Genomic DNA, 141638 nt, shown 5'->3' on the forward strand with positions numbered 1-141638 from the left:
GTGGAGACTCTGTGTGGGGGCTTCAACCTCACATTTCCTTTCTGCTCTGCCATAGCAGAGGTTCTCCATGAGGGCCTCACTCCTGCAGCAAACTTCTGCCTGGACATCCAGGTGTTTCTATATATCCTCTGAAATCTAAGCAGAGGTTCCCAAACCTCAATTCTTGACTTCTGTGCACCCACAGGCACAATACCACATGGAAGCTGCCAAGAGTTGGGGCTTCCAGCCTCTGAAGCCACAGCCCGAGCTGTACCTTGGCCCCTTTTAGACATGACTAGAGCAGCTGGGATACAAGGCACCAAGTCCCTAGGCTGCACACAGCAGAAGCCATTTTGTCCTCCTAGGCCTCTGGGCCTGTGATGGGAGGGGCTGCCACAAAGGTCTCTGACATGCCCTGGAGACATTGTCCCCATTGTCTCGGCAATTAACATTTGGCTCCTCATTACTTATGCAAATTTCTGCAGTAGGCTTGAATTTCTCCTCAGAATATGGGTTTTTCTTTTCTATTGCATCATCAGGCTGCAAATTTTCCAAAATCGTATGCTCTGCTTCCCCATTAAACATAAGTTCCAATTCCAAACCATATATTTGTGAATAAAAAAAACTGAATGCTTTTAAAAGTACCCAAGTCACCTCTTGAACACTTTGCTGCTTAGAAATTTCTCTCACCAGATGCCCTAAATCATCTCTTTCAAGTTCAAAGTTCCACAGATCTCTAGGGCAGGGGCAAAAATCTCTACAACAGGGACAGTCTCTTTGGTAAAACATAGCAACACTCACCTTCACTCTTCCTTTGTCTTTCACCATGACTGTGAGGCCTCCCCACCATGTGGAACAGAGAGTCAATTAAATGATACCATGATGGAGGATGGAGTGAGGGAGTCCTGAGGCTGGACCGTGAAGGTGCTCTGCTGTCCTCACCATGTAAACTGCTCTAGTGCCTCTCTGCTGTTGGATATCAGGAAGAAAGGATTTACCAAATTGGTAGCTGCGTTCCAAACTCCAGAGACAGTGTTGATCTGCTGTAGTCAAGATGCCACATCTGGCACAGTGGGTGAAACTGGACTATGCCTGGCTATGTTTATGGTAGTCTGCAGTCAGCTCCTCTGAGAGACCTTCCCTGACCACCTTATCTAACAATGACTTCCAATTCCCAGTCTTCCTCCATCACATTATCCTGTTTTTTTTTTTTTTTTTTTTTTTTTTTTTTTTTAATGTCACTATTACTGTCTGCAGCCATGTGATCTATTTATTCACTTGTGGCCTTTCTCCCCAATTAGGGTGTAGGCTCCAGGGGAATAAGTACATTGTGTGACTTGCTTGCATCTGCATCCCAAGCATCCGCCACTGTAGTGGATGCCTAACCAATGTGTGTTGAATGAATAAAAGAGCAGAACAATGTTCTTTCGCTTGAAGTAGATAGAGGGGAAGAAATAGGGTTTTCTGTGGAGATTCCAAGGCAGAGGCCATTTCTGGGGGATCACTGGGGTGGGAGAAGGCAGGTCAAGGTGGGCTGTCTTCCAGGCGGTGCGAACCCCCTGGCCTCTGCCAGCCTCTCACTGGCCAGTCTGCTTGTTGGGTCTGGCACTGGCCTCAAGGAAACATAACTTTTTAAATAAAACCTCAGAGTCAATAAAGGCGAATGGTCCCGGGTGCCTCTCCTGCCGGCCCCAGCTGTTGACTTTAGAAGTCCAGAGGTTGAGGCATTGCCCAATTCTTGTGTAGTACAGGGAGATATAAGCTGGAAGGGCCTGGCCCATTTTATATGAAAACAAAACAAAACAAAACTCACCAGGCCCTGGAAAGAGTCCACCACCAGCCAGAATCAAAGGTCCATTCAGAGCGACAGACTCCTCACATTTGCCGCTAATGAAAACCAAATTTCTCATCCATCTGAGCATTTCCAGGGGCTACAACTGGAAGGGGCTGCAGAGTTCTTGGCCATCCCTCCCACCACCGAAGGGGCCCCACTGTGTTAAAATAGTTTTATGATAATATAGGCCTTGTATTTTTCTCATTTCAGGCGTCAGTGATTTAGGACGGAGTTGTTTTCATGGAAAAAGAAATAGAACCTGTTTGTGGCAGGGCAAGACTGCTGCCTGGGCAGATACTCCCACTGTGTGCATATTTGGATAGGGGAATGAACCTGCCATGAAGAGGCTCGGACCTAGCTCCGGGGAGGCCTCGTTCATGAAGGGACCCCCACTTGTGTGGGGAAAGATGGACTGGGGGTTCCCAGACAGATTCAGAGACAGTCACAGTGACTTCTGTTTTTTGATTTCATGCTTTGTGAAATCTTAGAATCACAACTCAGAAAGGTAGAGGCATCCCTCTCAGATGCAGAGAAAGGGCCTCTGTTTTTTAAAAAAAGACATTTTCTCATTTCTTTTTCTTTTTTTTCCTCCCCCTTGATCAATCTTTGTAAGCAAGTATGTGTAGCAATGTCACATTTTTTTTTTTTCCTTAAAGTCAACTTGATTCTTCCTTTGAGCCTCCAATACTTTTAGTTGGTAGGAGACTTAAACTCAACATTTTCAGCGACTGCTCTGCCTTTGTCAGGATCAGGTGGAATTCTGTCCGTGTTTCTCAGTTTTGTTTTGTTTTGCTTGGTTTTGTTTTCAGATGGAATCTCACTCTGTGGTCCAGGCTGGAGTGCAGTGGCACAACCTCAACTCACTGCAAACTCTGCCTCCTGGATTCAAGTGATTCTCCTGCCTCAGCCTCTTGAGTAGCTGGGATTACTGGCATATGCCACCACACCTGGCTAATTTTTGTATTTTTAGTAGAGATGGGGCTTCACTGCTTTGGCCAGGCTGGTCTCAAACTCCTGACCTCAGGTGATCCTCCTGCCTCCACCTCCCAAAGTGCTGGGATTACAGGTATGAGCTACTGCACCCGAACTGTTTCTTAGTTTTTTCATCTGTAAGATGGGGAGAATGATAATACATACCTCAATGGGCTGGGTTAAAAAATCGCAAAATATTTAGAATAGTGCCTGGCATAGAGTAAGTGTTAACTATTATTATTATTATTCTTCCAGAGATAAAGAGAAGGCATCAAACCTAGTATGAGGGTATCAGGGAAGGCTACCTGGAAGAGGTGGTGTTTCAGCTAATGACAGATGAGGTAGTCCCTGCATGATCTTGAACTCCTCTGCTTGGACATTTACCAGTCTAGAAGTTTAATATGCTATACCCTGAACAAGTGTGCTAATTTTAGAAAACTATAAAGAAGAAAACAGAAAACAGCCATAATCTCATCTTTGCATTGATTTCATTCTAGATTACTTTTATCTCTATTTTTAACTATATTAATTGATAATCTGTATACGCAGTGTGTGTCTGGCTAGAAAAATGTTATTTCTAAAAAGTATTTGCATATTTATAGGAAATAAATATCTGAATGGGGGAGAAAAGCCTAAAAATATTAACAGTGGGTATCTTTGGAGGGGGGATTATCAGTCATTTTTCTTGTGTGTTTTTTGGTCATCAGAACTGTCTACTTTCCCTCTCAAGATTATATATTAGTTTGTGTCATTTAAAAATGTCATTTAGTCTGGGCACGGTGGCTCATCCCTGTAATCCCAACACTTTGGGAGGCCAAGGCGGAAGATTTGCTTGAGGCCAAGAGTTTGAGGCCAGCCTGGGCAACATAACAAGGCCTTGCCTCTAAACAAAAAATTAGCCAGGCCTGGTGGTGCGCACCTGTAGTTCTAGCTCCTTGAGAGGCTGAGGCAGGAGGATCACTTGAGCCCAGGAGTTGGAGGCTGCACTGCACTCCAGTCTAGGTGACAGAGTGAGACCCTGTCTAAAAATAAAAACTAAAAATATTATTTAAAATGTAATATATAGAACTCAGGAACCGCAGATGCAGAGTCTCATAACCTTTACATTTTCAGACCATGAAGGAGAGTGGGGTAGCTCGGCCGGATTCTGAGCATCCTGGACCCACAAGTCTGAGAGGCTGCATGTGACCTCCAGCGTGGTCACACGGTTCTATAAGGAAACTGAGGCAGGACATAAGGCTTCACTGAACACTTGTGAAGCGGCGGGGAGGGAGGGGGCAAGGGCCAACTGGGTGATAACAAAGGCTATTGTTAACACCTTGCCCCCAGTGGCACATGAAATGCCACTAACCCTGAGGGACTGAGAGACATTCAAACCTGAGGTTTGGGGCATGGCGCCCTTCCTGTGACTTCAGTGCTAATGGTGTCTAAGACACCTCTTAGCTCCTCCTTCTGTCTTTCTGCACAGGCTTCACCCTCCTTTGCCCGGACTATTTTAGTAGCCTGTGAACAGGTCTCTGCACCCTCCTCCCCAGTCTGCACCGTCGTGGTGCTCCCCTCCTACACATACATCTCCGCTTGGCTCCCCCGTGCCGCTGACCCCTGGCATGGATCCTCTCCCGTCTCCCATCACCATTGCTACACCTGTCCCACCATCCTCCCAGCTCAGTGACACCTGGTTCTCCAGGCCTTTGCACATGGCATTCCCTCCTACCACTTCTCTGCTTGGTCCATTCCTACTCATCTTTCCATCTGATCTCGGGGGAGAGACGTTTTCTCTGAGGAGTCTGCCTGGTTTGCCCTGATCCACACTGGGCTGGCACAACCTGCTTTCCTGTCTGTCTGCCCTGTGAGATCCCCGGGGCCATGGCTGTGACTTGTTCACCTTGTTCTTGGAGTCTGGCACCTGGGGGTGGGGTGGGGCTCTGTGTTTGGTGAATGAGTGAATGAATTCTGGCCAAGGCCTCGAAGACACCCAGCCCAAAGAGCTGCGTGGGGTGGTGTGGCCCAAATGGTGTGTTTGGACACCAGAGAGCCCACATTGCTACCAGCCGTCAGGGTGGGCACAAAGGAGGGTGGTCCAGGCCGGCTCCAGGGCTGCCGCACTCCCTTCCCATGATACGTCCTCCGGGCTGGGCCCAGGGCAGGCCCTTTCTGTGGGTGAATATAAATATATAAAACAAACAGCGCACTCTTAGCTGCAAAACTAAAAATAGGAAGCGCGGGATCCGGCTTCCCAGGCTTCCCCAGCCGCTGGACCACACAGGTGTGGCTGCGGATGTCGGGGCGATGCGGCCCCTCACCCCTCCCAGCTCCGGAGCCCTCATGGGGAGGAATCAGGAGCATTCTGGATTTCTGCCAGGAACAGTTCATTCTTTCACTCTGGCCTCCCTCCTGCCCCCATCCCATTTGACAGTTCATTTCATTTACGACCCCAAAATGAACTGACCCACTGAGGTGTATTCTCTACTCACGTGGTCAGGCTGGGGTGTTTGGGGCAGCTAAGAGCTGCCCTCTGGGCCATGCTGGGGGGCCGCGTTCATGGGGGGTGCAGTCTGGGGCAAGGGAGGGGCCGGGGCTGAGGAGGGAGGCAGGGCTGGGTCTGCGGCCAGCCCTGCCCTCCCCGACAAACAGCACTGGCCCCGCCCCGCACCATCTCCTCAAGCCCTCACCAGGCCCTCACATGGGAACGTGTCATCTCTGGCCTATGGTCTCACTGCTGGGACACCCACTTCTCAGCATAAAAGCCAGATGCATCCCTATGGCCACAGCCCGACAGTGGCAGGGCTGCTCCTAGGGGCCGGCAAGGAGGGTCCATCTGGGCCACTTCACCCCACAGGAGGCCACTTCTGGGAGCTCCCAGGACACCCAGCCGGCTCTCTGGGTCCATCACTGGGTCCTTCAAGCTGTGGGGGCTGGAGAAACTGGAGGGACTCAAAGTCCAGCCCAAATTGACAGGACTCCTAGAGCCTCCAAAGCGGAATTCTGGAGTCCAGGGCTCTCGGACTGTGGAACCAAACGGCTTCCTTAGCCTGGACTGGCTGCTGCATGACCTAAGCTCCTGCTGGTGGCTCAGGGGACACGTGGGACTGGGCCCAGGGTCCAGGAGGCCAGGGTTGTAGGACTATGAAAGTCAACCCTTCCTTCAAGCCAGGTACACCCCTGTCCCAAAGCAGACGATCATGGGGCGTGGGATCCTACTCCACACCTGGCATACAGCCGGTGCTCATTTAGTGTATGGCCAAAAAGGGAGACTCAGAGCGGGACAGGCACCTCCCACCACCACGCAGCTCAGGAAGAGAAAACCTTCCCCACATCAAGACCTTTCGCAGGCCCTTCGGGAATGCATCACCTGAGGTTGGGAAGTTCTTCTTAATACCTAACCTCAATTCTTGCTGTAGCTGAGGCAGCCTCTCCTCACCCCTGTCCAAAAGGGATGATGGCCACTCTGTCCACCTGCTGCCCAGCGATGCCGCCCCCTGCCGCCACCTGCAGGCCGCTGTGGCTACTGCAGCGCTTCCTCCCGCAGCCCTGGGACCTCAGGCAGGCCTGAGACTTCTCTGGACCTTGAGTTTCCCCTTGGCAAGCTGAGTGTGCTGGTTCGTGCCTGCTAGGGTGCAGGTGATGGAGATTTGAGTCAGGGACTCTGGAGGTCACAGCTCCTCTCCCATCTGCTGTGGCACCAAAGTGTGCCTGGTGAGGGGTGGCTACCATCCCCTACAAAGTGACCCCAAATAAACATAAATGGAAATGGTCTTGGCCATGTAGATGCCGTTTCAGGACCAACCCTGGCAGATGCTGCCCAGAGCAGACCCACAGAGAGGTTCTACAGCTGCTGCCGAGGTCCTGTCCAGAGATGGACCTGCTGTCTTTTGGGTAAAAGAGGATGCCGGGCTAGGGAAATGGAAGCTTCTTGTTGGGTGCTGAGTTTCAAGCAGACCAACCAAACTGAACAGGGCAAAGCTTTGGGAGTGATCTCTGAAGTCAGTGGGCATCACTCAAAAATAAGGTCTGTTTCATGAACATTTCCCTTCACAAATCCCAACCAGCCACGCTCTGGGCTGTGTGCTGGTACAAATCTCAAGTGGACCAGGCCTCCTTGCTGGCAAGGTGGGAGGGGGACTGTCAAGTCAGGCCACCACACCATCACACCCATGCTACCATTGTTGGGCTGTGGTCCCAGTTCAGCCATGGACCACCCCAGGGAGACATAGACCCTGATGACCCTCCCTCTTTGTACCTCAGTTGTCTCATCTGCAAAATGGGGGCACTGAAATGGCTGCTTGCTCCCAATCCCCACTGTTGCTAGCTTGCCACAGATCTTGAAACACGAGCCTCAGAGGGGGGCTCTCACCAAGGCAGCTGGACTCTCCCTCTGCCTCTGCCCCCTCCCCAAATCTGAATCTGGGGAACAGGCAGGAATTTCTCCCAACATGGCTGGGAAGAGAATCACAGCCCGCTCATGATTGGTGGCACTTGGAAGACCTATCTGATGCTCTCCTGGGGTTCCAGTCATACAGGAGCAGGCCTCACCGGCTGTCCTGCAGCCAGGGTGGTCTCTGTGGCCATTCCTGAAGAAGCTGGAAGCAAGGAGATGAAGGCGCTGGGTGTCTCTGTTCCTGTTCCTCCTGGGCGACAGCAGGAGGTCTCTATCCTCTCCCCAGCCCCACCCCACCTCCATGCATAGCCCTAGAAGCCTGGCACTGGACTCCTTCCACACATCTCAGAGTTACATCATTGTAACAAATCAGTCAAAATTCCATTTTACAGTTAAATAGTACAGAAGACAGTTTACTGTACAAGCAAGTTGTGCATTAAAAACAAACACCAAGCAAACGATAGTGCAAAGCAGTTTCCACCCTGCTCCATCCTCTCGCCAGCTCTGGGATGGTTTTACATGGGATATGAGTGCAGCAGGTGTCATACCTCAGCATGACAATGTATCACAAAAGATTGGTACCCACTACTGACAGACTCACAGTAACACTGTATCAAAACATCTTCCTTTCCTCCTGCTTCCTGTATCAGTGTGTTTGCCTAGTACAACTTTAAAGCAGCCTTGTAAATAAGGACCTACTTTTACCAGCCCAGGCTGTCTGTACCCACTTTGGGCCTTACAGACTCAGTACGGCTGCCATCACTTTTTGTCAGGGGATGGGGGATGGGGTAGGAAGAGCAATTTATTTCCTATCCCTGCCTCTCCGGGGCTTGGGGATCAGGAAGGGGTAGTAATCTGGGATGAGACTACGAAGTGCTGGGCACTGGGAACCCAAAGGTGCCTCCCACGATGACCTGGGACCAGCTACAACCAGAAAATAGGAGGGAAGAAACTACAAGGACAATGGATTCATCGCTGCTTCCTGAGAAGGTATGGAAAGGCCCCTTGGGTGCAGGGAGTCAGCAGCTCTATTGAAGAGATGGAGACTGTTTTTCCAGTGAGGACAGGCCAAGAGGAAACCGCAGCAGGAGGGAATGGAATAGGATCACCAGAAGGACTGCCTGACCTGTCGGTGTCTCTGGTGTATGGTTCTGGCCGTTGTGACAAGTTGGGTGGGGACAGTGCTCTCACAGAGACAACCGCTGAAGAGCATTCTGCGGGGCAGATTTCTGCATCCACAGAGGCCGAGGCAGAAAGTTAAAATACCACATGCTGCTAGTCTTTGAGTTCCCTTACACCTTTTCTAAGCCTTTCTAGGGCCAGAGAACTCTGATGTGAGAATCCACGTGGCCTGGCCCTTGGGCAAGCGCCCACCTTCCCGTTTTGCAAAATTCAGGGTCAAGACTTCACCTCGGAACGCAGTGCAGCTGAGCTGTGGCTGGAGAGCCCTTTACGGTGCTTCTGTTCTGCCACGCACAGCCAGTGCTCCCCACCTCTCACATCCTGCCCACCCCCGCACAGCCTCCCGGACAGATGTCCTAGAGCCACAGAGGAGAGTGCCCAGCGTCTCATCAGCATTTCTGTCGTCCTCCCAGGGATGCCTGTGGTGCAGGCTGGTGGGACGCTGCCTGGTGGGGAGTGTAGCCCCTTGAGAAAGTGTTGAGACCCTGATAACCCCACACCCTCAGGAGGTAGCTGGGGTTCCGCGGGGGGCGGAGAGGGGGCAAGGGTGGTGCTCATAATCACGGAGCTATACCTGTAGGAGACCTTGTGTTTGAAAATGTTAGATTAAGCTTCTTTTTCTAAAATCAGTTTTAAAAACTGTTTTTTTGCTCAGGACTGTTTGCTTTCAGAGCACAAAACAGGTTACAGACAGACAGGTGTGTGTCAGGAGTTGCAAGATTTGGCTGGATCCTCCCAGGAGGCTTGGGGGATGAGGCGCAGCTTGGCTGGACCTAGGTGGGACAGGGACATTGACGTCTGACCCAAAGTGACCCCTCACCTCAATGCCTTCTGCTAGGACCTATCTGGCCCCCCGTTTTCTCCACAAATGGAGATTATGAGACCACCTAGGGGAGAGGGGACCTCCTACCCACCCAGCCCCGGCAAGAGAACAAAGGGTGGATGCATTGGGCTGGTAAAGTGCATAGAGGAGTCGGTCTGTAGGTGCTTTCCTGGGTTTAGGGACCTGATGCCATAGACTCATCTTCTCTGGGGCCTGGGACCCATGCGGCTGGGGGAAAGCCAACAGTTAGGAATGGAGGGAAGCTGGGCTGGGGGGACTGGCTTGGATGTGTTCTCAAATCATCTCTGCCAGCAGCGTGCTGGGTCCTGCCCCGTCTGTACGAGGGGAACCCCGCTCAAGGGCAGCGCGGGCGGGGGACACTTTCCAGTTCTGACTCAAATCTGTGTAAATGCAGAGAGGGCTGGACCCAGGGGTGTAGGGGCTCTGACGAAGGTGCGGGGTGGGGAGGTTTCCCAGGGCCTGAGGCTTATCCTGTGGGCCAACGCTGCCTCTCTCTGAAAGAGAGACGGCCTCTGTCCCAGGAGACACGGGCCCCATGGGGCACTGGGCATAGCTGGAGACAGTGAGGTCCTTCTGGGGAGCTGGCAGGAGGCTGATTCCCCACAGAAGTGTGGGATGAGACGGCCAGGATCTGGGCGAGGTGGTGTCCTGGGCGGGGGTGGGGGCGGTTCCCTACACCTCTGTACACGGATGTGGTTGGACAGATGCAGCCAGAGCCACCCACCAGCTGGGACCACCCTGGGACCGAGACCACCCTGGAGCGCAGGTCCCATTCCTGCCCGGAGCCTCGGAGCCGGAGCCGGCCCATCATGGGTCTTGAAGGTTGTGAGGGTCCCCGCCTCCAGTGGGAGGAGTCCACCAGGGCGGTCAGTAGGGCCGCCACACGGCCTCATCCATGCGGCCCGGCGTGCTCAGGGCCGTGGGTGAGTTGCTGTGGCTGCCGTCGGCCTCCACGCCATCACTCTGGCCGCCCAGGCTGGGGTTCATGAGGTTGCCGGCGGCGACAGAGGCAGCGCTGCTGGTGCAAGAGGCCAGCATGCGGGTGGGTGAGCGGTCGCCCCCACTGCTGCTGCCGGCCACCATGGAGAACTGATAGGAGCCAGAGGACGTCCCGTAGTAGAGGTGGTAGGGAGACGGGTTGGTCTGGAAGGGCCCGCTCTGGTTCTGCGGGGCCCCCGGGTAGGGTGGCGGGAGGTAGGTATGGTGGAAGCGGCTGGTGGCCGGCATGCCCGCCACGCTGAGGCTGCTGATGCTCGTGCCCGAGGGCGTGGCGCTGTAGGGGAAGGCAGCTGACATGGCCCCGGGGTAGTGCATCCTGGGGTCTGGGAAGCGGCTCTCCGTGAGGGCTGGCAGCGTCGGGAAGGAGCGGTCAAACTGGCGGGGGTCAGAGAATGGGTTCAGTTCCGAGGTGCCTGGAGGACAGCGAGGAAGAGGTCAGCAGCAGCTCAAGACAACCCCAGGAGGCCTTCCTGAAGAATGCCCTTGGGCTCTGGTTCCCAAGGCCCATCTGGGGGACCCCTAGTTCTAGACCTGACTCTCCTCTTCCTGCCCTAGGCTGCCCAGGGACTCCCCTGCCAGGACTCCGAACACAGACCTGCCAGGGAGCTGGTGGAAGCGTGCCCTGGGCCAAGAGGGGCCACGGGAGCACCCCCACTGGCGGCAGCAGCAGCAGAAGACAGGTGGGGTCTTGTCTTCTCTTTCAATCCTCCTGCCCAGCCTCGCAGAGGACAGGCCTAGGACGAGGCGGTGGGGCTGAGGGCAGGGTCAGCTCAGGCCTCCCAGCAGCCCTGCCCAGGCAAGCTCCTCTCCCCACCGGCCTGTGTTAACAGCTGGCAAGGCTGTGGATGTGTAAAGGGCTCCGATGACTGTGTGAGACTGGGAGTTGGAACCCGCTTTTGAAGACAAGAAAATGGAGGCAGAGAGAGCAAGACTGAGTCTCTGTGGCAGAGAAAGGACTGGTTCTCATCACAAGGCCTCTGCTGGGGACACATGTGCCTCTCCTGCCCAGGTACAGCACACGGCGGTTCTGTGCGCTCACACCTGGGTTGTGGGCACTGAGGTCAGAGCAGCTCTGGCCTCCACCTCACCCTGGGCCTGTGTCTCTGGAGCTGACTCGTGGCCACACAGTGACTGGATGCCACCCTCACCTGCCTCGGCAGCAAAGTGAGACAGCAGTCAGACAAACTTGGGGACCCAGACCCCGACCTGGTCACAGTATCCAGCCCAGACCCTGCCCCTGCTCCCCCGGGAATGTGGCTTCTCAATGGGCTCCAAGGCAAAGGTGTTCCATCCTCTGTCCCCCACTTTTGTCATCACAGACCCCGAAAACCTCAGCATTCAAAAGGGCTCGGGGATTGAGTCTAACACCCTTGGTGGGAAAACTGTGGCTCAGACAGGGTGAGGCACTTGCCTAAGGGTCACACAGCACATGGACCTGGCACACAATCTTAGGGTCTCTGGTCCTGATCCCCAGCACATGCATGAGTGGGAGCTGTCCGTCTTTGAGGCAGCACAGGATCAAAGCTTACTGTGTGGCTTCTGGAGCCAGACAGTTATCCTGGTTTGGACACTTACTAGCTTTGTGTCCTTGGGCAAGCCACTTAACCTCTCTGTGCATCAGTTACCCCATATAAAACACGAGACGGTAACAGTTCATTGGGATTCAGTTAATACACATCAAGTACTTAGAATGGCACTGGGCACAGAGTAGTGGTCCATGAGGCTTTGCAAGGCCACTGTGGCTGTGGTGCTTCTTACTCTGGGTACCCAGGAGAACTGGCTTATTCAGGGCCCTGCCAAGTTGAGGCCCTGGTGTGGGGCCTCCCTTGTACTCTGGCAGCGGGGGGAGGTGGATGAGCCCCTAGCAGTGGTCCAGAGGTGCAGTCTGTCCAGCCAGCAACCCCTCTGTGTCACCCACCAAAGGATAAGGGCCGGTGCTAGCCAGGGTGGGCTCTGCCTGCCATGCCGAGGCTTGGCTGAGGACGGAGAGTTATAAGCCTGAGGTGCTGTGTGACTTAGGCTGGGACTTGGAACTTCTCGGGGCTTTGGGGTTTTCCCAAGTCAGCTGGCGTTATGTTTCCCTCAGCAGCGGACTCCGGCCCTGGGCGTGGATCAGAACGGAGCGAGGCTCCTGGCTTAAGGTAAGAAGATGTGGGGACAGCAGTCTGGGTGGCGGGGGCCTTCTGGGATATCTGGGATGCTTCCTAGTAGGTCCCTGCCCCTTGAGGCCGAGAGCCTCCGAGGCGCCTGGCTGCCAGTTTTCATCTGGGGAGCCCCTCGGTGGGAGAGGTCCCGTTGCAGGTGCCGGGCATGTCAGCACAGCTAAGACGGGCAGGGTGGAAGTGGGTGCTGGCCGCCTGATGGGAACCCCATTCTCAAGACGAAGGAAACAAACGGACACCCCAGGATGCAACAGCAGGACTGTGCCCCTCAGAGCTCATGCGGGCTGCAGGGCGCTGGGCTGGGCCTCCCTGGACCTGCCACCGTCCCCTCCAGCCTCTTTCCTCAGGGGCACCACTCCTCCTGCGGGGTGGTGGGGGAAGTACCTGCCCTCAGCGCTCCCTCAGAAGCCCCCAGCAGCTTCCTCAGAGCTCCTGTACCCCCACCCCCCAGCCTCGCAGCCCCAGGAAACCCGAGCTGCCCGGGGCACTGTCGAGCGGCCAATCCCAACAGTGGAAGGAAATGTTTATTTTCTTCTCCAGATTGCCCCGGCTGCTGCGTGGTGGCTGAATGAGCCCTTTCAGCTGTGAGAAGCCCCCATTGTGGGCGGCTGCGGCTGGGGGCTGGGGCTGGGGTATGGGAGGGGCCGGGGTCTCTGCACTGCTTGCCAGTGACCAAGGTTGGGGGGTCAAAGCAGTTAACAGGCACCGAGGGAAGTGATAGTGGGGTGTCCCGAGGGGGATCCCCAGGAGGGAGTCTGAGGGCAGAGGGAGGGGGGCCTGTGAGAGTCTTCCCAAGCCTGGGTCTGCCAGCAACCCCTCTTTGTTAGGGACCTCCTTCTCCCCACTTCACAGATGAGAAAACTGAGGCTGAGTTTAAGTGACTTGTCTGAGATCACACAGCCAATGCCTGGCAGAACCTGAATTCCTAGCCTGGTCCAGCTGACTGCAGAGTTCATGCTCCTGCCTGTCCTGGTCATCCAAGGCCCTTTCTCTCACCCAAAGGGGATAGGCCTGAGGACGGAGAGGTCTGGCTGCCTGTGGCCCAGTGCTGTGGGGGGCTAGCAAGGGACGGGGCCAGGCCTCAGGAAGAAGCAGGCAGAGCAGCAGAAGTCAGCCACTGCCCCACACAGGCTGGGGCTCCTTTCCTCCCAACCCAGGGTGGAAGCAGCAGCTGTGCCTGCTGTGGCGCCAGGCACTGATTCCCAAGCTGTGCCCACCCAGCGGTGGATGGGCAGATGTGGGCTCTCCTTCCACGGGGGCTGGTGGACAGGAAGCCACTGTTCACCCCACCTCCTGGATTCTGGCTCCCCCGCTGGGCCCTGATCCCCTGGTCTGGCTCTGTCCATGGCGGGGAAAGGTTGGCTCTCAGGCTACCACACCTCGACAGATGCTGGCCTGTGGGCAGCAGGAGCAGGGGCAGCTATGGGGCAGGGGTGGGCGTGAGCACAGCGTACAGGGCTCCTTCCGATGCCTCTTAAGAACAGACCTCCAACTCATGGGCTCAAGAGCTGAGAGTCTCAAATGCACTAGTTCCTGGGCTCAGAGAGGCTGTGCCTGGGGCTTCTGCCCACCTTGGTGTCTCAGCTGGACCAAGGCCGGAAGTCCTGAGCTCAGGCCAGAAGGGGAGGGGTCCTCTCTTCACACTGAGGGCCTGCATCAAGCCCCCGGCTGCTGCACTATGCCTGGAACAATGTCAGTAGAGGGACCCAGTCGGCTCCCACCTGAGTGTGGCACTGGAGAAGGGGGTGGGGCAGGCAGACCGGTTGGCAGCCCTTTTCCAGGCCCCCTTGTCTGTCCCCTCAGAGGTACAGAAAGTTTTTGGGAACAGGTACTGTGGAGACTCTGGACCTGGTCACAGATGGGCTGTGTGACCCGAGGGTGGCTCTGAACCTCTTAGGCTTCTCAATTCATCATTCATCTGCCACGGGGTTCTAACCAGGCCCCGGGGAACTGAGAAAGAATGGGCACAGCCAGTGATGGCAGCCAGTCGCCTGCCTCCGTCCACCAGGCCACCAAGCACCCTTGGCACCCCACCTAGCCCGAGGGCCGGTTGTGCACGCAGCCTCCCGTGTCCCCAGCTCACTGACTGAGAGAACAGAGGAGAGATGCAGCCAGCAGCCATTTAACGAGTGCCTACTATACGCGCCAGGCACCTCGGTAACCCCAGAAGACCCGCCTGAGGAGTGGCTGCAGCTGTGCTTGCTGTATCCGTCTAGGCAGTGGAGATGGAGACCCCGGCTGTGTCTTCCCTTCCACCTCAGCTCCTCCTGTTTGGGAGGAAGCGCTGGGCAGGGCGGGAGACCTTTCCCAGGAATGCTATGTGCCTCTCTAGGTTGGAATGTCACTTAACAGTGTGCAAAGTTTGTGTGAGTGCAGTAATGTCGTTTGAATGCCATCCCAGCCCTGGGCAGAGGCATCCGCCACCAATCCACTTTCGGATGAAAAATCGGAAGCTGTGGGACAGGGGTGGGGAAACTGTACATGGCAGCGGCGAGTCTGTCACGGCTCCTTGGACAAGTCATGCCCCAATTTTAATAGGGGCACTATGGGGTTAACCCCATTTCCCCAGGCACAGTGAACTCCTGGTATGCAGATTCCTGGGGCCAGGCACCGGGCATGTGCCAGTAACGTCAGTGTTTGCTGAGTGAATGAATGACGGCCAACACACAGCAAGCCCAGAGGAACTGTCTGCAGGTGCCAATAAGCACCAGCAGCTCCTCCACAAAACAAGGGGGTGCAGTGACTGATCCTCAGACAGACTTTTGGTCTGGGGCAGATTGGACCACATCCAGGACCTCCACCCCCACCTCGCCCCGCTGCAGCCCTCCCTCCGTACCGTACCTTGGATTGGGGTCTGCGGCTGGCTGCTGAAGTGGCTTGTGGTGCTGAGTGAGCCTCGGGGGCTGGGCGTGCTCGGTGTCACCCGCATGCGCAGCCGTTCCAGTTCCCCAAAGCGTTCAGGGAACGGCTTTGTCTGGTCCTCCAGCTTCTGCCGGTGCCCTGCAGAGCACAGGGAGCCCATCAGCCGTTGCTTCCCGAGTCTCAGTGGAGACAGAAATGCCTCACTCTGCTGGGAAGTTCTTCCTGAGGTCTGACCTTAGCTCTCTGCTGGGAGAACCCTGAGGTCACCACCGGCCTCTTTCCAGAGGTTTTCAAACGCCTTTCTGAACAGAGAATGGTTGTTATGTCCTGCCCCGCGTATCTAAACCTCTACAACACCCGGTGACCTAAACCTCTACAATACACTGTGATCTAAACCTCTACAACACCGGGTGACCTAAACCTCAACAACACACGGTGATCTAAACCTCTACAACACCCGGTGACCTAAACCTCAACGACACACGGTGATCTAAACCTCAACAACACACTGTGATCTAACCCTCTACAACACACTGTGATCTAAACCTCTACAATACCTGGTGATCTAAACCTCTACAACACCCGGTGACCTAAACCTCTACAACACGCAGTGATCTAAACTTCTACAACACACGGTGATCTAAACCTCTACAACACGCGGTGATCTAAACCTCTACAACACGCGGTGATCTAAACCTCTACAACACGCGGTGATCTAACCTCTACAACACACTGTGATCTAAACCTCTACAACAACTGTGATCTAAACCTCAACAACACCCGGTGATCTAAACCTCAACAACTTCCGGTGATCTAAACCTCTACAACACCCGGTGATCTAAACCTCTACAACACGCAGTGATCTAAACCTCTACAACATGCAGTGATCTAAACCTCTACAACACACTGTGATCTAAACCTCTACAACACGCAGTGATTTAAACCTCTACAACACGCAGTGATCTAAACCTCTACAACACACGGTAATCTAAACCTCTATAACACGCGGTGATCTAAACCTCTATAACACGCGGTGATCTAAACCTCTACAACACACTGTTTAGCAGAGGAGGAAACTGAGGGCCAGGTACAGTGGCTCACGCCTATAATTCCAGCACTTCAGGAGATTGAGGTGGGAGGATCAGTTGAACCCAGGAGTTCGAGATCAGCCTGGGCAACTATTGAGACCCCTGTCTGTATAAAACTTTGAAAAAAAAAAACAACTTAGCCAGGTGGGGTGGCACAAGCCTGTAGCCCAGCTACTGGGAAGACTGAGGCAGGAGGATCACTTGAGCCCAGGAGGTGGAGGCTGCAGTGAGCTGATTGTACCACTGCATTCCAGTCTGGGCAACAGAACGAGGGCCCTAGATCTAAAAAAGGAAACCGAGGCAACAGACATGAGACAGTGGCTCATGCCCCCAAGGGAGGCAGGGAGAGAACCCGGGAGCACTGCCCACCTCTGCCTCCCAGCATCCCAGCCTGCCTTGCACACTGTGTCCCATGTCTACAAGAACAATGGGAGGTGGCCCCAGGATGGGACTGCAGGCTTTTCCAGCCCTAAGTCACTCAGGGATCCCCAGAACATGCCTTCTCTCTGGGCTTCCGGCAGAAAAAAACTCCACCAGGATGCTGGCCAGAGGTGTAGGGGGCTTGCGTGAGGGACTAGACGGCCATCTGTGCCTGGAAGCTGGGGTCAGGGACGAGATGTCACACCTGGAGAAAACTGCCAGCATTTCCCACTCCCTATCTGCCAGAGCCCACACAGGAAGAATCCCAGTCTCACATCCGAGGGCTCAGAGGTGCTGGGAGGGTCAAGGTGGCCAGGCCCCCACCCTCCTGCAGCCTGCTGAGGCCGAGGGACACTTCCGGAGTGACGTCAAGCTTGCAGGGACCTCCCCTGCCACACACACTTTTTTAATTACTAATTTTACATTTCACAAGCAACATACGAATATTTACAAAAATAAAAGCATTATAGATAAGGCTGTTTCCACCCCTCTAAGCTCCTCTCCAGAGTCCCCACCGTGACCAGTTTCTTTCCAGACATTTTTCGTCTTCCAGGAATGGAAAACGCAGAGTAAGTTTCTCATGGAACTCCCTTGAACGGTCTCAGCCTGGGCATGTCATTCTGTAACTTGCTTTTTTAGTAGCACACCTTGGAGCTCAAACTCAGTATCTGCAAAATGGTGAGGATGACACTGCTATCCCTCCTTCCTGCTGGCCACTGGAGGTACAGTTCACTCCGCTGTCCCCTCCACTCACACTTCAGTTCTTCCCACGCTTCCCCTTTAGTTCCCTTACACACCATGCTCCCCGGAACGTCCCTGTTCACACCCACCAAGTGGCTGCGGCTTCTCCAGGGCTGACCTGAGGAAAGGACCGCTCCCTTGGAGGACTGTGCACTCCAGGGTTCGGCTGATCAACCCTAACATGGTCACAACCATTCTGCCTCACATGACTTGGAGGGAGGCTGCCAGGCAGGCAGGGTGGCCAGGCCCTCTTTTACAAGTAAGAGAACTGCAGCTGCAGAGAAGCGAGGAAGCTTGTCGGAGGTCACACGTGGAGCAGAGGGTGGGATTTCCTGGACCTGGGACCCTTTAGAAAAGAAGGTGTGGGCTGGGCATGGTGGCTACATCTGTAATCCCAGCACTTTGGGAAGCCGAGGCGGGCGGATCACCTGAGTGAGGTCAGGAGTTTGAAACTAGCCTGGCCAACATGGTGAAACCCCATCTCTACTAAAAAAAAGTACAAAAATTAGCTGGGCATGGTGGTGGGCACCTGTGATCCCGGCTACTCTGGAGGCTGAGGCAGGAGAATCGCTTGAACTCGGGAGGCGGAGGGTGCAGTGAGCCAAGATTGCACCACTGCACTCCAGCCTGGGTGACGGAGCAAGATTCCATCTCAAAAAAAAAAAAAAAAAAAAGATGTGGAAGGGGCTGAGGGGGAAGAGAAGGTTTGCCTAAGGCCTTGGGTCTAGAGTGATGTGTGCATTTTCTAGATTGGCAGAGGGAGAAGAGGCAAGATGTAGATGGGAGGTAAAAGAGAACTCACTGCGCTTCCTGGGGCCTGGACATGTGATTCCTGGGGACTCGAAAAGTGGGAAAAGACTGTCAACCACTGTAGGGCATGAGGGGACAGAGCCTGAGGCCTCGCGTGGGCCTGATTTCTGATTTTCAGAATGGGAATGCAATGGATTCTGGTACTTGTAGGCCCCCAAGCTCCCTACACATCCGTGTTGGAAGCTTGAACGGGCATCTGGGAGCCTCAGAAAGAAAGCAGGGGGCCTGGGAGCCACAGGGGCTCAGCCAGTCACCAAGAACAGGGAGCCCCACCTTCTCCTCCAATGAGGCCCCAGACCAGGAATCCATGGGCCACTTGGTGGCAGGAATAAGACCATTTGGTCTCTGGCCAGGCCCCCCACTGCTGCCTCCCGGGACCCTTGGCAACAAAGGGGAAAACATGGCCTGGGGGCAAGTTCAGCCGGGGGCTGCAAACTCAGATGCCCTTGGGGATGGGGCAAGTGGGATGGGTGGGGCCTGGGGCGGATGGGGAAGGGGTGCCTTTTGGAAGGCACCTGACTGCTACCCTGAGGAGGGCAGGCCCAGTACAGCCAGAGCTTCCAATTCCAGACCCAGTCTTCAGCCCTAACAGGGCTTGGAGGAAATGTTGTCCTTGCTCCTGAGGCCACTGGAAATGGCAGGGAGATGTGGATGAGCTGGGGGACAAGTGAGCAGAAGAATCTTAACAGGCATGAAGCCCGCCATGTGGATGTGGGGACCACAGACTGATCCGACGACAGCCTGAGTGCAAAGGATCTGGGTGTCTTAGTCAGCCACAAGCTTGAAGGGAGCCAACAGGGCTGGTGCAAAACCTCAGGCCTTGTCACTTTCGTCACAGGAGAATAAAGTCCCCTGTTTCTGAGTCACACAGTGTACACAGAGTGTTTACAGTTACTCCCGCGGCCTGGCGGAAGAGGGCGGGGTTCACAGCCAGCCTGGGTTCGAGGACGGGTCCTGCCACTTGTAGTCTGGTGGTCTCACTCAAGTCACACTCCCTTCCCCTACCCCAAGCTGCGGTGTCCCCATCACACTGTCTTTGTGGGTTGAGGTGCTGGCCTAAGGTGTGGACACTTTCTAGCCACGTGGGTCACCACCATCATGACCATCGCTTTTATCTCTGCTCATGCCCAAAGGAAGCAGAACTATCATCCTCATGCTGGAGACTGGGGTGCGGAGGCCAGGATGCCAAAGTCATGTGAGGGACACAGAGCATGAGCAGCAAAGCAGGATTCATACCCGGGTCCCCTGACTCCAAGCCCAGGGCTCTTTTCCTGACACTTTCCCTTTTGTTCCCATTGTTCAGAACGGGCCACTGAGGCTTCACCATGAGACCGACGCTGAGCGGCTGTTCCAGGACCCAGGCTGCGGGTCAGGTAATCTGACCCCAGAACCCATGCTCCCGCCATATGCTCCCTTGCCCTCCACAGGGCAGACTTCCCGGAGGAGGGGAGTCCAGCAGCACTTTGGAAATTGCTTCCTTGTTACTGTGGACGCTGGAGCCACTGCCAGGGAGGGGCAAAGGGGAGCCAAGGCGGCCCCACGTGGCCAGGGCGCCAGAGAGTCTCAGAGCCACGGGGCTGGGGCCCTCACACTGGGAAGAGGACAGAAGTTCCTGTGCCTGAGGAAAGAAGATGGCCTTCAGAAAAAGCCTCTTTCATTCAGTTACCCAGAGCGAGAGCTGCGTGGGGAGCTCTGGCCCTAACCCACTCCGTCACTTGGGGCCCAGTCCTGGTACGCCTCAGTTTCCCATCTGTACAGTCTGCCCACTGAGGCCTCTTCCTTTTGAAAGTCGCTGATTTAAGGTAGCAAAGATCAGTCGGTGGTCAGAGGGGCTCCAAAAAGAAAAGAAGGCCAGGCTGCTGGCCCCAGGGCCCGCCCACTACCACTTCTTCCTGCTGCTGCTGTTCCTAGTATTTCTCGAATAGTCTCTGCCTCCGAGTCTTCAGAGCCTCAGCTCAGGACAGCCTCTGCCAGCAATGCTTTCCTGTCCTGTGAAGCCCAGTCCAGGAGCCCCTCCTCCAGGAAGCCCCCTTTCTCCCACAAGAGAGCCCCCATTGCACCTCTGCAGGCTAGGACTGCCCTTTAAAGCAGTGGCCAGCAGGAGTGGAAGTCATCAAAACGGCAGCAGATGCTCCCTAGGCGCTTCCTCCACTGCAGTGTCTAAGCTGCTGGCATGCACTGTCTTGTTTCGCCTTGCAACATCCTCTTAAGTAACGTCTGCCACCATCCTATCATATGGGTGAAAAAACTGAGGCTCTGGACAGCCAGTGAGCTCAAGGTCATGCAGAAGACACATGGCCACCTGCTCTCCCTAGAGCCTGTGTTTTGACCATCAGGACTCCACAATAGGTGTTAGGGCCCCGTCCAGCCCCAGGGCCCAGAGCCCCCGTCTTCAGGCCCAGGAGAATAAGACTTGGGAGAGGAAGATGAGAAGGTCTCAGTGGACTCCACCAGGGGCCCTTCCCTGCTCTGAAGCTCAGGGTTGAGAGTGCAATTTCCAGTCAAACCCTGCTCTAGCCCACCAAGTCCCTCTCTGCCTCCGGACCACAGTTTCCACATCTGTAAAGTGGTTATCATACTGTCTAACCCCTGAGGGTGCCGACGAGCTGGAGGACAGGCCACATGTTTTTAAAAGCAGAGGATGGAGACAGCTGGGGAAAGCCCCGTGTTGGCCCTCAGGGCCTGTCCTGGCTGCTGTCAGCCTCCAGCTGCTGGGCTCAGATCACACAGCAACTCCAGCATGGCCTGGATTAGTGCCTACAGCCCTCACTTATGGAGGGCAGATCCCAGCCTTCCCCTCCCAAGGACCCATCGGCCCCAAGCTCATACCAGGCAGCTCTCACCCACCCGTGGTCATGGTCTTGGGCAAGTCACTCTTGCCCTCTGGGCCTCAGCTGTCTCATCTGCAAAATGCAGATCACACCTTTAACCCCCAAGGGTCAGGAAAGGTTTCAACAATGACACAGCCCGCCAGGCCTTGGCCTTTGAGGAAGGTGTTCTGGGCTCCCATTCTGACTTGGCCATCTGCTCCTAGGCAAACAGCTCCTTTTTGACGCATCTGTGCAGTGGGGGTGACCAACCTCACAGGCATATGATAAAGGCCAAAGAGGGGGCAGGAATGCTGGGCCCCAGCCAGGCTGGGGACTCACCAGGGTCACACAGTGTGGGAGCTAGAGGACCAGGGCTGGATTCTGGGTTGGGGCTCCTTTACCACTGTCCCCAGGGAATCCTTCACCACCACCAGCCTGGCCAGCCTGGGGTCCCACCCCCACCAGGTGCCTCTGGAGAAACCAAGAGACCATCAGGGTTACCCCCTGCCTCCATGCAGGCCCAACACAAGCCTCTATGATAGGAGTGGCAACCATTTTAGCAGGCATCCATGATGTGCCAGGCACTGTGCAAGGTGGGCTATGCATTTCGTCTCCAAGGGTCTCATCCCTCTGATAGGCTGTGACTATCACCCCCGTTTTACAGATGGAAAAGTGGAGGCACACAGCCAAAGTCACACGGTGTGTGGCACCCCTGAGATTCAAACCCGGAAAGGCCACACACTCTACGGAGCCCAGCTGCTAAGGTCATCGCTTCCCAAGACCTCCACGAGAGAAGAGCTGGGTCACCTGGCCGTAAGGTCCGACAGGCAAGAGGCCAGCTCAGTGTCCAGCCTCTTGGAAGAAGCAGAGTCGGGCAGGGCCACAGGAACAGCATCGTGGGCTGGGGACAGTGTGGGCTCCAATGACCAGGCCCTTCACCCATCTGAAGCCACTCGGCAGCCTTCTTGGCCGCCTGGTGCGGCTGTGACCCAGACACAGCAGCCACTGTCTGCCCAGCAGCAGGGTGGGGCGCCGGGCCCGAGGCCGGCTCTGCGGCCTGTCAGGAGATTTACACCCGACTCTTAACAGCCTCGCGGAATCGCAGGCGGGTGCCGGGCCTGGGGTGGTCTGCTGTGAATCGGCCCCCTGTGAGCAGATGAAAGCCGGGTCGGTGGCTGGGCAGGGAAACGGGCTGGCCGGGGGCCAGCGGGCAGGGAGGCCAGCGGTTCCCTCCCGGGGCTGCAAGTGGGGCTTCCAGCGGCCTGGGGTTGATTAGGAGAATCCGGGAGGTCTGTGGTTAACCCCTTCCCTCCTGCTGGGCAGACTCCCCTCCCCTGCTCCTGGCCCAGCGGATACTCCTGGAGGTTGTGGGGGTCTTGGGAGCCAGGGACCTGGAGCAGTTGCCTCTCCTCGGCCCAGGAAGAAACTGCAGAAACTCTAAGGCCCTCAAAGGCCCAACTGTGGGCTTAGGGTCACTCCTCCTGCCCACGCCAAACCCTCGGCAGCCACTCTGCTGGCTGCCCACCTCAGGCCCCTGGAGGCCACCTTTGAAGGTCACCTCTTCAGGCGGCCTCCCCGCCCCACCCCTTGTCCCATCCCTTGCACCCTCCACTCCTTCTCCTAGCTTTGTTTTTCTTCATAGGACTTCGCACTACCCGAAATGACATTAATGAATCATTTGCTTATTCATCATCGATTTATGGAGCAGCTATGAAGGGCTCCTGCCTGCATTCCCGGGGTCTAGCTATACCAAGGCCTGGCAAACCAGAGAAAAGAACTCTGCCCTTGTAGAGCATAAACAATAGGGGGCTGGGCACAGTGGCTCACGCCTGTAATCCCAGCACATTGGAAAGCTGAGGTGGGCGGATCACTTGAGGTCAGGGGTTCAAGACTAGCCTGGCTAACATGGTGAAACCCTGGCTCTATTAAAAATACAAAAATTAGCTGGGCGTGGTGGCGTGTGCCTGTAATCCCAGCTACTCGGGAGGCTGAGGCAAGAGAACCTCCTGAACCTGGGAGGTGGAGGTTGCTGTGAGCCGAGATCTTGCCACTGCACTCCAGCCTGGGCAACAGAGCAAGACTCCATCTCAAAAAACAAAACAAAACAAAATGGGAGCAATGAATAACAAAGGAAACAAATTATCGAACTAGGTAGCACCTTAGAAGGTGGTAGTGGTAAGTGCTCGGGGTGACCTTAAAGCCAGGAAGGAAAAGGGGAGAGGTGAGGAAGGCTGTGTGTGTGTGCCACTTGAAACAGGGGCGCTGCTGAGAAGTGCAGAGGCTTTAGGGTGTGAAGGAGTGGGCCATGCATCTGTGGGTGTCCGGGGAGGAGTGTTCCAGGTAGAAAAAAGAGCAGTGCAAAGGCCTCCGAGGCAGGAGTGTCCTTGGCAAGTTCAAAGACCAGCCAGGAGGCCAGGGTGGCCAGAGCAGGGTGTGGGAGGGAGGGCAGGGGGTAACGGGCACAGGCTAGGTGGGAGTGAGGTCCGTTCCCCCACCGTGGTCCATGCCAGACTTGCCAGGTGTCGCAGCCCCTCCTGCTGGGATCCTGGACCCGGCTCAGCAACCTGCTTCTTAACCAGCCCCCAGTGACTCTGAGGGACACCAGCACTGAGAACCTCAGAAACCAAGGCCACACAGGCAGGAAGCCACCAAGCCAGCCTTCAAACCCAGCTGGCCACCTGGCTGCAGGCCGGGCACGCTCTGCAGGGCACCAGAGGGGAACGACCTGGCCACAGAACCCACAGCCGGCCTCAGGGATCTACAGATTCCCAGTCCTTGGCTTCCAGGACCAGCCCCTACTCCCACTTCACCCCACAGCAGGCTCAGATTTCAGAGGGTCGGAGGTGGCAAAACAGGAAAAAAGCCGAGAAAGGAAGTCCAGGAGCACAAAAGGCCTGTAACAACCCACGAAGGCTGTGGGGCACTTCCTGGGGCCAGGCCATGGTCAACCCAGTCAACCTTCACAGCGACTCCCCGAGGCAGACACCAATACCATGCATTTGACAGCTGAGCGCACTGAGGCGAAAAGGCCCTTCCAAGTGGCCCTCACTTCCCGGAGCCCCCGGTCGGAGCCCCCAGGGTGTGCTGACGGTCACTGTGGGCAAGAGGTTTTACGCCCTGGCCTCTATCTTCTCCTGGGGCTGCCCAGCAGAGCAGTTAATGGGGACTGTGCACAGGGCCTGGCACAAGGGAGGAGGTTGCTCAGTGACCAGGAGCCACCGAGCTGGTCCCTTCACTCTTATAGATGGGGACACTGAGGACCAGAAAGGCCAAGGATTTGTCCAAGGTCAAAGACAAAGGAATGGGGCTGCAACCCAGGGTATGGGGGGCACCTGATATCAGGGCCAGGATATGCCAGGGACTGGAGCAGGCAGGTCCTAAGGATGGGGGACCTAGTGGACTGCCCCCCCCGGCACCCCATCTCTGCTCTGTTCTGTAAATAAAACCATTGATCCAGCCCCTGCCGGGGCCCAGAGAGGGAGGCCACCTGTCACAGGTGGTGCAGCAAGCCTGGCCTCTGATGCCACGGGTCTCCAGACCCAGCCTCTGTCCCTCCCTCTTGTTGCCTCATCCTGAGTCACCCCTCTACCTCCCAGCTCACCCCAGAAAGGGTCATCTCAGGTCTGGGAGACCCAGGCAGGGAAGAGCAGGCAGGGGATTCCACTGGAATCTCCCACAGGCAGGGCTGAGTCTCCACGCTCATCCAGGGGCCCCAGCAGGGCAGAGTGGGTGGCTCTGGGGTGGGCTGAGCTGAGCATGGAGGGCTTTCAGAGGTGCCAACCTTGCTCGGTCCCTTGGGATCTTCCCACCAAGCCTCAAGACCCCTATCCCGAGCATCTACCAACTGGGTGCTCCCCTCTTTCTGGAGTGGCTCCTGAGTGCCACATCCCCACCCTGAGCCCAACTGTGGCTCCTGCCCATGCTGACCTTGCCACCTCCTTCAATGGAGACTTGATACCTGCAGTTCTATTACCAAGGCAGCCACCCAGCTGCTGCCCATGGGAGAGCTCACCGTTGACTAATGGTGGTGGTAGGAGTGCAGGAAGGGGGCTGGGTACTGAGGACAACAGAACGCTGCGGACCCAGTGACTCATGGGACCCCTCTGTGCTATGGCCATGTGCTGTCCACTCGTCGCCCCGACCTCCAGGCCCGCAGGGTGGGTGGCATCATCACACTTCATGGAGGAGGGAGCTGAGGCCCAGAGAGGTCAGTGACTTGCCCTAGGTCACACTGCAGATAACAGCCCTGGCTAAAGTGACGGATTACCCGCCAACCCCCACCGCTAAGAGATTTCTATAGAGTTAGCCATTGTTTCCTCGCAATAGCATCATGAGGTAGCTGCTTGTGTGAATCTCATTTTTCAGTTCAGGAAACTGAGGCATGGAGATGACGAGCCCAAGGTCCCACAGCCAGGAAGGCTGACTCACAACCTGCTCTCTGCACTATGGTGGTTTACGGCTCACGAGGGCTTCCCAGCCATCACTGCCTTGAGACTCTGGGAGTCACTGATCCAGTTCTCAGATGACAAAACTGAGGCCACAAAGAAGACATGACTTGCCTAGGGTCATGAAGCCCAAGGCCAAGAGCATGGGCTGGTCCATGTCTAATCTCAGCAGGAAGGAACCGGCAGGAGTGTGGTCAGAGCAAGTGCTGGCTGGGAGCTGACCGTGCAGGCCTGAGGATGTGTGCAGGGGCTCAGGGCTGGCAGAGGTGACCCTGGGAGCCCTGGAGAGAGACTCTTCCAGGTCTGCTGGGCTCAGCTCCAAGCCTTTCCCAAGTGGCCAGATGCTGGGATGGGCCCAGGAATTGGATGATGGGGTGCCAGGCCCAGCTGACTCCCAAGAAGGGAGGGGCCAGCCCAGGGCGAGGCCTCCTGCCCCAGGCCTGCTCAGCCTAGAATCTTGCGTCTGGGAAGACTGAAGCCTGGCGCGCTTCCCTGCACCTTGCACAGCATTAGGTCCTATTCAGGTACCCAACTCCCTCAGGCCTGGATTCTCTCCTCACTAGAACTTGGGTGACCCCTCTGGCTCTGCTGTCCCAAAGATCCCATTCAATAGTGACTTCTAAACTGCAAAGGGTCACATTTCTGAGAAAGAGAGGGGCAGGCCAACTCTCAGTGCACCAAGCTAAAAAATGCCTCGGGGAGGTGGATGGAGCTCAGGAAGCTGGCTGGCTCTGTTTCATTCATTCACTCATTCGTTCTGCGGACACAGAGCCTCGGCCTACCCTCCCACTTCCCCAGCCTTAATCTGACCTTCAGCAAGCAGAGCGAATTAAACACAAACTTGCTTTGACGGACCAGAACTCCCTGCTCGTAGGGTCCGGGTGCCAGGGCTCTGGGTGACCTGAGCGAGTCACACGCTAAGATTCAAAGACCCAGTTTCCAAGGAAGAGACCTGGCCTCACATCCAGGCCAGCCCCTGACTTTTGATCACTCCTGCCCTCCACCCATCTCTCAGCCACCGGCAGAGAAGCTGGGGGCACAGTAAAGCAAGTCTGGCCCAAGCTCCATCCAGAAACACACAAGCACCCCACAAATGCCACATCTGAAAGCTTTCTCCATCCTTTTCCTTTCCTGGACTCCCTCAGCAGTCTCCACGGACAGTCATCTCCACTCCCGGCCTCCTCGCTGGCCTCCCACAGACTCATGCTAAGCCCAGATGGTTTAGGGGTTTGCCAGCAGGCACGCAGTGTGTGGGGGCACAGAGCCAAGGACTGCAAACCCCCAGGAGGGCTCCATCTGTCTGACCTAGCTGCCGTCCTTCCCGCACTGGACCCTCCTCCCCCATGCAGGGGCTCAGGGGCTCGGTGGCACTTACGTCTGGGCTCCCGGGGTCCGTCCACGGTCACCTTGATGGCTCGGTGGTAGGTGGCCACTTGGGTGGGGTTGGTGAACACAGTGATGGTCAGGGTGAAACTCTTCCCTGGGGAGAGTGGGGATAGAGGCAGGCAGTTGGCACCTGGAGCTTCCACAATACCCTGCTCTCCCACCTGTACCTACTCCTGGAAGGCCCTAACTTTCAAGAAGGGGCACTCTGTCCTCTTTCAACCTGGGCAAAAGATAGGGCTCTGGGTGAAGCTCAAGCTGCTGGGCTTGGCATTCAAGGCCTGGGGGGTCTGATGGCAACTTTGTCACCTCCCTGCCCCATGCCGTGGCCACCCTGGCTTATGTTCCCCGCTTCTTGGCCTTTCTGCTGTCTCTTCTATTCAGAAACCCACACGATTTTACGGCGGGGAGCAGGATGGGTATATTCTATTTTCTGAAAGTAATTGGTGATCTTTGTAGAAAAATTCAAGAACATAGAAAACACAAAGAAAGAAGAAAAGATCCTCCCACGGTTCCACTAGCTGGAGATTGACACCGTTACCATTCGGCGTTTTCCCTTCCAGCTCTTTTTGTATGGGTTTGTATATTTACACAGTTGCAGTGCTACTAAAATACATATTTTCATGCTTTTTTTTTTATTTAACATCACATCAGAAGTACTTTCCCACGTCATTAAAACTCCATAAACTTCATTTTTAATGGCTGCGAAATATTTCAACTCAAGGAAGCCTCATCTTTTATTTATCTACCTCCTTACTCTCGGGTATTTACATCGCTGCTAATTTCTTATTGATGTGTGCAGCTGGAGCTGAAAAAGGACTGATTTGGGAGCTGCAGACATTTCTTCTGTAGACACAACTGTTATTTCCAGAATGTTGTTCTATTTTTAGATAGACATTTGGCTCCAAAGTCTCCATTCAAAATTCCTGAGAGGGGAAAAAACTTTTAAAATACTGTTTTTTGGTTTTTTTTTTTTTTTTTTTTTTTACCATTTAAAATAAAATGAAAGTGACCTTCTGTTTATAAAAATCTTTGCCTGCATCTCTGCTTATTTCCTTAGAATAGATTCCAAGAAGCGGTGAGTGATTTCACGGCAGCAGAGGGTTGGGACGTATTACGGGCCCTGATCCCTCTTGGAGGGAGATGACTCTCTGGAGAGATTTAGTCGTCACCCTCGCGTGTGAGGCTGCGTCACACCCCAGGGACGTGTCTATCAAGATGGAAGATCTTTTACACTCTCTTGATTTTGTTTGGCTTTTTTTCTACTACTAGTGAGACTGAAACTTTTTATATGATTATTATCCATCATAATCCAACACGTATTATTGCTTCATGTTCTTTTAGTTTCCTGTGAAGGTTTTAGTGCCTTTTAAAAATCGCTATATATTAAGCTTGTTAATACTCTCCATGCTATATTTGTGGCCATCAGTTTCTCGGGGGCACCGGCCTGCACAGTTTGCCTTCGCACACCGGGCAGTTTTTCATTTTCACTTCTATTTCTTGTTCTTCTGTCGTTTTATGTTTAGACAGGTTTCTCCGTGTAGAAAGCAGTTTATGAAGATTTACTTTCAACAGTCTTCTCTCTACTTTCTACAGTGAATTCTCTGACGTGTCTGGGAGCTTAGGGGTCTGGGTAAAAGTCCTCCTCTCATCCTATTCTCTATTATGATCCACAGCCTCATGCTCTGTGAGATTGGTGGCAGGGAGCGGGGGAGATTTGCAGATCCCCCAAGCCAGATTTATCCCCCATCCCTGCCTCTGGATCCCACGTACAGGTCTGGGAACTCCCTGTGGGTAGGGGCCAATGGTCTCACACTCTCACCTGTACCCCAGGGCTGGCACTGGATGGTCACCGAGGGAGGCTGCCCAAGCGCATCCCTCTGGTGTCCCCCTGACAAGCCTCCAAGGTAAGCAGGTAGGTTTCAACATCCCCATGTTGCAGGTGGGAGATGAAGCTCAGGGTGGAGACCAGTATCTCACAGTTCTCTTTGCATGGCCGGGTACTTGTTGGTCAACTGATCAAGTGAAAAGCCTAGACCCAGAGGCAGGAGAATCCAGAACAAAATTAAACCAGCCAGGTTGCCAGGAGCCATGCCACAGGACTCAAGGCCCTCGGAGACACCAGGGGGAATTTAAAGCTCAAGACCCACTGAGGTGTGACTCTAACTGGGAAACGAGGGGCTTCTCTGGAAGCCTTTTCCTAAGGCAGCCGGCTGAGGCAGGGATGGAAATTCTGACTGCACTTGCCCCCGGAGCCCCAGGTCAGAACAGACCTGGTCTCCCACTTTCAGGTCACAGGGCCACTTTGCATGATTTCTGGAAGCAGAAAGTGTAGATGGTCTAGGGAAGTGCCAGGCAGACGCCTCGGGCTCCCTGCCCGACCACCCGCTACTGCCTTTCCTCACTCTGAGGTCATTTCTCTCCTGGACCCCTTCCTCCTCTAACCAGCCCAGCACTCTCCTGGGGTCCCTGAGCCTCTGACCCTGCCAGCATTGTCCAGCACCTTCTTGGTTATGATGGGGAGTTTAGGCAGACAGCCCAGAGCCCTGGGGGCCAGACTCTATCCCGGAGGACTAACGGGCCCCAGTGCCCTGTCACAGGGCCTTGGGCCCACAGCAGCATTTGAAAGTTTACTAAAATGCTCCTTCAGGTCACCCACCTTCTCAGTCAGGCCTTCCCTGGTCACTTTATCTACTTTATCTGAAGTAGGCATTTTTAATTTTAATTAATTTTTTTGAGACAAGGTCTTGCTATGTCACCCAGGTTGGAGTGCAGTGGCATGATCATAGCTCACTGCAGCCTGGACCTCCCTGGCTCGTGATCCTCCTGTCTCAGCCTCCTGAGTAGCTGGGACAACAGGTGAGCGCCACCACGCCTGGCTAATTTTTTTTCCTTCCCTCCCTCCCTCCCTCCCTCCCTCCTTTCCTTCCTTCCTTCCTTCCCTCCCTCCCTCCCTCCCCCGCCCCCTTCTTTCTTTTTCTTTTTTCTTTTTTTTTTTAAGCTTTTACTATGTGCCCAGGCTGGTCTTGAACTCCTGGGCTCAAGTGATCCTCCCGCCTTGGCCTCCCAAAGCGTTGGGATTACAGGTGTAAGCCACTACGCCTAGAAGGCGTTTTTAACTTGGCTCCATAGAATTGAACGAGCCTGAAAACTGGGATAGGAAAAAATTACAACTGTATTGTCCCTAACCTCTAACTGAAATTTAGCATCACTCTCAAGCATGAGCGTAGGCAACAAACCACAGAGGTATTATCAGCCGTACCTGTGACCTTGTCACCAACAGACGTCACAGATACTTACATATCACATTACAGTTGCTGCAGATTTCTCTAAATATCTTTTATGCTTGTCACAACTTCAAAATCATGGTCATCATTAGACCCAATGTTAGATCTTATTTAATACACTGAACAAAACAGTACATTTACCACAATTTTTAAAGTATTTTGCTATGTTTTAATAGAATTGGTTTCCATTGTAATACTGTGCATTTGATTTTATACCTTAGAAAAATCATTATTCTGAGAAAGGTGTGTGGGCTTCACCAGATATCAGAGGGGCCCATAGGAAAACAAAAACAAAAACAAAAACAAAGGGCTAAGCAGCTCCACCTGAAGTACCACAGGCCCTGCTACTCCCTTTCTCTATTCCCTGCACCTGCTGGAATGTTCTCACGATGCGTATGCTTCTAATAATCCATCTACTCATTTTGTCTCCTTCTACTAGATTATAAGCTCCCCAAGGGCCCCAGTTTCTGTCTTGTTCATGCGGTGTCTCCAGCCCCTAGGACAGCATCTGGCACATAGTAGGTGCTCAACAACATTTGTTAAATAAATTAAGGGCGGAGATAATGGCTCCCATTTTGCAGATGAGGACACTGAGGCTCAGAGAGGAGCAGTGAGTTGAGCAGGTCACACAGTATCCAGGCAGGACTCAGAAAAGTCAGAATGTGCCGGAGCCTGCCCCTCCACACAGGTACTAAGAGAAGTGAGAAGCCCCCACTCCCACCAGGTAACAAACCACATGCCACCCCTGAGGTCACCAGCACTTCTCAGCCACTTCCACCAGCTTCTGAACCTGTCACCACCTCTGCCCAAGTACAAAGGAGAGGAGTGTGGGGCCTAAGAGGAGGAGTGAGAGGGAGGGGCAGGCGTCGGGACCTCAGGAGACAGGGAGCCTAGGGAGCAGGGGTGGGAGAAAGCTGTCGCCCTGAGTGCCCCTCAGCTCCCCTGGCCCTGCCCAGCTCTCTCTCTGCCCGGCAGCGGCAAACCCATCCATCCCTCTCTCTCAGCGTCTAGATATAACTCCGTGCAGGAGCCCTGGGCAAACCTGCAATCTGTCAGGAGCCCAGGAAGTGTAAACCCAGGCTCTCCGAAGGCTGGCCCTGGTTGCAAGGGAGAAGTCTCAGTCTCGGAAATGGGTTTCCTTTAGGGCTCCAGAAACTCCTCCAGGACCCACCATGAACCAACCAGGGTGGCAGCGTGGCCTCAGGCAAGTCCTTGAGCCTCTCTGCCTGGGTTCCTATGTGTAGAAGGTCTCCGCCCCACCCACAGGAGCTTCATGGGCGGGGGAGGGGACGGGTCTGTCTCAGGGGACCTTGGGGTTTTCTCAACCTCAGCCAAGAAGCCATCCATCTCTCCCCCAACCAGTGGTTTCCCTCAGCCTGCACCAGCACACCGCACCCCGAATCTCCGTGGACATACGGTTGCTTTTTAACTAGTTGATCACAGCTCAGGAGACCATGTGCTTTTCATTTTCACCTAGGCCAGTGGCCGCCTGCTAGAGGGGCATTTTTGGGATTTGCAGTGGCGTGTGGTCACCACAGTGCTGGGGTGGCACTGCCAGCATTAGGGGTGGGGTGTGTGTATGTGGTGGGGTACGCCAGCACCCAGCACTGCCCAGGGTGGTGAAGATTCATTCTTCCTAGGAGGGAAAAACTTGCTTATAAAAGTCCTCTGGCTGGGAGCGGTGGCTCATGCCTGTAATCCCAACACTTTGAGAGGCTGAGGCGGGAGGATCGCTTGAGTCCAGGAGTTCAAGACCAGCCTGAGCAACACAGTGAAGAACACCCCCATCTCTACAAAAAATAATTTTAAAAAATCAGCTGAGCGTGGTGGCGCATGCCCATAGTCCCAGCTATTCAGGTGGGAGGACTGCTTGAGACCAGGAGGTTGAGGCTGCAGTTATCGCACCACTGCACCCCAGCCTGGGTGACAGAGCGAGACCTTGTCCCAAAAAAAAGTAAAAGAAAAAAATTCTCTGAGTCATGAACCTAATTCAGTTTTACATAAAGTAAGGGATTTTTTTGGGGTACTTTTAATATCTACTGAATTTTCCAGAAGGAAAGACAGTTCTTTTTTCTTTTTCTTTTTAAATTTTGTTCCGCGCTTTGCCAAGAGTTGTTGACAACTTCAGAAAGTCATGGTATTGGCCAGGCCAGGTTCAGATTGAGTTCTGCCACCCTGCCTGTTCCCTCTGCTGTGGGCTTCTGTGTAGAGGGCATTCGTCCACCTCATGCAGTCCTCTGGCCTCAACATTTACATATTCAAATCAGGGTTTTATTATAAACTACTTTTCCTTTTCTTCTCCATCATAGCTATGGAATAACGTAGTTTGCAACTGCATGTCAATAGGGAGGTTACATTATTTACAAATTTCAATGTAGAATAGTAAGGTTTGATACAAAATATATATTGTAAGATAGACTCCTTGCGTCTGGCAGGGCAGGGACCTCGGCCCTAATCACTGCAGGAGACAGCGATGACCTGGTTTTCTTCCCTTCCTTTTCTTGGTTCACACCTTCAGCCCTATCGTAAGAGCTCTGTGGTGTTACTGGGTGCATGTCTTTCATGGAAAGCCATCTTCCTGGAATTCAGACAGAATGTAGAACTTGTTTCTGAGGAAACAAGCAGAGGTTTCCACCAGACTTCTCAGTTCTGGCAGAAGTCAGAGAGCCAGGCAAGGGTTCTGGGTCCCAACCCCAGACCTTAAGTCCAAAGTGTCCCATCTCCTAAAGTGGCCCAGATTGTCACTGTCAACCGCTGACTGTTCTCTCAGGTGGGAATTTCCCAGTTGGCAGGATGGGCACTGCAGATGTGTGTCTGCATGCCAGCGGACCCGGCACCCTCCTTCCTCCCTGCCAACCGCCTCCACCTCTCCCACTCAGCAGCTCACACCTTCTGGGTTTCCCCCACCCCCGCCCAAACCACACAGTAATCAGAGAATCAGTGGCTGTCACCACTCAAAGGGACCTCAAAGTCCTCCTCCAGTCCCAAGCATTTGAAGTAACAAAATCTCTAACATGTATCCAGCTCTCAGTATGCGCCAGCTGATACACTTGTATCAATTTCTCTAACCTTCCCAAAATCTCATGAGGTAGGTATGACTATCATCCCCATCTCACAGCTGAGGAAACTGAGGCACAGACTGGTTAAGTCATTTGCCCAACGTCATCCAGCAAGTCATTAGCAGAGCTGGGACTCAAATACAGGGTGCCCGATACTAGAATGCAGGCTCTCAAAGACCTCGAGCCTCTGAAGGCTGAACGCCTCAGCCACAGTTCCTCAGACATCGGAACTCCTCCTCAGATCACTTCCTGCCTCCCAGGACCACTGAGACTGGTTACGGACCACTGAGAGGAGATGGATGAGAGAATGGTTTATAAACTCAGCCTCTTGCATCTCCCAGAGCCACAATCCCACCCTCAGCCATTCCTGCTACAAGGGTAAGCTCCCAACCAACGCTTTGGAAACCCGTTTCCCTCCCTGCAGGCCTGGGGAGCGGGGCTCAAAGTCTGTGGGTATGAAAACCACTAAAAAAAGTCATTCTCAGTGTGCAGAACGGCCAGACAAGGTCTTGGTAACTCAGAAAATCGTCGTCTCTTCTCTTTATCTCACCTCCCAGGAGAGGGAGTGGGAAGGAAGAATCAAGTTCCTGATGCCTTGTTGGGCTCCCCGATCGACAGCACCTTCTGCCTGCCTCGAAACAGGCAGCAGCTATAGTGCCCCTGACACGCACCTGGGCTAGCAGACCTGGCCACTGCCCCGCAGTCAACAGAGCCGTCAGCCTTGTCTGCCACCGACCAGGGACCAGTGACTCTCCTCTCAGGGCTGGGATTAAGTTGCAAAGGGTTTGAGAGATTGTGGATGACAAAAGGGACTTGGAGACTAATTAGGAGCAGCAATGAAAGCTTAATTCATAAAAGGAAACATTTTCCATCCATCAACCTGCAACCAGTTAGGGGCACCGTTTGAAAGAAATCTGTGCGTGGGGAAGGGAGCCAACAGGAACAGGAAATGTTTGAAAGAATGTAAACTATTTCAGTTTCATAAAAAGTAACAAGTAAACAGTTATTACATGCAAATAATGTCCTGGTTTTAATTAATGCTGAAAAGTCAAAATATGGTTGACATTTGTATGTATACATTGAATGACTGGAAAGGAAAAAAATGGTGCCCAGCTGCCTGTTTCAGAGCGGGACTAGCGGCTCAGAAGGAACTAGAACCTTGAGAAGGTCCTCTTTATTGGTGATGAAAAGCACGGTTCTGCTTCAGCCTGCGTGGAGTTGGGGAGCAGAGGGAACCCGGCTTACTTCTTAACAAAGCTGGAGGCGGGCCTGATGCTTGGGAAGGGCGACTCCCACGTCTCCTGGTCTTAAAGGGCCAGTGGACCCTCAGGCCTGCATTCCACAGGGGCAGGGTTTCTAGGACTTTCCCACCCAGGAGTTAAGTGATGATGGGTTTCAGGTCCCAGAAGCCTCCCATTCAACAGCCCCCCACCCCTGTCCCGCCTTCCTTCTACTGCCCAAGGTCGGTCAGACAGGCAGGGTGGCACACCAGCCTTGACTCTGGGGCAGGAGATGGCAGCCTTCGAGCTGTGCTTTCCAACATTCAGTTGCATTAGCTTCCATTCCAGACCACCTAGGGCTCAAAGGGGCTGGGAAGCTGGGTCTGGGAGACCACAGCTGGAGAGACAGAGCCTGAGGTGTGGGGGAGATTCTGCCCCCTATGGAGAGGGTGGCTGGGGTGCTTGGGCCCCACCAACCAGGCACTTGTCCTGCAACCGCCTTGCTGAAAGACCTATAAGCTCCCTTTTTGAGCCTGCTAATCCACCATTTCGTGCCAGCATTTTTTGTGAGACCAGGTGTGCTTAACCAGGAAAGAGGCGGTGGCATGAACGGTTTCAGGAGTTGGTAAACCCTAGAAACTGGGAGAAAACTATGTCTTTTTCTGGCGAGAGACTATAACTTTCCTCACCCCCTCAAAGCGATCTGTAACGTCCTACAGGATTACAAATTGCTGTTTTTAGACAGCTGCGTCTAGGGACCTGTTTTTCGGGATTCTAAGGCCCCTCTTTCAACCTCCTTCCCTGTTGTCTCTGCCATTGCCAATGCTGAACTGGCGAGGCCTCCCTTCCACTTACCTCGCCCACTGCGGCCCACAAAGCGAAGGTCGTTGAACCTGGCCACCTGGTTCTTCATGACGGCCGAGGCGTTGCGCAGCTCAGCGGAGTAGTTCTCGTCATTGCCTGCCATCACGGTCACCACGGTGCCATCTGGCACGTCCCCCAGTGCCACCACCTGAAGACATGGGGCAGGGGGGATGCAGGGGGACAGCTTAGAAAGGAAGAGGGAGCCCAGGGAAAGGAAGGGAGGGGCTGGGCTGGGCAGCTCCCCTAGGTCCCAGGCGCACTGCGTATTTCTCCAATGCAGGGTGGAGAAGAGGCTTAAAAACAATAAAGACCTTCCCTCAAATATCACAAAAACAAGAAGATGGAATCTCAGACTTCCACACCAAAATCCTAGATCAACTGCTTACATAAACCGTGTCCCAAGAAATCATCCGTTCAGTGAAATCTCAGCCAGAGCTGTGAAATCAGCTCAGTCACTATGATGTGGGGTGCAGTTCCCCTGTCGTCTTCGGCTGCAGCGCAAGAGGAATCAACATGCTCCTAGCAACTAAGTCTCCAAGCGAAAAAGAGTATCAACAATAATAACAACAGGGCTGCTACCCCCACTCAATGTATGCAAGAGCTGTTTAGGGCATGAAATTTGGCCCTGAAGTGTGGACGAGGACCAGTTTATTGGCCTCTGCAGAGCCTAAATTCGTTATGCAGAGAAAATGCAGAATGCAAAACTCACTGGTGTTTTGAAAAAGGTCACCCAGAAAACCCCTTTAAAGTGAGAGGGGGTCTTTTGATAATGGAAGGATGCACCTGCTGGGAACTGCAGGATGGGGGTGGCGATGTCCTCCTAAACACCATCTCCCCCAAGTCCCCCACCCCCAGGAGCACGGAGAGGCAGATGCCTTTTGAAAAACAATCAGACTTTAAACACAGCCACAACCATTTAAACGTGGCCGCCGCGTGCAGGGACTGGGGATCCATATGGTAAAAATTTCAAGGAGAAAATGTTTGGGATCTGATTAAAAAGGCCAGATTTCCTGTCAACATCCTGTCTTCTTTTAATTTCAAAGACTCCTTTTAAGCTCCAAGTGACAGTAAAACCTCCGATCTGACGATCTGACGATTAAAGTCACACGGGCCTCCCCCACTCCCGGGGAGATTTCCCCCACTGGTATTTTAAGATGTCACCCGAGAGACCTCAAAGAGCCACTCATCCTTTTTTTCCAATTTGGAGTCGTCTTAATGGGAGCAGGGACGGCCTCAGCTGCCAGCGGTCGCCGCTTCCAGCCACCTCGGGCAGCACCACCCCCAGCCGCCGGCCCTTCCTGCCCTGCCCTTTTCTCACGGCAGCTGTGAGAGGTTTAGGGGAAAACCGAGGCGTTTTCGTTTCATCTCGCTGCCCCCTTAAAAAATGAAAATGAAACAGTCGTCTACTCCCTGGCATAAAGAAAAAGGTCCTCTAAATGGCTGGGGGCTGCCAGAGTTAGGGGTCCCCCAATCTCAACCCGCCATTCAGGACGCAGAATATCCCCCAGCAAACGTCTGGAGAGCAGTGCCCCGATCCCGGCCTAGCGCCGTCCCGTAAAATTTCGGAAGCCCGAGGGTGTGAGCAGGAAGCGTCTGAGAAGCGGCGCGGGAGGAGGGGTGCTGGCGGCGGAGGGTAGGCCCTTTCACCGTTCGCACCCCACCCGCGGTGTCCTTGCCCCGGTCCCGGGATCCTCTTCTCCGTTACCCGCAGGGCTGTATCTGAGCGATCCGGTTGGGGGGGGGGCAAAACCCCATCCGCCCATTTCCGCACCAACGTCTCTACGCAGGGCGCCCTAAAACCCAGGTGGAGCGGGGCAACCCCCTTAAAAGTCATCCGTGCAGGGCGCATCCAAAACGGAACGCCGATGTCCCCAAGCCGAGTGCGCAGCGAGACAGAACCGGGTGCCCAGGTGTCGCCGCGGCGTCTGGGGCACCTCCCCTCCCCACTGCTCCGGAGGCTCTGGCTCCCGCAGCTTGGACGCCCGGAGCCCCAGGGCCGGGGCCCTCCCGCCCCGGGTCCCGCACTCACCTTGAAGGCGACAGGCAGTGTCTTGTTGCAGCGCCAGTGCGAGGGCAGCACCGAGCAGAGGAAGTTGGGGCTGTCGGTGCGCACGAGCTCGCCCGCGTGGTCCGCCAGCACGTCCACCATCGAGCGCACCTCGGGCCGGGCGCGCCCTCCGGGCCCCACGGCTGCCTGCGCGCTGAGCGCGCCGCTGTTCTCGCCCATCTTGCCGCCGCCGCCGCAGGGGAAGGCCGTGGAGGGAGGTGTGAAGCGGCGGCTGGTGCTTGGGTCTACAGGAATACGCATAACAGCGGCCGTCAGGGCGCCGGGCGGGCGGCGACGGCGCGGCTTCCCCCGGGGGCGGCCGGCGCGGACGCCTCCTCGGCCGCCGCTGCCGCGAGAAGCGGGAAAGCAGAAGCGGAGGGGCCCGGGCCTCAGGGCGCAGGGGGCGGCGCCCGGCCACTACTCGCCAGGGCCCGCCCGCTGCGAGGCCTCGCTAGCCCGACGGCCGTCCGCAGCCTGCCCGGCTAGTCCCGCATCCCCGGCGCGCGGCACCGCGTGCGGCCGCCCCTCGCGGCTGTTCCGGCTGCCTGGGCCGCGGCGGGGCCCGCGCGGGGCTGTGCCGCCGCCGCCGCCGCCTCCCACCCGAAGCTCGCCCGCGGCCGCCCCGACTCCGCGGCCGCAGCCCCAGAACAAATCCTCTAGAATCAAGTGGCGGGGCCGTGGCCGCCCGCGCAGGGTTAGTACCCCCGGGGCCCGCGGGGCGGGGCCGGCCCGAGCGACGCGTCGCACAGCCAATCGGCGGAGCCCCCATCGCGGGCACCTCGGTGGCGTTCGCGGGGAGGAACGGGGCCTGCCGGAGGCCGCCCAACGGGGAGGGGCGGAAGGCGCCACCCCGCGGAGGAGGCCCCCGTGCCACAGCCCAGGGCCCCCGAGAGCTCTGGGAGCCCGGGGCAGATGCTAGAAATTTGCTTAGAACGTCCGGGTCCCACAGAAGGCGCCCTTGTCGCCCTCTCCCGGGTCGCATCTCCCTGACGCTGGGGCGCAACCCCTTCGCTCCTCCTCCCCGCTGGCCGCGGCCGGGCTTCCCCAGCTCTTGCTGCTTCGGGCCTGTGACTTCTGCAACCCCGGGCTGGGGGCCGCGGGAGCCCAGGGCCGGTGACACCGCACTGGGAGCCGCCCCAAAGAGGTTACTCACCTCCCTCCTCCCGCAAATTACTCTGACCCAAGAGCCTCCAACCCACATGGGATTTTTGTGCGCCGTCCACGCCCGGCCGGCGGCCTCTGCCGCTCCCAGCCCTGCGCGGCTTTGGTCCCAGCCTCGGTGGCCCCTGTGCCAAACCGAGGACAGGCGGAAGGGAGTCTCCCAGGGACCCTAAGTAGCCTGGGGCCAACAACCCCTTTCCTCTCTACTCTCCCCTCAAAACAAGTTTCAGGATCTCGCAGGCCTCGCGGCGTCGTTCTTCGTTGTGGCGGCCTGTGGCTCTTTGAAAAACACGACGAGGCCTGCAAAATGCGTTTTCCCGATTTTTTTCCTTTACGCATGTAACTACGGTCCTGCATCGTGAAACACTACGCGCGTCGGCGACAAAAGAAAAACTGAGCAGTGGCTGCAAAGCTAAGGGCCCCGGCTTTCAGAGGAGAGAATTTTCTTTCTCCATGCGTGTGGAAAGTGGCCTCCGCGGATCCAATCCCACCTCTTGGGCTCGTGCGCTCTGGCTGCGCTGCAGGGACCGCTGACAGTTTCGCCAAGGCATTGCCTGCCCTCCTGGCTCCGCGTCCCCGCTCCCACTCCCAGCCGCGTGGCCCAACCTCTCCCGGGCTTCACTGCAAACAACCCCTTCCTCTCCCGCCTCTTAAGTCAGTCGAGCAGGCCTAGGGGACGGCTACAGCTGGGAGGGCAACGGGAAAGATCAAGCCCCAATCATTCCGAATTATCGCCCCAGATCCCTCCCTAGACTCTGGGGAACGAACGCGTGCTGAGCCTCCCCGCCGCTTTGGAGACTGGGCTATATTTTCGTTGCCTCCGGCTCTCGACAGGTGCAAAACAGTCAATTCCAAGCCTCGGAAGCAAAGAAGCTTAGGATTCGACGGTGGCCGCAAGATCTCATCACGGATCTGACCCCTGCCCAGCGTGCGCCATTTCGTCGTCGCTAAACGAAATCAAGCCCCTCGTGCGCTCAAGGGGTGAAGGACTCTGGCCTCACCCCGACCGTCGGAAGAGCTGGCCTCTGCCCCGCTCGAGACCTCATATCACGCCCTCAGGCCATTTCGAAAGCAAGAACGGCAAAGGTCCCTTACTGAACCTTGTAAGAGAGCCTGCGCCTGGCAGTTGTCGATTGCGGACCCAGGCCCGCGCGCCCTCGGACGCGCTGGCACGAGCAGCAGAACTAGAGGAAAGCGAGCGATCCAGCCTGGGCGCTCCCATCTCCAGGAACGTCTCCGGGAAGGCCCAGCGCGTCGTGGCCAGGTAGGGCCCGGGCCGGGGGCGGGCAACACGTGCTGCCCTGGAGCGGTTGCGGGACCATGACCCGCAGTTTCAGGTGGTGGTAAATTCCATTTGTCGAGTGGTTTGGGTTTGCACCGTGCCCTTTGCTTGTCCCTCCGCCTGATTTCTCCCTCTCCCCTTACGGCGGGTTCACAGACGGGTTCCCAGAGAGTGGGGGACTCTTGTGAGCCCTGGCACCTGGCGCAGGGCCCGGCACGGCTCCGGCCCTCCGTAGAGCGCTGGCTCTCCATGGGCACCAGATGCAAGGTACTGGGGGGCGGGGTGCAGGCCCTTGCGTCCGCAGACCAAGGTCGCCCGGCCGCCTGGCAGGCACGGTGGCGGGAGCTGCCGCTAGTTGGCGCCCGCACCCTGCCAGCCGCGGAGGTGCGGGCCCGGCCAGGCTAAAGATGCGCGCCAGCTGCGGCCCCGGGTGCAGGCGCGGTGGCCACGCCCCAAGAAGGTGCCCTTTCCTTGCCACCAATGCGGCCAGGTCTCTGACAAACCGATGGCTGTGTGTCAAACCAAGGCCACCTTCCTCACCTCTGATGAGACGGACGCCTTCCGCCTTCGCGTTTTCAGGCACCGGGGAGAAGACCCACAGAACAGGCTAGCTTGTTCCCAATTTCCACCGATCACCAACCTGCTTCCTCCCCATCCCGGACCGACAAACTTTGTCGTCTGTTTGATGGGAGGGAGAGCTCCCACTCCCCCACCTGGGGCATGCAGACACCCTCGCCCTTCCCCAGCTGGCATCCCCAGCTGGCATGGAGGTCTTTTCTCCCTCTTCCATCAGATCGATGGACAAACAGCCCAGTTTCTCTCCAGTGGTCCCCACCTAAGAGCATCCTAAGTTGTCCACAGCAGGGCTAGGAAGCGGAAGGTCAGGACACTCCCCTCCCCTACCTTGACTTAGAGCTGGGGAAACCCAGAACCCATCCCAGGAAGGGGATTCGTCTTCCTCCAGCATTTAGGAGTGCACTCTAAGTGCGTTCTTGGCAGTGAGGGTGCCGGCTTCCCAGGGCAGGCATGATTCATGGGGACTCTGTGGCGCCTGGGCAGGGATCCCCAGGTATACCAGACAAGGGGCAGGTGTGCCCTGGGAAGCTGCCTAAGAGGTCCACGGGCTGTGGAAGGAGCCAGGGTCCACAGTCCATCTGCCTGAGCGTGTCTTCTTCCCTCGCCCGCAGCTCTCTAGGCAGAGTTGCCTAAGCCTCTCTGAGCCTCGTTTCTTTCATCTGTAAAGTGGGGGCACTCATAGTGGCCCCCATAGAATTGTGTGTAAAGTGCTTAGCACAGGCCTGGCACATAGAGGGTGCTCCAGCCATGGGGAGCCATCACTGTCATTATGAAAAAATAAGACCTGTCAATCCTTGCTGGGGGCCTTTGAACCACCCCTCCCCTCTCTGGGCCTCACACCTCCATCTGTGAAACGTCCAGTTCTCACGTTCAAAGCTTGCCAGGACTCCAAGCCAGTCCATGCTGTCCTGACCCCTCGATTCGCCCAGGGGCTGCCTGGGGGAGCTAAGGACTGGCCATGACCTACCTCCACGTGGAGTCGGCTCACAGCAGGGCTTCCAGCAACCGTCACAGGGCGGCCGGAGGTGGGTCTTGATGATTGCCCATCTGACCATTCCTCTCAGAACCTCACTTTGGCCCCCACCCAGCTGCCCCCCCCGTAGGCAGACGTTTTCCTAAGTAGCAACTGGGCCTCAGCGGACGCTGCCAGGGACCCCATTTCCTTCCCAGGAGGCCTCTGTTTCCCATACCCCGAATTGCACAGGAGCCTAGTCCAGCGAAGAGGACAGAGGACTCTCTTCTAGAACTGAAAATTTCTCCCAGCCTGGCCCTAAATCCCCTGTCCAGAGGGAACCGTAGTGAAACCTATCTCCTGCCCCTAGAACTCAAAGGGGACATTCATGCCCCTCACTGAGCCTCAGTTGCCTCTTCTGTCAATGGAGGTCATTCTAACCTCTCCATTTCACAGGAGGGGATTAAGGATTCCCTCTAGGAGGGGAGGGGCATCGTGTTTCGCTGTATCTAAATTGTGATCGATGGTTTGAAGAAACAGAAAGAAAATGCTGCTGAGTAAACTAGGACTCATCTGCTTCCTGATTTCAGATGATGATCTCTGAATATATAAGCGAGAAATGTTAATGAAAAATGGCAATATATCTGGGTTGAGGGGTTGTCTCCTGCAGGTCAGGGGTCCAGCCATAGAGAGTCCAGCTCTGGGGTTCTCTCCTGGCCAGCCTCTCTGGAAGGATTCAGAATGTGTGGGAGGACAAATGTGCTTCTCAAATTACAGAGATCTTTCTTCCTTTTTGGAAAGTGCCAGACTTGGAGGGGAGGGAGAGGGAGCAGGGGAGAGCAGAGTGGTGAGGGTGTTAGGACCCAGTGCTGCCTGTGAGGTCTGAGACTTTTGCCTGGTGTCCACACTCCCCTGAGCCTTGGTCCCGAGGGTAAAATGGGAAGAACAGTAACAGCTGACGGTGCTGAGGCTTTACCTTGTGCCAGGTGCCGCACGTGGGCATTACTCATGGTATTTAATCCCCACGGCGTCGTATGTGGTAGGTGTCATGCCCATGTAAGCAAAGCGGAATGTTGTTTGAGGTCGGCCAGGTTGGAGAGGGCCGGACCCAGGTTAAAAGCCTGCTCTGGCTCAAAATGTGGGGCATGAAGGCATCACCTGGCCAAGCATGTCAGCACTCTCCTCCTAGTGGCTGAGTAATGGGAAGAGCTAGCAGCTAGATACAGAGGAAAGTGCTATTGTGATGGGGAGAGAAAGCTGGGGTGGTAAATCCTGCTAAGCAGCCCTGGACTTGGAAATCAGCAGACTCTTCAAATCTGCAGGGAGTCAGGATGGACTTGTCAGGGTCATTCGGGAGGGTCCTGTGATAGCTGAGGTGCACCCACCACCTGCTGTCCTTTGGCCTCAGAACCAGTCTGTGAGGAGGCAGGATTGGCAGTAGTCTCCAGTTTACAGATGGGAACACTGAGACCCAGAAAGCGGAGAGGCATGATCAGGATCTGGACTGAGCTCCAGCAAGGCCAGGAGCGAGCACCTCGAGGCAAAATGCAGTCAGGCAGGACCTCTGCCTTGCAGGAGGCGGCAGCCCAGTCCCGGGCCTCATACACTAGGGCCCCATGCCACTCTCAGTGTCTCTCTCCCAAGGGAAGTGCTAGTCAGTCGCGTTTCCCTCTGGGCCTCAGTGTTCGCATGTGAACGCTGGGGGTGCACTTACAAGCCCCCTCTACATGCTAGGCAGGTTCCCGCAGGACCCCAGGGTTTCGCTGTGACCTAAGACCCCTCCTCCCCACCCACCTCCTCTCCACCTTCTGTGGGGCGCCAGCTCCCTTGCATCCACATGACCTCGGATCCTTCCACGCCCACCCTCACCCTGTTCTGCAGGTGGGTGGACAGAGGGTGCTCTGCTTTGGGGATGAGAGAGAGAAAGGGAGGCAAGGGCGGAGAAAAGAGACTTCTCTTGCGGGGGCGTGGAGCAGAAAAACTGGTTCCATCAGTTGCCAGGGAAGGGGTTTCTGCTTTCAGATCACATCACTTGGTGGGACCTTCCTACCCCCCTCCCTGCTACTCACTCTTGTCATCTGTAAATCAGGGAAATATTTCTAGAAGACAGTTATTTGGTCTGTGACTTTGATCATTGGTCTATGACTAATAATTGCCCTAATTTTTTGGACACCTGCTGCATGCTGGGAGTTTTCCGCCAATTGTCACTCACCCTCAGGTGCCTCCGCAGGTCAGGGATTTTATTCTCTCCATTTTACAGATGGGGAAACCCAGGCTCCGAAAGTAAAGAGCTTTTCCTCTGTGGGCCTCAGAATCTGAGAAGTTCAATCAAGTTCTCAGGAGCCCTTCCAGCACCCCCAGTCCTCGACCGGGGAGGGGCCATCTGCAGTCTGACAGCTGCTCTCAGGGCAGAGATCTCCATCCAAAGCAGCAGGTGGGTGTAGAGCTACCTGCCAGCAGAGCCATCAAACACAGCACTCTTCTATTGGGAGGCACGGAGTGGTGAGAGGGACCTGGGCAGCTTGGAGCCAAGGGGGCTTCTGGGAAACATGTGCCCTTCCCCCAGCCCCAGGGTGGGGTTCAGCCCTGGCAAGCAGGGAGAGAAAGGGCTCTTCTGAGTGGCTGTTGCTTTACACACGTTTTTGCTTCACAGTATTCTTAGAAGGTAGGGACAGTTATCATTCCCATTTTATAGGAAAGAAAACTGAGGCTCAGAGAGCTCAAGTAACTTGCCCAAGTTGGCACCACTGGGAAACCACAGAGGTAGGATTCCAACCAGACAGCCTGGCCCCAGAGCCCACGTTGCTGCCCACTACACTCTATTCTTGTGGACTAAAACCAGATGCTCGAGGTTACAGTCATGGAATAATTAGAATCCTGGCAGAAGAACTGTGGGCAGGATTCAGAATTTTACAATGTCAGACTCGAAAGGGCTCTGAGATATCAAATTCAAATCCCCATTTCTCAAATGGCAGAACTGAGGCCTAGGGAGGAAGAGTCTCACTCAAGGTCACAGCCTATGCCAGGGACAGAATCTGCACCCCTTCCCTCTCCAGCTACCTCCCGCTGACTCTGCACCTTCCTCTCCTGCAGGCCTTCCTCTCCCCACTGCCCACCCAGCAGCTTCTGGGCCCAGCCAGGCCCATTAGGGATTTTCCACCTCCCCGAAAAGGTCCTAATGACTGTCAGTCCTTGTGAAGCCTTAATTAATCTCAGAGGCCAATGGCTCAAAGGAGACTGGGGGCTTTGGCCTTACGCAGATGAAGATTGCGGCTCTATTTCATGTGGTGGTGAAGGAACGCCTCAGACATTCCTGCCAGCAATAAAAGCCACATGGCTTTCCAGCGTCGCCCTTGGAAAAGAAAAAAAGTGCAGCCCTTTGCGGAAAGAAATCAACTATGTGCTGTACGCATGGCATGAGATACAAATGGGCACACGGAGGTGGGGAACAGTCGGTCTTTTATGCCGCCTCTGATGTCCACTGACAGAGGCAGGGCCAGCGGTCACGGTCCCAGCTGCAGTCCTGGGGAGAGGGAGTGACCCCCAGTGTGGTGGGGGAAGCCTCAGCTCCTCCACCTGAACTGGATTTGAGCCACCGCAGATATCCCAGAGGCAGGGCCAGCTTCCTGGCCTGTGACCCATGCAGTCGCACAGGGCTCTGGTCTCAGAAGGGTCCTGAGCTTGTTTTAATGCCCTGCCACCGCTGCCTTGAACTTCTGAATACTTGCTCAACAGAGGCCCTGCGTTTTCATTTTGTACCGGCCCCCCAAATTATATAGCCAATCCTGACCACAATCCTGACCCGCCCATCGTCAGTTGTCACGTCTCTCCTGGCCCCTGCCAAGTACCCAATCCCGGGGAGTAGGGTTTCTTGAGCGCCTGCTGGCCACTTTGCTTATATCACCTGAGATGAACTTCAAAACAACTCCGTGAATTGGACAGATGTGGAAAATTGAGGCTCAGAGAGGCTTCCATATGGCAAGGAAGCCTAGATTTGAACTCAGGTCTCCCTGACTCCAAAGTGAGTACTCTTAGCAGCTCTACATTCTGCATGATTTCATCTTCATCATGCCCAGGGGGATGGGGATACACACAGTTAGGCTGCTGTATTCCCAGATAACAGAAGGCATAACTGAGGCCGGAGAAGTGAAGGTTCTCAAGTCAGAGTCAAACCAAGGGCCGGGACACCAGTGAACCTGGGCCTGGATCCATAGGGCTGGGGATGGAGTCCCAGTTTTATACTTGTTTGTGCCACTTGTAAATTTATTAGCTCTTTCCATGCAGGTCACTGCCTTGAGTCTGGTCTGGAATGTGGTTGGAGCCCTGCCCCTTCCCCCTCCCCAACAGCTCTCCATTTTAAACATCTGGAAGTCCTTCCTTGTGTCTTCTTCCACTCTTTCACGCTGCAGTTTTCCTCTGCCACCCTCACTGGTTGGGAAGCAGTTGGATCTGGCACCTTGATAAACTCAAAAGAGTCCAAATTCTTGATGAAAGTTGGGACTGAACAGAGCCCAAAATTGCCATGTCCTGTAACTGGGCCTGGGCCTGAGGCTGATAGAGCCGGCTGCTAGATCCAGGGGAGCCATTTCATTGTTCCCTGCTGGGTAACCTTGAGCAAGTCCCTTCCCTCTCTGGCCCTGAGACTCCCCTTCAGGGAGATAAATGCATTGGACAATGCCTGAGCCCCAGGAGGCCTCTCTGTCTTCAACATTCTAGAATTCCATATTAATCTACAACAGGTCTGCTCATTTCCCCAGCTCATAGCTGGGGAAACCGAGGCCCAGGAAGGATCAGAGACTTGCCCAACATCACAGAAGGTGCTTATTGACAACTGGACTTGACTCTGAGGCTCCTATCAGCTGGCCTGGCTGCCTCTGCACAAACCTTCGGAGGACCTAGCCTCAGCATCAGCTCAGCTTGCCCTTGTCCCGCCCCCTCTAGCCCACTTTGGCCTGTCAGGCGTCCTGAGTGTCCAGGCCTGGAAATCACAGCTAAGGGTCCCTGGCACGCAATAAAGTTCCTCTTCTATGGTTTGAATGTCTCCCAAAAGTTATACATTAACACTTCATCGCCATCATGGTGGTATTAAGAGGCAGTGGGGGGCCTTTTGGGAAGTGATTAAGTGGTGAAGGCTCTGCCCTCATGAATGGATTAGGCCCTCTTTGCCCTTCTGACTTCAGGACACAATGTTCTGTGTCCTCTGGAGGACACAGCCAGAAGACACTGCCTTGGAAACAGGGAGTCCAGGACCTCACCAGATGCAGAACCTGCCAGAGCCCTGATCTTGGACTTCCCAGTCTCCAGAACTGTGAGTAATAAGTTTCTATTTCTCTATTTATAAATTACCCAGTCTCAGGTATTTTGTTATAGCGACACAGAATGAACTAAGATAAGACATTCTCTTTAGACAAAAGTGGGCCAGGGGATGGCAGCAACCCTTTTCTCCCCAATTGCATTTAGGCTGTGTTAGCGTTTCCATAATAAAGACCCCTTTTCCAGAGGTTATAATTTGGCTGGAAAATGAGGAGGAAAGGCCAGATGCCAGGACTGGAGAGGCATGTGAAGTAGGAGGCTAGGATGGGAAAGTCTGCACTGGACTGTGGGCACGCAGGGTGCACACACACACATCTATACCTTACATGGGTGCACTCACACACAGCACCCATGCTCATGGGCACAGTCTCTCACACACTCACTGGCAACTCCCACCCGCATGGACAAGCCCTCATGGAGGACAGCATCGTTACAGTGCAGCCACGGTGAAAATAGTTACGTGCATGTGTGTGCAAAGGTACTCCAAGGAGATGCATCTGTCTGCATCAACATGCACGGACCTATTGGTGTAGCTGCACAGATAGGCCCCATATAGAGTGGTGTGGACACACACACGGGCAGAAACCCACATCACAATTGTGTAAACAACAGACCTTTGTGTGGACAAATCTTTACACACAGAGGCAGGCGTGGAGTCAGGGCTTAGAGCTTTGGATTTGTTCTGCAGATCGGCTCTTGGAGGAGTTGAACCCTGGCTGTGGAAGTTTCTGCTTCTCCTCAATTCAGAGGTACAGACTTTCTGGGTGGTTTGCCCCCCCCGGGGCTTCTGAACCATTCCTCAGCATCTGAGTTTAACCCGCTGCCTCATTGTTCGATGGGGACGAGGAGAGCTTGTCCTCCCGGCCCAGAGAAAGGCAGTGGGAGGGGATTAGTGGGAGGGTTGCAGCTAGGGTGCCCCACGGGGGCATGGGTGGAAGGGCAGGGCACTAGCCTAGGGGCCCAGAGACCTCAGTTTGGGTTTAGGTTGAGATGCCCTAGGCCAACACATGGCCTCTCTGAGCTTCATTCTGAGCCCCCTCTGTTAGGGCCATGTGACACCCTCAGGGACCTCAGCATGGGGAAGAGCACTGAAACCATGTCACATGATGAACTATTAAAGCAACTGGAGACTTTGTCCTGGAGGACAGCAGGCTTGGGGGTAAGAGCTTCTCTGGCAGATCTATGAAGAGCTCCCAGGTGGCAGGGACCACATGGATGCTGGGGGCTCCATACCAGGAATAGAAGTATTGAGAGCTGGCTCGGAATAGAAACACATCCCCTCAGAGGTAGAGAGCTCTCCATTTTGGGAGGTATTCAAGGTAAGACCAGGATATTATGGAGAGAGTTCAAGTGTTGGATGGAACAGGGGCCAGACCAGATACTAGTGTCTCAAACGCTCAGCTCATAGCAAACACATATTGAACAAATGAGAGAGCGACTGCAGAGCTCCATTTCTAAGCCAGTCATCCGTGATTCAGAGCATACCAGCTCTGGGTTCCCACCTTGCCATCTGCATGACCTTGGCCCTCTCCAAACCTCAGTTTCCTCATCTGTGAAATGGGGAGAACACATTATTTCCAAGAGCTCCAGCAAGTCACATCCCCTATTGCTGGCCTTTCAGGTCGTCCCAGAATTTCTGCTCTTATAAATAGAAAATGACATTGAAGGCAAAAAGCAGACAGACGAGCAAGAGAATGGTTAATACAAAAATCACAGCTAGGCGTGGTAACTTGGGTCTGTAATCCCAGCTACTTGGAAGGGTGAGGTGGGAGGATCACTTGAGGCCTGGAGTTCGAGAGCAGCCTGGGCAACAAAGTGAGACTCTGTATCTACCAAAAAAAAAAAAAAAAAAAAATCAGGAGAGTGGTCCCCACCCCTTGCCATCCATGATGAGTAGGGAGAGGGATGCAGTCAGGGAGGGGACACTGGTGGGAGCCCTAAGGTCTCATTAGTGCTTTGTTTTTTAAAGCCAGGTGGTAGGTAGACAGATGTCTGCTGTGTTACTCTTCTTTAAACAATACTTATATTTTATACATTCTTCTGTACGTGTATTTTACATGTTTAAAAATATTTTTAAAGGACAGCAAAAGATAAAAAATAGAAAAAGTCCCCCTGCCCAAACTCCTGAAAAAAACGGACAGTATGCTCAACTGTGCATAATGTTGTACAATTATTCATGAAGCAGCAAAGCTGGGCTGTGTTTATTCTCAGCCAAATCACTGTTTCATCCGGAGGGTCCTGTGTACCATCACACTCTCAGTTGAATCTCTACAGGCCCGTGCAGCGGTCCTCATCATGGCAGCTCCCACCTAGGTAAGCACTTCTAGGTAACAGCCCCTGCTGAGCACGCTCCCCGAGCACTCCTCATGGCCGCCAGTCGCCCTCCAGGTATGTGTCAGTGGGCCCACTTTACAGGCAAGGAAGTCCCTTGCACCTACATAGGAAGTGGCAGAGCTGGGATACGAACCAGCTCTGTCAACGCCAAAGTTGTGCAGCAGCCTCACCCCAGGGGCCAGGCCCCTCGATTATAGTAACTAATGTTATGTACACTGACACACGCTGTTGAATCCCCAGAGCCACTTTTGTATTAGGTACATTTATCATCACCCCCATTGTAACAGTAGGAAAACTGAGGCATAGCAAGGTCAGGAACGTGTTCAAGTTCATACTCCAGGTGAGTATCAGAGCTGAGCCTTGAACCTCAGCAGCCTGATCCCAGATTGCGTTTCCTGGCCTGGCTGTGTGGGGAGCTCAGACTTCATGGAAACAAAACACAGAATGGTGGCTCCAGGGTCCACAGCTGATCCCAAGGGACCAAAGGCCAGCAGGGTGGTTGGCTGGGGCTGGAGGATGCTGCCTAGGAGATCTGCTCCCAGAGTGATGCCAGCCCCCTGTGATGAGCTGAGTCCCTGCCTCCTTACAGGGTCGTGGCTGCTGGGGAGGTGCTGAGGCTGTGGGTACAGCCAAACAGAGCTAGAGCAGGCTTTGGACTCCCTGCCTGGCAAGTCCAGGTGACAGGCTCAGACACCGAGCACTCTGTCATTTGCTGTTGGCGTAAGTTTCTACTGGCAGGAATGTGACATTTATCACATGAGTGGGCTTCCAGAAGCCCATTGAATGTACTCAGACCTGGGGTCGGGGTCCCTCTCGCTGCCTCACCTCTGAGCCTTAGTGAAATCCAGGGTGGCTGGATGATCTGAAGGCCCTTTTAGCTTGCGGAGGCCTGGGCTTGCACCTGCCCCCATCCGTGTCCCCCGGGGAAATGGTTCCCAGTCCTGCCCTTAGCAGCTCTGAGCTTAGATAAGGGGAGAGATGAGATGGGAAGGAAAAAGAGAAGTAAGAAACAGACAGAGGAAAAAGAGTTGGCACTAGATTCAAGCAGTCAACACACACTTATCAGGCACCTACTATGTTCCAGGGGCTATTTTAGGTGCTGGGGATACAAGCAATGGACAAGAAAGCCATGGAGCTTCTTGGGGCTTTGATTCCAGCAGGTCAGACAGAAGACAGACAAGGAGGCAAATAAGTAAGCATGCCAATATTTGATAGTGTCTTGGGACACTCAAGGAAACAGATGGGGGTAAAGTCATAGAGGGTGACTGGGTGGATGGGGGGAGAGGGGCTCGGTGCCAGTACTTTAGACAGGGTGGTCAGGGAAGGTCTGTTGGAGCAGGTGACATCCAAGCTGAGACCAGGGGGTTGCGAGGGACCCAGGAAGGGAGAAGGGGGCTGGTAAGAGAGCCCATTGTACAGTGGAACTGGCTTTACCCACCTGCCTTCTTCCCACTCCTCTGCACTTCCAGTATCCCCAGTTCCTAAAACTCTTACTGCCCTTTCTCTCTATTGCTCCCCCCACGACAGCCCTGAGAGCCAGATGGGGTGAGTCTAAGTAGCCTGACATGCAGTTGAGGAAACTGAGGCTAGAGTGGGGGGGGGGCAGCATCAAGTGGTATCCTAATGCCAGGACCTGACCCCGGCTCCCGACTCCCAGCCTGGTGCTCCTCGGAGCCTGCCCATTGCCCGGCATGTTATTTAACCACCCAAGTCCAGGCAGGCTGCAGCCACTGTGGAGCCAGTCTGTGGGCACCGCTCCTGAGAGGTCACAGGGCTGGAAACGTGGGCAGCTGGGTAGGGTCTAGGAGGGGGCAGCGGCTCAGGACTGGGCGGGGGTCCGGAGCGGAAGGCGCCCAGCCCTGATTGGAACAAGGTGGCAGCACTGGGAGCCGAGCCGGGCGTCATTGATCTTGCCCGGTGTTCCAGCCACCAGGCGGGGCCAGCGCCGGGCAGACTGCCGGTTTTCCCAGGTGTGGGGACACCCTGGGGGAATGGCTTTTCATGTGGTTGTGGGGCAGGCATGCCACCCAGCACGTGGGGGAGACCAGGGCTTTGGGAGCATGCTGGCAGTGGGGTGGAGGGGGGTGTCTGGAGACTCTGAATCCCACAGCCAGCAAATGTGAGGCTCCTGGAGACAGGGTCATGGACTTGAGGCTCCGAGACCCTGAGGATGTTAGAATCTTCATCGCAGTAGCTCCCAGTGATGGAGGGCTCACTGTGCCAGGCACGGTTCTGAGAACTCACACAGCTTAACTCTTTCATCCTCGCTCCGTCCTAAGAGGAGGATTCTATGATCATCCCCACTTACAGATGGGGAAACTGAGGCTCGGCAAGGTTAAGTAGCTCGTCAAACACACAGCTACCAGGTTTTTGTCTTAGGAAATAAGAACCCTGGAACAGCTGGCCAGTGCTGGGAGGGCCCTCGAAGATCTTTGAGGCCAATCCCCTTGTGTCGGAAAAACAGGTCTGGAGAGGGGATGTGATGCGCTGGGGCCCAGGGGAGTCCAAGATCAGGACTCATTCTTCCCTCAGGTCATCGTGGGACCTCTGCTGGTCCCTGAATGTCAGGCTCCTGAGGGCAGGGTCCTCAGCCAGGAGCTAGGCTCCCAGATGCTACCAACCCTGACAGTTTTCTGCTAGCACACAGGAAGTTCTTTTAAACATCTAACCTGAATCCCTCATGTTGCAGGGAAAGCCTCTTCCTTCTCATCTTGCAAACTCTTCTAAGAGGAGTTTGGCCTTTGGTGTTAGGGAAGATCACCAATTCCCTGGTGTTGTGGGAGATGAGACTGTGCCTCTCCCTGCCATAAAATATCTTCTTTACTGTCCATCGCTGGCCCTAAACATTAGCGACTTAGCCCTTGGGGCTTTACATAGTTTCTTATTAAAACGTGAGTACTCGTGGAATGCGTGTCAGCTTAGCAGGACAGGGTGGTACTTGCAGGGCAGAGCTTAGGGGCAGTTGAGGAGCAGAAGGGAGAGGATTCTCCCCTTCCAGCCAGCCTTGATGGGATTCTACATGACCTGCCACCCTCCACCTCTCTGACCTCATCTCCTTCCACTCTGCCCCTCCCTCACCCTGCTCCAGCCACTCTGCCCTCAAATATGCCCATGATACTCCACCGCAGGGCCTTTGCCTATGCTGCCCTTTACCTGGAAAGCCCTTCCCATTCTGTCTGCCTGGCTCAGCTCCCCACTTCATTCAGGTCCCTGCTGCCTCCTCCAAGAGGCCTTCTCTGGTCTCCTGTGGTAGACGGAATAATGGCCCCAGAGATGTCCACATTCTAATTCCCAAACCTGCGGCTATGTTACCTTATATGGCAAAAGGGACTTTGCAGATATGATGAAGGATAAAAACTTTAAGATGGGAGATTATCCTGGATTCCCCAGGTGGGCCCCATGTGATCTCACACATGGAATAGGGAGGCAGAAAAGGAGAGTCAGAGGGAGATGGGGCGTGGAAACTGATTAGGGAACCGGAGAGATGGCGGCATGGGAAAAACGTGGCCCAAAGCTGTGGGCTTTGAAGGCGGAGGGAGGGGCTATGAGCCATGGAAAGCAGGCAGCCTTTAGGAGCTGGACAAGACAAGGAAACGAATTTTCCACCAGAGCCTCCAGCAAGGAACACAGCCTGCCCTGACCTTGATCTTGGCCAAGGGAGACTCATAGAGAATTTCTGATTCCCAGAACTGTAAGATTATAAATGCGTGGTTTTTTTTTTTTTTTTTTTTTTTTAGACACTAAAAGTGGGTTAATTTATGACGGCAGGCCTAGGAAACCAATGTCTCTCCCTTCCTTGATTGACAGTTCCTCAGCACATTTATTAGCTCCTGATACACAATAGCTTGACTTATGAATTGTCTCTTTTCTCTCACAGAAGGTCAGCTGCAGGAGGGCAGAGATTTTTTGCTTGCTTGGTGTTACATTTGCAGATAGAGTTGTCAGATTTAACAAATGGAAATATAAAACAGCCAGTTAAATTGAATTTCAGATAAATAATGAACACCTTTTTAGTATAAAGTTGCCCCAAATGTTGCAATTATTAGTTGTTTATCTGAAATTTAGGAGTCTTGTATTTTATCTGGCAAATTCATCCCCAGCACATAAAACCATTCCTGGGTATGTATTAGGATCTCAATAAATGTCTATTGAATGAGTGAAATAGATAAGCAAATGAATTCACACTAACTTCTAGCTTAAAAACCTTCTTTGGCTCCCAGAATGCCTACAGGGTAAAATGTAAATCATAGCAAATAGTAAAGGCAGTTTCATAGCTGCTTCAATATGCCAGACCCGGGCTGAGTGCTTTACATTTGTTAACTCACTCGGTTCTTGCAATAACCCAATGAAGTGGTTAACCCATTTTCCAGATGAGGAAACCGAGGCCCAGGAGGCTTAGTAACTTGTTCAAAGTCACATAACCATCGAGCAGCAGAGCCAGGCAATTCCAGGCCTTTGGCAAACTTGGCTCATTGAATGTTCTAATGTTATCTCCCCACCCATTCCCCTGAACACCGTGGATCCTCTCTGTCTAACAGCCCCCGGTTCCTTTTCAGGGTATGTGCTTCCCCATTCTCTGACTGCCCAACTGCTCCTCGTGCATCAAAGCCCCGTCCTACTTCTCCCTCTTTGTGAGACCATCTCTAAAACTCCCAGGAGGACTTGACCCCCTCTCTTTCCCCTCCCCACCATGACCCCTTGTCTGAATGCATTGTAAGGACTTGCTGTTGTGTCCTTTACATTGCCTGACTGTGACCTCCCTGAGAACGGAGATGGGCCCCTTTCAGCTCTTTGGCATGGGGCTTCAAACTGAGTCTGGGTTTAGGGGGGTTCCCAGAAGCATTTGAGAATGAATGAATGAATGAACGAATGAGTGAGTGAATGAATGAACCAATGCTATTTGTTTCCACTCTGGGCCTCAGTTTCAGAGTCTATAAAAGGGGAAGAACAATCTTGAACCCCCCCATTCCTTAAAACAAAACACATTTTTTTCTGATTATAAAAATAATACACATTCATTAAAGAAAAATTGGAAAATAATAAAATTATGAAGAAGAAAATTAAAACCATCCAGAATCCTGCCACCCAGAACAATGGTTCCCACTGGGTGTTCTGCCTTCTGCTCTTCTTACTGTATGTATAGATTTAACTGCTGCTTCTCTTCTCCGCCCTCCCTCCCTTCGCTCCTTCCTTTCTTTTAGAGTGTTGGGAACATACAGTATGGGGTCCTTTAAACCTGCTTTTGAAATCCCCCAACATGTGTGTATGTGTGTTCTCCTGTTTTCTTAAAGCCTCCCTGATGGCAGGGGACAAGTGGCTGCTGGACAGGCCTGGGGGGGCCAGGGTGTGGAAAGGCCATCCCCCCCCACTCATGGACCGCCATAATTCCCTTGTGATGGGCTGTTTAGGGGTTTCCGGATTTCTGTCAGGGAACACCCTGCGTGAATGTCTTGGCTGCATCCCTGGTTCCTTCCTTAGGACAGATTCTGGGACAGGGGTTGCTGAGCCCAGTATAGACACTGAGAGGCTCCGGACACCGCCCCATATCCTCCCCACAGCTGCTCTCCAGCCCCACTCCCACCGGCCGCCTGGACTTCTCAGCTCGGCAGAAAGCCAGGGGGCAATATTCCACCTCCTCCAGAGAAAAGCCCTATCTACGCCCAAGGCCTCACTGATTCCATCCAATGCTGCAAACACCCATTTACTCAGCTATTTCTCCACGTTATGGTCTAAGGTCTAAGGCCCAGATGCTTAGTTCCAACCAAAACAGCCACAGAGGTCACTGTGGTCTGAGGGTGCTCTGGACCTCAGGCCTGTGTAGACATCAGACTTGTCAATGATTAACCCACGGAGCTCACCACGTGCCAGACCCTCTGCGTCTGTGTGTCTTCACGGTAACCCTGAAGCTAGGGATGGCTGTCTCCCATCTTACAGGTGAGAACACTGAGGGTGCTCCAGAGAGCTGTGGGCCCTAGGCCTTGTCACCTGGGGGTGCAAAGGCGCTGCCCCAGTACACTGGCTGCTTGCTACTCAATGGGGCACAGTCCCAACACTACCCAGAAGCAAGGACAAGCTTTGGCCTAAAAGCGGGGCAGCCAGGTCCTGTCCCTGTTTTGACTCCATATGTGCCCTGGGAGGCCTCTGTCGCTCACCCTCTCCGTCTGTGAAATGGGAGAGCAGGGATTCAGAGACGGCCTCCTAGGCCTGTGGCGGCTCTGAGCACAGTGGGTGCAGATACTCAGTGCTGAGTCAAAGGGAGAGAGAACCCTGCCAGATGGACCAGCTCACCACAGGCAGCCAAGCCTGGTCTTTGAGGGGTTGGAGTGGGCAGGTCTTTGCCCAAGGCTGAGCTGGGAGGGACCTGACAGCCCCAGATGGAGGCTGGCCCACCCCACCCCAGCAGATGGGTGGCTATTTTTTAACTAACCCCACAGGAAGAAGAGGACAGAAATGATTGCAGGGGGTTAACCTAGGCCCCTGGGGATGCTCCCTGTTTGCATCCTCCTTTCCCCACAACCCACAGAGCTGTGTGGGCTTCACCTGGAGCTCCCTGAGTACTTCTGGAGCTCCCCGCAGATCACAGCCAGCGCTGGCATGGCCTGAGTGACCCCTGCCTGACAGGCGAGGGACCCAGGGGCCAGAGAAGTTTGACCACGACTGGCTTCCTCTGCCCTTTCTGCTGTGTGCTTCCACCGGGTGAGGCTGCCTCTGCCGCTTCTACCTTTCTTCCTGGGGTGACCTGGGGAGGCCCCACCCTCTCCCAGGCTCAGTTTCCCCATCTGTCAGATAAATGGGACCCTCCAGACATCACTGGGGCTTCTCCCAGCTGGGAAACCTCCTTCTGAGCTGGGGCCCTGACTCTGTCATATCAGTCCTGGATTCCTGGAGGCCTCAGCACTCCAGAAGCATCAACCCAGTGGACAGGAGCTCATGACAGGTGTCTGGGGACCCCCAGGAAGAAGAAGGATTTCCTGGCCAGAGATGGGAAGAGCAGCGTGGGTAGGGGTTAAGCAGCCTCCCGCTGCAGCCTCCCTTCGACCACGCCACCAGGTGGCCCTTGGTCCCCCCAGAAGGAGTTCCTGAAAAGTCTGTGTCTGTTGCAGCAGGTGCAGCCTGTGAAGTGTGTGTATGCTTGTGTGAGGGTGCTGTGTGTTCACACGCACATGGTGGGGGTGGGCACACAGGGCAGGAGGCCTGACATGGTGGCAGGGCCAGACTTTGGTTGCTGAGCTGGGACTGCCTGTGACAGAGGCCCCAGCACACCCGCAGGTCTTACTGGAAACCCTCAGCTGGTGCTGGTCTGACCTGAAGGTGGGCACATGCAGGGGAGGGGTACATGCAGGACAGGGGTGCATGTGGGGGAGGGCCATGAGCAGTACAGGGGTGCATGTGGGGGAGGGCCATGAGCAGTACAGGGGTGCATGTGGGGGAGGGCCATGAGCAGTACGGGGTGCACGTGGGGGAGGGCCATATGCAGAACAGGGGTGCATGTGGGGGTGCTTGCAAGACAGAGGTGCATGGAGAGAAGGGTTAGTGCATGGCACGGGTGCATTGTAGGGGTTAATGCAGGGCAGGCATGCATGTGGGAGAGGGGCATATCCAGGACAAGGGTACATGTGGGGAGGCCACAAGGCCCAAATGCTGTCAGGGCCTCTGGGAAGCTGGGACCCCAGTGAATGCTTGGGGGGAACCAACTCTGCCTGGCCTCCTCTTATTATTGTCTATTTAAACAATATTGTCAATTAATCACATTAATTGAGCCCCCCACCCTGCCCCCTGCCGCTTGCCCCTGTGATACAAATAATATGAGCACAATGAAAAATCTTGGAAAATACAGAAAACACATTTAAAAAATGTTAAAGCCTGCAGTCTTATAACCACAGTGAACACTGTGAGTGTCTTTGAGGGGATGGGGGTCTGCAGGTCTTCTCGATACGATCACATTCATTCCCACATACTCGGGCATTTCCCATGGGCAGCTGTGGAGCTGAGCACTTCAGGTTTGTCTTAGTGAATTCTCTAAAAACCTGAGAGGGAGGTACTGTCATTCTCCCCATTGTACGGATGAAGAAACAGCAAAAAGGAGGTTAAATATCCCCCTCAGGGTGTAAGCAGCAGAGTCAAGATTTGAATCCAAGTCTGGCTAAATGGAAAACGCAGATCGTCCCCAGCGCCCGGGGCTGCACTCCAGCCATGCCCTCTCTGAGCGGACCCCCAGTTATTCATTCCTCCAGGAGCGTTTACTGAGTACCTCCTGTGACTCAGACCCGACCCAGCACCCCCACTGAGGACCTGGCGGATGTGAACGAGACAGAGAGAGGCCCCAACCTGACTCCCCAAACGGCCACAAGCTGAGTCCCAACCTTGACCACAGCTTGATTTCTAGTCCAAGTTGTCACCGACCCCCACTGGCCCTCATCACTGACTGAACTGGGACCCGGTCTCCTGCACTCTGCAGTGGCCTCTGTGAGTTTTTCATTCCCCATGACATGTGTGAAAGCCGAGGCCAGGAGCCCACCTCACCCGGCCTATCATCCACGTGGCCAGGGCCAGGGAGGCCATCGGGAGCCCGCCTGCCACCTCCGGCCTGCCACTCTGGGCCAGGACTCTCTGGAGTGGGGTTTTGGCCTTGGCCCTTGGCACCCTGCTTGGCAGAAGGGTGGACCTCAGCTCAGCGCATGGGGTCTCCCCAGGAGGGGTCCGCATAGCTGAGCTCAGGGTACCTGGGGGCGGGGCTTCCATGTCCTGGAGTCCTCACACTGCAGCCTCCTCTTTTTGCCTGGGCCCTGGAACCCCAGGAGACCCCAGGAGCTGTTGCTCCCTCTTCTCACTTGCAGAAACTCAACAGGGCAGGCCTCATCTGAGCTCGCCCCGTGCCTTCACTGTATTTCTGGGGGCCCTGCATGTCTCCCCAATCCTCAGGCAGGGCCATTTACCTACTTTATAGGACCCAGTGCAAAAAGAAAATACAGGACCCCTTTTCAAAATGCAGGAAAAAAAGTTTTTCCTTTCTTCTGTGGACTCTCAACCCACAATGGTGTTTTTTATTTGCTATTCAATGTCACACATCCTTGGACCTGGGGAGACTTGTGCGGAGAGGGCAGACCCTCACAGATGCTCAGGGGCCACCCCAAAACTTGGTGTGCAGATTCCATGCCCTTCTCCTCCCCACGCCTGCCTCCGTGGAGGGCGGCAGTGCAGGGTATCGGGCTGCTGAGGACCCATCCCTGGAGGCAGCAAGAGGCAGACTGGACCCGGGCTCCAAGTCCCCAGGCATGCCGCATTAGCCCATCAGACTTCACTTACAACACACTAATTCAGAGCGGAAATGATCCAGCATTTCAATATGGCAACTGCTGAGCATTAAATTCAAATGCAGGGGGTGGGGGGTGGGCAGGTAGCCCTGGAACATAGCAGTCTCATAGGTGGCTGGGCATGGGGTGGATCTCTGTTCTTGGAGTAGAGAGATGTGGAGTACCTCCCTCTGCTTGGAGTATCTGGGGTACCTGGACAAGCACAGGGGGGCATGAACAGGGCCATGCCTGTGTGCCTGCCCCTCGCTCAGAAGAGAGCACCTGACAAGGGAATGCCAGGGCACATCTGCACCATGCCTGGGCAGTAGGCCTGGGCATGAGCCTGGATCAGGCAGACCTGCAGTAGGTGGAAGGGCCCCAGGAGAGCTGAGGAGCCTAAGGGAGAGGAACCCAGAGGTCCCCGCCAAAGTGCTTGATGTGCTGCCGTAAGAAGGGCAGCATAGGCCGGGTGCGGTGGCTCACGCTTATAATCCCATCACTTTGGGAGGCGGAGGCGGGCGGATCACGAGACCGGGAGATCGAGACCCTCCTGGATAACATGGTGAAACCTCGTCTCTACTAAAAATACAAAAATTGCTGGGCATGGTGGCGCATGCCTGTAATCCCAGCTACTCGGGAGGCTGAGGCAGGAGAATCGCTTGAACCAGGGAGTCAGAGGTTGCTATAAGCCAAGATCGTGCCACTGCACTCCAGTCTGGCAACAGAGCGAGACTCTGAAAAAAAAAAAAAAAAAAAAAAAAGGCAGCATGGGCGCCTGCTGAGACAGAGAGAGAAAGAAACCCTTTCCCTGCATGGGGTTCTGGCCTGGCTCCCTAGGGTGCTCTCTGAGCTCAGCTTTGGCCCTGTCCCTCTCTCTCTGTGCCTCAGTTTCTCTAACTATGCACTGAGCGAGGAGAGGACCACCACACCTCAGGTACCTTCTGCATGGGCCATGCACTGAGTTCTATGAGTCTCCCCTCTCTGTTCCACAAACGATTACTGGTCCATTTCTCAGATGAGCAAACTGAAGCCCAGAGGAGGCAATGACTCACCCAGTAAGAAAGTGGTGGAACTGGTTCTGCCTGGCTTCCCTTCACCCCTTGAGTCGTTCCAGCCTCTCTAGGTGTGGGTGGAGGACGTGGGAACCAAGCTCATGGGGGCACCACCAGCTCTTACCAGAAAGGGGCTGAGAGAAGACCAAGGATGTTCCTTGACCTGAGGAAACGTCCATTAATTCATGGCTACTGTGCTTTGGCGAGCCACACAGGCTCCGGATGCAGGCTGCCTGGGTGTGGGGGATCTGAGCAGATGCCTTAATCTCTCTGGGCTTCAGTTTTCTCATCTATAAAATGGGCCTCATAAGAACTTTTGTCTTACAGGGGTGTGAGGATTAAATGAGCTAAGGTATATCACTTGAGCCTGGGAGGCAGAGACTTTAGTGGGCCAAGATTATGCCACCGCGCTCCAGCCTGGATGACAGAGTCAGACCCTGTCTCAAATACATATAAAAACAAAATGAACAGAGAAATGTAAAGCACTTAGACAGTGGCTGGCATAGAGTTAAGAGCTATGTAAATGTTTACCGCTAATGGAACTATTTAAGAGTTGAGTCATGATTTATGTTTTCTAGACAGTCAATTACGAATTTATTCATTTCAATGTTGTACTTTTCTCTTTTGCATTTAGGATCCAGCAAATTTTCCTTTGAAGTTTCGATACAATTTCCTAGGTCCTTGAAAGGTAATTTCCCCGCCCCCACAGTGCTTGTAGCCCATGGTGGATTCAACAGCTCTCTCTAGAGCAGCTTTTCCCACAGTGGACTTTGCACACACCAGCCCCTTCCAGATGCATCATCTCACCCCAAGAGATAACTCAATAAACAGTTGAGCATACACTCTTTTAGATCTCCATGGCCCAACAAGGTAGCCATTAGCATATCAAAGGCTCTGACAAGTCCTGCAGCAAAACACCTTCGAACATTGTTTGAAACAACCAATCCCAACCTTGTTTGACCACAGAGCTCCATTATTTCTGCTCACCACCTGATAACGTCTGAACACACGTTGGGAGAAGCCACCCTCATTTCCTGGTTTCTAGGAAATGGCGAGGGGAGTCAGAGCCGTGAGGAACACCCCCTCGCAGGGATGAGCCGTTCCACCCCTACTGAAATCATCCCCAGTCATGTGCACCATCGCTAGGCCGTTCCTCCTGTTCTCACCTTCCTTGTCTGATTCAGTCCCCACAGCGGCCTGGAGAGGTCACTAGCATCAATATCCCCATCATACAGATGAGGAAATTGAGGTTCACAAAGGTTAAGTGGCCACACAGCCAGTAAGTGGCAGATCCGGTAGACAAACCCACAGCTTCTGATTCTAAACCCCACATTCGCTCTTCTGTACGTTGATTGGAAAAGTAAAAATAGATCTTATTCTAACAGGATCAATCTTCCCCCATCATAGGCTTTGAAAAATCTGAAGTACTTTTTTTTTCCGGTAGCATCGAATGCTTTAAAAACTTAAAATTTTTAGTACCTTTCTTTTGATTACTAAAGCAGTACATGCTTATTATGTATAAAACTTTTCAAACATTTTGGGTTGAAAAATGAAAAAAAAAACCCCACAGATCTGTAGAGCCCTACAAAGTAGCCATTAGCTTTTAAATGAAAATATTTAAATGCTATTTGAATGAAAATAATTAAAATGAAATCAGATAAAAAGTTCAGTTCCTCAGTTACAGTAGCCACATTTCAAGTAGTCAGTATTCACCTGCAGCGGGAGGCTACTGTGTTGGGCAGCACAGACAGGGGACATTACCATCATCACAGAAAATCCTATGGGACGGTGCTGTTCTAGTTTCTTCCTAGACATATCCTAACACCTATACAGGTTGATTACCCCTAATTCAAAAATCTGAAATCTGAAATGCTCCAAAATCCAAAACTTTTTTAGGGCCAACATGGCACTCAAAAGAAATACTCATCGGAGAATTTTGGATTTTGGATTGAAGTATAATGCAACTATTCCCAAATCCGACAAAATCAGAAATCCTAAATTCGAATGCTTCTGGTCCAAACCATCTTGGGTAAGGGATGTTCAACCTCTAATGACTGTTAATGTTGTTAATGTGGGTTTTTTTGTTTTTTTTGTTTTCTTTTTTTTGAGACTAGGTCTCGCTCTGTCACCCAGGCTAGAGTGCAGTGGTACGATCATAGTTCACTGCAGCCTTCACCTCTTGAGCTCAAGCAATCCTCCTGCCTCAGCCTCCCAAAGTGTTGGGATTACAGGCGGGAGCCGCCATGCCCAACCTATTGATATTCTTGTTGAAGTTCTCAGACATATCTGCGTGGCCTCACACATGGAGGAAAGAGACCCACAGAGGCAAAAACAAGACATGGGGTAAAAATAGACTGGAAGGAAATACACCGAATGATAGCGGTTTTTTCTGGGTGTTGAGATTACCGAGTTTATTTTTAAATTTCTTAGATCCTTCAGGTGTTCTACAACATAAAATGCAGACAGGGTGGGGACGTTGGTTGGATTCATGTTTTCCCTAATGTTCTTACTGGTTCTAAAATCTTCAAGTTATGCTCTCACCCAAGGCTCCACTTATTATTATTATTTTAAAACTGTGGACTCGTGAAGAATGGAAGCCCACACAAGGCCAAGGAAGGAAGGAAAGGCAGACAGAGGTTTATTTTCAGGCCTGTGCAGTTGCACACGGTCCCTTGCTTAGAAGGGCCTCACGCTCGGTTTCATGTTCTGTGGTTGCTGTCCTGAAATTCTCACTGATTTTTGAACAAGGGATCCTGTATTTTCATTTTGCACCGTGCCCTGAAAATCATGCCAACGTCACTAGCCCTGGGATTCTCCCCAGCACAGGTTTCCCTTCGACTGCTCTGAGCCTTTGCCCTTGTCCTCGTCTGACCACGGACGTGGCCATCCACGGAGCCCTCTACATGCCTGAGAGCAAGTGCATTTCGGCTGCTCAGATGTGTGTCTAGAGACTGACAAAAATAGGGCTTGTGAGCGGGTGCGGGAGGCCCCTGTGGTCTCTGTTCACACACGTACCTACCCTCAAGGCCTTGTCTACACTGGCCTATTTCAGAGAACCGCCCTGTGCATCATGGGATGCTTTGCCCCACATCACGGCCCAGCTCAGTTCAGTCCCGGACCCCCTTGTCCTGAAGCCATGACCAACCCCAGGCCTGGCCCACCTTCCTCACCAGTCTCCTCTCCCTCAAGCCCTTCACAGGACCCATAATCCTTCCATCTCCATGTAATCCTTTTGTGTGGTCCTTCTTCCTTTGCCCATGCTGCTCACTCTGCTTGTACCAGCAAGGTTCCTTCCTTCCCAGATCTGCCCTTTCTAGACCCATCTCAGATTCCACCCTTTCTAGGAAGCCTTCAGGAAGTATCTGAGAAGGGCCTGAAGATGCTGTGGTTGCGTAGAGGAGGATATGAATCACTTCACCTAGAGGTATCAGGGAGGGCTCCACAGAGGTGGTGCCCTCAGGCCAAGGAAGAGAAGACACCTTCCAGGCAGAGGGGAGAGTTTGATGGGCTGGTTTGATGTCAGACAGACCACAGGATGACTCAAGGTCCTCTTTCCTCTTCTTAAACATCAGTTGCAGCAAGTCCCACCATCTGCCTGAGTCTGTTTTCATTTCCACAATGGAGGTGGTGACGCCCAGCACACGGAGCTGTGATGAGGATGTAATGGGGAATCCGGAGCATTTATAGAAGTCCCAGGAGGCCAAGATTCTACACAGGTAGGAAGGACCTAAGCCAGAGGGGTGTGGGTGGCCAGAAGAGAGAGCCTACCTTAGTAGGGCTGGGTGGGCTAAGGTCTGGGCTCAGTCTCGAGGCCCTGGAGCTTAGAACGGCGTCTGCAACTCCCTGGCTGTGGAAGTTCAGGCAAGGGCTGCTTCCTCTCTGAGTGTCAGTTTCCCCATCTATAAATGGAAAGCTGCGACACTGAAAAACACTGTGGGGAGGATGGTTCCTGAGGCAGTCTCTCTCCACGCATCACTGGAATGTCGGCCCCCAGGGAGAAGGCGTCTTTGTCCATGGTGTTCACTTCTGCATCCCCAGTGCCCAGAACAGTGCTCGCATGCAGCAGATGCTCAATAAATGTTCATTGAATGAATCAGCAACAACCAATTCGCCCACCTCACATCCTAAGTCTGCTGGGGACCTAGGCCCACCTCTCCAGGGAAACTGTCTGCAGATTGGGACTACACCTCAGGTCACAAGCATTTCCTGAACACCTACTGTATGCATGGCTCTCTGCAGCCCAGGGTGGACCCTGCTCCACAGCCCGACAGGCAGAGCCAAGGAGGCAGGCGACAGACACAGTGATTTGGGAAGAAGAACGGAGAGCAGGGCGGCCAGCAGGGCCTCGCCTGGGTGGGAGCAGGCCGTTCCCAGGCTGGAGCTCAGGCTGACGGGGGCCTCAGCTTGCCCGTTCCTGGGAGGGTGGGGCTGCCTGTTCCTCTTTCTTTCTTTGAAAACAAAAATTGTTTTCCCTTAGATTTATAAGTATTAAAAGTTTGGAAAATACACAGTCATCAAAAGAATGTAAAATAAAGGTTGCCTGCCATAATGGCACACCATACAGCATTAACTACTATCGACATGTCAGTGTTTCCCTCTAGTTTTTTTTTTTCTGAGGTGGCCTTGCTCTCAGAGGTGGCTTCCTCTCCCCCTGGGAAGGGATATAGCTGCTCTGTGGGAGATGTGGGGGCACCAGCCTCTCTCCGTGGGCTGTTTATCACTTCTGACTTTGAGGTCCTTTCTCCATCCCTCCTGGATCCAGCACCTCTTCCCGAGACACAGGGGTGCAAAGAGCTGGGGGAAGCATGTCAGCAGGCCTCACCTCCTGCCCCTGCTTTCCCCACCGAGGTGGAGTGGGACAGAGCTCAGGCTTGAGGAGGGAGCACTGGAGGCCAAGCCACAGGTGCTGGTCCTCAGCCCTGGCACCCAGGCAAGTTGGGTTTGGGAACAGGGGCATGACCAAAATGGACCCCTCCTTTCCTCCCCACCCCCTTCCACTCCGTCTGCCTTTCCCTTTGCACTCTCCAAGTGTTCCATCCCCCAGATGCCCTCTGCTTTCTCTGCTCCAGCCGTTTAACTCCTCTCAACAAAGGCCAAGGAATCAGGCAGACTGTGGACACTCAGGTGTGCGTGACAGGAAGGACCTACATTTACAAAAGCCCCACCCCACAGGGACTGCGTGTGCTGGTGGAATCTCAGTCACCATGTCCCACGTTGAAGGATGTTTGGAGGGGGGCCGACTTTGGTCACCCTTCAAATCATAAGTTATACGCGTCTGCCCTTTCCGCCCACACGTAAGTCTGAACCTTTTGCCAAACACACTTTTCCCAGACTCGAAAGAAAACCCCAAAGAGGAACCTAAACCTTCACGCTGCCTGCACCGATTGGACCGGAGTGCTTAGGCTCGCACCAACACGTGTTTCAAAGAAGAAGCCAGACAGCGAAGGGGGAAGTGAGGGAGAAGCTGGAAACCTCTCAGGCTGACCAATTGTTAGCCCATTCATTCGTCCATCCATCTATCCGTCCGTCCATCCATCCATCCATTCATTCTTTCTTTCCTCTATCCATTTAGTGAGAAGGGCTGAATGTCACCTGTGAGCCTGCCCCTGCTCCCAAGAGCACCCTTTGGACCCCTGTGGGGTGAGGAGTGAGGGGCAGCGGTGGCAGAGCACCCCCAGCGCCTGGAGGGGAGAAAGGGAAGGGCTAGGAAGGCTCCCCAAAGGGGCAGCCATGAAGCTGGGCCTTGAGAAGATAGGCCAGGGTTTCTCACCTTCCACATCCTGCTTAGAGTTAGACAGAAGGTTTTTTGCAGAGGAGGAGGAACATTAAATATTAGTAATTTCTGGCATGCTGTGAGGGCTTGTCTGTGCCAGGCCCTGTGCTGTGCACATGATATATGCTATCTCATTAAACCTACCCAACAAGCCTTGAGGTGGGTGCTATTCGTTTTCTCCATTTTACAGGTGAGAAAACGAAACACAGAGAGGTGAGGCACCTCTCCCAAGGCCACACAGCAAGGAAGTGGCAGAGCCTGGCTGCAGCTGAGGCTTATAGCTGCATTTGACATTGCTTCCTCTCCGAAGAGTGCCTTCCTTTATCCCGGGAGCCATTGACAAGGGGTCTGACAGTCCCTCTAGTCTTGTGCCTGCTCAGACCTCTCTAGCCCTGAAAAAACCAGGGCTTGGTGCTGGAGAGAGAGCAGGAGGGTGAGATGTGGAAACATCTGTTGAGTGGCAGGGGATCACGCTGGTGTGGAGAGGCCTGAGCCGATCAGGAGGCCGGCCTGTGCCAGGCCGGTGCTCACTGTGTACCAGGTGCCACATGCGGGGCTCAGGGCAGGGCCACAGTCACTCCTCCCAACCACCCTTTGAAGGCAGTGTTACTAGCCCATTTTACAGAGGAGGAAACTGTGACCTTAAGAGGCGAATTAACACATTGGGTCACCCAGCTACCGTGCAGTTTAAACCTAGATTGTTCTGACTCCTAAACTGTATGCAAGGCAGATGACTGGACCCCGGAGAAGCAAGGAAAGTCAGTTTTTCTGCTGCTGAATTTGACGTTTTACAAGACCACATGCCTCTTTAGTCCTCAGTTTTCTCATCTATGAAATGAGGAGGGGAACTCTCTGCCTCCCGGCTCTGACATGCTCTTGGACTGATTCACTATTCCTTGTTCTTGTGACTTCTCAAGGCAAGACCAGAGTCCCACTCCCAGCCCCAGGCCCAAGATTCCCATCCCCACTGTGTCCAGGGGCTCCAGGAGGTGCTATTTCAAGGCAGATGACAAAGACTTGGGCTGTAGATCCACTGAGGGCTAAAGGCAATCTTCCCTCCCTCCCTCCCTCCCTCCCTCCCTCCCTTCCTTCCTTCTCTTTTCTTCCACCAGGCAAGGTAGGGAATTACTCGCTGAATCTCAGGGCTGGCCCAGGGACTGAAGCTCAGAGGAGGACAGGGCTCCCCAGTGGCTGCAGGTGTCCCAGCAATGACTCCTAGCAGAGGGCGTATTTGGGTTCAGTCTGGAAGACTGGGTGAGATTCCCAAACTACAGGGGTTGGGGACACACTCTGGGTGGCAGATTTGAGGAAGGGTCTGCAGATGAGGCATCCCCAGGAGATGGCAATAAGAGCTGGTGTTGGGGCTGCTCCACTGAACCCAGAGCCCAGGCCTCAGTTTCCCCACCTATGGAGGAATCCAGAGTGGCTCAGTGGCAAGGCTCGGGTCAGAGGCCGCCACTCGCCTCCTGCCTCTCACAGCCCACTGGAAGGTCAGGTTTTCAGGCTCTGCTTATCCGTCGCCCGGCCTCCTCCCCCCAGGTAACCGAGGGAGCCTCCTCTTTGATGCGGCCACCTCCAGGCCCAGGCGTCAATGAGCCCTCTATATGACCAGTGGGGCTGCGGGGGCCTCCGGCCGGCCAGAGTGGGTGCGGTAAGGCCTGGACACACAGTCCCGCTGTGTGGGGCCGGCTCATGCCTGCCTGGACCCTGTGGGCAGTGGGGGGCTCCCAGGAATGCTTTTCCAGCCTGGGGGGTGCTTTGGACAGGCAGGGTGGTCTGAGGAGACGGGTGTGTGCAGGGCAGCCTCAGAAGCCGCCGTCAAAGGGACCTAGTAGACGTGGCGCCAGGCAAGCGCCATAGTGGGCACGGAAGGGCTAGCGGTCAGTCCGTTCCTCTCCCAGGGATGGCGGGGAGGGGGAGGCCCCATGGACACATGTGCTCAGGGTGACCAGCTGTCCAGGGTTGCCTGAGATGAAGGGGTTTCCTGGGACGTGGGGCTTTCAGTGCTAAAACAGAGAGTCCCCTGTTATTGGAACTTCCTGGACCTTCGGAAAGGATACGGTGACTGACCTCTCTGGTCTGGGCAGCCTCCTCCCTGTCCGGTGACCTCTGAGTCAGACCATCTCAGCCAGACCTGCCCACAGCCATTTTGTCCACCCCCTGCCTCCACACAGACCCACCTCATACCCGAGAGTCCACTTTCCATTTCTCTTCAGGGGAGGAGCTGCCGGCCAACTCCAACCACTGCTGGGGGGAACCACACCATGCTCCCAGCCCTCCCCGTGGCTCCCAAGCCAGCTCATTCTTTCCTGCGTCCACACCTTTGCCCAGGACCTTCCTTCTGCCTGGAACATGCTTTCCCTGTCTTTGTTACCTCTTCACCCTTAGGGACCCAGTTTCCAAGTCACCCCTCCAGAGGACTTGTTCTGTCTTCCACAAGGCTGGGCTAGTACCCCTCTTTGAACTCACATCCCTGGTTCTTCTCCAGTAAAACCTTTATCATGCTCCAGGCCCAGGGCAATTTTCTGTTGACCCATCTTTTTCTCCACCTGATGGTGAGCTCTTAGGATGGAGATCCTGACCCAGTCTCTCCCAAGCTCCCAGTACAAGGCCATGCTCATGGTGTTCAACAAATGGAAAACGCTTATTGAGTAACTACTCTGTGCCAGGCATCACGCTCCTTTAATTCTCTCCGTAGCTCTGCAAGGTTGGTGTAACCCCTACAGATGAGGAAACCAGAGAAAGAGAAGCAAAGTCACTCACGCAGGTGACGGCAGAGAGCAGAGGGCAGAGTCAGGACTTGGATCTGGAGAGCCTGGCTCTGAAGCCCGAGCTGGAATCTTGATAGTCTACACCGCAATAAGTTTTCGGGAAATGACTGACTGAACGGATGAACACCTTTGCCCCCCGAGTCCCCTTAAAGCCTACATGTGGCAGTTTGGGCCCATTTCCTCGGCTTCCCTCCCTGGAGGGGCGCCCACCTCCAGTGTCCCGGGTGAGCGTTTGCCTGTGGGGCTGTGAGTGAGGGTTCAGCAAAGGTGACCTGGTGTGAGGGGGTGCCCCAGGGGGTGCAGAGGAGGGCCTCGTGAGGCAGATTCAGAATGAAGGTGTGGCCCCCAACAGAGCTGTGCATGGGCACTCAGGGGTCCTCAGGGCCATTGGCCCATAATTGTCAGATGGGGAAACTGAGGCCCAGACAGAGGAAGGGACTTGTCCCTAGTCACACAGAGTGTCTGGATTACAGCTCTTAGGTCTCAGCCTCCCCATTTGTCACACAGGGGAAATAAATCCCCCTTGTCCTGCCTGGGAGTAGACCCCAGGGGGCCCCTGTGCACTCTCACACCTTCCATTCCAGCTTCTAGAATTCCACCATCCATGCACCAGCCTTGAGAGTAAACATTGCCTTCTTCTCACCTCCTGCTCGTGTCTCTACTGCAGGATGGGAACCAAATGCCTCTCTACCCTTCTCCCACACCCCTTCTCTCCACAGTGAACTGAGGGAAGTTTCGTATCCCTTAGCACAAAATGAATACCCCTACTCTTTTAAGTCAGAGAAACCGAGAGGAGAGGGCTTGGCGGGAGTCGCGGGAATGTCGTGCACAAGCAGTCGGACTCTTCAGGGGTCTGGAACTCTCCCTTGCTGCCTCGAAAGCCCCTGTGCAGACGGTGGCACTGGCTGAGTACAGGTGCCTGAAGGCAGGGGCATGGAGGGGATGCTTCATTCTCAGCCTGTTTTTGCCAGTGAAGACAAAAGGGAAGTCATCTTCCATTGGCCTATGGGGCAATTGAGGTAGTAGGAGCTTGGTGATAATTCTAGGGACCACCCTGGGTTGTCAGGTGGGGGAGACAGAGACACGTAGGAGGCACCAAATGCAACTCACTCGTGCCCTTTGACTGATGAGAGAACAGGGACCCACAGATGCCAAGTGGCTCAGACGCAGTCCCACAGCACACGGGCGGCAGAGCCAGGTGGGGGACTGGGCTCCCCTGGCAGCAGTCCCCAGGCCTGCCTGAGAGGCACATCAGAATCGCTTTGGGGGATTTTCAAAACCACACCTGCCCAGGCCCAAACCCTAAAGATTCTGATTCCGCAGTCTGAGGTAGGAGCGGGGACTCCTCCGCAGCCTGAGGTGGGAACTGGGAATTGGGTGTTTAAAACTCTCTCGGGGTGGTGATCTCAGAAAACCCGCTGGCTCCATCACACTTTGCTCGGGGACTGAGGTGGGATGGCATTTGGCGGGTGCAGGTAGGAGGAAGAGGAGGCAGTGGGGGGTGAAGGGAGACCCTTCCCCTTCTGTTAAAAGCCTATGGACAAGAGGACAGCCCGATAAGATTCTGAGAACGTGAGACCCGGATGGACCTGGAGTTTTTGTCTGGCATGTAATTTAGGGGATCTGTGACGCTGGGCCAGAGATAACGGTGTCTTTCCTTTTCCCGGCCTCTAGCTGAAATTTAGCGTCGTATTCCACGGCGATTTTCCACCAGTGGAAATCACAGGTGCTCTCTGGTCTCACAGGGCTGTCAGGGATGACCTGAAATATTGCTCATGCTCATCACAACTGCATGGCCCACTGCGGGGTCTTGTCACTCAGTGAGTTCTTGAAGAGGCACAGAGCGAGTCACTCACTGTGTCACCAGCTTGCTTTCTGAGTTTGACAACGGTATTTCTGTCGCTTTCTTTTCCTTTGTAATCCTTTGGATTTTGTCTTATGCATTTAAAAACGCAACTCCGAGGAGGAAGCTGAAGGTTCCCTGAGACTGCCAAGGGTCGGTGGCCCAGAGCAAGTTAGGGGCCCTGAAGGGGCAGCATGGGGTTGGCGCCCTGCAGATAGGACCCTGGGGCTGGGTGTCTTTGAGGAAGGAATTGGCAGCTGCAGCCCTGTGAGCCTCCAGGGATGGGATTTGGGAGACAGGCCCCCACGGCGAGCACGTCGTGAGCAGAACTGGACAGGAGAGAGAAGGTTGAAGAGGGGAGACAGGTCTCCATGAAAGCACAGGGAAGGCCCTTGAACCCCGACCCCAGACTCCAAGCCTCCCCACAGACCCCAGCCTACGAGGTGCCTTCTGTACCGCTGCTGGCCAGGATCAGCCCATTCTGCCTGGTGGCCTCCTGTCTCTGGGCACATACATGACATGTTGGGCCAAAGCCACCTCTCCCTTTGTGCCCTTCGTGCTATGGCCAGCCACCTCCCAGGTTCCAAGGATCAGGACCCAGCCCAGACCGACCGGGGCTCTAGCCCTGTCTCCCAAGGTTTCTTTGTTTTAAACCCTACATTTCTCCATCTTGCGCACGGAAGGAGAAATACAGATTACAAAGACCCGGCAAATGGATTTTATAAACTCTTATTTTCTTGCCACAGAACTGCCTTTAATTAGCTCCAAGGACTACAAAGGGAACAACGTTATAATAGCAGCAACTCTGAGGAAGCAGCCGCGGCTCTCGGCTCTCAGACCCGGGGCTGCCTGTTGTCATTGGCCAAAGCTAGGTTTGATGGGAGTGCCCCCACTTCAGGGCACAGCAGGCCCCCTTCTCTCCCTGACTCAGTCCCCATCGGCAGCAGCACAGCCTTTCTCAGCCTCACCAGGGAAGAGGAACAGGCCCCGCTCTCGGACAAGCCTTCCCAGAAGCCTACGGACTCAAACACCCAAACGTGCCTGGGTCCCTGCCCCGAGCCTGCCGCCCAGGCACCAGCCCTGAATCACTCGGTCAACCAGCGACAGCGCAGGCCGATGGGCAGGAGGGCAGGCAGGCAGGCAAGCAGACCCACTTCTGCCTCTCTGCTGACTGCCTCGGCTGAGGAAAGGCAGCACCAGCCCCCAACCCTGAAGTTCTAAATCTCATGCAGCCCCTCTATTCTGGAGGCGAACCGGTCCGCAAGAACCATCCGAAGGCACTGCCCTTATACACAGTCCACCCTCGGCTCAGACAATGAGAATTCTACAAGCAGAGGGGACTCTATTTGGGGCACAGAGGGGTTAAGTAACTCCCCTCCTAAGGTCTCTCAGCAAGGAAGCCACTGAGCCGTGGGACTTGAGCTCAGGGACTCTTGATCCCCAGTCTCAGGTGTCACAGCCCCTTCTGGGCTCCTGCTGGGGACGAGGAAGGCAGCAGGGGGTGTCTGAGGCCAGGGTGCATCAGCCCTAAATGCGAGACAGAGGCAGGAGAAGTCTCCCCATTAGTCCCAGCCCCATTAGAGGCTCCAGGTTGGGGATCCCAGACTCCCTGTCCTTGCTGGGAGACACAATCCAGAACTATGCGTCCCCGCAGCCACCAAAAAAGGCAAAACCTGCCCAGAAACACTTTTTCCTCTTCCATGGCCAAATCCACGAACTTTCTCAAGTTCTGTCCCCCAGCCCCGTGCGGGTCCAGCTTCAGTGCAACCCAGCTCTGCGCAGTTTTCCACAAAAGCCTGTGGCTTCCTTCTCCTCCCTTTGTTTCTGATACCCCAGGAGTTACACGCAAAATGTGGGCGGTGGTCTTCAGGAAGACCCCTGGATCCCACAGCTCTCCCCAGAAGCTGCCAGCAGTGACCTCCTGAGCCCAGGTGGGGAGTCCCAGGCAGGACAGGGGCTGGGGCTGCAGGCCTAGGGGCCCCGTTAGCGAAGCAGGAAGCCAAGGGTCCCTGAGAGTTCCCCTTGGCCCCTCTGAGGGCTGCACTTTGAGGTCTTGAGGTCTTGGAGTATCCATCGCCTCCCCCGCTTACTGTCTCCACCAGCGGAGGATAAAAGTGCCACAGCGATGTTCCACGCCAAGAGACCACAGAGGCCACCAACCCCTCTTCCCACCTCAGGCTTTCACAGGCCAGCAGATTTAGGCAGTGCGCTTGAGGGCAGCCAGGGCGGTCGGTGGAGGGACGTGGTCCGGGGCCTGGCCACAGCTCCCCACCCACGGCCCTGGGCAATCGTTACTCACCGCGGATGAAGGTCGGCGAGTAGGTCGGGAAGGAGTCGAAGATGCTGTTCGATGCCATGCCCCGCTCTGAAGAAGGCGAGAATTTTTAGCCCTTCAGGGGTTGAGTTGGGATTCGCTTGGTTGGCTGTTGTTTTATTTTTTTCCCCCAGCTACTTTTGAAAATAAAAAGGGGGGGGGGTGTTGCTTTTTGTTGTTTTTTTGTTTTGTTTTGTCTCTTTTCCCCCCCTGCTGCTACGAAAAAGAAAAAAGGAAAGAACGCGAGAGTGTGTGTGAGTGAGAGAGAAAAAAAATCCCCAAGGAAAGTAAGTTTCTGTTTGTACCCAAGAATTTGGATTCCCGGTCCCACAGGAATGTCTAGCCACAAATTCTCAACAGAAGCGAATGCAGAGTGTATCATTAGATGGCGGGAAGGGGCTTTCGGCAGCCAGGGTGGAAGAGCTCCGAGGCTGACAGAGCAGAGCAGGCCCCTCCAGTGCCACAGGGAATGAATGAATGAGGCTTACCCTCGACAGAGCCCAGGCTGCGGTGGGTACGAGGGCGGCCGGGGGTGGGGAGCACCAGGAGCCAACCAGCTCCCGCGCAGGGCCCTGGAGGCGGCGAGGGCCTGGCCTTGTGGTTCTGTGGTTGAGGGACCAGGCCTTCCCAGTGTCAACCCAACCTCAGCTCACAGGATGCGAGGAGCCTGCTCACGGCCTGGGCTCATTGGCTGGGCTGCGGTCACCTGGGCTGTGATGTCACGGCCTTTTAGAAGATCTTGTGGCTGCCTCTCTTTTTGGAAAAGAAAAAAAAAAAAGAAAGAAAGAAAAAAAGAAAGAAAGAGAGAAAGAAAAGTGATGGCTTTTATTTGTGGAGCTGGCCTCAGCACGCGGCCCAAGAAACAGAACTGAAAGCAGTTGGAGTGGGCGTGGCTGGGAGGGTGGTTTGGCTCCTGGGTGGGAGACTCCTTCTTAATTAAGGCCAGCATTGGCCTGGGCGGGCTGGGATCCCCGCGGGCCCCTCACCAAGTGCCCGGAGCCCGGATCCACCAGCGGCCGGAGAGCTCCCTGCCATGCCGCCTCGCCCCTGGGCTGCGGCTGACTCCCTGCCATTATCCACCACTATTGTTGCCAGGGACAGGTGTCCACATGTGTGGCTGGGTGGCACCTCTGGGGCTTTTATGGGAGCTGGGACTAAGTACAATGGGAAACACATGAAGTGGCATTGCCAGCACTCACACCTGGCCTTGGCCTGCCCACCGAGAAGGGCCTTCCTGGTGAAACCTGGTGGCCTGGCCGCACTGGGAGGCCGTCTATAGGGCTGGGGGCTGAGGCCCCAGCATGTCATTCAGGGCTCTTGGCTCTTATTGCCCCCACCTGCACATCCCCTTGGGGGTCTCTGCCCCAGCCTGATGCTTGGGAGCTTTCCTGCCTCCGGGCCTTCGGTCATGCTGTTCCCCTCACCTGAAGCGCCCATTGTATCCTCATGTCCTTGAGGAGTCAAGGCCCGGAGAGGTTCAAAAGTAGAAAAGTCATGAAGATGATTGAATCCTACACTTGCATGTTCCCCGAAGTCATGTCAGGATGGGAGAGAGGGTGGAGAGTGGGGGAAAGGTGACGGCTTTTACCATTTCCCTTGTAAGCTCTACTCTCCCATTGCACAGGCCAGGCTGCGAGGCCCAGGGTGGTGACGCCAGCTTATCTAAGGTCACGTGGTATTCTGGGATGTGATTGGAACTTCAGCCTCTGACTCACCAGCCCTGACCTTGGGCATGACACCAGAGTGCCCTTCCATGCCCTTTAAATGAAGACTTCGGAAAGTCCCTCTGCAGCCCGTCCATCACCTCCTGGCCTGTCCCAGGGAGCCCAGGCTTGGGGCTAGACCCTAGCACCAGTCTCAGACTCACAGTGGACTCTGTAGGCCCTCAGGGGTGGGGGTGGGGAAATCCCTGGAGGAGGATGGGCTGGTCCAAGGTCCCAAAGAGACTTGTTTCCGCCCAGGGCACAGGTGCACAAGATGGCCTCGGAAACGCTCACTCTGAGCCTCATCTCGAGCCTCATGAAGATTCAGTCTTCTGTCCCTGAATGGTGAGTCGATTGGTGTTGAGGGTGGGGGTGGTGGGGACAAGAGTTCTAGCTTGGCCAGAGAGGAAGCAGGTTTACGGTGACAGCCACAGAGCTCTGGAGTCAGATTTGGTTTCCAGCCCCAGTTCTGCTGAATCTGAGCGGCCAGAACTTGGGGCAAGTCACTTCCTTTCTCTGGGCCTCAGTTTTTTTCCCTGTAAAATGGGGATAACACCTTCTTTGAAGGGACAGGCACGGAGTGAGGGCATCATAAACATTGGTTTCCTTGGCTGAGCCTCCATGACGCGATTTGGGCTCCGTTATGAGTCAGCTCAAGTAAGGAGCTATGACAGTCATGCGGGGGGGAGGCTGCCCCGCCCCCACCCTGTGTCGTAAACTCATCAGCTGGCCAGCCTGCGTGGGACCATCGGGGGTCAGTGGCACGGGGGGAACTTGCCAAGGGGCCTTGACCTCCTGGTTGAATCTGATGCCTTTTGGAGTCAGCCATGTGTGAAATAGATTGGAGAAGGAATGCTGGGAAGACTCCCCTTACAGAGAAGCCGAAACTGCAGCCCCCAGAGGAGCAGAGACTCATCCAAGTTCACCCAATGAGTCAGTGGAACCCAAGCCCCTGCTTCCCAGCCCAGGAGCTGTTTCCACTCCACCAACACCGCCTCCAGTTTCAAACATACCACCCTATGTGCTTTGCTGTTTTTTCCACACCTAAGAGTGGGCCCCCCTAAGCCCCTTTAACTTGATCACCCTGAGGGGCTTCCCCATCCCTGGGAACCTGAGTCCAGGCCCAGGAATGGGAGGGAATTCAAGAGGCTGTGCAGGGCCTAGTGACGCATCTGTGCATGGAGTAGTTCAATGCATTCTCGGGGCAATGTGGCAAATGACAGCCAAGCTTGGTCCTTGCCAAGGATCATCCTTGCCAGGATCATAAGGGGTTTATCATCTCTACATGCCCCCTGATAAGCGTGTGCTAAGCTTTAAACAGCCCTGGGGAAGCAGAAAAGACAAGGAGGCTGAAACCAGCCATACCTGAAGCCTGCTTTGTTTCTTATGAACTGTGAGATCCTGGGCAAGAGGCTTTACTCTTCTGAGCCTTGGTTTCCTAGCCTGTGAAATGGGGCCAACGGTAGTGCCCACCTCCCAAAATCATAAAGAGGATTCAATGAGAAAATAATTGTGAGTGTGCTTGGCACATAGTAGGTGCTCAATTTCCAGGGACTCCCTTCCCTTGAAATTCTGATTGTGCATTCCCCTGCCATGCAGTGGGCAGCCAGGCTTCCTCTTGCTCTCCACTGAAAAAAACTTAAATCGGGTTAATAAAAAATGTGGTTGAAGAAGGGAATCATAAGAAATATTATATAAAAATAAAAGGGAATCATAAAAATAGTATCTTAAACCCTTCTTTTAGCTTTAAACTTATAAGTGTGCATTAAATGGTCTTCCTCTTGTTCTTCTAGCTTAACAATTTCCAGTTTGGGTTTCTCTTTTCTTTTCTTTTCTTCTTTTCTTTTTTTTTTAGAGACAGGGTCTTGCTTCTGTTGCCCAGGCTGGAGTGCAGTGGTGCAATCATAGCTCACTGTAACCTTGAGCTCCTGGGCTCAAGCAATCTTCCTGCTTCAGCCTCCCAAGTAGCTAGGATTACAGGTGTGCACCACCACGCCCAGCTAATTTAAATTTTTTTTCTGTAGAGACAGGGTCTCACTATGTTGTTCAGGCTGGTCTCGAACTCCTGACTTCAGGTGATCCTCTTGCCTCAGCCTCTCAAAGTGCTGGGATTACAAGTGTGAGCCCCCATGCCTGGCATAGTTTTGATTTATTTAAAGTGGAACATGAATGTAAAGACGCTAAGGAAGGAATGAGCATGTGGCATCATCTAGATTTTACTATTTCTTCCCATCCTTTACAATGTCCCATCCATACCAAATTCAATTTATTTTTTAGCAACTTGCCTTCATTAAGTCTTCCCAGTTTTCATAGAAATAGAGGCTCCTGTTTGGCATCACACGATTGACCTCATGGTATTATCATTAATCAGAGTCCAACCAGGAAAACAGGAGCCACATTGAGTCCTGGAAGTTAATTCAGGGAGTGTTAGCAACACAGGTGAGGGACAAGCTGAGAAGCCAAACAGAGACAGTGAGGAGTCCCAGTGTGAGTCCCAGTGCCGCCCTTTGGGTAAGAGGGACACGGAGAGAGGCGGGGTTACCAGGGCCCCCAGCAGAAGCAGGAACTTAGTGGGCCAGTACAGCATTTGCTAGAGTCACAGGAGAGACTTAGCCACATGGAGACATCACCTGAGACAAAGAATAGAGGGAGAAACACCCCAGCTTCTCCCTTGCTTTCATTTTTCATCTCCCCTTAGTGTCTCCCATTGGTTGAAGGTAGCGGGAACCAGCTGGCCAAGAAGCTTGGGGAATGCAGCCCGTGCCATCAAACCCTTGTGTGACAGAGCCAAACAGGGGAATGGGCAGCGCTGATCTGTGGGCAAACTGGCCCAGGACTGGCATAATCTCCAGTGACATTGTGTAGCCATGCAAACCCAGCTGGCACCAACCGGTTGGGACGCATTCCAACTCACATCTGGTAAGCTGACAGTTCAGTGGCTGGTGGGAGGAGATGTGGCATTCCAGAGAAGGGCCTGCCAGCTGAGGGCATCCATTGGCATTTTATACGAGAAGTACAGGTGAATCCTGGGAGATACCCGGGGGGTCAATGAAGAAGGCATCTTCTGTGAATGGTGATGATATTCATTTCCCTAACCTGCGTGCAGGGCTGAGGTTACGTCACCACGAAGAGCCCTGGATGCAGACCCTGCCTCTGAATGTTATGGTTACGATGACAGCACACCCCGAACCACCAGATCCTCCCAACAACCTGCAGGACAGGTGTGGCCCTCCTCACTTTTCAGAGGAGGAAAAGACTAATCCAGGGATTAACCCCAAGATTTAGCCTCCAGGAGTCAGCCCGGTCAGCTTGGACTGGGCAGGTAGCAGATTTGAGGTGGACACTGGCCTTGGAGTTCAAATTCTGGCCTTTCATCAGCAGATCCTGGTGTGAGCCCAGGGAAGCTGCTGGAGCGATATCTGCTGCGGGCTGGGGGTGGGGGTGGGGCACTTCACTTTCAAGGGCTAGCACAGGGACACTAAGATGCTGCCACTCAGCCAAATCAGCCCCTCCTCGGGGGTAGAGAATGGGGCCTGCAGGGCCATGTAACCCACCCCGGACCAGGACACCCAGACCAAGCCAAGGGATCATCAGCTGAGGACCTACCATGTGGGGTTTACATGCTAAAAGCTTTAGGCATGGTCCCTCCAGGGGTGGGCTCTGAGGACAGGGCACCACACGCCTAAGCGGTCTGACAGTCAGTCTCTGGGGGAGAGCCGGAGAGGTGAAGAGACCTGCCCAAGGCCTCCCAGCTTGCCAGTGGAGGAAGCAGGATTCAAACCCAGCCCACCCTCCGCTTCTCTTTCCTGTTGTTTTGAGAAACTGTTCTCGGCGCCCCCTTCAGAAAGAGAACCACCTGTCCTCACCTCCTGCCTCAGGCCCTGCTCTTGGCCGAGCCTCGAGCTGCCACCTCATACAGCTGCTTCAGTGTCTCTTGTGCCACAGGGGTGGTGGCACCAAGGACAACCTAAGGACTGTCTCCACCCGCAGCGTCTTCCTCACCAGGGACCCCAAGAGCTCCACCTGCTGCCTCTCCTCCTGCCTGAAGTTCCCTCAGTGCATGTTCGGGTTTGAATACGTTTCAGTGAGAAGTCCTGTGTTTAAGAGGCAGATGGAATTGGGAGAAGGAGCAGCATCGCCCCAGGGAGATTAGCTGACAGAGTAGGGAGAGTGCAGGCTGGGATGCATCCTGCTCCCCCAGGAATGGGCTCACAGCCTCCTTCTGCCCAGTGTCATCTTTGCTTAAATAATGATCAGTGATGCTCCTCTCACCCCACAGCCACCTATGCACAAATGCCTCCTACGGGAGTTTCCAGAGCAAGCTGTTTGGGAGGTAGACAGGGTGGAGATGACTCTCCCCAGCGTCCAGCCCCGGAACTGAGGCTTACCGGGAACAGGCCTCAAACACGATCACACAGTGAGTCAGAAGGATTCACCCGCAGGTCTGCTGCAGCCACATCCCGTCGTGTCCCCAAGATACCCCTCCACTCCCTGTTTCTCCCTGAAGTCCCTTCCAGGGGGGTGGAGGTGCTGGGGCTGTAGAGTCGAATGGATGAGCCAGGTTTAGATCCCAGCTCTGGCACCGCCTAAGGGTGTGCTAGTGTTCGGGGCTATCAGAACCTCACTGTTCTCACCTGCAAAGTAGGAAAAATAAGCCCCTGTCATCTCCCAGGGACCTCCTGGGAAGAGCATGCAGTGGGCACTCGGCCAGGGTGAGGTCGTGTCTCTGTGTGTGTAGGGGTGTGTGTGAGCTTGTATGTATGAAGGTGTGTGGGCACACACATGTGTAGGGGTGTGTGTGAGCTTGTGTGTGTGGTGTGTGGGCACGCTCGTGTGTAGGGGTGTGTGTGAGCTTGTGTGTGTGAAGGTGTGTGGGCATGTGCGTGTGTGTAGGGGTGTGTGTGAGCTTGTGTGTGTGAATGTGTGCGTGTGTGAGTGTGTAGGGGTGTGTGTGAGCTTGTGTGTGTGAATGTGTGTGTGCGTGAGTGTGTAGGGGTGTGTGAGCTTGTGTGTGTGAATGCGTGCGTGAGTGTGTAGAGGTGTGTGTGAGCTTGTGTGTGTGAAGGTGTGTGGGTGTGCGTTTGTGTGTGTAGGGGTGTGTGTGAGCTTGTGTGTGAATGTGTGCATGAGTGTATAGGGGTGTGTGTGAGCTTGTGTGAATATGTGTGTGTGTCTGAGTGTGTGCAGGGGTGTGTGTGAGTTTGTGTGTGAATGTGTGTGGGTGTGTATGTGTGTGTAAGTTCATGTTTGTGTGCATGCACGTATGTGTGAGCATGCATGGGTGTGAGTGCGTGTGTGTGAGTGTGCGTGTGTATGAGTGTGTGAACTTGTGTATGTGTGCATGTGTGTGGGTGTGTATGTGTGAGAGTGTGAGCTCGTGTCTGTGTGTATGTGTGTATGTGTGTGTGCACATGTACACATGCATGTAGGAGAGGACAGGGCAGAGGTGGGTGGTGGAAGGGGGCGTGTGTCTGACTCACCACTTTGCCAGGATCTTAGTGTCCCCCAGCAGATTCCTGCCCTCCCACTCACTTCCTCCAAGGTCTGCTGTGAGGGGCACTGAGCTCCCGTGGTTTCTGGAGGCCGACCCCAGCCAAGGGCTGCCTGAACCTGGGTACCAGACTGCAGGATGAGGTGCTGGAGAAGTCACTGGGTGCGACCTCCCTGAGATGCTGTTCAGCTCAGGGGCCTCTCTTGTGTTCTTTGAGACCTGGAGTCTTGCCCATAAGATGCTTCCCTCCCTCAGAGTTCCAGGACCCTCAGAAGAATAAGAAAGATCCCAAACTACAGCCCTTTTGGCTCATAAAATGATCTTTCTCTGGGTCTTTGGGTGGAATAATCTATTTTTAGCATCAAAAGGTTCTGCCATGGGCTTAGACCTGGTAAGGGAAGGGCTTTGTGTGACCACAGCGTGGCTCAGAGACAGGCACTCCTCAGCCGGGATGGGGCAGGAGGGCGCATGGAAGGGAGCCCCACCCTCAGGGCAGGCAGAGTGGGGAGAGAGCCACCGAGAGCCCCACTCTCTGGATGCCTGGCCCAGGGCTCCTTCCCATCCCATTCAGTGAGCATCTGTTTGGGGCCAGGCCTTGTGCCCTCACCGTTTCCTCTTAGTGCATTCTCGCTACAAACCTAGTAGTAATAACTAACAATAATCACAAGCTAGCACTTCACTTCTTTAGCACCTACCACGTACTAGGGACTCTTCTAAGAACCTTGCATAAATCAACTTAATTCATTTAACAGATAAGAAGACTGAGGTTCAGAGAGGTCAAATCACTTGCCCAAGTCCAGCTTAGCAGGGACAGAGCCGAGATTTGAACCCAGACAGTCTCTATTATTATTATTAGTCCCATTGACAGCAGAGGAAGCAAAGGCTTGGAGAAACTGAAGGATTTGCTCAAAATAACCTAAAACAAACGTCTAATCAGGATCGTGACAGGGCTGTCAGACCCAGAGCCCTCTGAGCTCTCTCCCATCTCCCAGAGCCCTCTGAGCTCTCTTCCATCTCCCAGAGCCCCCTGAGCTCTCTCCCATCTCCCAGAGCCCTTTGAGGTCTCTCCAATCTCCCAGAGCCCTCTCCGCTCACTCCCATCTCCCAGAGCCCTCTGAGCTCACTCCCATCTCCCAGAACCCTCTGAGCGCTCTCTGATCTCCCAGAACGCTCTGAGCGCACTCCCAGAACCCTCTGAGCTCACTCCCATCTCCCAGAGCCGTCTAAGCGCTCTCCTATCTCCCAGAACCCTCTGAGCGCACTCCCATCTCCCAGAGCCCTCTGAGCACTGTCCGATCTCCCAGAACCCTCCGAGCTCACTCCCATCTCCCAGAGCCCTCTGAGCGCTCTCCGATCTCCCAGAACCCTCTGAGCTCACTCCCATCTCCCAGAACCCTCTGAGCGCTCTCCGATCTCCCAGAACCCTCTGAGCTCACTCCCATCTCCCAGAACCCTCTGAGCGCACTCCCATCTCCCAGAGCCCTCTGAGCGCTCTCCGATCTCCAGGCTTCCATGGCGTGGTGCCTATAACCTCCACTGATTCTCTTAACAAATGAGGCATGTGTATGTGTGGAGGGAAAGTCCTTCTATCTTGCCCTCCCTCATATTACTGAGAAGGAAACTGAGGCCCAGAGAGGAAAAGGGCCTTGCCTGGGCTTGCATAGATAGGAAGTGGTGGATTCGATGTCTGAATTCTGCTGGAATTCCCAAAGCCTTTGCTAGAAGCTGACATATCAACCCGCAGCTCCCATGCCACTCCCAGTCCCTACTGCTTTCCTTGAGGGATTGGGTCCCAGGAAATGTCAGGATTGGGTTGTAATTTTAAAAAATAATTTGATCTTCAGGGTTTTTCCTCCCTTCTATCTCACTCTTTTTCTTTCTCTTTCAACAATAATGACCCTGTTTGCAGGGGTGTGCTGGCCAGCAAATTCGCTGACCCAGGCAAAAGGAGGGGGGATGTCATTATGTGGTTGGGAAATGGTGGGGCATTTTGTATGCCACCGACTTAGCATCCCAGGAATTCCAGCAGCCCTCAAGGAAATGACAGAATGAGTTCCCATCCAGGATTGTGGCTTCCCGTCTCTCTCTGTGTGCATTTTCCTGACATTAAACTAGGATGCTTTGAGCATCTGCACATAAGAGCGTGTGGGAAGAGGAGCTGCCTGGTGTGAGGAGAGAGCCCTGGCCAATGAGGTTACAGGCTGAGGCTGACACTTGGAGGACTCAGGCTCAGAGAGGGGCAGGAACTTGTCCTGGGCCACACAGCTAAGGCCAAGATCTGCATCACCCGACTCAGTCCAGTTCTCTTTCTACAATGTCAGGTTCTGGGAGTAACCTGCTGTGTGCACACAGAAAAGTTCTTTTCTCTCTCTGCATCATTTTCCTCATCTGGGAAAGGAGAACTGAGATCGGTGTCTTAGTTTGAGTTCCCCCACAGGCAGACCCTGAGTCTAAACAGTTTATCTGGGGGGTGATCCCAGGAAGCAGGGGTCAGGGAGGGGGGCAAGTGATGAGTGACACAGGGAAGGGAAGGCAGCCCATACAGGGTGCAGGATGGGGTGGCTCACCCTCCTGGATATCTGGAGCTCAACCCCACCAGGGATGCTCAGAGGGACTGTGTGGAGTGCAATACAGAGCTGCTCCTCTGGGGCATGGGAGCTGGGGTATGTATCCACCAGCTCCCATGTCTCATTGGTCAAGGGTTGCTCTGGCAATAATGACTCTCGGCAATTCTTGCTACACCACTGAGCAAAGCTCACTCAAAGCCAGAAAACATCCTCAGGCCAACCTGTCCTTATGGGGAGCTGTTGGTTTAGGGCATATGATTTATCTTTTATCTTTTGAAATAAAAATTTAAAAATTAAATCAATTTTTAAAATAAATTATTTTTAAAAATTTTTTAAATTAAAAAAAGGAAAACTCTGGTTGCCCAGGCTGGAGTGCAGTGGTGCAATCTTGCCTCACTGCAGCTTTGGCCCCCTGGGCTCAGGCAATTCTCCCACCTTATCTTTCAGAATAGCTGGGACTATAGGCATGAGCCACCACACCTGGCTATTTTTTTTATTTTTATTTTTTGGTATTTTTAGTAGAGACAGGGTTTCGACATGTTGTACAGGCTGGTCTTGAACTCTTGGACTCAAGCAATCTACCCACCTCAGCCTCCCAAAGTGCTAGGATTACAGACATGAGCCACCATGCCCGGCCAGGGCATATGATTTCTAAGACGTCTCCCAGCTCTGACAGGTGAGGACTCATCATTTCACGTGCATCTTCATTAACATCCTAACTCAACCCTTCTGAGCTGCCCTGCCACCAAGAAAGTGATGTATTGGCACAGTAGATAGGGGACAAAATCACTCCCTCACCCCTGGCCCAGGGCCTGAAATTCTCCTACCCAAGCTTCAGCATGTGAGGCCTTGGTTTTTAAATAGTGTCCCCTGGAACCCTGGGAGGCAATGCTTCAGGGTGCCCCCAAGGATTAGGCTGGATGGGGGAAAGCGGACTCTGTCCGCTTCACCACTTTAACCAGAGAAACCTGCTTTGTCTATCTTTGCATTTGTATTTTAGCTTTCATTTTCTACCTCAAAGTTATACATGCTCATGGTTTAAAGAGTCAAATATTTCTAGAAGGCTGTCCTTCCCAGCCCCAGAGAAAAATCACTTTCAATTCTTTGAACTGTTTCTTTTAGTATTTCCTTGGTTTCTCTAAATAGCATGTTTCTCAAGCTCATTGTGATTTTTCCATTTTTGGCGTTATCTAATGACTTTCCACCATGGAGGAGGATTGGGCTGCTTTTCACCTGGCTCCCTCCTTACCAAGCACCTTTCCATCCTCACTGGATAGTTATAATTTTGTTTAGATTAACTGTTAGTATTTCTCTTTTCACAGCTGGGTAAATGCTTCCCACAGCTGAGCCATGTAGTATGCTCTGATTTCATTTCCTTCCTTGCATAGCTTTGTTTTCCCTAGAGTTTTCATTTGTTTAGTTTTTCATTGGCATGATTTTCTGTGTACTTACCACTAATACATCCCTACACTCTCTGCTAGCTGTCCAAATCTCCTATTAAGAAATTCATGGCTGAGTACAGTGCCTCATGCCTGTAATCCTAGCACTTTGGGAGGCTGAGGTGGGAGGATCACTTGAGTCCAGGAGTTCAAGCCCAGCTGGGCAACATGATGAAACCCTGTCTCTCCAAAAAAAAAAAAAAAAAAAAAAAAAAATTAATAAAAATTAGCTGGGGGTGGTGGCACACACCTGTAGTTCCAACTACCCAGGAGGCTGAGGTGAGAAAATTGCTTGAGCCTGGGAGATTGAGGCTGCAGTGAGTGTAATAGCACCACTGTCCTCCAGCCTGGGTGACAGAAGCAGACAGATGGGAGGAAGGAAGGAAGGAAGCGAAAGGGAAAGGGAAAGGGAAAGGGAAAGGGAAAGGGAAAGGGAAAGGGAAGAAATTCAATAACTTCAGGTATTCTATCAGTTTCATCTTTTTCGAGTCCTCTCTCCTGGAATCCCCTAACTTGATCCAGTCTGTACCGATTGCTCTAAAGGAATCTGTCAACTTGGGAACTCCCTTCACTGTCATCCTGAGGTTCTCTTTGCCTTCTCTTACACTGAGCCCTCTGTTTTCTGGATCCTTTCTCTTTCTTGGTTTACTACCTTTTTTAATGGAGCATATCTTCTGTTAGCTTCCTGAGAAAGCACACATGAGAGGCAGATATATTTGGGAGTTTGTTGCATTTGATGTCTTTGGTCATACATCATAGATAGTTTGGCTGGGTATAGAAATTACAATTGAAATGATGTTTCTTCAGATTTTGAAGGTATTTCTGTATTGCTTTCTTGCTTCTTGTGCAGCTGTTGATAAGTCTAAAGACACAAATTCTTAATATCTGAAAATAGCCTACTTTTTCTTTCTTGAAGTTTTGAAGATATTCTCTTTGTCTCAAGTGTTCTGAAATCCCATAGTGAGATGCCTCCATGTAGTCCTGTCTTCTCCATTGTTCTGGACATTCAGTTAATCTTTTTGATCTGGATAATTATAGTGATCAATCCTGGGTCATTTTCATAATTATTTCATTGTCATTTTCTCCCGTGCCTTTTCATTGTTCTCTCTTTTTTTAGATTCTGAAGAATTCTAAAATTCTTGTTCTTTCTTATTTTCTATCTCTTTGTATTTTTATAGTCTTTAGGTGGGGAGAGGGATGATATCTTAATTTTTTTCTTTGAATGCCTCTATCGAGTTTTTAATTTCTATTATAATAATTTGAATTTGTATTTTGTTTTCTAATGATTACGTTTCATACTACTTTTTCTTACTGCATAGATGGAGTCCCTTCTGTTACTTTCTAAGGATAGTGTTGATATAATTTTTAAAAATATTTCATCTCCCTGCATAGTCTGTTTTTTTCAAGTTACTTTTTTAAAATAAAATTGTCTATTTTGTCTTGTCTTTCTTGGTCGAGGTTTTCTTCATATGGCTGACAATTCTTTGCTATTTCACCTTATTTAATAACAAGGTACTAAACTCTGATCAGAAGCTCTGTGTAAATGTGTGGGACTGCCAGACTCTGGACTTTATAGAGGGAGTCTGGTTAGGTCATTTCCTTGGTGAGTATCTTTATAGCTTTCATTTTATTCTGCTTGGATTCCCTGGGGTAGACTCTTCTGATCTGTTTGGAAGGTACTGGACTGGCTATCAATGTTCTGGAGTGAAAAGACTGTAAAGATATATATGCCACATTCACTGGATCCTTCATTTCAGCAGAGTAGCCTTTGTCTTTTACATGGCTTGTCCCCTCCTATCCAGAGTCCCTCTGTTTTTCTTTTTTTAGAAAATAAACCTCAAGTATTGCACTGGGGTGGGGAGAAGACCTGGGGGTCTAACTGCTTTCTAAGCAGACTTTTACTGTTGTCAGACCCACCTTTACCTCCATTTCCGGATATATCTCTTGTGCTGCCAATCCCCAAGTCTTCAGAGGTTTTGCAGGGTAAGAGGCTGAGTGGCTTTCTGGCTTTCCCCACTGCTGTCTGTAGGGATTTAGGTCTCTCAGATCTGCCAAGTCCGTGGCTTCTCATGCCGTTGCTTTCCAGGTTCCTACGCTTTGTTGTTGTTATCTTTTCCCTGTTCTCTTTGACTTTGTAGGTTTATGCCTAAAACACCACCACCAAAAACAGTACTTTATAGAGAGGAAGCAGAGGTGAATGCATGCGTTCAAACCACATCTTTCTGTTTTCTACACCGTAAGGAAGATTTTGTTTGAGATAAGAATTCCCACTGTATTGGGAAGACTTAATTTTCAAAAGATGCTCGCTCTTCTCCAATTAATTTACAAATTATATTAGCAAGTCCAATGAAAGCCCCAACAAGATCTTTTATAGGAGCTGACAAATTGTTTTTAAAGTTCACATAGGAGGCCAGGTGTGGTGGCTCACGCCTGTAATACTAGCACTTTGGGAGGCAAAGGAGGACAGACCACTTAAGTCCAGGTGTTCGAAACCAGCCTAGCCAACATGGTGAAACTCTGTCTCTACTAAAAATACAAAAATTAGCTGGGCATGGTGGCAAACACCTGTAATTCCAGCTACTTGGGAGGCTGAGGCGAGAATAACTTGAACCCTAGAGGCAGAGCCTGCAATGAGCTGAGATCAGGCCACTGCCCTCCAACCTGGGTGACAAAGCGAGACTCCATCTCAAAAAATACAACAAAATAAAGTTCATATAGGAGAATAAATGGCCAAGAAAAGCCAAGACAGTTCTGTAGAAGAGGAGCAAGGAGGCCGGGCACAGTGGCTCATGCCTGTAATCCCAGCACTTTGGGAGCCTGAGGTGGGAAGATTGCTTGGGTTTAGGAGTTTGAGACCAGCGTGGGCAACATGGTGAAACCCCGTATCTACAAAAGATACAAAAATGAGCCGGGCATGGTGGTGCACACCTGCAGTCCCAGCTACTTGGGAGGTTGAGGTGGGAGGATTACCTGAGCCCCGGAGGTTGAGATTGCAGTGAGCCAAAATTGTGCCACTGCACTCCAGCACAGGCAACAGAGTGAGACCCTGTCTCAAAATAATAATAATAATAATAATAATAATAATATTAGTAATAATAAACATAGCACCTCGACATGCTGAACGGAAGAAGCAACCTTGAGCTCTCTCTACCTTCCCTCCCCTTCCCGGCTGTCAAAGCCCAGGATAAAGCCGTTCTCTGAAGTTCCCTTATCTCTCCAGAAACTGGATCCCCCGAGAGAAACACAACGGCCTTCCATCCCTTCTCTGACATTTTATTAACCAGAGATTAAAACTCCAACCATAGAGAAAGCCACGAAAATTAAACACCACATATAGAGCCCAAACTGAACTTCGAATCTTGTCGCAAACCATTGCTTGTTTTCCTGTTCCATTCAGTTTCTAGAGATTCATTCACAAGGTAATGTCTGCCTCCTGGGTCCATTCATTTCATTCCCCCTAAAAACTGTTTACTCCTATGCCCCCTATTCCCTTTTCTCTCATGAAGAAGGGCATATAAGCATCTGGACCTCACTGGGCTGTTGGGTAATCGTTCCCCTGCGATTGTCTCACGCTAAGCATGTTAAATAAATCTGTATGCCTTCCTCCCCTGGTAATGTGCCTTTTGTTGGTTCATTTTCAGTGACCCTTCAGAGGGCAAAGGGGAAGCCTTACTGAATGCCACTCACTCCATCACCAAGCTACATCCTCCCTCACTGTCCACTCCTCATGTTCCGCCTCTTGTCTGGTGGTGTGAGCAACTCATTCCCCACCTCTCATCCAGAGAGATGGACAATCGGTTAGCACCCTGCTGAAGCGTTCACAACTTCCACTTTCTGCAGGAAAACCTGGTCTTTCCTCCACCCACCTCTCCCAGCCCTAGCCCTTCAGACCATGCATGGGGCCTCCAGAGCTCCAGACTTTGCACCTGCTGACTTGAATCTTGTGGAGACCAGGCTCCTCCCTGCACCTGCTTCCCAACCATGGAGGAGCTACTGTCTCTAAACCTCATTCAGGCTTCTCACCCTCTCCAGGCTTGTGGTTTGTAGCAGCTTTTGTTCCCATGTCTGGCCCCCTCCACCAGTCTGTGAGTGTCCTGAGAACAGGAAGTGTGTCCCCAGCTCCCGGTACAGGGTTTCATACAAAGCAGACATCCACAAATGTTTGTTGAACGAATATTTGATTGATTGACCCAATGGGGGATCAAATGAATGCCCTGCTTTTCTGAAACATTGAAGAAGAGAGAGCTCAGATAGTTGGGCTTGTCATTCATTTCATTTCTTTGATAACTATGTACTGTACACTTACTAGGTGTCAGGCCCTGTGCTTGGTGCTAAGGATAGGGCAATTAACACTGTGGAGGGGATGTCTCCCCTTGTGGGACTTAGTCTAATGGGGGAAACAGGCTGATATGGTTTGGCTGTGTCCTCACCCAAATCTTACCTTGAATTGCAATAATCCCCACAAGTCCAGGGTGGGGCCAGGAGGAGATAATTGAATCATGGGGGCAGTTTCTCTCATACTGTTCTGGTGGTAGTGAATAAGTCTCACGAGATCTGATGGTTTTATAAAGGGCAGTTCCTTTGCACATGCGCTCTTGCCTGCTACCATGTAAGACATGCCTTTGCTCCCCTTTCGCCTTCTGCCGTGATTGTGAGGCCTCCCCAGCCACGTGGAACTGTGAGTCCATTAAACCTCTTTCCTTATAAATTATCCAGTCTCAGGTATGTCTTAATTAGCAGCATGAAAACGAACTAATACACAGACATTCAACAAGTAGCTTCACAAATAATTAATTTTAATCATGAAGGTTTCATGGATGATGTGACATTTACACAGAGTCAGGAGTGGAAAGGACCCAAGTATGGGGAGGCGGGTGAGGTCTGGGAAGAGTGCTCTTTACTGAGGGAACAGCATGGGCAAAGTCTCAGAGGAGCGCAAGAGTCCAGCCTGGTTTAGAAACTGAACAAAGGGGTCGGGGCAGTGAGGAGAGGACAGACAGGCAGGCAGGCGGGGCCAGTGTGGTCAGGTGGTCAAGGTGGCCACCGGTAAGCAGAGCATTGACAAGCTCTTGAAGGGTTTAATTTGATCTTGAAGTAAGGACATGACATGATCAGTTACATTCTTGAAGTTCTCTCTGGAGAACTCGTTGTAGGGGCCTGGGAGGTGGGGTTGGGGGTGTCCACACATCTACAGGGACAGCCTGCAGCTCCCTGTCACCAAGGGCAGAAGGCAGGTGACTCCCACTTCCACCCCTCCCCTGAGCCTCCCTAGTGTCTTCTAAGGGCTTACTTTTGTTGTCTTTTTTTTTTTTTTCCTTGTTGTTGTGGAGAATGGGGTCTCGCTATATGGCTCAGGCAGGTCTCGAATTCCTGGGCTCAAGCTACCCTCCTGCTTCTGCCTCCCTAAATGCTGGGATGACAGGCATGAGCCACCATGCCCCGTGTAAGGGCTTAATTTTAAGGTAGCCCTGGGCTCCTGTCCCCACCACCTCTGAGGTAAACCTATCTCTTCTGAACCCCCTGACCCCACATACCCTTCATGAGCTTCCCCCATTGCCCCACATCATTGGAGAAAGGGGTGGCCTTTACCAACTTGAATGGTGACCCCAAAAATGATGGGTTCACATGCTAAGCTCTGGAACTTGTGAATACTACTTTCTATGGCAAAACAGTGAATATTACCTTATATGGTGGCAGATGTGATTAAGTTAGGGATTTTGAGGTGGGATGATATGGAATTATCTGGATGGGCTGTAAACACCATCACAAGCATCTTTATATAAAGAGGCAAAGGAAAGTAACAGACAACAGGAGGAGGTGATGGGGCCTTGGAGGCAGACATCGGAGAGGTGCAGCCTCGAGTCAAAGGATTCTCCTCTCGAGCCTCCAGAGGGAGCGAGGCCCTGCCTACATCCTGATTTCAGACTTGAGGCCTCCAGAGCCAGGACAGAATAAACTACTGCTGTCCCAAGCCACCCAGCTTGCGGTGTGATGCCGCGGCAGCCCCAGAGAGGTACAGGCAGAGACCCCGCTCGCCGGCTGGGGTTTCTGTTAAATGGGTCTGATGTCCTGGACCTCGCTGGCGTGAGGCCTGGCTGGGCCAGTGTCCGGAGTGCCCAGCCCAGGGCTTGCTGCACCTCCATTGCTCAGTGTGCATTTGTTGAATCAAATTGAGGAGAGTTTGCAAGTGGACAAGGCTGGGCTTGTCAACCAAGCAACCTGTATTCAAGTCCTGGCTCTGCCAGTTACTTAAACAATGTGACCCCCAGCGAATGACTCAAGCCCCGCATCTGTAAAATGAGTGTGATGCCAGCACCCGTCTCCTAGAAGAGGTGGGGAATGGGAAGGGCCCAGGCCCTGAGGAGGGGACGTCTGCTGCGAGGGTTAGATCACCTTTGGTATCAGACGGCATGGGGTTTGAATGTAGGTCTGCCGCATGCTGGCTGTGCATCTGAGGCCAATGTCTTACCCTCTCTGAAGCTGTGTGGCCCTCTGAGGGTCTGGAAGGCATCAGGGAATTGGATTGGGGGCAGCTATCAGCAGGTGGTTTCAACAGCGTCCCCTGGACCTCAGGGATCAGCCCACGGGCTTGGACATGCCCATCAACTCACCCCAGGGGTCTCCTCCCTTGACCTCAGCCCCTCACAGGGCCTAGAAGTCAGGGACCCCCAGAAAGTGGTCCTTTCACTCAGGGGGAGCTGCCGTCCAGGCTTCTTGTGGGGGGGTGCTGAGGAGAAGTTGCTCCCCCTCCTCCCTGTTCCTAACTCCCCTCCCCGCCGCCCTGCCCCCTGCTCATGCTGCCCTTCCTCCCTGTTCCTAACTCCCCCCTGCCCTGCCCCTGCTCACGCCCCCCCCCTCCCTGTTCCTAACTCCCCCCCGCCCTGCCCCTGCTCACGCTCCCCCTCCTCCCTGTTCCTAACTACCCTCCCGCCCTGCCCCTGCTCACACTCCCCCTTCTCCCTGTTCCTAACTCCCCTCCCCACCGCCCTGCCCCTGCTCATGCTCCCCTTCCTCCCTGTTCCTAACTCCCCTCCCCCCCGCCCTGCCCCTGCTCACAGAACTTTGATTTCCCCCTTTCGAGGAAACAGATCAAAGAATCTGAAGTTGCCTCCCACAAGAAGGAAAACAGCCTGCCAGCTCTGTCCTCTCCCCAGGCCTCAGAGAGGCAACTATGTGCCTACATGTCCCCTTTTACGTCTCACCCTCACCCTCGTCCTCACCCTCACCCTCACCTGATGACCGAGGCGTCACTATCAGTCACCATTTACCAAACGGGAAAACTGAGGCTTAGGTCAAGCACGCCAGTGACCCTGGGAGCTGGGGCTGCTCCACAGGCCTGAGCCCAGTCGCTGGGATTCGACCCTCGTGGCCTCCCCCAGGCCTGCCCCGCTGCACCCTCCACCAGCTTTTCTCCCCTCCCGGTAGCACTGTCTGTCTCTCCTCCCTGGTAACAAAACAGACGCATGGTTCATGCTGAACAGCTGAAAAGACTAAAAAAAAATCTTTAAAATCACTCCTGTCCTGTTATCCAGAATGAAATACTGTCAACGCTTTGGGGTGTTTCTTCCTCTTGAGCTCAAGCTGTCTTTTCATCTTTCCTTCTTTCTTTCTCCAAATATCCCCCCATATTTCCAAATGTCCCCCCATACCTAGATTTTCCTGACTCCTCCCCCACAGAGACAGATTCTCTTTTAACACAACTGGCATCCTTCCCCAGAGCACACCATCTTCAGAGACCCTGAAAACCCACCACAGAAGCATGTCAGTCTCCAGCGAGAGGCTCCCTGGCTTTCATAAAGTTCCCAAAGGGTCCTGGAATCCAAATGAAGGTTAAGAACCCCTCCACTGCCTGGGTTTTTTGGGATGGGCCCCTGCTGGCCCAGGCCACAGACAGGGGCTGTGACTGTGGAAGGGGCTTGCCAACTGGACCCGCTCGCTCTAGGGAGGTGATCACCACACAAGCATGGTCATGGATGTGCCAGGGGGTTCCCTGCAGTATGACCCCGCGGACAGGAGTGCTTTTTGCCGGGGAGGTCCGTGGGCCCCCTACACTTGGCATTTGTGAAAATACAGCTTCCCGGAATGGCAGACCAGCTTCTGCCCACTCAAGTGCAAGCCGCACCCCTCCAGCTGCTCCACTTCCCCGCACTTGGAAAAGTCAGAAACGTGCCCTCTGGTTTCTGAGCTTTGCAGAGCCGGGGAGGTGCACTGGCCGCTTCCGGAGTGGCTCCCCTGGGCAGTGTGCTGAAACAGAGGCCAGATGACTTTCTTCAGCTCGCAGGTATTTATTCTGCACCTGCTATGTTCTAGGCACAAATCTGAGGTCTAAGATTCACAGTGAACCAGATAAGGTCTCTGTCCCTCTGGAGCTGGGTCCTATGCAGGGATGATAAAGAACAGAGGAGTGTGTGCTATGGCAGGTGGCATCCAGGATCTGGGGAAAATAAAACAGAAAAAGGGATGGAGTGAAGGAGGGCCTATTTTAGGTGGGTGGTCAGGGACACTTCTCTCAGCAGGGGACATGTGAGCAGAGACCCAGAGGAAAGAAGGGTTGAGCCTCATACATGGGGTAGGGGGGTGCCTTCCAGGCCGAGGGAACGGCAGACACAGGTGTGTGGAGGGACAGGAAGAAGCCCCCATGTCGCTTTTTCCCAAGCCCATAGGTCAGCTCCAGAACGCTGGGGGCTCATCTCGCCAGTCCTCAGCTGAGGCCATGGTGGTGGTTTGGGGGCACAGCTCAAGATGACTTTGGACCTAGGATTGGCTGATTTGGTGCAGAAAAATGTGGGATGTCAAATATTACCTGGCCCATACCAAATAGTTGTTGCCTTTCTGAAATTCCAATTTAACTGGACATTCTGTATTTTGTCTGGCGATTTCATCTGTATCTGGACCATGGACAGAGGTTGATTTAGAAGGGAAAGCTGCTGTTTCCTGACACAGCATTTGTACTTAGCCCTGGGCAAGCAGTAGGGAGCCACGGGAGGGTATTGAGCAGGGGAGAGGCAGGCTCCAATTTGCATTTCAGAAAAGTCACCTGGGTCACTGCAGGGTGGCATTGGAGGGGGAGTGGCGGGGAGAGAGGACTGGTGGCAGGAGATGTCCAGCCTTCTGTGATGTCCAGGACTGGGGCTGAGGCCTGAGACAGCACAGTGGGTTTCTGGAAAGGGGAGAGATGGATTTAAGAAGGGTTTAGGAAGCTGAGTCGAATGAGTCAAGGCTGGCCCGGGTTTGTGGCCTGGAGACTGGACAGTGGTGAGGAGCACAGCAGGGCCTATTGGGTTGTGGTGGGATGAGGGTGGAGCCTTTAGGAACACGGGGGCGGAGCCTGTTAGGGCAGAGTGTGAGGGGCTCACACTGGCCCTGACATGCCTGAGGAGGTCTCTCCTACAGCTCTGGAGCCCACGAGAGAAGACAGGAGTTTGGGCATCCGTCAGTTGTCCAGACGTGGCCATGGAAAAGTTATGCCTAGAGAGATGGGTCAGAGGGCAGGAGGCTGGGATGTGTCAGTCTTTGAGGGTAGGGCGGGGTGAGCACAGAAGGTGACTGGGTGGGTTCAGGGATGAGGGGCGTCCAGGGAGGCCTGTAAGGAAGGGGTCATCAATAGGGTGAATGCTGCATCAGCAGATGCAGTGACCAGGATCAGCTGGTGAGTAATCAGGGGCAATTTCAGGTAGTGAGTGGGTCTCGCAGGAGAGGCCAGCAGAAGGCAGACGACACGCGCTTATTCACTCATGCCTTCACAGATTCGTTCTTTCTTTCAGCCTGGGGGCAAAGAGGAATATGGACCCCCAAGAGCCTAGGGCTGGAAGGGCTAAGGGGGTGTGGTCAGGGGCCTGGGGAGTAGGGATAGGAAGGGGATGGCCCTGAGGAACAGAGGGCTCAGTGGGAGACGAGAGGGAGAATTGTCTGGGGCAGCATCTGTAAGCCCTTGACAGTGGGGAGTGGATGGAGAGCAACCTCTCCTGGAGGGCTGCATGTAAGTGGTGTCTTTAGAGACAGCCAGGTTCAGACAGGTGGGATGTGAAAAGAAACTCCCAGAAGACCTTGAATCTTCAGCACGCTGGTTACCATGGCCTGGGGACCCAAGGTGCTCTGCGGCAAGGTTTGGTGTGAAGAGGAAAGAGGATGTCAAGGTACAGGAAGCTCCAGAAATCTGGGCCAAAGGGGACAGAGTTTGGCTTCAGAAGTCCCAGGGCCCCTAGTTTGTCCCTTTTCCTGCCTGATGCCTCCTGTTCTCACCCCCCAGAATCCCTATGCTTTTCTACCCATTCCCTGCTGGAATCCATTCCCAGAAAACAATGGAAATGCTTTCCCTATGAGGCCTGCTGGATGGCAGAGCCCCCTGCCCAGGCGCACACTTGGATCCTGGTGAGGGCCAAAGCAGGCCCTGGGCCAGGGGAGGCAGCTATGCTGGTGGATTCCAGGCAGCGGGAAGCAGAGGACAGGGAGAGATCCTCCCAGTGGTGCAGAGCCTGCTACTGCAATTGCATTGGGAGCCTGATTCCCCTATGTTATTCTGGGATTCCACCACACCATGTGACCCAATAATGACAGCAGAGTACTTGCCCCAAACCCTCACCAAAGCTACAGTAGCATTTCCAAGGCAGAGCAGCCAGAGCAAGAGAGAAATCAAGACACTTCCCTCACGGCTCTGTAGACTCTGCACATTCAGGCACATCAGATAAGCTTCTGTTCTTGTATGTGGTCAAAGTGTCAGACGGGCTGGCTGCCGTCTGCCTCCCTCCGTGGTTCTCACTGCTTGCCTGGGCCTCCAGGAAGCCTGGGGAGGATGTAGGCAGAGACCACTCACCATGGATCCTGGGCTGGGGTGGGATCCTCAGCCCCATTAAAGCCCCAGGGAATGCAAAATACCTGGTCCTCTCCTGGTCTACAATCTCCCATGGCTCCCTAAGACCACAGCATCACCACTATACTCCTTAGCCTGGTGTTGGGGTCCTTCTAGGTAACCCTCTTCCTGCTTCTCCCCACACACCTTACACTGGCCAGGATGGAATATGCTCTGTGCCTTTCAACTTCCAGGTCATTGTCCACAGGGCTCTCTCCTCTCAGAATTCCCTCCCTTCTTCTGCCATTGTCTAAATCCTGCTCATCCTTCATGACCCAGCTTGCATATGCCTCCTCCAGGAAGTCCCCAGCTGCCAGGCTCATCATCTATTCTTTGCAGCCAAGATGTCAGCTTCTAGGAATCTGTTTGCCGCTTAGTGCCCAGCACTGTGTGGTATGTGGCACGGGCACCCATAAATGCTTTTGTTGAATTTTTTACCCTGTTCAGCTTAAACTCACATATATTAGGAACCTACTCCAGACAGGCCTCCCTAAAAACTTCACATACTGGGTTGGGCCTCCTTAAATTCCCACAATGGTGTGGTGATGTCAGTATCACTGCCTCCATCCTCATGTCAGGAAACTGAGGTTCAGAGAGGCCAGGGGACATCCCCTAGTCACACTGTCAAGAAGCGTCAGAGTTGGGCCTATGTCGAGGCCTTTCTGGGTTCAGAGTCTGGCTGTTTCTACTCCCCGCTTTGTCTGTCCAGCTGGAACACCTTGTAACTCTTCTATATAACTGGGTCTTGGAAGAAAGAGAAGGGTGACCTGCTGTTTCCATGCTTACTTTGATTTCAACCACTCTTTATTATTTCTTTTCTTATAACAAAAGAAATGTATGTTCGGGTCTGACCCTTGAATCCAGTGCTCTTTCCAAGATACCCCACTGCCTCTGTTTCAGGTGTACTCCCTGAGTCAGAGAAGGCAGGGAAGGTGACCTGGTCCATGCCCCCTGCCTCCAAGCAACCGACTCTATCAGTTAGGACCGATTTGGTTATTGCAAGTGACAAAAACCCAACTCTTACGGTAATTTTATGTGTCAACTTGGCTAGGCCAGAATGCCCCCAATATATCATCAAACACTAGTCTAAACACTGCTAGGAAGGTACTCTTTACATAAGATTAACATTCAAATCAGTCGATTTTGAGTAAAGCAGGTGACCCTCCATAATGTGGGTGGGTCTCATCCAATCAGGTGACGGCCTTCAGAGAAAAAGGACCGACTTCCCCAAGGAAGAGGAATTCTGCCTGCAATCTGCCTCAAGCTGCAACATCAGCTCTTCCCTGGTCTCCAGCCTGCCGGCCTACCCTGCAGATTTTGGACTTGTCAGCCTCCACGATTGCATGAGCCAATTCCTTAAAATAAATTCCTCCCGGCCCTGGCTCCCCTCCACCCCTTTTGTTCTGCTTTCCTCTGTGCTGGCTTCATTCTTGAGAAGGCTCTTCTTACAAAGTGCAAATAAGGCAGCCAGCAGCTCTAACTTACTGCCGAAGCTTAGCAAACCAGAGAAAGGGAGGGCCTCTTTTTCAATAATTCCAGCAAAAGTTCTGGGGCCAACGCTCATTGGCCTGGCTCAGTTCACATGACCATTGATTCCTGAGTCAACTGCCGTGGCTCTGGTGGGCCAGGGGGCCAGGTAGCCCTCCCTTCTGTGGTCTGACAATGATTCCTACATGTTTGCCTTGAAGCAGATCCCTGGACTTGGACCAGCCTGAAAGGGGAACTGCAAATCTGAAAGAAAAAAGCACGCGAATATAGTGGAGCCCTGGGGTTGGTGGAATGGGGTTGGGGGGAATCAAGCTTCACATATCCCCCAGGGAGTTTGCTAAAACTGAAACATCCAGGGAACTCGTCCATGATTCCCCCTCCCCAGCAACCCCCAGGCTCCACGGACCTCAGGGCTCCTTTAGTTCCTGCCCTCCCTTAATGCTTGAACTTTCTCTATAGCATTCTGAAGTGGCCACACACTTCTGGTGATGGGGAGCTCATTACCTGTCATGGCAGCCCATGCCATTTCAGGCTAGCTTGGACTGGGAAGAAGTTCTCCTTTATGTCCAGCTGAAGTCAGCCTCTGTATCTCTACTCATCAGTCCCAGTTCTGCCCTCTACCCATCCCCTCTCCCTTGCCGCTTCCTGCCTGCCTCAGCCCAGGCACTCGGCTAATCCCTCATTCACACTATATAGGCCTCTAAGTCAGCTCTCCCATCAGCTGCTCTCCAGATGCCAAACTGAGCACATCGCTCATGTTATCTCATGTCCTCCTGCCTGAGGCAGGCACTGTTATTGTGCCCATTTTACAGAAGAGGAGATGGAGCATCAGCGACATGAAGCAACGTGCTTAAAATCACCCAACTAACACAAGGCTGAGCAGGAGGCCAGCTCTGACTGCAAAGCCCATGTTCTTTGCCATCAGGTACGCTGCCCTCAACTGTTCCTCAAATGACATGCTTTTGAGAACATCCTGCTACCCCGAAATCCTTCTTTTGCTAATGGTCCAGTAGATCAAAGCTTCCCAAAGTGGGGTACCCACAACTGAATTATAAGGGTCAGGATTCTTGTAGTTCTGTATTATGGAAATTCATTGCAAACTGGCTTAGTCATTGGCTCATATAACTGAAAATTCCAGGGGCAGATGGCTTCAGGCATGGCTGGATCCAGAAGCTCAAACAACACGATTAGGACTCAGATTCTCTTATTCTCTCTTGAAGCTCTTCACAGTGCTCTACTCTGTCTTAGCCTCACTTTCAGGCAGGCCTCTCCCCTTAGTGGCCCTCAGCAACTGAAGCTTTATATTTTATCAGTTTAACAATTCCAGGGGAAAGAGTTTCCCCTCTCCATTCTTCTAGGCAAAGTCTCAAGACTGATTATCATTGGCCGGGCTTGGGTCATGTGCTGTCCCTTAAACCAATGATTAGATACAGGATCCAGTGCTGATTGGCCAGGCCTAGGTCATGTGCTCATCTTTTGAGCTGGGGAGTGACATCATTCCACCCAAATCACATGGATCAAAAGTATGTGTGTGTTTGCTGGGGGAGTTCCCCAAAGGAGAATAAAGGTGCTGTTCATAGAAGAAGTGAAAATGGATGGCAGACACACACACAGAAGTCTACTCCTGAGCCAAAATTTCTCTTTTTCCCTATTGCTGGGGACTGGGTGTGGGTGCGTGAGCTAAAGGGGACTGGGTGCGGAAGTGTGAGTTTCCCTGTTGCTGGGGACTGGGTGCAGGTGTATGAGCTCACCTCCTTTCTCTGGGTGCCCTTCTTTTAGTAATGCAGTCAAGAATCCCAAAGTCAATTTTCGCAGCCATGTCACCAGTCAATGCCCCTCTAAGTGCTGACTCCTGCCCCACACACCGCAGTTCAGCCCAGCCTCTTCCTGCTGTGCTTTGGACGCAAGTCCAGCATTCGTCTGTGTCCCGCTGACATCCTATCTTGTTACACTCAAATGAAAGCCTTATGGCAGCCAAGGTCTTTGTCTGCCTTGTTCACTGTTGTGTCCTCTGCAACCTAGAACAACACCCAGTGAATGTGTGTGGAATGAATGAATGAGACCAGCCTGTGGCACCTTAGCCAGCCCTGCTATGCGGCCACTTCGGGCACCTGTAGGCTTGGTGCCAAACAGACCCTGCCTTCACAGAGCAACACTGGTGGGGGAGTCAGAAAAAGATAATAAACCACAAGACACAAACAAAAATGGAATATGTCAGATGGCAGAGAGCATTAAAAAGAAAACAATATTCAGGATAAGAGGATTGAAAGGTACACAGGTGTCAGGAAAGGTCTCTTGGATAAAGGGACCTTTGAGCAGAGGCCTGAATGAAATGGGCTGTGCTGTCATCTGGAGAAAGGACATTCCAGGCAGAGGAAGAGCATGTGCAAAGGCCCTGAGGTGGGAACAGGCTTGGCAAGTTCTGGGAATAGCAAGGAGGCAGAGGGGGAGGGTGGGGGGAGAGGAGTCGGGGAGAAACAGAGGCCAGGGTGTGCAGGGCCTGGATGAAGCCCACTGTGAGGAGTTTTTCTTGTTTTTTTTTTTTTTTTTTTCTTTTCTTTTCAAACAGCGTCTCACTCCCATTGCCCAGGCTGGAATGCAGTGGCAGGATCTCGGCTCGCTGCAGCCTCAACTTCCAAGGCTCAGGGCATCTTCCTGCCTCAGCCTCCCGAGTAACTGCAACTACAGATATAAACCACCATGCCTGGCTAATTTTTTTTTTTTTTTTTTTTTGTATTTTTAGTAGAGATGGGGTTTCACCATGTTGCCCAGGCTGGTCTTGAACTTTTGGGCTCAGAAGGTCTGCCTGCCTCAGCCTCCCAAAGTGCTGGGATTACAGGCACGAGCCACCGCGCCCAGCCTTGTTTTTTTTCTTTTTTTTCCCATGGTAGTGGGAGCCATTGGAGGGTTTTTAGCAGAGCGGTAACCTCATCCGACTCCTGATCAGGTGATCCAGGTGGACCACCTAGCTACTGTTGAGACTAGACTGTAGGGAACATATGAAGCAGGGAGACCCTAGGAGGCTCCACCAGTAACACAAGCTGGAGGTGATGGGGGCTGGCCAGGGAGGAAGCACTGGAGGCGAGGAAGCACTGGAGGCGGGGAGCTGTACCTTGAAGGTGGAAGCAGCAGGACTTCCTGACTGCGGGGACAAGGGTGGAGGCTGGCGGGTGGCAAGGCTGTAGGGAGGTTTCAGTTTGGGCAAGGGGAAGGATGAAGTGCCTGCTACCTGAGGAGGGAAGACTGCAGGAGGCAGGCTTGTGGGAGAACAGTCAAGAATTTACTTTTGGGCATGATCCATTTGAGGTGCAAGTGGAGACACAGGGCACGGTTGGAGATGAGCCTGGAGGTCAAAGGAGGGGAGGTGGGCTACAGACAGAGGAGGGAGGGGTCGATGACCGAAGCCACTTAAACACAGGCTCCATTTCAAGTCCGAGTTCTGTGGAGTTTCACCGGCACGGTCACATCCACTACTTGGTGATCCTACGGGGTTGGCAGGGATGGTCACACCCACTTTATAGCTGAGAAACAGAGCCTCACAGAGGTTAAGCGGCTTTTCCAGGTCCATGTAGTGAGCCCAGAGCTGAGTCTGAAAGAGATGCCAGACATTAGCAAGGACTAGGGGAGCCGCCGTGTCAAGATAAGTGGCAAGTGACAGAAGAAGTGACTGTCAAGCTGACTCTCACAAAACAAAGCAAAATAAACAGGCAATAGGAATATTTTATTGGTTCATAGGACTGAAAAGTCCAGGAGTAGGGCCTGCTTCAGGCACAGATGGAACCAGGAGCTCAAATGATATCATCAGAAACTCCCTCTGTCCCTCCTTCCATTATGATTTTTTCTGCTTTAGCTGCTTCTCAGGTAGGCTTTTCTGACCCTATGTCATAAAGGGTCACCATCAACTTGGCTTTCATCCTGTCAGCTTCCACCCTCGGTGAAAGAGAACACCTCTTGGCTGACAATGCAGTCACGGCCCCAGGATTGACTGTCACTGGGTAGCCCGGGTCATGAGCCCTCCCCTGGAACCTGATGGGGATCAGCTCCCTCCCACACCACAAGGAGGGAACACAGGGAGGGGCGGCTCCTCACAAGAAAATCCAGACGTTGTTTTTAAAGGAGGGAAGAAAGGGACCTGGGGGTGCCCAAACCACAGATGGCCATTGCGGAGGGTGGCTGTTGCCCAGCTCTGCAGAAGAGGATGGGCATAGAGACAAGCGGCTGCCCGAAGACAATTATGGTGTCAGGGAGCACGGGCTTCAGGACCCTCCTCCTCCACGCCCTCTCTCTCTTCTGCCAGTCCATGGAAGTCACCCTGCTGGGTGACGTAAAAATGTCCTGTCCCAGTCATTCAGGGATCTGACTTCCCTTTTCCAGCTTGGGCTCTGGATCCCGCCCTCCCCTCCAGACACTCAGCCTCCTCACTCCTTCTGAATATGCTCTGCCCAGTCCAACCCCTGGGCCCTTGGTTGTGCCATTTCTTCTCCCTGGAATGCCCTCCTTACCATCTCCATGTATTGCAATCCTGCCAGCCTGCAAAGGGGGTAGCCCTGCACTGGAATTGGCTGCTTGCGGGCCTGTGTCCCCTCTTACCTGAGAGCTCCTAGAGGGCAGGGGAAACACATGTTCTGGTCCTCATCTCTTAGTTTGGGCAGGTGAGCAGGAAATATTGGCTGAATGAATGAATGATGAATGAATACGTTACAATTGAATGATGAAAGAAAGAGGTGAGAGATGGAGGGAGGGGAGAGAAAGGGAGGGAGGACCATCCAGTTCGAACATTACCTTCCTTGGGAGAGTCCCCTGAATCCCATTTTCAAAGTCCGCTGTGATTTATTTCTCAGCACCAGTCATTTCTGGATGTGCTGCCTCATCTCCCTGTCCTGTGATTCCAGGAAACATGTCTTAATCACCTCTTTTCCTCCTGCCTCCTCTTCCCCTCCGAGGCCCTCCCTGGCATGCCGTGCCTACAGGGGCTTAACGGCTGCTGACTTAAGAAGACTAAAGGCCTCGTAAACGTACCAGTGCCCTCTGCTCTCTGGATGATCAGTATGTTCTTACTGAAAGAGGGCAAGGCTCAGCTCCATTATTCTCAAGCAGGAGAACCTCAGGCATAAAAGGGAAGTGAGGAGGGTGAAAGAGGACAGGCTTGTGAGTTCTCCAGGGAAGCAGGGGACATTGGTTGAGTGCCTGCTGTGTGCGGATGCTCCGTACACACTCTGAGTTTATTTTCCCTACCGCCGTGTGAGATGGGTATTGGTCTTCTAATTGCACAGGTGAAGAAACTGAGGCTCAGAGATTTGGAATGACAAGATCAAGGTCACATAGCTGTTCAGAGACATGACTGAAATTGTACCCTAGGCTCTAGGCAATAAATGGTATGCTAGTGGTAAACTGGCTCTCAAAAACAAAACAAAACAGAAAGCCCCAATCTGTAGTGTTTGCCAATTCCTGTGATGTGTATACTCCCCACCAAGGCCATTTTCAAGCTACCAACACGGGCCTGTAAAATTCCCAAATATTTCACAACTGCCTCGTGCAAGCTGGTACAGCCCGGGCCAGCCATGGCCAGCACACCACTGATAGTCTCTCTGACGCCATAGCGAGGCTTCTTCCCACCGTCCTGGAAGAGGTTGGGGGCAGGAGGACTGGCCGCCGCTGGGCAGAGGGAGGTGCTGGGGATGGAGGTGGGGTGGGGACCTCCACCAGCCTCAAGCTTTCCTGTGCTGCTCTGTGTCTCGCTGGCTCCCCATCCCTCTGCCTCTGCAGCAATCTCTCGGCCACTCCCGATGCTCCCCCACACCAGGTCTCCATCCTAGATGCCTTCTCTGCTAGGTCTCTCCTTCTTCTGGTTCCTCATCTGCCTGGTGTGTTTTCCCTCGCGTTTCTATCTGCAGGTTTCTCTATCGTTCCTTTTCTTGAACTCTTCCTCCCTCTGAGGAAACATTTCAAAGTCTGTTTAAAAAACAACACAGCGACTGAATTTACAGGTTTTTTTTCCCCTCTTCTTGAGAACAGGACGTGAGAAGGCCAGGTTGAATTTCCTGTGTGAAATGGTGTGTGGGCTTTCTGAGCAAAACAAGGGTCAGGCTGTGGTCCTAAAGGAGCCGATGCCAAGGTCACCTGGAATCCAGTCTCCGGCAGTGCAGCCCCCCGGGATGCCCAGGCCACTCCTGCCCTCCCTGGGGATGAGTTTTCCAGACGTGTGCTGGGGAGAGAGCTGGGACGGGCACAGAATGTTCCACCGCACACCACAGTCGCGCCCCATTTATCCAGGTCCTCACCACAGGGCAAGAGGCCCCCCACCCCACTCCCAGCTCCTAAGTCGAGGCCCTGCTCCACCTCCTCCTGCCTTGGATATGACCTGGGACAAGTCTCTGTGCCTCTGTGAGCCTCAGTTTCCTCATCTGTGAAATGGGGATGATGAAGCTGACTTGGGGGTGTTGCCAGGGGGACTACATGTAGATAACACACCTAGCAGAATGCCCGGTAAGTAGGCAGTATTGAGATAACCTTAGTCCAGGGCGGAGTGGGTGGAGAGGCAGAAGAAAGGGAGGTGTTCCCTATAAATGCTAACTGAAGTCTTCCCTCATTATATGGCAAAACCATGATTAATTGAATTTGTCTTGATGGAAACTTCCAATCATTAGCTGTGGGGCCTTAGGCGAGTTAACCTATTCATGCCTTCGTTTCCTAATCCTTAAACCAGAGTTGATAATAGGACCTACCACGTAGGAGTATTGCATGGATTAAATGAGTTAATAGATGAAACGTGCTTAGGACAATGCCAAGCATGTAGTAAGTGCTTACTCAATGTCAGCTATTATTATTATCAGTTATTCAAATGATTCTAACAGCCATTCAGCAGGAGAACATGTAATAATTCTGTTAAATTCAAGAAGGCCTCTGATGGGGACACTTGCCACACACTTTGCTCCAAGACATCAAGATTAAGGGGTTTTAACCTCCTATGCTGCCCTGGTGTTCTCACCGGTGACATGGGCTGGAACAGTCCCCACTTGATAGTGAGCATCTTGGCGTGAGCATCCCTGGGCAGTGCTTAGAAACCATGGTGGGGATTATGTACTTTCTTGTCCCAGGCTCGGATTCCACCAGCGGGGGATACACAGGAGTTTGTCCCTCTGTGGCATCAGGGCCTGGAGGTCGAGTCCCTGGGGCTCAGGGACCTGCTGCATCCCCATCTCCGGGTGGCACCTGACCCACGTGGGACACTGGGGCTTCCTGTCCCTTGGCCAAGGTGATTGGTTTGTGGAGGGTCATGTGACTCAAGCTGGACGGAGGGAGCCTGGCCTTCCTTGAGCGTGGGTCGCGTGCTGGGTGCTGTTGCAGACAAGCTTGTACATGACTGTGGACCCTTCGCAACATTGCTCTCCCCATGGTATAGATGAGGAAACAGGAGTCAAGAAGCCTGATTCCAGCTCCTGGTTCTGCCTCTGACTCACCGTGAACTTGAGGAAGCCCTTCCATTCACTGAACAGACAGTTGTTAAGCGCGGGTGCTGGGGAGTCATCGTGGCCCCAACATGGAAGCCTCACTGCGTCTCTCTGATCACATCTGACAGCAGTGCTTACTTCCATCTCACAGGCAGGAAAACGGAGGCACCAAAAGTTCACATGGCCAATAAGTGCTGCAATTGGAACCCAGCCATCTGCTTCACTGTCTGTGCTCTTAAACTGCTGACCGTCCCACCCCTCCCGAGCGGGGATGGGGTGTCCTCACCGAGCAAGGGTGGTAAGGGTGCTGGCCTTGGCCCCACTCTCCAGCTTCCTGGTTAGCTCTGGTCTTAAGGAGGCACAGTGGGAATCCTAGCTCTGAGCTCACTCACATGAGAGCCTGGGCAGCTCGTTGCTCTTCTCTGAGTCTCAGTTTTCCTGGTTATGGAGAGATGGGTTCTGGTGCTCCAAGCTCTTTGCACCTTCTGGGAGCACCTAGGCTCTTAGCACCCCTCCACCCTCCAGCCTTGCCCCCAAGGTGTCCATTCCTCCCCGCTCCAAACTGTGACCCCTCCTCTGGTGACTTGCACTTAGAACCAGCGTGTTGCGTTATCTCCTGGCCTCCCTCCTCTAATGGGGGAAGCAGGCAGTCTGGGTGGGTGGGATCCAGAGGTCCTGGGTTGGTATAGATCCGCTGTCCACCAGCCACACAAGGCTGTCTGGCAAGGGGCAGGGCCGTTTCTATTGATCTGCACTGTCAGCACGGGGAAAGCAGTTGTTTTCTTCCCAATCTGAAATCAATGGGACCAGGCCTAGCAGATGGGGGCAGAGGGTTTGGAGCCAGGAAATAGTTCCCCTTGAGTTTTAGAAACATAGGCCAGGGCAGATCAGACTAAGCTTGCTTCGAGGGTCAGCTGGCAAGGTGGGCCTGTAGAGCATGCTGGGAAGAGGCCCGGGCCAGGAGCCCCTTCCGGGTTCAGGGCCCACCCACATGCTCCGTGCTTCAGCTCACGGTTGTCCCCCCTCCAGCCCTGGACCCTGAAGCTGATGCGTGGCCTGGTGGTACAGGCCTGACATCCCTGGGCTGGGTCATCAATCTGGCTGTAGCCCCTCCTCGGACATTGACCTGCTGTGTAGACTAGGGAAGGTCTCTGTCCCCAGGCATCAAAGGATGAGGTCAGACCAATGGTCAGTAAGGACAGTCCAGCTCTGCCCTGAAGGGTGAAGGTGACAATATTTCCTCCTGTCTGGGCACATTGTGCGTCCACCCAGTGATGGCTCATGGGGTAGGCATGGCTCTTCGGGGCCCATTTCACACCCTAGCCCCTGCCATCCCAGTGTCAATGACTGCCCCTTCCCACACACATCTATCCTCTCCTGGCAAAGTTCTTTTCCAAAGACCTCATGATATGCCCACCTCATCCCACACACATCCCCAGGGCCTGCCTGTCTCCCAGGGAGGCTGCAGCTCCCCATGGGGTCAGGAAAGGGGCCCTGCATCTTTGGTCTTCTCTATGGGGGCAGGGCTGTCCCTCAGGAGGGGACCTCAGTTGCTGGGCCCACAGACAGTGTTCCCATCTGCAAATGGGCACCCTGAGCTGGAAGGGGTTGAAGGGCCCTTCCAGGCTGATATTCTCACATGCCCTCCTCTGTCTGCTCTGCACATGTCTTTGATTCCCCCTCCATCCTCCCCGCTCCATGCTGCTCCTCCCCTCTTGGTCCCTCCTCCTGTGTCTCACCTACTGCCTGGCCTCCTGGCCCAGGCTGGCCCTTCTCTCCCCTGTTCCACTCTCCTTTAAGATGAGCCATCAAAAGCACATGTCTGATCAGCTTCTGCCCTGCTCAGCAACCTCCCTGACTCCCTGATGCCCAAGACACAGAGATCCAGTCCTTCAGGTAGCATTTGAGGCCCTCCAGCCTCCTCCTAGTCATCCTCCCTGGGCCTCCAGCTTCCAGCCCTGGCACACTGTTCCTGTTGTCGGGTGGGCCCAGGGCTTCCCCACCTGCAGGGTCAGTACCTGTCCTTCCCTCTGCCTACAGTGCTTTCCCACCCTTTTGTCTTGGTCAAAACAGTGCTTCAAGACCCACACACGTGTCATGTCAGCCATGGGACCAGGTGTGCCCCCTTTAGAGCTCCCATAGCACTGGCTACAGCCACTCCCCCAGCAGGCCTGGGTCAGATTCCAGGTGACCCCCACAAGAGGGTATTTGCTCCATGGAGGCTGGTGTCCTCTCCCAAACTCTGAGAGACTGTGGGGTCCCTAAGGGAAGGGGCAGGGTTGTCCTCATCTTTCCTGAGGGGCTCCTTGAATAAAGAAAGGTAGCAGCGCAACAGTAGTACGGGTGTTGGAACCTGCTGGGGTACCCTTTGTAGAGAGAGCAGGGGTAGTTTGTTTGGGACTAGGTTGGGTTAAAAGGAGTGAGCTGGATTAGGAGGATTTATCCTAAATGTGGTGGATTTAAGTTGAGTTAGGCCCAACCACCCAGGATGGTTAGGCAGGGTTATCTGGGCTCAACTGGATTAAACTGAGTTAGATTGGGTTTGTTAGTAGAGTGGGGCTGGATTAGTTGGGTTGTCTTGGTTAGCTGAAATGACCTGTGTGGTTGAATTGGGTTGGCTTATTTGGACTGAGAGAGCCAGGTTGGTTTGAGCTGGGTAAACTGAGTTGGTTTGGCCTAGTTGAACTGGGTTTTGGGGTTGGTTTTGTTTGGATTAGTTCAGTTGGGTTGGTTTGGGCTGGTTTAATTGGAGTTGTCTGGTTAGTTGCATTCAGCAAGTTAGTTGTGTTAGGCTACTGAGTTGAGTTGGATTGGCCGATTGGGCTGGTTCAGTTGGGTTGGGCTAATCAGTTGGTTAGGCTGGATAGGTAGTAGGGCAGGGCTTCTTGGTTTGGGGTGGGTGGTTACGTTTGGTTAGACGGGTTGAGCCCATTCCTTGGGTTGGGTTAGTTGCTTGGGGGACTGATTTGGGTTGGCTTGGGCAGGGTTAGTTGGGTAGAGCTAGTGGGATGAGATTGGTCACTTGGGTTTCTAGAACTGGACTGGCTTACACAGGTTGGGTTGGTTGGCTTGTCTGTTGGGGTAGGCTGGCTTGGTGGGCTGGGTTATGGTCTGGCTGGGTTCTGGGTTGGTGGGGGGATGGCCACAGTCCTCTGAACTCTGCTCAGTCTCCAGCTCTAAGTCAGAGCGGGGGGTAGGGGGTGGGCGCCGTGGCCACAAATAGCTGTGGGGAACACAAACAGTTTGGTCTTCAAAGACCTCAGTGGTGGCGGCTGTAACTTTCCACACGGTCCCAGCAAGCACGTCTCTAGGCCTTGTGTTCGGGCCCAGCTGCTGCTTCCTCTGTGAGCAAACCACAGTGTTGGGGGCGGGAGAGGAGGGAGCTTGGGGGCTCTGAGTCTCCCCACAGGAGCCAGGCGGGCCTTGCCAGGCATCCCCTAGCTTAGGTGCCAGCTGCTCTCTGCCAAAGGGAGAGATACTGACCCTGCGGTAGGGGGAATATCACCTCCCTTACGGCAGCCCTGGCACCGCCAATGTGCCAGGCCCAGCAGGGGCTTGAGACAAGGAAGGGCTGTGGGGAGGCAGGAGCAGAGGTGGGGGTGATGGTTCAACTTCAGTTCTGGGAGAGTCAAGAGTGTCTGAGACCTTGGTTTCTGCACAGCTATGGCGGGATCTGGGTGGACATTCATTCATTCATTCGTTTATTCAAAAAACTATTTCGTGAGCATTCATTAAGTTCTAAGACCTGCAGATAAGGGTCAAAGGAAGGAGAGATGGGGATGGCCACAGAGAGAGGCTGAGGCTTCCTGGAGGGTGGTGTTGCCACGCCGTCCCCTCTATTCTTACTCCCTCTGCTCAGCCCCTTTCTGTTGCTCCTTTGAAGGGACCCAGTGTGGGCAGCTCGGAGTCTGCCTGTGCCCAGACAGGGTGTGCCCTGTGGGCAGACATGATGGTGGCCAAGCCCAGACAGCAGGGCCGACCACTTGCAGCCCAGCACCCTCCCTTCCCCCTGCCCAGCCCTCTAACTTCCCTGCCTCTGCTCTGTGCCACACCCTACCTCCCCACCCATACCAGCTGGGATGACCCTGCCCTAGTCCCTGGAAAGGCAGAGCAGTGAAACCCAAGGGGCCTCAGAGGTTGTCAAATCTAAGCTCACACTGTAGAGATGAAGAAATTGGGGCCTAGAGTCAGAGCATGGCTTGCCTAGGATGCATGGTGCATTGGAGGCAGAGCGAGGGTTGCTGTCTAGAGGCCCTGACTGCCCAGGCGGAGAGCAGCCACCTTCCCACCTGGTTCGGTGGGAAGTCCAGCAGTCCCAGGCTTGTTATTCACATCTGTGTGGCCTTGGGCAGCGTCTTCATTTCTCAGCCTCAGCTTCCTTCGGGGCAATGGTTCTCAACCCTAGGTGATTTTGCCCCTTGGGGGAACATTTGGCAATGTCTGGAGACATTTTTGGTTGTCACAACTCGGGGCGTGCAATGGCACCTGGCGGGTAGTAGCCGGGAACGCTGCTAACATCCAACAGTGCCCAGGGCAACCCCCTACAACAAAAAATTGTCTGGTCCTAAACGTCAGTGGTGGTGAAGCTCAGAAACTGTTCCATGCTGACCAGTTGTCCCAGTTAGCCTGGGACTGAAGGGTTTCCTGGGACATGGGACTTTCAGTACTAAAACTGGGACAGTCCAGGGCAACAAGGATCGTTGGTCACGCTAACTTCTTCCTCTGTAAAAGGAGACTATCGTTACCTCCCCCACAGCACTGTCACAGGCTACGTGAGAGTCTGTGTGCTGACAGCTCAGCCCCATGCCAGGCCCGAGTCAGCCCTGGGCAAACACAGTGGTGACTATTCCCAAGACACAGGTGCTCACCAGGTCCTCCTCCTTCAGGCCTTTCTCCCGGTGGCCACTCCTTTCCCATCTTCTAAGCCTGGCCAGCCTTCCTAAGGCTCCCAGACCAAGCACCTCCAGGGAACTGCCTCTGACCAGCCCATCCACAGAAACCTCTCCCTCCTCTGACTTCCCACCACAACCCTGTCTGTCCCACCCAACCAAGCCCCGGCCCATCATGGGTTCCTACTTAGCTACCAGGTGTTTTGAGGGATAAAAGTCTTCTTCTCAGGTTGTTTAATTTATTCTCCAGGAATTCCCTGATTCCCTGCTCATGCTCCGACTAGACTAAGAGCTCCCTGAGGGCAGGGGCCGTGGCAGGTGCATGTCTGTACTCCAATGCCCAGCCCAGGGCCTGATGTGGAGAACAGAAGAGCAAATGTCCATCGAAGAAAGTGAACATGTGAGCCCTCGCCGGGGGCCAGGCTGCACCCTCTGAGAGTCCTGGACACACTGTCTTCCCTGCCTGTCACCCCCGCTGCATGATACCTGGCTCGGTGTTGGTGCACAACAGAGACCCCATGGAGGCCTGGTCTTGCATCCTTGAGAAACATCAGGATCAAAATCAATAATGTGGCAAGAGGTTTGCTGTACACTGAGGGCCGAAGCTGATTACAACACAGTATGCAGGTGTGAGCATGTGGGAAATTATATTCATATGAAGGACATTTTTTTTCTTTTTTTTTTTTTTTTTTTGAGACGGAGTCTCACTCTGTCACCCAGGCTGTAGTGCAGTGACATGATCTCAGCTCACTGCAACCTCCACCTCCCAGGTTCAATAGGTTCTCCTGCCTCAGCCTCCCGAGTAGCTCGGACTACAGGTGCATGCCACCACGCCCAGCTAATTTTTGTATTTTTATAGAGTTGGGGTTTCGCCGTGTTGGCCAGGCTGGTCTTGAACTCTTGACCTCAAGTGATCCACCCGCCTTGGCCTCCCAAAGTGCTGAGATTACAGGCGTGAGCCACCACGCCCGGCCGGACAAGTTTTCTTGACTAGAAATGCACTTTGACTCTTGAGGGCAGAGGGGACAGCCTGCCATTGGCCTCTACCACTTCCTTGCTGTGGAATGTTGAGCAAGTTTCTTAATTTCTCTGGGCCTCAGTTTCCACGTAAACTGGGCATTATAACCATACCTCTTTCCCAGGGCTTTTGGGGAGGATCTGGTGAAAAGATGCTGCAGGGAGACTACATGGTCAGTGGTCAGCGGGTGTCAGCCACTCTCCAGTCATGAACACTCCAGGAGACGCTCAGGCCGCGTGAATTCATCTCCCTTTCCTTTTTCATCCTGCCTCTTGCTCCTCCCCGAAGCTCCCTCATCCCAGGCCCTCCCCAGAGACACAGAGCCTCCAGAGACCCAGCTTGGAGCACTTGTGGTCCCTGGAACAGGCCAGGGCCTGTGGGCTTGTCCTTGGGCATCTGGAAGATGCCACACCACGGCCTCACTACCATCTGCCTGGGCTCCCCCAAGCCGCCCCTCCTGTGCCCCCTGCTCTGGCTGCTGCTGGCCATGGCCCCAGGAGACAAGCTTGGGCTGGGCAGGGCTGGATGTATTTACTCTTTGCCGAGGCTGGTTTCTCTGTTGCTGACATGAAGGCCTGCTGGGTGCCCTTGTTTCCTGCCTGGGTTTTCCCTGGCCGGTGTTGGGTTGCCATGTCTTCCAGCCACCCCACCTGGGGCCCCTCCACCTTGGCCACAAGCTCTCCCGCTACGTACCCTCCCTGGCCACCGGAAATCAGACTCAGAAGCCTCCGGGGGGCCTTCGGGTTCTCCCTCAGTAGGAAGTTGGCACCCAAGGGCAACTGGCCTGGGCCAGGTCGTCCCTTGGCCCAACTAGGAAGGCCGCAGACTACACACTGGTCAGCTATTCCGGATCACAGGGAGTCACACTGCCTTGCAGCCCTGGGTCTACAAAGAGATGCTTTATGCCTCGGGCGCTTCTGACCATTGTTAGAGACCAGGATCCTGGATTGGGCTGGGGAGTTGGGGCTGGGGGCGGTGACCCATCTTAAAGACCATCTTAAACTCGTGCCTTTTGGCTTGATGACTCAGGAAGAAACAGCCACACCCCACAACTTTGAGCGTTGTGGCCACTCTGTGGTGAACTGTCCTCCTAAAGATGTTCTTTCCAAATTTTAATCATTCCAGTAACAACTTCATGACTTTTCTTACCCTAAATTCATACTGTGCATATAAACATATTATATGTGTTATACTACAGTATATTTATATATTCTATTATATATTATAATAGAACATATATATAAAGTAAGGAAAATATATATAAAGTAAGGAAAATATACAACATATATTATATTTAATATATGTTATTATATTAGTATAAATATATAATATATAAATATAAATATATAATATAAAATATATATTTTAAAATATGTAAAATATATATATATCTTAAAATATGTAAAATATATATTTTAAAATATATAAAATATATAAAATAACATATAATGTATGTTATATATGTAACATAATATATAATGTAACAAATATATATGTTATATTATAACATAATATATAATATTTTATATTGTCACATATTATAACATATATCATAATATATGTTATATTCATGTTACTCACATCATGAATATTATATGTTATAATATGTTATGTTATGTGTAATATATATTATACTATAACATATAATACAATCTGTTATATTATATAATATATATTATATATTGTAATATAACATCTATATTAATGAATTCATTCTTTCTACTTAAACAAATTTATCCTCATCCTAAAACCCCTTATTTGTCAAATCATAGTTTGGATTCCCTAGAGATATTTTTCTCCTAAAGCAGATTAGATAACCATGAAAAGAGCAAATTCTGGTTGGTGAGCCATCTATAATGCTGTCCTTGAAGAGTGATTCAAAGGATTATTCATATGAAGGATCCCTGAGTTCATCTCCTCTCAGGCTTCTGAGATGTCACAGCCCAGTCAGTCCCTTCTGGGCCACCCCCAGCTACAAGAACACTGAAAGCTACTCCGTGTCCTGAAGGTTGATGGGCTCTGCTCTGCCCAGCCTTTATGAGTACCCAGAGGAGACACTGAGTCCAGCTTGGCTTGGCTCAGGAGGCGGGACCGATGGTAACAACCCCATATATTGGCACAGGACTTTACAGTTTGCAGAGCCCATTCTCAAATCCTAGGCTTGCCATGATCAGCCTAAGACCACGTGACCGAAAAGAATGGAGCTGAGGTTGATAGACAACGTCTTAGGATGTTATCGCTGGAAGGACCTGGTGGTTATTTGGCCTTGTGCTTTCCGAGGCTGGTCTATGGGGTGCTTTGGGGCAGCTGCTGATGGGCACTGACTCACTGGGTGAGAGTGGAGTGTGCTTTTCCATTCTTGCTCTTGTCTGTGAGGGCAGAAGTTCCAGCTATGTGCTGGAGGGTCCTTGTACTCTTGGACTTGCTAACCTCCCACCTAAACAGAGCCTCCCAGGCAGGGCCTTCAACAATGACAGTGTCTAGCTGGGGGCTCATAAAGGTTGTGGTTGGCAGGATTCTAATTTGTCCCCCTCCCTGCTGGTGCTGGTGTACACACCACGTGTAATTCACATCCCTTGAGTGTGGGCAGAACCCATGAACCTCACTTTGAGTCAGTCACAAGGGAGTTTATTCTGGCTGGCCTGACCTCATCAGAGGAAAACTTTAAAAGGTGAAATGTCAAGAGGTGTGCTCTGCTGGCCTGGGAGACAGCCACAGCCTTGTCATGAACAACCCATGCGGGGGCCATGTGGCAGGGAACTTTGAGTGGCTTTTAGGAGCTGAGGGTGGTCCCTGGCTGACAGCTAGCAGGGAAATAGAGCTACAGCTACAGCTGTAGCTACCTACAGCTATGACGAACTGAATTCTGCCACCAGTGAGCTTGGAAGAGGACTCTGAGAGCAGGTGAGAGTACAGCTCCACTGACACCTTAATTTCAGCCTAGTGTGACCCTTAGCAGAGGACCCAGCTGACTCATGCCTGGACTCCAGGTCTATGGGAACTGTGAGAGAGTACATTTGTGTTGATGTACGCTGATAAACTCATACACCGTGGTAGGAAAGTAATAGTGCTTTTTGCTTTTAATCTCAGCTCACTGCAACCTCCGCTTCCCGGGTTCAAGCGATTCTCATGCCTCAGCCTCCTGAGTAACTGGGATTACAGGCGTGTGCCACCACACCTGGCTAATTTTTGTACTTTTAATAGAGACAGGGTTTGACCATGTTGGCCAGGCTGGTCTCAAACTCCTGGCCTCAAGTGATCCACCTGCCTTGGCCTCCCAAAGTGCTGGATTACAGGCATGAGCCACTGCACTTGGCCACTGATAACTGATTTTCTATGTAGTGAGGAGATAAAATGTTTCTTTAACATTTAAAAAAATGAATTAATCCAATTTTAAAAATCAGTGTGGTATATCCAAACACGGGCCATATTTTTTGACATTCATCAAGAGGTGGGCTTTATGCCCCCTCCCATGAATCTGGGCAGGCTTGTGTCTGCTTCCACCAAGAGTGTCATGAAAGTGACATGATGTGACTTCCGTGGTCAGGTTATAAAAGGCTGTGCAGCTTCTGGCTGGGTGTCTTGGGACACTCCTGCTTGAGAAGCCAGCTTCCACGTAAGACACCTGAGTAGGCCCAAGACCACCATGCTGAGAGGCCACGGGTGGGTGCTCCAGCCTCCAGCCAGCCTCAATTGCCAGTGGTGTGACAAGTCAACTTGGACATCCAGCTCAGCCAGGCCTTCAGATGAATGCAGCCCTGGCCAGCCTCTGATGACAACTGTAGGTGACCCCAAGCAAGAGAGACCCTGCCTTGCCTTTCTCAAATTCCTGACCGCGACATCACGAGCAAAATAAAATGTTGTTTTAAGCCATTATGTTTTAGAGTCATGTGTCTTGCAATAGCAACTGGAATAATGAGTGACACATTCATGTGGTTCAAAAACAAAAAAGTATAAGACTATCTGGGATCGGCCGTGGGTGAGGACTGCCCAGAGGTTGTGGCTTTGCTGAGATGCCACAGCCTCCCCATCCCTCCTCTCCACCTGTAGCTTCACCAGCAACAAACATTTGCTGAGCCCCTACTGGATACTTTGCGTCACGGGCAATTTCAGCATTCCTAAAAGAAGCATCAAGGAGGCGAGTGGGGGAGGTCCCAGCCTAATTAGAGGAGATGACATAGATGAAGCTAACGCATCCCAGCCAGGGTACGCTGCAGGTGCTCAATCAATGTTTCTTGCAGTGAACTGGGCCCCTCAGCAGCCGTGCTGAGCACTCCTTCATTCATTCCCACTGATGGAGCACTGTGTTAGGCACTGTGTGGCCTGGGAATTGGAGAGGCAGTTCCCGCCGCAGCGGCACTTGCATCCCAGTGTGGCATGAGTACTGAGGGATGCAGGCGGGAGGTGGAAGCCTCGGGGGCTGAGCAGTCAGCAGAGGCATGCTGTCAGTGGAGCATTTATGGACCTTATAATTATTTAATAGCTAACATCTTAAAGTTATGCACTTAATATATACCAGGCACCATTCTCAGCGTTTTAGAGCATTTAAATCTCCTCAAAGCCAATGGATGATTTACTGTTATCTCTTTAGACAGGGAATTGAGGCTCAGAGAGGTGCAGTCAGTGGCAGGCAGGAGGCAGAGGCACAGCTGGGACCCAGGCCTTTCCAAGCCCAGAGACCCACTTTTAGCCACCACCCTCTCCTGCTTCCCCAAGGAACAAGATTGAGCCGACAGAGAGGACACTCCCGGTGAGGGAGGCTGTAGGAGCAAAGGCTTGGAGTCTGGAATTTGAGTTCCAGAGCGTGGAGTTGGGGAGGAGGAGGAGTGGGAAGTGGAACAGGGCTGGAACGTCCAGTCAGGACACCTGCAAGTGGCTGAGATGCCTTTGGAGACGCCCAGATCATCAGAGTCGGGTTCCTCTCTCTGTCTCTATTTGTTTCTCTCTGTCTCTCTGGAATGGAGCCTCCCTTTCTTTGGAGAACTTTTTTATTTTTATTTTTACAATGTAACTTACTCTAAATAAATAAATATATTAACAAAGTAAACGTCTTCCATGAGAGCTGGCCCCCTCAAAGGTATTTCTGCTTGCAAAATAGGTGGAGAAACCAGAGCTATCTTCCGGTCTTCCCTTCAGGCATTGCTCTGGCCCAGGAGGTCCCTGTGACAGCTGAGGTTTAGGAGAAACAGCCTCCAAGGCAGCCTGAGACACTCAGCCCAGGAAGTGGGGGCTCAAGCACTAGGGCCAAGAGGCCAGGCCCTCGGAGCACGGCAGGGCGGGCCCCTTCATCCCCAGGAGACAGTCCCAGGCCTGCCACTCTCCTGGGAGGCGTGGATGAGCCTTGTGTGTTAGTGCAGGAGGGATCCTTTGATCTCTTGTGCAGGTGAGCCCAGGGAGGGCAAGGGACCTGTCCGAGGCCATGCAGTCACAGCGTGTGACTTAGATGCTCCCAATCCAGGGCGCTTTCCCCGGTACTGGGCTCATTCACGCCTAGAGATGAAGGATTAGTCAGAGCTCTGAGGTGTCCTTGTGTCCCCCGTCTACCCCACTGGAAGGATTGACATGTGAGTTGACAAATGCCAGGGGCCAAGGGGTTGGGGAGATGACAGTGGCAGGGTTTCAGTCACGGCTTTCCTTCCAGGCTTACTTTCCTTATTCTTGGTCCCACAGCCAGGCAGTAGCCAGAACATTCTAGGAAGGGGATGGGAGAGAAGGAGAGAGGGCGAGAAGGGAGGTTTAGCTGGCCCTGGGAAGCCATGAAAGAGCTGATGTGAATGAAAGTCAGAGTTTCAGAGGAAGAGCTGGGGCTCTGGGAGGAGCACTAGCCAGGCAGTCAGAGACCCAGAGTCCAGCGTGAGGAGCTCCCTGCCTTCTTCTGTGTGCTTCAGCGTTCGTTTCATTGACGCAGTGAATACCGGCTAAGGAACTACAGGCCTGACCCCGTGCCAGGAAAGGGAGAGGGAAAAAACAAGCCGACCCGGTCAGTTACAGAAGCTCACTATTCAGCAGGCGAGAGAACACATGGGAATCTTGTTGAGACATAAAATTTGATCAGGACTGCAAGGGAAAACAGAGAGGGAGGGCTGCAGGGCTTTAGGATGGGGGTGGTGGGAGAGGAAGCCCATCAGGTGAGATCTGGGAAAGGCGTTCCAGGCACAGACACTGCAGGAGGGAAGGTGGGGAAGAGCGGGTGGGCGTATGGCCTTACTCAGCTGGAACCCAGTCCTAGGGAAGGAAGAAACATCTGGAGTGTGTGCTTGGTACCAGATCAGAGTGGGTCTTGAATGACCAGCTAAAGATTTTGGACTTCATTCTGCAGGTGGCAGGAGCCACGGAAGGTTTTTGAGTGCAGACATGCCAATAAGTGTGTGAAGCAGGAAGAGGCACATTTTGAAAGTTTAATGCCCCTTTCTTTCTTTTTCTTTTTTTTGAGACAGGCTCTCTCTCTGTCTCCCAGGCTGGAGTGCAGTGACACAATCACAGCTCGCTGCAGCCTTGACCTCCTGGGCTGAGGCAAGCTTCAGGTTTCAGCTTCCCAAGTAGCTAGGACTATAGGCACGTGCCACCGCACCCAGCTATTTTTTTAGAGATGCGTTTTCGCCATGTTGCCCAGGCCGGTCTTGAGCTCCTGGGCTCAAGGGATCCACTTGCCTCTGCCTCCCAAAGTGTTAGGATTCCAGGGGAGAGCCTCTGCACCCGGCAGCCCCTCTATTTCTTTCTTTCTTTTTTCTTTTGAGATGGAGTCTTGCTCTGCTGCCAGGCTGGAGTGCAGTGGTGCCATCTTGCACTGCAACCTCCACCTCCCAGGTTCAATCTATTCTCCTGCCTCAGCCCCGCAAGTAGCTGGGACTACAGGCACATGCCACCACACCCAGCTAATTCTTGTATTTTTAGTAGAGACAGGGTTTCACCATGTTGGCCAGGCTGGTCTCGATCTCTCGACCTCGTGATCCGCCCTCCTCAGCCTTCTAAAGTGCTGGGATTACAGGTGCATTACTTCCCAGTCTGCACCTGTAGCAGGCATCACTAGTCGATCCTTGCACTTTCTCTCACATCAAGCTCCAATTCAGCTCCAAAGTGCCCCAGCCAGTCTCTACCAATCACACGGAATTGGCCTTAAAGATGGTGGTAACTGGCTGTCTCTCAACAAGATGATGATGGCAGTGGTGCTAATTGTAATGAAGCCTGCAGCACTCTTCACTTTTCATGTTGCCTTCTGTCTGACTCACCACTCAGGGCACCCATTACTGACACTGTCTTCCAAGGAGGAAAACTGAGGCACAGAGAGGTTGCTAGGCTTACCCAAGGTCACTCGGCTTTCTGCAAAAGTTTCTCCTAGGTTTAAACCCCAGCACCAAGGGCCTGACCCCACTTATCAGCTAAACTCCAAATGTCTGCCCAGCCCTGATGAAGGTGGCTGATGCTGGGGCGTGCACTTCAGCCTTGCCACTGTCCCCAGAGCTGCTGGGCTCTCTCCTGGCCCCAGCCACAGCCCTGGTGGTCCCAGATGCAGAGCACGAGGAGCTGTGGGAATTGTTGGCACAGGACAGACGCCCAGTTAGTTAGAAAAACATGTGGCTTACTCTTCCCTCTCCTGCCCCCTCCAGCCGCCACCACCTTCTAATTCAATTTCCCTTGAAAAACAATGGTTTCAATGAAGGGGGAAACAAGATTTTCCGAAACTTCATAAAGTTTTGCAAAATAATTACCCCCCAAACTGGCAGACTTCCTCCCCCTTTCTCCTCAAATGAACGTCTCTGGGACATTTCCATAGGCTTTAAATCCCAGCCAGATGTGCCCCTGGGCTCTCCCTGAGGCTACTTACCTCAGATCAGACCCTGGGCATCCGCTGGGCATGGGGTCCCCTGGGGCCATTACCCTCTCTGCCAGTTGCCCACCTCCTCCTCCAATGAGGATTGGCCAAGAGGAGAGGAGGGAGGAGGGAATGTTCCCTAAGCTGGCCATCGCAGTGCCCCAAGCTGCTCCACAGATGGGAGCTGGGAACCAGGGCGGGGAAGGAGGCCGTCTGATGGCTCAGTACAGTGCAGTGGAGGACAGGGCCAGGTCTGCACTCTGGACCGCCGGTTCTTCTTTCCAGCTGCCTCGCCTGGAAGTTTCGGGTCAGCCTTGGGCCTGAAGCCTTGGGAGGCCTCTGGGAAATGTGTCTCTTGGTTGGTCACACTCCCAACCCCAGCTGTTGCCAGCCCACATGAGCAAAGTGGGATCCTCCTTCCTTCCTCACTTCCCTGGGAGCCCGGGTGGCCCAGCTGCTGTGTCTGGCTCTGCTGGTCACTGGTGGGCCTGCAGACTACCCCTCAATCAGACACACAGGCAGGCAGCCAGGCATGTCCTGACGGGCAGCCAGGGTCAAACCACCAGGAACAGAAGCTTCTCTTTGCCATGCTCTGCCCTCTCCTGATGCCCTCACCTGGGTACTTGGTGATTCCTGTGACCCTCGGCAATGGGCAGTCTCCTGGGTCCTCCTCTCACCACTGACTTTCAGGGAGTCCCTCATGCACTGCCTAAGGTGTCCCCCTTTTAATGCTCCCTCCAAGACAGTCCCCTCTACCACTCCCCAGAAAGGCTACTGCTCAGCCCACCCTCCCTACAACCTTGACACCCCTCTGCCCCAGCTCCCATCCCAAATCCCACATTTTTTCTACTGCCAGAGGTGAAGGTTGATGAACTCATTCATACTAAGGTGTGAATGACTGACTGTCTGCGCTCTCCCAGAGAGACTTTGTTCTGGGGTGAGAAAACTACTTGGAAGACACAACCAGGTGCTACAATGAGAGACTCCAAAGCAGAGCCATCTGTCCCAGGCCCTATACTGTGTAGCAGCTGCAAGCAGGTGAATAGGAAGGAGCCTGGGCAGTGACACAGCTGAAGGCAATTCTTGCTTGCTACTGCCTCTGGCTTGAGGGATCCTGAAGGTGCCCAGCACATGAGCCAGTCTCCAAAACTGACAAGGCTCCTAATCACCTCCCTTACGAAGTCCCCACCCACACTGGGCAGGGCCGACTTCTGTAGGCAATAGGCTATTGCAGAAATGAATGAGTGTGACTTCTGAGGCTGGGTCATTAAAAGCATTGCTACTTTTCTGCTTTACTTCTCTCTGGGATCGATCACTTGCTCTGAGAGAAGCCGACTGCCATGCTATGAGGACATTCAAGCAACCCATGGAGAGGCCCACATGGCAAGGCCAGCCAACAGTTTGTACCACCTTGCCAGCTGTGTGAGTGTACCACCTTGGGAGCAGGTCTGCCAGCCCCAGTCAAGATTTCAGATGAGTGTAGTCCAAGCTGACACATGATTGCAGCCTCCTGAGAGACCCTGAGCAAGAAATGCCCAGCTGAGCTGCTCTTGAATTCTTGGCCTGCAGAAATTGCAACATAATAAATGCTTATTGTTTTAAGCCAGTAGGTGTTGGGGTAATCTTTTATACAGCAAAAGATAACATGCCAGCCAGCCCCTCTACTACCAGAACTCTCCTGCAGCATCTCACTGCAGCCATTTGCTCCCACTTTGTTAAGAAAAATTATCCAAAACTTAGAATAGCCAAAGAGAGGGTAGCAGGTCTTTTCAATGTCATATTGGGGCGTTGTTTAACAGGCCCACTGAGGGTATCTGCTATGGTCTGAATGTTTTGTCTTTGCAAAATTCATATGTTGAAACTTAATCATCAATGGGATGGGGTTAGGAGGAAGGGCCTTTAGGAGGTCATTGAATCATGAGTGTGGAGTCCTTAGGAATAGAATTAGTGTCTTTACAAGAGAGACCCCAGAAAGCTTCGTTGCCCCTTCCACCACGTGAAGACACAGCAGGAAGGCACCATCTATGAGAACATGGGCCCTCACCAGATGCCTTGATCTTGGACTTCCCAGCCTCCAGAACTATGAGAAATAAATGTCTGCAGTTTATGCATTACCCAGTTTATGGTATTTTGTTATAGCTCCCCAAACAGGCTAAGACAGTATTTAATTATCTGGAGGAAGGTACCTTTGACTTAGTATGAGCCATTAAAAGACCAGACTTTAGAAGTTATACGTTAATATATAGATTTCTGTCCGGTAGAAAATCCCCAGAAGTTACGGACTTCTGGCCCATCAGGACGTTAACCAGTTTTGTATCTCACGGAGCTGTTGTGTTCCAGTATTCTTTCCCCAGTGTTTTGTAGTGCTATTCCTCTATATCTCCTTTGAATCAGCTTTATCTTCTTACTGGTTCCCTCATTCAGGAGTTAAACAAATTTTGACATGTGTTCAACCTATATTTGAATGAGAGTTGTGCTTTTCCTCTTTTTTTTTTTGAAATTATACTTTGACAGCTTACATGTCCCTCAGGAATAGGGAACTCACTACCTATCAAGGAACTTGGGAATCTTAAAACAGCTCCTACAACAGGCTTAGGGCTTCTTCCTTATTCTCATAGCTGCACCCTCTGTCCCTGGTTCTCCCTTTGAGAAAACCTCAGGAAGTGAGCCGAACCCCTGATTCCCACAGCAGCTCATCAAATTTGATAATTCCCTATTGCTTTGCACTCTAGACTTCATATTTTGTGTTCAGAAAAAGAAGTTATTAAATAAATAATAAAAATTGAGATCTAACTGTTACTTCCATGAGTTGAAGAAGAATGGATTCGAGGAAAAAGCCATTTATTGATGCTGCTGTGTCCAGGCCTGTGCAGTTCGAAGAACTGGAGATTGGCAGGGGTCTACTCTGACCCTCCACCCATGCCCTTCTCCCCATGCTCTAGGGGGATCTTGGGTGAAATCTTTAGCCCCCGTCCCTAGTCTCCTTCAAGGCCTCTGGCTCTTGGGATAAAGATCAGATCCCCGCTACAACGTCCTCTGTGGCCTGGCCCTGCCCCCCTCCTTCTTGTCTCACGCCGAGCTCCCCCTCAGCCTCTTCATTCCAGGGGCACTGTCACTCCCTCAGGTTCACAACGATCCCTTGCACTGCCTGACCTTTGCTTATGCTGGTCTGGCTCCCGGTGCAAAGCACCCTTCCTCTCCAGGAGCACTTCCTTCTCGCCTTGATCATTCTCCGTCCCCAGGGAGGTTCTCCAAGCGCCTGTGCTCCACCCCTCCTGCCCCCCACTCCCACACTCCTTAGGTGGTAATTTGACTCTTGCTTGTGGGATGATTTGATAGTGCTGGTTTCTCCTGCTGGACTGCAGGTCACAGAAGGACAGGGACTGCTTCCGCCTTGTCCCACCTTTTGTCTCCAGGATTCACAGTAGGCGCAGTGAGAAGTGGACACTCAGAACCCCTGGGGTCCAGGGCCTGGCACCAACGAAGCACCAGGTGGAGTTTGCTGAGCAAACAAATACAGATTTCATCACAAGTTGGGGCAGAACAGGAGGCTCATACCTACGTCCCGGGCTCCAGGGCCGGCGTTCCTCCTGCAGCCCTGTGCATGGAGCGCCCAGCGAGGGCCAGATTGTTTCCTGTCGCTCTGAATGGAAACGCCATGGCCTCTGTGCACCTTCATGAGCTGTGTCTCAGATTATGTGAAGTACAATCAAAATGGCCACTCTTTTTTTTCTCTAAAGAGAGCAACTTACTAGCCACAAGAGACCTCTTGACACCCACTCACACCCAGCTCAGAGAGCTTTCTTTATTTAAAAAATATAGATCACAACATAGGTAAAAACAGAAAATGCGCTGAAGTGTGGTGATTAAAAGCAGAAGCCTCCTGCCATTCCACTCCCACAGCAACCACTGCTGACCATCCCGCGTCTACTATCTTCACATGAAAAATCCCCGCATGAATTTCCACAGCCCACTCTTCCCTGGGGCCTGCTGTGGGCCGGGCTACTTGATACATTCAGCATCAAAATAGCCCCTAAGGGAGGTACTTGATTTTTATCCCCATTTCATGGATGGGGAAACTGGAATACACAGAGAGGTTGAGTCGGTTGCCCAAGGTCCTACAGCCAGTAAGTGGCAGAGCTGGGATTTGAACCCAGGCAGCAAAAGAGTCTAGATGTCAGATCCTCTTGGTTTCATGCAGGTGTCTACACTTGAGGTCGATGGCACAGCTGTTCAAGGGTGGGGTCTGGACTTTGACGGTGACTCTGCTCCTTCCTAGCTTTGTGACCTTGGGCAATTGACTAGACCTCTCTGTTCCTTGGCGTCTTCATCTGTAAAATGGGGATGTGGTAGTCCTGCTTTCTGGATAGTTGTGAGTTAGTGGACAGGAAGTGCCTGGAACAGAGGTGGGGAGGCAGTAAATGCTCAGTCACCTAGAGTTGTGTGTCAGGTGACACGTCACAGTCACCATTGCTACCCACACCAGGCCTGAGGCGTTCTCGGGACCTGAAAACCCACACTTCCTGCTGTCCTGCCACCAGCCTGTGTCCGGCACAAGTGGTGACACCTCACCTCCTCTTTACCGACAGCCCAGGGCCTGTGCCCAGGCTTTCTGGATTCTGACAGGTGTCACCTCCCACTGCCACCTTCACGGCAGCTGCCTCACTCCAGGAACCCTGCCAGGGCCTGTCTGCCCATCACAGTCCACCCAGGGCTCTGAGGGTTTAGAGCTTTGGTGTCTGATGATCCTGAGCTCAAATCCAGGCTGTGGCTCTTGCTGCTGCGGTGCCTTGCACAGTTTCCTTCCCATTCTCAGGGTTGAGTGCAGAGCAGATGCTCAGTGAACAGAACAGACCTCAGTTTCTGACCTGAGAAATGGGGATGCTTGATGCTGGTGCTGATAAGCCTCACAGGATGGAGAGGACAAACTGAGATGACGTTGGCATGAGGCCCATCTGCAGCACGTGTCTACGAGATGTTGGCTGTGAGCACGATCTCATTTTCTCCTCACCACGGTTTCCCAAGTTGGGACTTATCAGCCATGGCTTACAGGTGAAGAAACTGAGGCTTACCGAAGGCAGCGACTGGTCCAAAGTCTTATTTCTGACATTTGATGAACTCAGGCCGGCTGCTGGCTCTGAGGTAGCCACCCCCAGACCCCTTCCTCCCCTTACACCTCCCAGCTTCCTCCCCATCCCGCCACGGCTTAGCACCCCCCTCCACAGAGACACTGGGCCAATTGGGAGGGCTTGGGGAGGGAGAGGCCACAGATGCCAAGAGGGAGAGACCTAGAACTGACCAAAGGGACTCTAGGCTCCCCAGATCTTGGAGAGGCAGCAGCAGACATTCTCAGAGATCATGGCTCCAGAGCTCCCGTCCATCCAACCCTCTCCGCAGGTGCCCAAGCCGGCCCACCCTGTTTCCGCTAAGCGGTGCCTCAGCCTCTGACCTGCAGCCCCTGCTGCACCACAGGTCAGCACTGCTCACAGGATCCTGCAGGGACAGGGCAGCAGGGGCTCAGGCTGGCTGCTGGGAGAGAATCTGGTCCAGGAAAGTCCAGGGGCAAAGCCCACTGCAGCCTCCCCATTTTCCCGGGGGCAGGTGACCAGCGGAGGCCCCGTTCCCAGAACTGTCATCCCTACTATTTCCACACAGGCTTATCAAGTCCTACCTCTGCATGTGCCAGAACTTTACACAACCAGGACAATTAATCCTCCCAAAAATGCCATGCAGGGAAGGCTATGATTAGCCACGGATGGAGAAACTGAGGTACAGAGCAGTGACACGGCCTGCCCAGGCACATGCAGCAGCAAGTAGCACACAGCCACCAACCTCAGTCTGTCTGACACCTGCAGCCACACGTGTAACCCCCATACTGTGGTGAAACTTCAGCGCCAGAGTCGCCCTGACATAGAGTCTGGCCCAGGGCCCCTCACCCCGGCTGCTCAGTTGAATCACTGGGAAGAGTTTAAATGGTGTCCATCCCAGAATCAATTAAATATGTGTTTCAAAAGATCCCCAAGCTGGGCATCGTGGCTCATGCCTGTAATCCCAGCAGTTTGGGAGGCCGAGGTGGGCAGATCACTTGAAGCCAGGAATTCAAGACCAGCCTGGCCAACATGGTGAAACTCTGTCTCTATTAAAAATACAAAAATTAGCCGGGCGTGGTGGCCTGCACCTATAGTCCCAGCTACTCAGGAGGCTGAGGCAGGAGAATTGCGTGAACCCAGGAGGCGGAGGTTGCAGTGAGCCGAGATCGCTCCACTGCACTCCAGCCTGGGTGACAGAGCGAGACTCCATCTCAAAAATAACAAAAACAAAAATAAAAATAAAAGATCCCCAGTGTAGCTGGGACTGAGAATCACTGATGGAGCCAAGCCTCTCATTTTACAGGTGGGATGACAAAGGCCCAGAGAAGGCAAGTGACGTGTTCAAGCCGGTGATACTAGACCTGGCTCTTGCAGTCCCTCTGACACTTTTCAAGGTCAGTGCTGAATGAATTAAATGCATCTAGTTGGTCAACATGCTGCCCACCTTTAGACCTGGCCTGTGGTCGCCCCAGGCCACAGCTCCCCAGCCCCCAGTCTGACTTCTCCTCCAAGTTAACTGGTGCCTATGCGTTCAGAGACAGAGGGAAAATCCACCAGGGGAAATGGTGGCAGGTGTGGGATGGCTTTGCCTCTGTCTGTGTGGGTTTTTCTTCCTCTTACCTCTCATGAGATGGCCTAGCGGGGGAAGAGAACAGCGTTCCTGGTTGAAGGAGGAGAGACTGCACTTCTGCAAAGACTGGGGTGAGGGTGCTGGCGCGGAGGCTGAGGCCTGCTAGGGCCCCCTAGCCTGGGCTGTGTGAGTGAGGCCAGTGGCACAGCACGGGTGCACGTGGCTTGGCGCTCAGTGGCCGGGCTCAGACCTCACCACTTCCATTTGCCTGTTAGGTGAGTGCAGCCCTAAGCGCCCACCCTGATGGTCACCTGGCTCTGGGAGGATTAGATGAGAAGAGGCCTGAGGGAGCTTCCCACAGGCCCGTGTAAATGCTGGCTATCATCACCAGGCACTGTCCCTGGGGCAGCCGTGCGCTTGCAAGGCCCCTGTTCCGGACTGTTCCCACAGCACTGTATGACTGTGGCCAAGTCCCTTCCTCTCCCTAAGCCTCAATTTTCTTCTCAGTAAAATGAGGGGTGGTGATTTCTAGGGTCTCTTCTCACCCAGTTGTTTGGGGTTATTTTCTGTCCGTTTTTAGAGAGTGCGATGTCGCAAGGTTGGGGCAGACAGGGTCAAGAAAGGCAGCACCGGCTGAGCGCAGTGGCTCACGCCTGTAATCCCAACACTTTGGGAGGCCAAGGCGAGTGGATCACTTGAGGTCAGGAGTTCAAGACCACCCTGGCCAACATGGTGAAACTCTGTCTCTACTAAAAATACAAAAATTGGCCAGGCATGGGGGCTCACACCTGTAATCCTAGCTACTGGGGAGGCTGAGACAGGAGAATTGCTTGAACCCAGGAGGTGGAGGTTGCAGTGAACCAAAATCATGCCACTGCACTCCAGCCTGGGCAACAGAGTAAGACTCCATCTCAAAAAAAAAAAAAAAAAGAAGAAGAAGAAGAGCAGCACCCAGTTATCTGACCCTGGTGCTCAGGCAGAGTCCATCAAGCAATGCCAGCTGTGTTCCCATGCCAGACAGGCACAGAAGTGGTCTGCAGCTGGCTTCTCGTTCCCCCACTGTGGTGTCTCCTGACCTGGGGGCCCTGGGGCCTGAAAGCCACTTCTGTCCGATCATCTCTGGCTGCCATTTGTTAACCCCCTACTGTGTGCCAGGATCCAGGGTGTGCTGTGACTTGCTCAGGACTCTCTCAGGGTGGCCCCTGAGTCTGTGCGTTTTGCCACACACTGCCAGACTTGGCTAAAGTAATACTAAGACTACCTTTCATCAGTGCTTCTGGGAATCTGTGGTGGTTGGTTAAAAGCATGAACTCAAGAACCAACCTGTCCAGGTGAAGTCCCGGCTCTGGACAGCACACCGTCGGCACCCCCGCCCACCTGTGCAGAGCGGCCTTTCTCCTGGCGTCCAGATGCTTCCCTTCCCTTCCCTTCCCTTCCTGTGGGGTGAGATTGGGCTCTGAGCACAGGTGGAACCCAGCACTGGGGCGCAGATGGCTCTTCTGGCCCCTTTAGGCGTCAAGTCAGGAGAGGGGATGACTTCCAGTGGCTTCTCCCCAGAGGAAAGAGATGGGGTTGTCCTGGGGGCACAGGGGTGAAGGGGGAGGGCTGCACCAGGCAGTGGTGGGTGTGAAGAGGACTTCGTGGGGTCGAAGTGCCCCAGCTCCTGCCTCTGTAGACTCCAGAGCCCCTGTGCCCAGCTCTTCCCTGGCCCATCACAGCACCCTCAACCCTCATCAGCGATTCTGTCCTTTGGGTTTCGAGTCCATTTGATCTTCTACAGCCAATTCATTGCATTAAACTCCTCGGCCTTGACCCTGGTCACAGACCAAGCCCTCACTGCTGACACATAGCTCCGGCCACACACTGAGCCCTGACCCTGGTCTCACATGGACCCATAACCACAGCTGGAGTCCTGACCCCAAGCAGCCACTACAGAGGTGGAGATGCAGGGCTGCACAGTCCCTGAGGCCAGCCTGGCGGATCAGAGTGTCATCCCGCACTGGTTCCAGGATCCACACCACAGAGCTCCCACTGGCTGTCCGGAGATGTGCCACCACCCCACTGTGTGCCCCTGGGTACATCCCCCCGCCTTGGCCTCAGCTCCCGCCTCTGAATGAATGGATGACACTGACAGCCTTCCTGGCTCAGAGCTGGTGACCTAGAAACTGTGAGGTGCTCCTGGGGGTGTGGACTTCAGATTGTTCCTGGCTCTCACTGCCCTGGGCGAAAAATCCTCTCCACTCTTATCCCAGCCTCAGCCTCACCGCCCAGTGGTTAGAAACAGCCCCTGGGCCGCATCCTAGCCAAGGGGCCTCGTAAGTTCCTAGCCTCTCGGAGCCTCAGTCAGCTGTCTATGGGGTGGGGACTGTGGGTGTTGGGAACTCAGCGCAGGCCATGTGTGGGACGCTCTCGGCGCCAAGCCCAGCATAAGTAAAGGGTCAGGAAGTCAGAGCCGAGCACACCAGCCTGCCACAGGGCTCCTGGGCTTCGCTCAGTTCCAGTGGAGATTGGAAATACTGTAATTCCCTTTTCTTTCCTTTCTCATTGGGGAAACTGAGGCCTAGAGAGGTCAAGCCCCGTGCCAACAGAGTGGGGGGAAGCAGAGCCTCATGTCTCTCTTCTCACCCCACCCCTAGCCTCCTTTGAGCTCCATGAGCCACCAGAACTCATCATAATCCTAGGCAGGTCGCCAGCCTTCCCTGAGCCTCTGTTTCAGCTTCTGTAAGAGGAGGGAGAACAACCAGTGGGATATCTCCTGAGGAAACCTCACTGCTACTGAAGAGGACAGGAGCGCGCTGGGGTAGGAGGTGAGGTCTGCATGGCAGGCCTTGAGAAACCTCTAGAATGTGGGTTTGAAAGTTTGGGGCCTGCTTTTGCCACAAAGATTCCCCGTTCTCCCCTCCTTTCTTTCCATGACATTTCACCAACTGTTTCTTCCCTTAATCCAAACCATTGTTTTTCCAGGGTGAAATTTAAATCAAAGCCACATGGCTCCCCCAACACACATGTCCTTGCCAAATGGAAGCGTGTTCTGGGGAAACAGTAATGACCCTGCGGAAGGGGATTCTGATCTCTCCATGGGGCCCACCAGGCAAATGTTCTGTGGCATTGGGAAGACCTGGGGGCTTCAAGTTGGCCCAACTGGGGTAGGCTTGGAGGTTTCCAGGCCCAAATATGGCTCAGCCCAGGAGCAGAGGGTGAGCCTGAGTTCCTCAGGCCTTTTCCAGAGCCAGGAGCCTTCATCCTATGAGCCATGGATATGGGAGGTGCCTGAACCCCTGGGGTCCACCTGGGGAAGGGGTTTACACTGTTCTCCCAGGGAGGCTCGGCCATTGATGTGACTTGAAGCATGGTAGTGGTGTGGCTGTATGGGAAAGAGACCTGGATTTGGAGTCTTGTTTGTGTCTGATTCTCACTCACTTGCTGTGTGACCTTGGACAAGTTCCTTAACTTCTCTGAGCTTCAGTTTCCTCATTGGTAAAATGGGGCTCCTGCCAGCAGCTCTTTCAGTGGTAACCACGATGCAGGGGAGTGGCCAGGGCCCAGCACCTGGCACACAGTGGAGCTCACAAAAGCAGCTCGGGGAACTGTGCAGAAGTGAAGCGGGGGGCCTCAGAAAGGAAGGAGGGAGACGCCAGACCTGGCGTTGCGAGAGGGGCTGAAAGCCGTGGTGGGAGGGAGGGCAGGCAGGGAAATCTGAGCACTGCGTGCAGCCCCCAGATGTGAGAGGAAGCCCCTGAGTGGAGAGTCATGGGACTTTGGAAGGGGCAGAAGGCTTTACCGAGGGGAGGGGCACCCAAGGAGAAGGGACCTGGAAGTCCCCAGGGGCCACTCTGCAGGGGCTTCCCTGGGCCTGGCCTCTGTTTTGCATAGTCTGGCACTCCCAGGTGGGCTCACAACTTGGAGTCCTGGTTGGGGAGAGGGAGTCAGGAGAGCAGGAGGCAACCTCCCATAACCCCCATACACAAATAATCAGACACCCTCACTCCAGACCAGGCCTGGACACCTGTGGGGTGAGCACACTCATAGCTATAGGCTCACAGACTGAGACGTACATGCAAATGGCCACATGCCAGACCCGTATGCAAAACACAGACCCAGAGAGGCCATGCACAGACCCACATTTCCACACTGGGGCCAGACCTGCATTCAGGAGTGTGCAGGCATGTGGATGCATGCACACACACTCCTACACTTACATGCCTACACACATACACACCTGCGTGCACACACATACACACACCTGCACACACACATACATGCCTGCACACACACACATGCCTGCATACATACATACATGCCCACACATACACATACATGCCTGCACACACACACCTGCACACACACACCTGCGCACACACATACATGCCTGCACACACACAGACACACACCTGCACACACACACCTGTGCACACACACCTGCGCACACACACCTGCACACACACAGACACACACCTGCACACACATACATGCCTGCACACATACATACATGCCCACACACACATATACATGCCTGCACACACGCACATGCCTACACACACATCTGCACACACACAATACATGGCTGCATGCACACATTCACATACATGCCTACACACATATGCACACACACATACATGCCTACAAACACATGCACATACATGCCTACACACATGGGCTCATACACACATACGTGAGCACACACACATGCTGAACAAAGCCCCAAGAAGCCTCCAGCACAGGCTGAGAGAACGGCTCCCTCTACACTCATTTATTCACTCCACAAACCAAATGAGCACCTACCAGTGTCAGGCACAACCCCCGCCCCTGTAACGCACGCTCTAGTGAGAAAAATGTCAATCATGCCTATTGCAATAATGATGATTCCTCATACATTCACGAGCTTTCGCTCATTTAACCCTCAAACCAGCCCTCTGGAGTTGGGGGTTCTCTGCTGCACAGATGAGAAAATGGGGTTCTGAGAGGCGTGGCACCATGCCCTGCTCGAAGCCCCAGAGCCGGTGAGTGGCAGCCCCACTCAGATGGGTCTGGGGAGGGCTCTCTGCTTCCTCTCGGTGACTTCTGTCTCCCCCGCCCTCTCCACAAGTGGAGACTGTGGGGATGTGGCCCCTGGGGCCAGGAGCAGGCCGACTGAGGGGCCTGGCTCCTCCCTGTTGCCCCACTGTGGCCCTGGACAAGCCTATCTCTTCCCACCCCTGCTGCCCATTGCACAGAAGCAGACGCAGAGACTGAGAGGACAGTGGCCTTGTGAGGTGGCCAAGCTGGGCACTGCGTGCAGGACCAGGCCCTCTCAGCCACAAGGGTTAGAGATAGGGAGGGGGCAGCTCCTGCCACCCACATCCCCAGATCAGTCGGTCCATGAGTCCTCACTGAGCCTGGTCCTGGCTGGAGGCTGTGCCGGGCACACAGGGACAGTCCAGCCCAGGGCCTCCACGTTGCTTCCCATGCTACCAGGCCCGGGGGCACCAAACTCCTTGAGTGCCAGGAAAAGAGCCAGCATACACCTCAGCTGCAGGCCCTAGCACCCCCGCCTTTCCCAGCCTCATAGTCTCTGGACAGACAAGAGACACCCTTACCCCAGGACCTGCAGCCTACAGAGGCCTGGAATCACCTAGCCTGGGCCACAGGGACCTCAGGGAGGGGGCAGACAGGGACAGAGGGCACAGGCCAGGCCCCAGGATCGCCCACCTCCTTGGCTGCCTGGAGCATGGCCACCCCGTCCTGCATGTGAACTCGGGGATGGGGACAGCAGAGAGAGGTGGGAGCCATCATTCAGCCTCTTGGAACTATTCTCAGCTGTGCCTCGTTCCTGGAGGCCTCTTTGGGCTGGGCCCTGTGTATAGGCAGAGGTTGGTGTGGGAGGGGAAGGCTGTGGTGTGCGCCTCCCGCTGGAAGCCCTTGGAAACCTCCCCCCACTCCTTTGGGGCAGCCCCTGCCCTCAGGTTGCTTACAGTCTGTTCCGAGCTTCTCAATCCATCAGATCAACTTGAGGAACTTTATAAAATGCAGGTTCCTGGGCTCCTTTCCAGTCAGCTGAATCCTAATCTCAGGGCTGGAGCCCTGGAATCTGTATTTTTTCAAAGCCGGGAGACCTAGATGAGAAGGCAGAACTGAGAGCCCCTGGCCCAGGCTCTGGTGACTGCTCATGATTATTTTTTGGACCCTCTCAGCGGGATGCTGTCTTATTTAATCCCATGTCCCTGCAAAAGATCCAGTAGATGCCAAATGAATGTTTGCTGGCAGTACTGGTGGGTTGGCCAGGGTACGGACCCACCTAGAGGTACGCCTGGACCTCCCCTGGCCTGCTGTGTGACCTTGGACAAATCACTGCCCTCTCTGGGCCTTGGCTTGGAGGGTCTCTAAAGGCAGATATTTAGTGAGCCACTGATGGTCACCAAGGGCTGCCTGAACAGCCAGGAGGTGATCTTACTCCCAGCCTGGGAGGGAACCAGACTGGCCTCCAAGGCGTCTCTGGGATTCCCTCAGTTTGCCTTCTGAAAAATGGGCCCAGGCCACGGAGGCATCGTGAACCGCACTGGTCTCACATGGAGAACGGAGAGGGCGTTCTTCCACACCTAAGGGAAAGAAGTTTGCCAGCCCCTGGGGCCGCCCCGAACCCTGGCCTAGGCCTGAGGGTTGAGCTGAGGGGTTATGAGGACCCCAGCCTCTCCCTTGCCCCTCCCCCTCCTAGCCCACCCCACCCCCTGCTGTGGGCGAGGAGCAGGTGCCTGGCTTCCACTTCTTAGAATCCCTGCGAGGCCCTGGGGTAGGGGTGAGCTCATTTACGGGAAGGGGGGATGGGGGGCTCTCTTCTCACCCAGCCCTGCTTGAGGGGGACGGCAAGTGCGTCAGCAGCCCCAGCTCCCGGCCTGCCTCCGGAAATGCCGCCCAGGGCTCAGTCACGAACCTAGCCAGGCAGGGGGGCGCAGTCGGAGCACTCAGGGGTGTCAGGTGACCTGCGAGGAAGCTTGGCTGGGGGCCTAGAGGCTGTACCGGGGTGCACAGTGAGGTCAACTTCCCCCTTCCCGGGCCTGCACCCTGACACAGGGGTGTGCACCCCATGGCCAAGCTGGATGTGTCTCCCGCTGTCCGCCTATCTGTCTGCTGGGCCCTGGCCCACCGTGGGCTCTGGGCCTCTGCTGGGCTCCCCTGGCACCCATGGGGCCTGAGTTCTCATCAACAACCTGCTTCAAGGGGTGCGTGTCAGGGTCCTGGGGTATGGGGGAGACCCCAGCCAGGGCCTGGTCTGGACAGCCCTGCTTCCCTACCCCCTCTCCCCTTCCCTCCCTCCTCCACTTCTCTCTGCAGCTATTTAAAGCAAGTGGTGGCCGTGGGAAACTTCTTCAGATGTGTGGTTTCATCTCCTTCAGCACAGGGACGGGGCGTCTGCTCGCTCTGGTGACTCATCCAGAGTGAGAAAAGCCTTTTTGTTGTTTGATGCTCACTGAAGGCTCTGTAGCCTGAGAACCTGGCCTGATGGGGCCTTCCCTGCTGGGACTCCTGGGAGGCCTTGGGAGTGCCCAGGGCAGCCCTTTTGTTCCATCCCCAGACCCAGGGAGCCTGGGGCCAATGGAGCCCCTGAGGCTGAAATACTCTGCTTAGAGTGAGGCTGCTTGACTGGTGGGGGGCGGGGGGTGCCCATTCTCAACACCCAGCTCAGCCACCGCCTCCTCCAAGGAGCCTCCCTGATTCCTCCAAAACCTCAATCGATCTCCACCTTAGCGACTCAGTCCTCTAACCCTCAGTCTTCTTATCTATGAAATGGAGTAGTGGGCCCAAGCTTTACAGATCTGTGTGAAGATGAACTGCGGAACACACAGCAGATGCTCAGTAGGTGAGACTCGTGCCAAGATTTATTGAGTATTTATTGTGTGCTAAGTGCTTTCCATGAATGGTCGCATTGAATCCCAACAGCTTTGCGAAGTGTTGCTGGGATTCAGCAGGCCCATTCATGTAACGTAATATTCCCATTTTACAGATGAGAAAACTGAGGGATGGGGAGGGGGTCAAGTAATTTATACATTGTCTCATAGTAAGTAGCAAAGTGAGATTCAAACCTAGGCCATGTGACACTTTGCACATGCTGTTCCCCTGCCTGAAGCACTGACCCTTCCCCACGTGCCTGACTATATCCTCCCCAAGGCTCAGAGATGGGCTTGACGGTCACTTCCTCCAGGAGCTCTCCAGGATTGTGTCTGTCAGGTACCCTGGTGACACACGGAGTCTCTGCGTACTCACTACCACGGCAGCTAAATCACTGTTTCCGCCTGTGTCCTCACCCAGACTGTGGGTGTCCCCAGGGTAGAGATGGGTCTGGCCTCCCATTGCCCCATCCCCACGGCAAGCACAGACCCTGGCACATGGTAGGCCCCCAAGGTTTGTGAATAAGCACCAGCAAGGTGGTCAGAAGCTGGGAGAAGGCTAGAGCAGCAGTGACGATGAAAATTTTCCAGAAATTTCTCTGTCATTATACAGAAACCCCTTTGATGACCCCTGAAGAACACAGGCCTTGAACCTGCTGCCTGATGAGGGTTTAGGGGAGACAGGAGGCTCTCAGAGGAGCTTACTCTCCCAGGGCAGCAGGGCCATGGGCTATTGGAGATCCTGGGCTATTTGTGATGGCCTCGGAGCATTATGGGAGCAGGGAGGAGAGTCCCCTGTCCTGCTGCCACTCCCTGCTACCCTGAAGTCCCATGAGAAAGGACCACTTAGCTCCATCCTTGGGAATCGAAAGATCAGCAGGGCCAGAGAGAGATTCTGGGAAGAGGTGGGCACAGAGAGTCATGGGGGTCTAGGGCCTTGGAGGAGATGGGGTCCCTTGAGTGATGGACTTCAGAGTGAAGCTGGGCTGCCCCCATTGAATGAACAGTAACCGCTGTTTAGAGATGTCCAGTGAGTGCCTCGAGCACTGCCATTGATGCAGACAGCTGTGGCCTCGGACCTGGATCCTGGCAGCAGAGGCCATCAGTGGACCACAGTGTGTTTCCCAGTGGCCATGCCAGGGTGGGTGGGGAGCAGCTTATCTGACCACAGAGCAGCCATGCCAGCAAAGGCGCTGCCCTTTCTGCCTGCATAAGGGCTATAGTAACTGCAGCAGCCACACCAACAGGGGCAATGCAGTGGTTGGGGTGCAGCCAGGCCAGCAAGCGGGGAAAGGATAGATGAGCACGGAAGAGGCCACAGCAGCAACCATGCCAGGTAGGAATCGTGCAGAGGAGCAGGGGCACACCAAGCAGTAGTGTAGCTGGCCTTGGAAACAAATATTCCCTTCTGACATCAAATGCTCTGAGGACCGCTGAGGGGCTTGGGCTTCAGTGCCCACCACCTGACATCACTGCTGCCTCCTCCGTGGGGCTCTCCTGGTTGCCTCAGAGGCCTAGCAAGAGGCAGCACAGGCCAGGGAGGCGCCAGGGGGAAACCGAGGTCAGGAAGCCAGAGGATGGCAGGAGAGAGGCTGGGCTGCTGCACGGGGCCTCAGGGGAGTGGGGAGAATGAGAGCCACCCTGGACACTGGTGTCCTCAGAATGCTTCTCATGCCCTCCTCCTCCCTCCAGGTCTTATCCTGCCTGTGAGCAGAGTCTGCTGCTATCCCGGTTCCACACGGGGGCTCAAAGAAGGCTGGGAATGTGGAAGCCTGGGGATTTGGAAGTCGGCTGCAGCTCCAGCTGCAGGCTGCCATCATTTGGGTGCGTTCTTTATTACTACAGAGCGATGCTGCAGAGAAACAGGACATGAGGATTGGAGATGGCTGGTCCTGAGCAGACCTTTCAGGGCCTCAGTTTCCTTACCTGTGAAACTGGACACTTGGCCTCCACCATCCCCCAAGGTTCTCCCAGTTCAGTGGTTCTACAAGAGGAGTGATGATAGGTGGCCAAAGGGAGGGGAGCGGGTGGCCAGGACAGGCTGCCCTTTGCTGAGGCCTTTGTGACTCTGTTACCCCAAATGGAAGCCAGAGAGTAGAATGACTTAGCCAAGGTCACACAGCAACTCAGTGGGGGATTGGGGAGGGGAAGTCTGCTTGACTGGGCGGGGCAGAACCTGGAGGCTCAGGCATGTTGGGAAGGATGGGAGACTGTGGCTGAGCGCCCTCACTCCCAGCCCATCTTCTGAAACACAGACGCGGGGAGAACCATCTCCACCAAGGCCAGAGCTGCCTGTCTCCAAGCTGAAAGTCAGAAATTCACTGAAAACTTGAGGTCCTGCTCTGCCCATTTCCAAATTTCTGCCCTGGCCCCAGAATCATAGGCATCCCCCCATTGTACAGAGTGGAAAGCTGAGGCCCAGCAAGGGCATGGGACTTGTCCAAGGCCTCCCAGGGAGGCCACGCTAAAGCAGGGGCTAGCATCCTGACTCGTGGTTCTCCGCCCAGTAGCCCCCACCATGGTCACCAAATAATTTTCATAATCATAATAATAACAGGCCAGGCACAGTGGCTCACACCTGGGATTCCAGCACTTTGGGAGGCTGAGGCGGGTGGGTGGTTTGAGCCCAGGAGGTTGAGGCTGCAGTGAGTCATGATTGCACCACCGCACTCCAGCCTGGGCAACAGAGCTCAGACCCTGTCTCAAAAAAATAATAATAAATTTATCGAGGGCCCTGGAAATCAGCTCTGGTCTGTCTGGGACTATTCATACCTGTGCCAGCCAGATTTGATTCCTGCTTTGATCTAACCCTTGCCTTATGGTTCAGTCTTGTCAGCCTCAGGGACAGGGGCACACTGTGTGCTGTAGACTTGGACACTGCCCATTGCCAGCCAAGCTGCCCCCAGGAAAGCCCTGAGTGTCAGTGCTCTGTTAGGCCTCGGCAGGGGGCCAACAGCTGTCCTCCAGAAGCTTTCAGCCTAAGCAGGAATGGTCTGCAGTTCTTTTCCAGCCCTTTACAGTTTACAGAGCAAAGATTTCTCCTCCAAGCTCATTGCATCCTCATGCCCGCTAGGAGGGTGGACAAGAAAGAAGCCACAGGCACCCGCTCTGCTTAAAATAAAACATTTTAAAAATGGTCTTTGGCTTTTCTTTTGGTGCTGGGGTTCAGGAGGCTGGTCCTGAAGAAGCAGAAGTGCTTGTGATGAGCTTCCCTGGAAATCCCAGAAGGGAAGTCTGGGAAGGTTTCTGAGACAGTGGGGAGTGGATGATTTTGAGGATGAGAGACCTGTCCGGGGTCCCACAGCAAGTGTGCAGAGCCAGCAGGGGAGGCTGGTCTGCCGTGCCTCACCCAGCACTCAGCTCTGATCAGAGGTGGAGCTGAGATGACCCAGGGCCTGACTCAACCATGACCTCAGGAAGATCTGGGCAGTCAGGTCTGGGATGGAGGCTCGGAAGCCTGCCTAGCTCAGAGCTGCCCGATCAGGCGAGGGGAATCCCAAGGCCAAGTAGTTGTGGAAATGCAATGCCCCCTCCCCAGCCCATTCTACATCCCCTGCCTTTTGCATATGACTGAGATCCTCTGACCTGAAGCCCTGGCTGGATTCCAGTATAGCCCAGACAAAAAATTTCCCCTGTGGTTTGAAATGGATCTCAGCCATCACTTCCCGTGCCCCATGGGAGGTGGTAGCGGAACAGGGGGCCAGAAAGGGGGTGACCTTGTTGTCAGGTTCCACAGATACACTTGTGGGGCTCTGGCGTGAGAGTCTGCCCATTGAGAGCTCCGTCCTGGCCGGGCCTATCTGTGTGACTTCTGGCAAGTCCCTCTCCTCTGAAATGGATGTGACCTAAGGGCAATTCTCTGCCATCTGTGGTTTTAACTGCTTTGTCCTTCTGAGGGACCACAAGGGATATAAGATAGAGGCCAAGCCAGGGGTATTGGGGAAGGACCAATACCCCTTTTTGTTTGGTCCTTTTTTGTTTGTTTTGAATGGGACATTCTGAAATCAAATGCTGGCCCCACCACTTACTTGCTGTGTGGCCCTGGGCAAGTGACTTCACCTCTCTGAGGTTCCATCTCTGCATTGATAATACTAATAATAATCACATGATGTGAGCCCCATTTTTCTGCGAGACACTCTTTCAAGTGCCTCCTCTCTGACACGTCCCCATCACCCTCTAGGGTAGAGGCTCTGAGGATCCCTAGTGGGAGGCGAGGGTGTGAGGCTTGGCATGAACCCTGCCCACCCGACTCCAGATGCCCTGGCCTTTGCTGCCTGCCATGCAAAAGGCGGTCTTGCAGATGAAAGGAGATCATTTGAGAGAAGTTTCCAGCTCACTGTGCTCAGTCATGGAAGTTGTCATATTATTGTCACCGTTACTCACTTTCCTCCTTTCCCTAGTGAGGGCCAGCCCTGCCTCTTAAGTCCAGCTTCTGCCCACTGCTCCCCACAGGGTTCCCACCGCCTCCAGCTGGGAGCCTCCTCTGCACTCTCTGCCCTCCAAAACCCATGGCTGTGCCTCAGCGGGGCAGAGGTCTGGGGGCCCTTCCGAAGGCCTGTGGCTCAGCCCCCTCATTTCAGAGTCAGGGGAGAGGCCACTTCCCAGGACCCCACAGTGGCTCCAGTACATGCAGCCCCCCAGCCCCTTCTTCCTCTGCTTTCTGGGTCCTTCCCAGAGCCAGCTGCCTCCTGCCACCAGGCAGCTGAGCCACTGGGGATGGTTGGCTAGGCTCCTGGCTTCGACACACGCCCGTGGCAGCTTCATCCCTGGGTGGAGCAGTTGCTTGCCTGCAAGATGGCTTCTAGAATGTCTTCCCTGCGTGTTGGGAAGTCCACCAGGAGCGCGCCATCCTCCAGAGTCAAGCACACAGTGTGGTACCTGCTCAGCTCCCTGGGAAAGATGGGAGCTGGGAGACCTAAGAGGGCATGGGGGGTGCTGCAGGGGAATGAGGTTGTCAGAGCCCAGGGCAGGGTCACAGAGTGGCATCTGAGACTGAGGGCAGCCACCAGCAAGGGGGTTTGTTCCTCTCCTCTCTGCTGGGCCCTTTGGGTGCCCCTAGGCTCTGTGGCAGGCACAGGGGTTTGAAATATGGGCAGAAAAGATGAAGGCTTCTTTCCTCCCATTCTCCCAATGCACACGCCTCAGCTGGCTTCCTCATTCACGCATTTGTTCACTCAGCAAACTTGTACTGAGCACCTGTGGAGGGCCGAGTGCCACGGGGCCCCGCAGCTCGCCTGAATCCTCATCTGAGTCCGCGCCCCACCTCTGTCCTTTGCAGGTCCCCTTCTCTCCTGACTCTCCTCCGCCGCCATTATCAGCCCCAGGGCTCAGGGAGCTGGGACACAACCCAAAGAGAGATGAGCTCGTGGTCCTCAGCTGTGAAGCTGGCTTTGGTTTTTCGGTTGCAAATCACACCCATATTAGGAACCCACGGGAAGGAAGATGACTGCGCCAGAGCCTGTGTTTTCTGGAAACACCGCAGGGCGATGAGAGGTTTTCCAGGCCCTGCCTCCAGCCAACAGTCAAGCTTTGAATCACTGAACTGTCATGAGGTGTCTCCCAAGTCCTGGGTCCAGCGTTGCTCCCTGAGAGCACCGGGAAGCAAAACGCCCTCGACACAGAGGTCTCCTGAGGCCCGCAGAGAGCCCACGAGACACTCACCGAGCGTCAACTTGGCGCCAAACCCTTCCCGTTCACTTGGCCATTTAATTTTCAAAACCTGTTGTGTGACAAGTGCTGTGACTCTCACTCCGCGGAAAAGGAAGCCACAGCTCCGAGGTGTCAAGCGGCACCCCCACGGCCGCACAGCCAGCAGCCCAGATCTCCCTTCTCCAAAGCTTGGTTCTGAATTGCGAGGCTGCAAAGCCTCATTCTCCTGGTGCCCATCTTGCCCACCCCAGCAACGGGAGCCCTTCTCAGGGAAGAACCTGTTGCAAGGGGAGAGGAGGAGCTGTCGCTGACGGACGGAGCACAACTCCCCACCCGCAGTGGGTACTCAGGAAATGTCTGTTGACAAACAATCCTGTTTTCATAAAAACAAAACTGGCAATGCATGTGCATAAAAGAAAAGTACTGGAATGAAATGCACCCAAATATTACTATTCTAATGAAGACAGTAAGGAATGTGATTCTCTTGCTTTTTCCTATGCTTATCTGTATTTTCTATATTTGTTGCAGAGAAGTTAAAAGAAAAGAAAAACCATAAAAGGAAAGCCAAATGCCTCCTCCAGAGCTGTCTGACTGAGGGTTTTGAGGAGAGATGGTCTGGGGTGGCTGTAGTCACAGTACAGCCCCCAGGGGCTGTCAACAAGCAAGAGGGGTCAGAGACCAGTGGCCCTGGCTGGCTTCCCTGGTTGACCCTCTCAGAGTCAGAAGACACCACATTGAGCATCTTGGGGTGCAGGTGATGAGGGGAAACAGAGTAACTTTGGGAGCAAGCGGTCAAGGATGAGGATTTGGGGGTCAAGAGACCTGGGACCCCCAGCTCACCAGCTAGCCCAGAGTGTGCCCTGTGGCAAGTCATTGTTCTTCTGAGCCTCAGTTTTCCCATCTGCAAAATGGGTTTCTGGAAGGCAATCATGAGGACTAAATGAGATCATGCATATGGAACAATCAGCCAGTCCCTAGCATGCAGTAAGTGCTCAAATAAGGGTAGCTCTTGCTCGTTCTTCTTCTTCTTTTTTTTCTGAGACAGTCTGCTCTGTCACCCAGGTGAGAGTGCAGTGGAATGATCTCAGCTCACTGCAGCCTCCACCTCCTGGGTTCAAGTGATTCTCCTGCCTCAGCTTCCTGAGTAGCTGAGGTTACAGGTGCATGCCACCACACCTGGCTAATTTTTGGTATTTTTACTAGAGAGAGGGTTTCACCATGTTGGCCAGGCTGATCTTGAACTCCTGGCCTCAAGTGATTCACCCGCCTCGGCCTCCCAAAGTGCTAGGATTACAGGCGTGAGCCACCGCGCCTGGCTCTTTTTCTTCTCTTCCAGTTCCCATGGTCATTAGGTAAAGCCTGGCCTTGGCACTCAGGCTGGAAGTTGGCTGGAGGGGATTTGGACCTCACCCCCTTGGTGTAAGGTGAAGAGTCTGAAATTCAGGGAGGGGAGGAGGTAAGAACAGAGTCAGACTCCTCCCCCTGCCACACCCAGCAGCTTCCAGCCCTTACTGTCCCAGAGCAGAAACTGTGAGGTTTAGATGCTCCCGGGGACCTGAGATCCATGTCAGTCCTCCCAATGTGTAGTTCTAACATCTTCCTCAGTGTGGGCCTCTCCCTGTCCTCCCGCCCCACCCAGTCCCACCCAGGCCAGGCTCAGGACCCATGGAAACCAGGAGGGCCAACCAAGTTCTCCTTCTCACTCTCTGTCTGAGTCAAGCCCACCACAGCATGGAGGTGACTCAGAGGAGACAAAGCCCTAGCCACACCCCATTCACAGTGTGGAGGGGAGCCTCACTCCAGGGCTGGGTTTCCCAGGGTCTGCTCTGCCCTGCCAGACACTCTCAAGCTCCCTAGGAAGAGGAGGATGGAGGCTGGAGAGATGGAGGGATGGAGGGATGGAGGATGAAGGGATGGGAGATGGAGGAATGGAGGTTGGAGGGATAGAGGCTGGAGGAATGCAGGCTGGAGAGATGAAAGGATGGAGGCTGGAGGGATGGAGACTGGAGGGGTGGAGGCTGAAAGGATGGAGGGATGGGAGGGATGAACGCTGGAGGAATAGGGGCTGGAGGGCGGAGGCTGGAGGGATGGGAGGATAGCGGGATGGGACGAATGGAGGCTAGAGGGATGGAAGGATAGAGGCTGGAAGGATAGAGGCTGGCAGGATGGAGGGATGGGAGGAATGGAGGCTGGAGGAACAGAAAGATGGAGGCTGGAGCAACACAAGGATGGAGGATAGAGGGATAAATGAGGGAAACAAAGAGCAGGAGGTGTCTGGGCACTAGGCTAGGGCCTCAGCTGCTGGGCCTGTACCATGGCAGGGAATCTGTGAATCCTGGAGACATTTTTGGCTGGTTCCAGAGTCAGACAAAGTGTGAACTTCTCTCTGCTACAACCCTAGCCAGAAAGTCTGGTGCAGAGAGGGTGAGACACTGAGGACCCCCATTTGTTCACATTTGTTCCGTTGCTCACTTGTTCAACAAACATGCATGAAGCCCCAGCTTGGAGCCAGGCACTGGGCTGGGTTCAGGGTTTCCAGATGAATCAGGCCTGCTCCCTGGGGGACTCCCAGTCGTTCAGAAGAGAGACAGACACTGAAACAGGTAATTAAAGACACGAATGAAAGCCTCTGAGATAAAAATACACAATATCAGTGAACACAGAGGAGTCACTGAGACAAGCTTAGGGTTGACCCTAAGCTTGAACCAGAGGGAAAACTCAGATCTCCACCGATAGGATGGGCGGTGGGAGCCTGGGGTGCTATGACCCTGAAGGATGCTGAGGGACCCACCACTGCTCCCGTGACCGCCACCTGACATTCCTCAGGGAAGAGACACCCCCCTCCAAAATATGCAACGAGAGAGGCCCTGTGGAGACGCAGGCTTGGGTTTCCGATGTGGGCGAGTCTCACAGCTCCACTTCTAGGCCTTGATCTGCAGCCCACTCACTTCACGCCGCTGAGACTCAGTTTTCTCATCTGCCAAGTGAGAGGTCTGGATTTGGAGATGATTATTACAGCTAATATTTGCTGAACATTTACTGTGTGCCAGGCATCACGCCAGACGCTTTGCATCGGTACCTCGTTCAGCCTTCACATCCGCCCAGTGAGGTAAGTGCTATTAATAGCAGAAGCCTCTTATCCAATGAGAGCAAAACCAGTGGTTGGTTAATAGAAAAAAAAAATTAATGCAGGAAATCTTATGATACATAAAGTAGGCATTTTATTGAACGTAACACGTGCGCGTGTACTTTTATGAGATGATCTTCTGATGCAGGGCCAAGGCTGTCTTTGAGACTGAGGCCCCAAGCTGGGTTCCTACCTTGTTTTTCTTGCATAAAACCAACCTGTGCAGCAGTGTTTATGGCTCCCATTAGGAGTCCTTTAAAGTGGAGTTGGACCTTAGAGATGCTTGTGAAGCCATCTGAGCACAGACTCCCTCTAGATTTTTAGTAATCACCCCTCCCTCCTGTTTTTAGTCTACACCTAATTCAATGAAAGTTTGTGATGGGTTTTAACTGTAGCTGTCTTGCCCACACCTCATTTGGCAGCGCTTTTGTTTTCCTTCCGTTGACAACTCGCCTGTAACTGGGCCTTTGCAAAGTCCTTTCTTGGTTTTCTGCGACACGACTCTCTTTCCCATTCACGTTCTGGTCTCATCGGTTCGGCCACTACAGCCAGCAGCGGCGGGTCTGGGAAGAGCCCTCACTGAGTCGGAGGAGCCACCCAGGTGGGAAGAGCAGCGGCCGGCCTGCCTGGAACATGCAGGAAGCTGTGGCATCCACTGGCCTGTCTCTCAAAGGCCAGGGAGAGTGTTTGTTAAGCCAGAGTGGGTTGAAGGGAGGTCTTTAAGGCAGTTTCTATGATTTGATTCTCACTCTACAGGCGAGGAAACTGAGGTACATGAAGTCACTTCCCCAGGCTCGTCTAGCTGGGATCTTCACCCAGGCCTGTCTGGCTCCATGTTCTTCATCTCACACCCTGCTGCCTCCTTGTAACCGAGGGGATCCCAGCGAGCCTCCGGCTTTCCTGCTGGAAGGACTTAAAGGAGCTCTCCTGCATGTGGAGTTTGAGGTGCGTTTCAACACTGTCCACACTAAGCCTGGTGTGGACGATGGCCACCGATCTCGGGGCAGGGTCTTCTCCCTTGGGCCTGTGTCTCCACGCCCAGGCCTGGTATGCAGCAGGTGCTTGAGTGTCTGTGAAGCTGGACAGGAACAGTCAGGATGCCTTTTGTGTTTCTGCCAGTGTCGTGAGCACCTGCTCTGGGGCACGCGCCAGGCTGGGTTCCAGGATCTAACAGGGAGAAGCCAATCCCATCACTGGCCTCAGAGCTCAGTGTCTAGCAGGGTCATTCCATGTCCCCTTGTCCAAGCCTCCTCTGGTCAGACTTCCTCTGAGGGGACAGGGGGTTGTTAACTATGCAAAGGATGTGGATTTTGGAGTCAGACACATCTGAGCTCCAATTCCAGCTCTGCCACTTACTGGCTGTGTGTGTGACCTTGGACCGACGGCCACCTCTCAGCCTCGGTGCAAACAACAATGCCTCATTCCAGGCCCTGGGTGGGCAGAGCCCCAGCAGGGCTAGGAAGGGAATGCGTCCCCGAGCCCCAGGGAGGAGGAGGCCGGTAGGCAGGAGGGGCTTGGCTGTGGACAGGGGACCCAGCAGTCAGCTCCCAGAAGCTTCCGACCGTTGGTGGCTGTGGAGAGT

General features: G+C 53.6%; 1 protein-coding gene across 2 annotated transcripts; it reads right to left on the minus strand.

Moving 5' to 3' along the window:
• Nucleotides 1-8987: 8987 nt before the first annotated feature.
• RUNX3 (runt related transcription factor 3) lies at nucleotides 8988-72676 on the minus strand. Of its 2 annotated transcripts, none has more exons than XM_025389211.1 (7): nucleotides 72539-72676; nucleotides 72036-72101; nucleotides 37369-37631; nucleotides 35331-35487; nucleotides 26902-27006; nucleotides 15192-15350; nucleotides 8988-10601 (listed from the first exon to the last, which is right to left on the minus strand). In XM_025389211.1, the coding sequence occupies exons 2-7, from the start codon at nucleotides 72091-72093 to the stop codon at nucleotides 10057-10059; spliced, it is 1287 nt and encodes a 428-aa protein (XP_025244996.1). In that variant the 5' UTR covers nucleotides 72094-72101; nucleotides 72539-72676; the 3' UTR covers nucleotides 8988-10056. The 2 variants fall into 2 exon arrangements, with proteins under 2 accessions (XP_025244996.1, XP_025244989.1); XM_025389204.1 differs by lacking the exon at nucleotides 72539-72676 and adding an exon at nucleotides 72356-72501 and having other exon boundaries at nucleotides 72036-72187.
• Between the last annotated feature and the right edge of the window lie 68962 nt (nucleotides 72677-141638).

Source organism: Theropithecus gelada, chromosome 1 (genome assembly GCF_003255815.1).
Source record: "Theropithecus gelada isolate Dixy chromosome 1, Tgel_1.0, whole genome shotgun sequence".
NCBI classification, from domain to species: domain Eukaryota; kingdom Metazoa; phylum Chordata; class Mammalia; order Primates; family Cercopithecidae; genus Theropithecus; species Theropithecus gelada.

What these genes read in the sequence shown, in the direction of transcription:
- RUNX3 (XM_025389211.1), bottom strand. Translation starts at nt 72,093, where the DNA reads ATGGCATCGAACAGCATCTTCGACTCCTTCCCGACCTACTCGCCGACC. An exon ending in TGTGGGCCGCAGTGGGCGAG is followed by an intron (nt 27,007 to 35,330) that starts GTAAGTGGAAGG and finishes CACTCTCCCCAG; the next exon opens with GGAAGAGTTTCACCCTGACC. An exon ending in CGGACCCCGGGAGCCCAGAC is followed by an intron (nt 15,351 to 26,901) that starts GTAAGTGCCACC and finishes TGTGCTCTGCAG; the next exon opens with GGCACCGGCAGAAGCTGGAG.